At 45.8% G+C, this 144179-nt stretch overlaps 2 protein-coding genes across 4 annotated transcripts; both read left to right on the top strand.

Moving 5' to 3' along the window:
* The first annotated feature begins 24394 nt into the window (after window positions 1-24394).
* Window positions 24395-89298, top strand: GUCY2F (guanylate cyclase 2F, retinal). Its single transcript, XM_019479387.2, has 18 exons — window positions 24395-25268; window positions 28827-29128; window positions 30675-31029; window positions 36328-36412; window positions 42605-42701; window positions 43257-43391; window positions 45806-45886; window positions 46980-47156; window positions 47423-47579; window positions 49117-49266; window positions 51721-51869; window positions 52947-53110; window positions 54175-54367; window positions 54574-54748; window positions 60915-61013; window positions 63272-63366; window positions 69698-69783; window positions 88773-89298. Exons 1-18 carry the CDS (start codon window positions 24425-24427, stop codon window positions 88855-88857), a joined length of 3429 nt encoding a protein of 1142 aa, XP_019334932.2. The 5' UTR covers window positions 24395-24424; the 3' UTR covers window positions 88858-89298.
* A 25976-nt stretch (window positions 89299-115274) lies between these two features.
* LRRC32 (leucine rich repeat containing 32) lies at window positions 115275-135256 on the top strand. Of its 3 annotated transcripts, none has more exons than XM_006273988.4 (3): window positions 115275-115591; window positions 126184-126274; window positions 130496-135256. In XM_006273988.4, the coding sequence occupies exons 2-3, from the start codon at window positions 126188-126190 to the stop codon at window positions 132434-132436; spliced, it is 2028 nt and encodes a 675-aa protein (XP_006274050.1). In that variant the 5' UTR covers window positions 115275-115591; window positions 126184-126187; the 3' UTR covers window positions 132437-135256. The 3 variants fall into 3 exon arrangements, with proteins under 3 accessions (XP_006274050.1, XP_014457004.1, XP_059578607.1); XM_014601518.3 differs by lacking the exon at window positions 115275-115591 and adding an exon at window positions 115600-115865; XM_059722624.1 differs by lacking the exon at window positions 115275-115591 and adding an exon at window positions 116622-116865.
* The last annotated feature ends 8923 nt before the right edge of the window (window positions 135257-144179 follow it).

Below are 144179 nucleotides of genomic sequence, written 5' to 3'. Positions count from 1 at the left end.
TCTCAAGGGTTCACCCTCTGTACAAAGGCAAGATGGGCTCTTCTGAAATGATCCCTATCCCAGATATGTGAGCGAACTGAGGTGCACAGGATTAAAATGTCTGCTCAGTGCCACAAAGGATGGGTACGTCAGACCAAGAGCTCAACGGAGGTTTCCCCAAGCCTTGTCAGATGTCTGACTCATGACCCCATCCTTCCTCATCCTTTGGCCGCTTGGTAATTTCAAATTGCAGTTACATTCCTGCATGTTAAGTATTTTGGAAGAGCTTTCAAAGGTGGGGACGTCAGTCCAGGATTACATATACATTTTGGCTGGGGTAAGGAACACTTGAGGCAAGGCATTAATCATGTTGTTTTTAATCCCAGCTAGGCATGTTTAGCTTTTGAATGTTATGATACTTACTGTTTATTAGGACTCAAATTATTACCCAATTAGGGAAGCTTTAGGGATTTCCTTATAAACTCTGCATGAGTTACCAAAGACATCCGCATATCACTCAAGAGGCATTATTGTAACCCCATCTTCCTATCTAAATGGTCATCATTTACATCTTGACTTCAGCTCCAACAAACCTCACCCAAAACATCTCCAGTGTTTTGTTTCCAAGGAAATGCTTGCACTGAACACAGCCACTAGTGGTTATTGCTATTCATTAGAAAATGGCCCAAAACAACAATATAGATCCAAACAACCTTCAGCCTCAGTGTGTGGTTTGGATCCAAAATTTTGCAAATAGCGCATTTCTTCATAATGAGTCGTATGAAAAAGCCAAATGTAGTCGTTCTCAAACTATGGGTAGCTCAATATCTTGATCCAGACCCAAGTGTTGCAGTTTGAGTCCATCTGTTATTAATTATCCCTGTTCATTTGTATCTCCTTCACCCTGCATTCAAGCAGACTGCAACAGAGCACAACTTATATCCCATAGCTTCAAGGCAGCTATTCCTATCAGAATAGAGAACGGCATTTCATCCATTAGTACCATCGGGCTTAAACATGCCTCAAGGATCCTCTACAGGCTTTGTGGCATCTAATATTTAGCACTTGCCAGCTGCACTTAAAGGGCTAGCATCTGAGCATTCAAGCAGTAAAACATGTGCTACAGTGCCATCATAGCATAGCAAAATTAGGATACTCCAATGAGGAACATCTCCAGATAGTATTACCTAACATGTGCTGAGCAATCCTCCGACTGCTCCACGGACATAATATGACCAGGAAACTGGTGCAATGGGGGGCTGGGACCAACAATGACTGTCAGGTATTCGTCGTTCCCTGCCCTAACACCACACTGGAGCCTTGAACCAAGGGCTCTAGCGCTTAGGACACGTTTTATTTAGATCATAGTAAGCATTACCGTGTGGCTGCTCAGAAAACTTTCTAACTCCTAGTACTACTTCGTCTGATCTAAATCAAACATGTCTTAAGTGTAACATATGACAGGCCTCTAAGTCCAACTCCCTTATGTGGCCTCAGGTCTAGGAACTACACAATATTTGTGCATGCACAGACCAGCAGAAATCTGTTCTTTCTCCACTCAGATGCCTCAAACAACCTACTTTTTCTTTCTGGGGGCCCAGACCCGGGAATCCTGTGCTCTATTTCAAGTAAAAGTTTTGCGTGTCCTGGAATACGTAACACAAATGGATGCAAATGTAGTCCCTTCATGTTCAAAGTTTGCTCACAGACTTGATTGTTCTGCCAAATTACACAATAAAACTTTAACGATCCAGCGCATATATTACAGACATACTAGGAGATGTGCGCTGTTCAAAATGTAGTGTAACAGTGCACTACGTAGCTAATTGCTGCAGAGGTCAGTGACATCCATAAAACTTGACTCGCCATGGGCCCGCATCTACCAGCTCTGCCCTTGATATGATGCCACGATTGTGGGTCAGACTAAGAAGGGGAAGCGCTCTCCAAGCCCAGATGCCAATTCTTGCACCCTCCAGGCTTTTCCTTGGAGGCAGTCAGTACTGAGCAGGCCTGATCCTGCTTCAGATATTCAGATTGGTGATCATAATCTGAGCCACTATAGCTAGGTATGCCATGCTGGTTGGAAGTCCTCCCTACTGGGGAGTCATTGAAACCCAAATGATATGACTGCAGAGGAATTCAGTGATGGAGGTGTTTGGTATTCCCCCTGCAGCAAGTTAAGGTGTTCTTGGACTTTGTGCCTTGTCGTTGTGTGATGGGGTTGTTTGTGGCACACTTGTATGGGATGGGTGCTGATCCTGCCTTGAGCAGGGGGTTGGACTAGATGACCTCTGGAGGTTCCTCCCAGCCCAACTTCTCCACGATTCGATGGAAGTCCATATAAAAGGGATCTGATTCTTATTTATCCCTGGGTCTTTTTGCACCATTCTTGAAGTATAAATGGGCTTCAAAGTGCATATCAAAGTGGTGGAAGAGCTTAGCATAAATGAGAAGCAGGACCTTTATGAACATCTGCCTCGCTAACAGCTGGCACCCTACTCACTGGATTACAACAACCTGCCTTAGAGCTTGAAAAACAATTTTTGGATTAACTCAGAGACACTGTGAAGGGTGTGCAAGTACTAACTGACTGCGCAGTCAGCGTCTTGTGTAGATGCAGCCTGCGATGCTTAAACCGATGCGACCGCAATGGTTTAAGTTTCTTGCTGGGAACTCCTCCAACTCCAGCCCAGATGTTGCCTCGGGGGAATCATTTGCTTTTTTCTCTGTTTATCTGTTTATGTCAGCAATGAAGTAGGAGGGCTTGGCTTTCCCTTCCTTGCCTGGATGTTTATAACAAGCCAGTTCCAGCTAAACAAAACCCAGAAGATATGCATGCATTTTGTAAGACCCCGGGGCTAGGAATGATAATAATGACACATACGGCTCTTCCAAGAGAATGTTCCCCTGGAGCCACAAAGGACTAGTTATATTTTTATTTTTGGTTCCTAGATGAGGAAATGACTGAGGCAATAGTATATATACAGTGCTCAGCATGCAAAGCCAGAAAAAGGCTATGCAAATCATTTTTCACTGTCATTTCCATTTAACTCCATCCATTCTGGGGATTCACATGGCCCTTACCCCCATAGTATCTGAGCACCTCAAAACCTTGCATGTCTTTCTGTCCCAACACCCAGTTGAGACAAGGAAGGACTGGCTCCATCTTACCAAAGGAGAACTGAAGCACAGATGAACTAAATGGCTCAGGTAAGGCTAAGCAGGAAGTCTCTGGGGCGGATTAGGGAGTTGAATGCAGGCCTCCTGGGCCCTTGGCTCCCCTCTCACCACTACATCAACTTATTGCATGTCTCACTGTGCCTTTCTACTCGCACACCATCGCTGTGTCCCACAGTGAGCCCTCTCTGATAACCTGAGCACAGGCACCAGCTGCATTCCCATGTAGGCGCAAGGGTCAGCCCATTCACTAATTCTCACATCAAGCCCTTAAAGAACCCATCAAGGGTGAGAGTTTTTTTTTATTCCTTCCCTTTCAGGCAACCATCCCTTAGCACAGAAATCATATCATAGAAATTAGTGCCCCAGTGCATTGAAAAAAAGAGATTCTATCACCAATTATTTCACAAACCTTGTGGCCTTAGCCCCGCTAATTAAATCTGATCAACAGAGTTAATTCTTCCTACTAGGGATAAATAAACCTCAATGCATTCTGAGCTTTGATTATAGAGAGACCAGTCACCCAGAAATGCATATTCTCATCCAAATTTCACCTGTTTTTTTTTTGTTCCTGGGTCAAAACCCCAGAGAGCAACATTGCAGTGGTTTAGCAGCAGTATCTGGATCTGCAATCCGCTGAGAGCTCCTCTCGTTGAGCATCTAGGGAGTTTTAAGTGGAAGTCAGACTCTGATCTTATGGGTATTGTGACCCTAGCTGCAAACCCTTCCCTGGTGTCGGCAACTCTGTGCAGACTCTCTGCTGGTCCCAGCCAAGCTGGTGGTGGTGGTGGGATGTGGTCAGGGTTTGTTAGACAAGGATAATAAGGCTGGCACAATTCTTTGGGTAGATGTGATATCTTTTACGAGACCAACTGAGGAGTTGGAAAAAAGTTTTTCTCAAGTTTTTGGGCAAAATCACCCTTCTTCAGGCAGAGGAAATCTCTGCTGTTCTGAGACTCCAAGGAATGCAAGAAGCTAAAAGAGTGACAGGATGAAGAAGGGTGATTGCACCCAAAAGCTTGCAAAAAACTTTTCCCCAACTACTCAGTTGGTCTAATAAAAGGTATCACATCTACCCGAAGAACCTTGCCTGCCTGTGTCCTTAGACCAACATGGCTACACCCAACAACCCAGCAACAAGGATAATAATTCACTCCTATGTCAATTGGGCTCTGTATGTGACCACAGAGTCACACTATGCCTGCACTTACTTTCCCATCCTTCTTCAGGGCCTCGCACTAGCTTCAGTAGTGCAAAACAATGGGACAAACATAGTTTCAAGGGGATAACTCTTCTTCCAATCTATCCTAGCACGCTCTTACACTCGTAAACCCATGTGTTTACACAAACACACTGTAGCTTCTCTGCTCCAGGCCATGCCTGTCACTGGCCCTTTCTCCTTGAAAGTCCTTTCCTAGCCCCAATCCTCACAGCACCCTCTCTTGGCAACCTCCCACACGGCACAGCCACTGTTAGCAAGAGAGTTCACTGCCCAAGTGCAGAGGGGCTGGACCCAATGATCTATAAGGTCCCTTCCAGCCCCTAACAACTATGAAACTATGAAACATAACTGCGCTCTGTCCCTTTAGAGGCTGACGGGCCCTGATTTACCACGTTCAGACATGCGAACAAGCCTTTTCCGCACTGAGTGTACAGGGCTATGTCATAGATTCATCTATTGCAAAGCTGGAAGGGACCTTGGAAGAGCATCAGGTCCAGCCCTCTGCACCAGGCAGGAAAACCCACCCCTCTGAGAAGAACTGGAGAGGACTTTCTCCGAAGCCTGCCAACATCTCATCTGAATCAGACACTGAGATCATGTTTTGGGTCCATTGAGGGCGCTCCCTTCCTTCTGACTCCAGCTGCTCCTCTGACACTCCCTCCTTCTTCTGGCCCGGGAAGCCAGCTCTTCCCAAAAACACACTTCAATTTAATATGGTGATGTCAGGTTTAATGTTATTTAAGCAGCTCTGTAATCCTCGCTCTTCTCTGCCGCACTTAGTGCTGCCGGACTGTTAGAGAAGTGTGATGGCGGCTGCTTTCCATTTTCCAATGCAACCAAAGACTCATGAAACCAGGAAGCCAACAGCCCTGGAGACTGAGGACTTCTTACCTGCAGAGCAGGTCTCACCCGGGTAGCGATGGTACCGTACCAGCTTCTCCTGGAACAGATGAGCAGGGAGTCTACCTCCAGAGCTTGCTCTCGGTCTTCCTGCTGGGAGGTCCAATTACAGTGTCAGAGATACGGACATCTGTCCACTAGCAATCGGCCTGAGATCGCCAATTCATTTCACATAAACCATTACAGTGTTTAATCCCAGCTGACCTGAGATGGAGTTGAACCATCAATCTAGTGGTGAAAGGGCTTAATAGAAAGGGTTGATGCTAGTCACCCTGAAGCAATCAGTCCTCTCAATCTCATCTTCCTCTCTCACAGAGAAATAAGACTTGGTTTTGTCTCTTACTTTTTTCATCAACCCAGGGGCCAAATCTTCAGCTGGTGTAAACCAGATTAATCCAATCTGAAGATAAGATTTGCAGTTAATCTAGGTATCCAGCCCTGGTAGGTTTTAGGGCTGCATAGAAGAGAAAGGATCAAGTTAAATCTTTTTTTTGGAGTGAGCTCTGACACGGCAGGGAGAGTGAGACTGGCTGTATGGACCGACCAGGATAAAGCTTGTGTCAAAGGAGGCTACCCCAGAATATTGTCCTGTTAAAGGTATGGGACCAGACTATGAGGCTCTCTGCATGCCTGATGCTGAAGTACAAGAGAGGAAGGCCAGCATTATGGATGGAGAACTTTTATTCCTTTTGTCTGTAGCTCTTTGGGTTCAGGGGCACCCTTCTGTACAGCGCCTAGCACAATGTGGTCACGTGCCCGTGATTTAAGCTCCTAGGTGCAACTGCCATACAACTAACTAACAAAAAATAACAACCACCATCACAAGGTGCAACATCACATCTCCAGAAATAATTAAACGTTATCAAATAACACAGATGGCGCTTTTTAAATTTGCCTTCCAGTTTCTGTTCCTTTATAGGGCACTCAACCAGGGGCAGATCCAGCGAGGGTGTGCTGGTGTACTTGCACCCCCCTTTGACTCCTGCTGTACCCAAAATTTAAAACCACATGCCTGGCAGTAGCAATATGTCTAGCCAGGCAGTGATGAGGGAGTCAATTGAGGTCATGGCTCATTATAATCTACTTGATCCCTTCTACAGTCCTCATTCAATAAGTGTTAACAACCCTCTCTTCTTTTTAATGGTCTTGATGTTCCACCATTCAAGTGATCCTTTGTTCTGCAGTTCAGCTGTCTGTGAGCCGCTTCTGGTAATGAAGCTCCTAGAAATAACTTGACTCCAGAAGATGGGAGTCATGTGAGTATTGGCAACACTGGGTTAAAAAACTTTCTTAAGGCTCAGGTGTGGTTCCAGATCCCATCTCTGCCGCAGACTGGGGCCAGGTACAGGCAGTACACATAAACGGATCCAAGCGATTGGAAATCAATCTAAACCCATAAATGTACCGAAGTTCAATGCCCACAGACTGGTCTAAAAATGGCGAAGCCCAGTCTAAGATAGACTTGGTTCGCTGCATGCACAAATCTAATTGATTTAGGTTAGACCAATGAAGCAAACTTCTGCACCAGAACCCCTAATGGTTCAAGTTAGAGTGCTGTCCTCCAGCATCCCAGGCTCCTTTGTGGCCTCCTGAAACTCCTCCCTTGCAGGGAGGTGCACTTGCATTCAGCTCATGCTCAGCTGCTTCAGTGAGCACCCAGCGGGCCCCACCACTGAGTTCTCCCAGAGCCGAGCTGGTACAGACCCTCTGCCCAGCCCCGTCTCCTGCCCCAGCCATTTGTCAGTCGTGGACAGGCAGCAAGGGAGGTGTCTGTCTCCCCTGTACGAGCCCTACAGAGTGTGTGGCCACACATCCAGCCAGGGACCCTCATGCCCCATGCTCTGGCACTGCCCCGCGGAGCCCGACCCTGGCTCCTGCACACCACATCTCAGTGGCCAGGGCCAGGCACCCAATTACCTGGATCCCAGCATGGACCCCCCTGCCAAGGAAGAGCCAGCCCGTGTGGGCAGCTCACCTTTGCAGGGGGCAGAACATGGAGGCAAGCCTGTGACCTCCGCAGCTCAGCCACTGTCCACAGGCACCTGGGCCATGGGCACCTGGGATGTTGCAAGGCTTTTTTGGCCCATAGCTCCAGGGTCCCAGAGTAGTTAAGCCCTCCTCAGGCTTTTTGGACATCTGTACTTGTCCTGGGTGTGTATCCTTGAGCAAATCCCTTATGGTTGAGTCCTAGTCAATCTATTAGGTATCCAAGCACAGTCTTATGCCACTGCTCAACACCCTGATGAGGCATTCAGTGCAAAAAGGGGGTGGTTTGTCCTTCTTATCACTGCTCCTTGTGACTTAGTCTTAAGGTTAAAATGATGGTGCATTGCAGAAGTAGACGTTAATGTTTTTTCATGGACTTGAGCACTGTGGAATAGGGCTGCCTTTAGGTGCATCATGGACGGAGCATGAGCTGGCTCCTAATTTCGGTGAGCCTCAGCTCCTCACCTGTCGAAGGACAATAATAACTCTACCTCCATCCAGGCTGGTCTGTCTTGTCCGCTTAAATAAGAGCTCTTCAGAGTCTGGACGATCCCTCCTGATGTGCTTGAACAGTCCCCAGCAAAATGGGGTTAGGTCTTGGCTGTGTATTCTACTTTAATACCAAAATGAACAAATTTGGAATAAAATGTACAAATTTGGAATAAAACACATTTTCTACAGGCTTGATACAGCCAACAGGCCATGAGGTGCTAAGCCAGGGGCCTTTCTTACTATAAAGGGTATTCTTTAACACGAAAGATGGGTAACAACTTAAACATATGGGAATAAGACTCCACTCTTCAAACACCGAGAGGGTAATGATATTTTAACTACAGCTGAGTGCCCTTCATTTCATACATGGAAATTTTTTTTAAAGGCACCACACTTCATTAACTGTTTTTATAGTGCTTGTTTCCGGCGGCAGGGGGCTGTATCTTTGATTTGCTCATTAGCAGAAGTGCCCTTACAAATGATAAGAAGGATCCCATTATTTTATGAGATGCAAAACTAAAGCCACATAAAAACCATGAGCAGCAATGATAGCTTTGCCATTTGATAAATGCTCTGAACTGCCTGTCAGACAGATACAGTAGTCATAAGAGACCCCTAATTAAAACGATGTGCTACAAGAGAGTCAACAATGTTCTATTTTCTTTCCAGGCCAGCTCTCTTTTTCATCTGAGAAATTAATTTTGCCGGATGATTAAATGGAGCTACTGAGAATTTTTTTAAGCAGGAAGTTGGGGCGGTTTTCTCAGCATTCAACATCGGAGGTTGGCGAAATCCGCTCATTGTGGCACATTGCCTCAAGGGGGAAAACCCCATTCAAAATCAATGCCACAGTGACAACTTACCACAGGTGACAACGGACCCACTACACCTTCATGGGGTAGCGTGTGGGGGTCCGGAGGAAGAGGGAACTCTGCTTTTTGTCTGCCTCTAGCTTGCCCATTCAACACCAAGCGTTCTCCCATAATCTTTCCTGAAAGAACCCCATGGGTCACCGTCTGATACATCTCCTCCAATTTTACTCATACTTTACTCCACGAATATCTGCCTGTGATGGGCCTTGGGGAAGGATGAGTTCAGTGCAAGGAAGGGGGGAGAATCTGGCCTTCCTGGAAAGTGCGCCCCTGCTCTGAAGGAGCGGTGTTGGAAGCGGCAGGGCTCCAGCTTTCCCGATATCGAGACAAAGCAGGCAGTCTATCAGAGAAAGGGTACCCTCTAGTGACCAAGACAGGGAACAAAGGGTGTGCAACTCAGCAGCGATTAGCAAGAAAAATACAGATTAATGAATAAAGACACGGGTGAAGTCAGCTGGGTGAGACTGAGGGAGGCGGTGCCAGCTGCCTGTCCATATGGATCTTTTGCTTAAGAAAACTAAAAGAAAGGAGGGCAAGACCCAACATTGCCTGGTGTCTGAGATTCACCTACAGGGATATCTCATCCCAAGCTAGATGAAAAGGAGTGCGGAGACGTTAACGGATCTGTCTTTGGGGCTGAGAATGGAGGAAGTGGAGGGGGGCAGCTGTGTCATCCTTGCACCACCACATCTGCTGCTCATTTGCTTTAGCTACCCACAGGCCAGCACTTTGATGCATTGTAAATAATCTGAGGTGGAGCGACTGAGACGGGAGGGGAAGTGTTATCTTGCCTCCAGATGTGCTAATGGATGGCTCAGTCTTTGCCAGTGGTTGCCAAGAGGAAGCTGTTCTGCAAAAGAAAAGGAGAGGAAACAAAGGAAATATCAGCAAGATTGTGTGGAGTCAGGCAGGGCAGGAAGGGAGGCCTCTATCTATGTGCCCCCCCCCCCCCCATTTCCATAATGTTTGGGTACCTCCTACATTGCAATGAATTTAAAGTCATGAGACTAAATAACCCTTCTCTTCTCCAGACTAAACAGCTCTCATTTAGGTGGGGCCGTTAGCCCTGTTTCCCAGAGGAGGAATTGAGGCACGATGTGATAAAGTGACTTGCCCAAGGTCACAGAAGAAGTCTATAGCAGAGTAGAGAACTGAAGCCAGGTCTCCTTGGTTAAAGCAGATGGTGGAGGGACAAGGCTGAGATGGGCTGGGATGCCTAGGCTGATGTCAACTCAGAGCATATCTTACAACAGGAGCAAAGTTTGCAGGACTTTCAAGGAGCTACGGAGCTTTCTTCTGGGCTGGAAGGGACCTCACAAGGTCACCTAGTCCAGCCCTCTGCTCAGGGCAGGATTGTCGCTAACTAAACCATCCCAGCCATGCATCTGTCTAACTTGCTCTTGGAAACTTCCAGGGCATAGAGACCCCACAACTTCTCCAGGCAATCTGTGCCAATGCTTGACCACTCTCAAGGAAAAGCCCATCTTCTTCTCTATAATCATCCTTCAGGTGTTTGAAGACTGTTATCCAATTCCTCCCCCTCCCATCCCGTCTTCTCTCTTCCAGACTAAATAACCCCAGTTCTTTCAGCCTTTCCTCATAAGTCTTGCCTCACAGGTCCCTAATCATTTTTGTTGCTCTGCGTTGGACTCTTTCCAGACTGTTCACATCCTTCTTGAAGTGCGGGGCCCAAAACTGGACACTGTGCTCCAGGTGAGGCCTCATCCATGCTGAATAGAGCAGAAGAATCACCTCCCTTGATTTGCAAGTGACACCCCTGCTGATACCGCCTAGGATGTGGTTGGCTTATTTTTGCAACAAGACATGCTGTTGGCTGATATTCAACTGATTGGATGTTCTCATCCTGCCTGTATATTGGCTACAGAGGTTGAGTATTTCCACTTTGCAGCACAGGACTCGAGCTTCTTTATTGCTCTAAAGTGGTGCTGGCTGATAAGCAACGCCTGCATGGGGAAGGGAGCTGCCCCCTATACACTATACTCAACCTACATATAGTGTTTGCTAAAGCATCTGGGTTAACATACGTGGTATAAATGCAGGATACTAGTATGGCCCGAGCAATCTGATACCAGCATATGACTGATCACACTAAGCCCTTCCTACTGCATTTTGCATTAAATACTTTATTACCCACATAACACCTGAAGCCCCAATCAGGGTCTATGCCCTGCTGTGGTTGCATGGTGGAATAAGATATGACTCCTCATGCACACACACACAATCTTACTTCCTAATCACAGAATCCAGCACCATCAGTACTAATAGTGAAGGTCAGTTATCTATCCAGTTGCAAACACTAACTTGTCCTTATGGGACACGTACCAGGCAAACACAGTGCACCTTCAGCCATAGTACAGAGCCAGGTAAGAGGTCACCATAGAAAATATCATCCCACATGGCCGTGCGAGTTGTCAGGATGAGTGAGTGGGGAACATGCTCCTTTGGATCTTGGAACATAAATGTCAGTGGCCGCGTCTACACATGCTCTTAACTGCAGAGTAGACTAATTCATGGTGGAGTAAAGCATCACTGTCTAGACATGTGATGGCATTAGGCTACGATAAACTAATTAACGCTTCAGCCAGCTCGAACTGCTACGGAGTTTATTGCTTTGAATGAATTGCATGTGTAGATGCACACAGTTATATCAGTTAAAAAGCAATGTGGGCCCCTTCTGTTTTACCTGGTGCAAAGGCTGACAGGCTATGGCCCATCCAGTCATTTTGCCTTGTAGACTGGAGATTACACTGGCAGCAAACTTGCCCTACAGTATTACACAGCCTCAACTTTTCAGAGAGTGCATCTGCACATTTGTCCACCCCGTGACCGCAGCTGAACTCACACGTGGGGAATTTGCACACACAAGCAGCTGCTTGACTCTCTGCTAGCATGTGGAAATACTGGACATGGATGAGGAGTTCAAGCAGTTATATAAGAAAATGAGGTGCCCAGCTATGACCTCCCTTTTGATCAGAACAACTTTTTGAAAATTGGGATCAGGGCTGCATAGATTTTAGGCCTGCGGTGTGAGGAGTCCTACTGAATCTCTCATCTATTAGCCCATTGCCTTTGCAGGCAATAGAGGCCCTAACAAGCAAAATGGAAAGACCCCTCATTATTTAGTTTTGTTTTTGTGAGGCCCACTCCAGAAACAGCCAACAATGACTAAGTGGCCTGAAATGAATGGCAGGGGTCTTAATTGTAAGGGGCATGTGCATGCATCACAGAAACCAGAACAGCTATTGGCACTAACTGGGCCCTGGACTGGCAGAAAGGCTAAGACTTGAATGAGTTGTGAGCATGCACTGTCTTCCCTGTCCCTTCAGGTGATCCCCCTAAAATGCAGGCCAGGGAGTCTGAGAAGACTTGTGCTACTACTGCTTGGGCTGTGAATAAACCAGAGGAGAGGGAGCCATTCCCTAAAGCAAGAGGCAACACTTTTCACCACTGACAAACTATCATCCCTGCCTTCATAACCTTGGAGCTAGACCACTGCAATGTGCTCTGCACAGGTTTGCTCATGAAAACCACCCAGAAGCTGCAGCTGGTGAAGACCATGGCAGCTCCTTTCCTGATGGTGTTGGGTCATGGGGAACATATAACTCCAGTGCCCCAAAGTCTGCACTGGCTCCCAATAGCTTTCCAGGCACAATTCAAGGTGCTAGTTTTGACCTATGAAGCCCTAAATGGTCAGGGCCTTATGTATCTAAGGGATGTCTTACAGTTTCATAGTCATTAGGGGCTGGAAAGGACCTTACAGCTCATCAGGTCCATCCCCCCTGCATGTGGGCAGGAAAGACTGCTGGGATCAAATGATCCCAGCAAGATGGGCATCAAGGGGAGTCTTACTCCCTTACACCCTACTGTGATCCCTGAGGCTAGCCGAGGGCAACCTCCTGCCAGCTCCATCCATACAGTAAGTGCAACTGGAGAAAATCCTTTAAGGTCATTCCCGGCGGTCACTTCCCAGCCCTAGCCCTTCCTCGCTCTTGAGGCCCACCCAAGCCCAAGCCTTTCAGAAGCATTGCAAGACCTTCCTATTTGGGCAGGTGTTTAGCAAGCAAAGCTAGGCCTGTTGGGAAGGGGAGGAGCAGGGAAGGTCTCTCTCTCTCACATGGATATTTTAGCTCCCTTTAAAATTGTGTTGTTCTCTTGTCGCTCTCCCGTTTCATAAATTATTCTGTTCTCTGACTGTATGGCTCCGTGAGCCGCCGCTGGGGAGAGAAACAGAAGTCAAATGAAATACATAAATAAACCCGCCCCACATTAAACACCACACCGTCAGTCTGATCTCCTCTACCCTCCTCCTCTTCTTCGGTAACAAGAACCCTAATCTTCTTTCCCTCTCCTAATCCAGCCTCTCATTTAAATGCAGTTATAATCAATATCCATTCTCATGCAAGGCCACAGGCAGCTGCTAGGTCCCCTGCCCTGCTGTGTGCCTCTCTATATCCTCAGATCTGCGGGGCCGTTTCTCTCTCAGCCCCCTAGGTAACAATGTCTGGTTCAGGAGCAGTTCACGTGCTCTGCAAAGTGACTTCTTTCCTGCAATGCCTTCGCGGCCCCTCAGATCCGCAGGTCTGCGAGCAGACCCGTGTCGACGTGGTGGAAAGGCCTCTCATGTGTGCCGCAGGTACAGAACAAGGCTTCTATATTGGAGGGAACAAAGAAGTACGCAATCAGCCTGAGCGGCTTATCATTATCAGCTTAGTGGATGTAGGTCTGCGGGGAATTTTAATCACCAGAGACACTTTCACACAGGGAGAGACAAAGATACCATCAATTCCCTTAAACAGATACCGGCAGGGTTGAGTGGCAGCTCCTGGGAGGCCTCTTTTCCTCAGGCTGGTCCTTGGTAGGGATGAGTTAGACCCATGCTGATTTACATCAGCTGAGGATCTGGCCCCCTGTCTATGGTGGTGGTCTGCAAATTTCTATGTCCTGCCTCTGAACAGCCTTCCTTTCCCCACTTAGGGGCTGCTTTGATTTAGCAGAAGGGCCTGAGCAAAGCCCTCCCTTGCACCAAAGGCGGTAGCTATTAAAAGCAATTCACGTGCCTCCAGATAGGCCTTTAGCCCCAGAAGATCCACTTTCTTTGGGTACACACCAGCGTCCATCACCAAAGACACCCTAGGGAGTGATGTTACTTGCACTCACATCCAGCTGCCTCCAGCAGAAATGATGAGGTGCCCATTTACAGCTGGGTTGACCAAGATCCAACTTGTGCTTCTGGATCTGCAACAAAACACCTCTACCCACTCTGCCCCAATGTCCCCTGCAGTGCATATACTGGTTTTTTGCTCCTGTTTTGTCTTTCTGAATGTCTTCATGGAATCATTAAAAAAAAAATCAGGTTGACAGCACCTTCTGGAGGTCTTTATGGCAAGGTTATCCCAGTCTAAACCAGCAGAGACGACCATCCCACTTGTCTAACCTGCGCTTCAAGACTTCCAAGGATGAAGAGTCCACAACGTCTCTGGGCAGCTTGTTCCAGGGTTGAACTGCCCTTGTACTTAAAACTGCTTTTCTTAATAAGTCCACCCAAAACTTCCCTTGCTGCAGTTTCAGCCCGCTACTCCTTGCCTTGTCCTCTGTGGACCAGACAACTGTTGGTTATATCCTCGTTATAACAACCCTTCTTGTATTTGAAGACCATGAGCAAATCCTCCCCCCAGCTCTGCAGTTCTACACTGAGCATGGCTCTTTTTCAAAGCAATCACATGACTGATGGGGTCCTGGCTAAGAGGAATTGCCTTTTTTCCCCCTCTACCCATTTGATCTAAAGCATGTGTGACTGGTCATTCTTTTGCCAGATGATGAAGCTAAGAGTGACCGAATCGCTACCTGTTGGCATGTGCCCACAAAACCATACGAAAATACAAAACTGGTTGTGTCGTACATGGTTTTTTAAAGGCCTATCTTCCCTGTTGTGCTAATGTGGGTTGTCTACCCTGAGTTACTCCACTCATGTTCACCTAGCTCAAAAGAGAAAATGGATGCACTCAAAGTAACACGTGAGTCATTGTGTCCACAGCACTGGCACTGCAATCATCACGTGTGGTGCTAAGATTTCCGGGGTGCACAGCCCATGGTTCTTCCCTTCCACGGTGGTGTAAACCGGCTCAGATTAAGATCACATATATTCTGAGTGAAAGTCCTCTTGGATGTTTAATACAGTTTAACTAATCCACTTTAAACAGTCATTCAGATTAATTCTCCTAAGTGTCCTAACATTAAGGTTTCCCCCAAGATTGCTTGTTTGTCCCATTCCCCGCTTTTAATAAACCCTATTATAGTTTACTTTTGCATGTAAGGCGTGCAGTTTCTTCCAATTGGAGCACTCATGTAGCGTTCATTTTCCCAGGCTTCTAGGTGGCAGCTTGAGCCAAAATACAAAATTTGTGTTGAGCCCCTAAGTTTGACCTTGATCTTTTGTTACTGCCATCCAGTACATGGCAGAAAAGTTACATGTTGGGTGTAAGCAACACTGGTCTAGCAATCCTTTCCCAGCTGAGTGTGGAGAACCTGTTTGTCCTATCTGAGGATTGTGGGAAGACAAGGGAGGACTATCGGCACTCAGGTAGGGCTGAGCTGCATCCGCACTCCAGAGTGAAGGAGTTAGGAGCTGAGGGTTTGATCTGATTTGAACTGTAACCAGACCTAGAAGAGGGCATAGGAAGCTCTATTTAACCCTGGTAGACTACAAGAGCCAGCCAACCAGTCACAGATCAGGAAACAGGTAGTTAGTCATATTTGTCTGAAGTTAGGCAAAGGCAGAACTGGGTGGTCAGCTTACTGCACAGCTAAAAAAGTTCTTCAACTCATGTGGTAAAGACTTGAGTTGCCTATACACATGCTTAGAAGCGTGTTTGTGCGTGTGTGTGTGGGGAGGCATTTTAATTAGAGCAGTTCCTGGGCAGCCGCTCTAATTAAAATGCCACACCATCACATGTATTAAGCCCCCACATGTTTAAAAATGCCTGTGAGATGTTTTATCTAAACCTCATCCAACAAGATTTAGTTAAAATCCATGGGGGCTTAATACACATGACACTTGGATGACGCTACAGTGTTTTAATTAGAGCACGGAGCAGACTTGATGAATCAGTCTAATTCGAATGCCAACAAGCGCTTGTATAGGTAGCCTTTGCGTCTTGATATTTTGGGTTAGCATTCAGGATGTCTATGCAAGGGCTCACGGTCTGTTAGATGTATGCGGCTGCTCACAAACTTCCCGCAGCCCTCTCCTTGAAACTGCCCCCATTACAAACTACTTATCCTGCAACCCTCCATACAGCACGTTGTACCTGAGACACTAACACCAGTTTTGCTTCCAGGATCCATTTAATACTGACAAAGTTAGCTGAACTCATCTCATTAACAGTGCTGGGTATAAAGTGGGCCCCTCATCAGCTACGGTTATGGCCAACTGACATTTATTCCACAGCCAGCATAGTTGCTCAGCAGAGAGAGTGAGCCCATAACGATTCCCAGATGTTGCAAGCTGAGCCAGAGGTCTCATACAGACTAACGGACAAAGCAAAAGACTAAACGGACGGTTTGTTTAGATCAGCTAGGACAGCATCTAATTAGCGAGGGAGGGCAGGCGCTCCTGCCAGGGCCCTCCCAGGGCTAGGGACAGGGCTGATAGCCTGGTCACATGGAAGCACGCAAGCCAAGTGAGGCAGAAAGCATTTCACAACGCCACGCTGGAGCTCTCGGCCAAATGGAAAGCTATGCTCTGACTCCCTTCTGCTGCCACCGCAGTGCGAAGCAGCTGCAAACTAGCACCAGAGCAGTGCAAAGCATCTAGAGGATAACAGTGGTTCAGTCCTTTCATCTCCAAGTCTGTCCCTCCTCTTTGGCAGGCTGGGTAATGAAGGAAGTGACACAGGACAGGCAGAAGCTGGTTGGGTTAACCAGATTTATTCCTGAAGAAGGGAGCCTGATCTGGCCGGAGGCTGGGTGCCAGGTCTCCTAGATGATATCTCTTGCTCTGCTACTGGCTGATTTTCTATGTGATTTGGGGGCAAGCCCCCAAGGGCAATTATTCTGAATTAAGGCTGAGGTTCCTGCATCCATATATAGGCAGGTAAAAGAAAGGGGCCTTTTTGGAGTTGGTATTGCTCAGCCCTTTGAAGAAAGGGGCCCTAACAAAGTCTCTTCCTAACTCAGTTTGCCTTTCAAGATAAGGAAAGACAATTTTTGGGTCCAGCGCACAGATTTTTTGGGTAGGTACATACAGGGCTTCTAGACCATAGTGGTGGTGTGGCTGCAGCACTGCTGGCCATGCCCTGGCCACCTATTCCCACTTACATGCTCCAAGGCTGGAAAATATGGTGGTGAAGCTGCTTGAGGGTCATCCCAGAAAAAATGTTACTGTCATAGTGGGTTGTGGACGGCCAGGTCTGAGGGTCACTCAGGGTCAGAAGAAGCAACTAAAATCTGAGGGGAGAGTTCAGAGTGCAAGTGTAGAGAAGCCAGAAAGCTAGAAGCCATGAAATCTGTCTAGGGAACCAATTTGGAGATCCAGAGGGTCTGGCAGAGCATGAGGTCAGGGGCTGGGTCAGGTTTCCAGGAGATCAAACCAGAGTTGGTTCAGAGAGCCGAAGGGTCAGGCCAGACTCAGGGTCTATGGACAAGCTGGGTTGAGTTGCCAGGGAATCCATCAGAGACCCAATAGAGGCATAAGCCAAGGTTGTATACAAGACAGAGCATTGTTGGCCAGACATTTCCCCTTCAGGGGCAAGCATTTTTATAGGAAGGGGTTAAGGGTCAGCTGACCCTGCCTGGCCTCTCTGGTTGCAGGAATTGGGTGGGTGGCTAGGCCCAGATATTGGGATCTGACCACCTATTCCACCCTAATGCTCAGCTGAGGAGGTAGCAGGCTGAGACAAGTGGCCACATCAGGTAGACTGAGGTTCAAGGCCATGGCCTGATAGCTGCCAAGCCCATTGGAAACCAAGGTCTCAAGAACAACCACAGAGGAATACTTCTGAGTAGGAGTGAGTGGATGGGCCATGTTTAGGGCTTTACAATGTAGAGGTGCCTGTCATATTTCACTGCCTTATTTCCAGATCTGTACAATGAAGATAGCAACACTTTCTTGCCCCACAGTATGTGTTACTATGGTGGTAGGAGCCAAACAAGTATGCATATGCATAGGCAATGGAAAGGAAGGGACCATGGGTTGGGAGTTGTAGGAGGAGATGACACTGGTCTTTTGTGACTGTGCTTGTAGCTTAGTGTCCAAGTCCCAGCCCCTGTGGGTGTATCTACATATTCATTGTAGGCATTGTAATTACAGCTCATTAAGTTAGTAGGTGTGATAATAGGTACTAACTTAATGTGCCGTAATCAACGCTACTGCGCATTACTGCAAATGAAAACTTTTTGTGACTCATTGGACTAATATACTGTGTGTTAGCACAGTTTTTACCAGCCATGCTAATGTGTAATAGAATTAGTCCAATAGGCATTATGTATCGTATCTCATGTAGATGCACCCTGTGTGAACATCTCTGCCCCAGTAACAAGCATTTGGACAGTTCAGATGCTCCACTGCATTTGTAAACTGTGCTATTTTTTTCACCCAACCAGACAAAACCATTTGGAAACCAGAAGTGACCTGTATCGAGCAAGCGAAGTGCTCAGATATTGCTTTCCAGCTGTTTTGCCCCCCCCCCCCCCTTCACAATAATGAATTTTTCAGCTCTGTCAAGCTTATCTTTGCAGAGCAGAAATGCCACTGATCAAATTTCTACAGGCCAGCTCCAAGTTCCAGCAGAGCCATGTGGTCAATGTAAGGCTCACAGCCCAACATATGGTGTGTCATCACTCAAAGGAGGATCCAGAAATTCATGAACTCATGACAATGTTTAAGGTTATATTGCCGTTCATCCTGAACACAGTTGGCTGGAAACCAGGGTTTTCAGCTCTGCAGAAATCTTATTAAATTTGGTTTCAGCCTCAATCTCACTGATACCAACATTATTGGTAACAGATCTGAGATGGTTGATGGGCAAAACATTCCAGGGGCAATAAACTTTGACAAGATTTTGTTTCATCCATTCCCACCCAGCTCTTAATATCTGAATTCACATGTAACATCCCAAACATTGCATACAACCTACTGCAGGTAGACTTGCATCCTTACAAGCTATAAGCCTGGAAAAGCAAGTAAATCAGTAATCTTGAGGAAGAGATAGTCTCATCTGAGTTTGAATCTATGGCACTCTTCAGTGGTACTTTGCATAGAGATCTTGACATATGACACTGAAATTTAGGTTTCTCACTAGAGAAGAAAACATGGTCCCACAAAATGGATTGTGACCTGCAAAAGGTGCTGGCCTCTCCCAACTCACGCTAGCATGTTCTCAAGTATTTGTGAGAAAAACTAAAGGGATGTATATATCTATCTATTGATTGATCAATTGATCAATTGATAGATATATAAAGGGTAAATGGGATGACTAGAGTTCAGTTTGCTTGAAATTAAGCCAAGGCACAATCACAGAAGACCTGATAAATGGCACACTCAGTAAAGAAATAAAGGATGGAAGAATAATTAATTCCAGCCAATATGGTTTTACACTTAATAGATCTTGTCAACCAACTGTATGTATGAAACTACAATACTAGTCTGGTTGAGAAAGGTAATAATTGACACAATCTACTTTGCATTCTGTAAGGTGGGCACCATAGTTGGAGGAACACAGGACTGGACAGGACTTTGGGGATCATTTAGGCCCATCTTACACCTTCACAGGTGCCTCTTCATATAATCCTTTTCAAAATGATATCAAGCTCCATCCCAAAAGCTAGTATGTTTTTGATCCTACCACACCTATAGGAGGCTCCTCCAGAATCTCATTGCTAGGAGGGGTAGAAACCTTCTTATTTCTTGTTGAAAACGTATGCCTGGTCTCTATTTATACCCATTTAGTCTTGTAGCAATGCTGTCTTTTACCTTAAACTTTGCTTTCTCCATCTTGGTACTTACTCCCCAATGTATAGACAGCCCTTTAGCCTTTGCTTTGCTAAGCTACACAAGCCAAGTTTTTTCAGTTTCCTTTTCTTGGATAGTATCTCCATTCCCCCAATCATCCTAGTAATCCTTTTCTGTACAATTTTCAGTTTCACTTAATCTTTCTTAAACACAGATGACTGGAGTTGTACACAGTATTCTAGATAGGTCCCCACCCAAGTTCTTGTACAATGGCACCAATATTTCTGCCTGTACTGGAAATATCTTGATTGCTATGTTATGGATCACCCTTTCCAAGACTGCATCACACTGGCGGCTTATAGCCATGCTGTGAATGACAAATACATCCAAGTCCACCTCAGTCATTTCTACTTGATGAATTCCCAGGTTACAGCAAAAATCTTTATTAGTCCTCAAGTGCATCCTCTTGCACTTGAGGGCTGTACTATTGAGTTTCATACCTTTTACATTATCTCTGGTCCATAGAGTCATCTGTCTGGTCCATAGAGTCATCCAAGCTAGCAGAAAGCAGATTTAGACTGGACATTAGGAAGAACTTCTTCACAGTTAGAGTGGCCAAAATCTGGAACGGGCTCCCAAGGGAGGTGGTGCTCTCCCCTACCCTGGGGGTCTTCAAGAGGAGGTTGGATGGGCATCTGGCTGGGGTCATCTAGACCCAGCACTCTTTCCTGCCATGCAGGGGGTTGGACTCGATGATCTTTTGAGGTCACTTCCAACCCTAACATCTATGAATCTATGAATTGTTTCATCTGGTATTTGCAATACAGCCTCCCAACTTTGTCCAATTAGCAAATATCAGCAGTACACTCCTAATGCATGCCAAAGTTATTAGTGAAGATATTTAAACAGGATCCATCTCAAAACTGATCCTTGAGGAATTCCACTAGTGACGTTCCTTTGGTCTACTATCTCCCCTTTCAAACCAATACATTGCTGTCTCCTTTTGAGTTAACTCCTTTCCCCTATTAGAACCCCTTTACTAATCCTTATCTCTTCATCTTACCTAATCATTTCCTATGTGGTAGCATATCAGTGCTTCATTGAAGGCCTGAGAGATGAGAAGATCCACATTTCTTGCATCTAGAAAGTTATCTTATCAAAGAAACCTATTACCTACTAGTCTAGCATGATCAGCCTTTGGTAAACCCATGCTGCATTTTATTTTATATTCCACTAATTGCCTCATTTAAATGTAAAATTATCCTTTTTCATCAAAATCTGTTGTAAAACTCTGAGTACTACTGAAGCCAGACTTACAGATGTACAAAGGCAAGACTTGCAGATGTATAGCTGTGCAGTGGCATTCACAGATTCACAGAAGTTTAGGGGTGGAAAGGACCTCATGCGATCATTGGGTCCAGCCCCCCTGCTCTGTGCAGGGAAGACTGCTGGGGTCAAATAACCCCAGCAAGGTGTGAGTCCAGTCTCTTTTTGAAGATGACCAAAGTAGGTGCCTGCACCACCCCCATTGGGAGTCTATTCCAGAGTCTGGTCACATAAACTGTGAAGAAGTCTTTCCTTATATCCCATCCCCAGTCTCAAAGACAGCCTAACATCCTGATAAAAATAATGAATGCTATGTACAAGCATCAATGCAGCCGATGTGAATATGGATTCAAAACTGGTTAACAAGTCTATTCAAAGATAGAAGTAAATGAGATTTCTTCAGCCAACAGGAATATTTCTAGTGGGGTCCTGCAAGAATCCATTCTTGCCCCAGTGCTATTCTATATCTTACTTTATTTCATTTCATAGACATTTCATAGACTTGTAAGGATCATTACTTGTAATTTCATAGATTTCGTAGACATTAGGGCTGGAAGGGACCTCGGAAAATCATCGAGTCCAGCTCCCTGCCCAAAGGTAATATGTGCAACTGATACTGAACCAACCTGGAATTCTTGGTGAGATTGACATCTTTGAACAACATGGTTTAATACAGCCAAAAACCAAAATTGGGCGCTTTGTTTAGGATCAAAGGTTTTAGATAACCTTCACAAGATGGGGTACCGCATCACAGAACTCAGGAAAAAAGAACTTGCACGCAATAGCAGATAACCAACTGAACATGAGCCCCTAATTGATGCTGTAACTAAGTGGCCAATGCAGTCTTTATAATTAGGATCATATTTAGTAGCTGAAGAGGGGTGGATTTACCTCTGTATGGTCTCACTCACTAGTGCTATATTACCGAAAACTGTGTCCAGCTCTGAAATCCATACTTCACAGGAGTCATTAAAACATTAGAAAAGGTTCAGAGGAGAGATACCAGAATGATTTAAAGTTTCAAAAACATGATATATAACAAGAGACTTAGAAGCTCAATCTATTTCATTTATTCCCCCCCCCCCCCAAAAAAAAGGTTATAAACAGAGTTAATCGTGGCTCTTAAACATTTTACACAGGGAGGATAGTTCTGGTAATAGATAGCTTTTTAATCTTGCTGAAAAAGGCATAATGAGATCCAAAAATTGTAAGCTGACGCTAGGTAAACTCAGACCTCAGCTTTCTTTTCAAAATCAAAAAGCTTTTATCCCTTGTGGAAAAAGCTGGGTTTTAAAAATAATATTTTAAAGCTACAAACAGCAAGGACTTCAGTTCTGTTGTTTGAACACAACGCTGTGTCCATCTAAATATTTACCTATTCGAAAAAAAACCCCTAGCAGTATATCCCGTTGCACAAAACATAAGACCTTGTCTCTTTAATGTGCTTATTTCTCAAAATAGCAGCTTAGAAAGCAACGTGCTAAATATAGGCCTCAGGTCTGCCTGGCTCCTAAGCACTTATCCAACTTTAAGCATATGAGCACTGAGCAGTCCCACTGAATTCAGTAGGACTACTTGGCTTTTTAAAATTAGGCACTTTCTCACAAACACTGCTGAATCAGGGCCGCGAGAGGAAACTAAATGAGCAGATGAGAAGAAAAGACACAGCCTCTCACTATAATAAAAAAAGGCTCTGCAGAAGCACTGGTTGTGATTATAGATTATACTACACATTAAGCAGTTGCTTTGGCTGATGGGAAAATAACTCCCTTTCAATTCTGAGCAACTAAAAAACTGAACAGGACATTCCTGCCTATCCCACGGGTGATCAGTCCAACAGCTGCTGCTAAATTATTGTCAGAGACTTCCTAGTTCGGGCAGATGTAGAAATGCACAGTCTCCCCCTGGCCTCCCCCAAGCCAAGCCCTTACTGGAAAGAACAGTTGTTGTCCCCGCTGCGGATGCAGGGAGATTTAAGGAGCTGCTGCAGGGGTCAGTGCAACAAAAGGAGCTCCCAAGAACTAAATCCCACTAATCCAAGGGCAGAGCCTTAATATGGCATGCCTGCAATTACCGGTTGAAGTTAAATGTGAGCGAGCCTGTGCACAGACAGTTCAGAGGGGGGCACCAGTAGAGCCCCACAGGGGCTGAATTTGGGGTCAGGGGTAGGCTTTGAGGGGAAATCGCAACACAAAACACCTGGAACCAGAGGATCACTTATGCCACATATGATCAAGAAGCCTTTTGACTCTGCATGGGGTGTGGAGAATTCAACCCCCTTCATCAGCCATCAGGAGTCCCAAGGCAAGAACTGTCCCTGGTGCTGAACATGCATTGCCTTTACCTATACCAGGACCAGGTTTCAAGAAGTAGCCCTGCCGCTAACCTGGAGCTGATTGTCTGTAGGGTGATTTATTCAGGAGGATTATTTCCCTTGGGCTACAGAATCTGTGGAGCGTATTTCTAGAACATGCTGGACCGTGGGTTCCCCGCAATTCGGTATTTTGCATCTCGGGGACAGATGATCTAGGTTAGCAACACGGCTGCAAGAATGCACTGGTGACCCGGTGAGTAGAGGGTGTCTGCTCATTTTAGAGAGCAAATCTACTCTGATCAGCCAACTTTTCAAACAAAATGACATTTTATTGTAAAGAAAAACGTGGGGAAATTGCTGTGGGTTTCTGATGTTGGAGCCTGGATGTGACTAGAAAGATTCATATTCCCAGGGTATTTTTGGGATTTGATCTTTATATTTTAAAGGAATAATGATGGCACATCCCTTTACAGTCTCTGTGTTTGAGTGTTACTTAACAGACCTTAATCCTTCTTTTTCTCCACACTGTGATTATCTTTCTATCCATCCTTCATTTTACCGGGTTTAAAATGCAACACACTGCACAAAAAGTTCTCATTTGATCTATATGCTCTATAGTTATGCACACACGGGACTTGAACCTTCATTCTTTATACACTCAAAATCGGTAAGAGGTTCTGCAAAGACTGTGGGATCAATCCCATTTCACCTTTAAAGTCTCTTTCACGGATTTTATTTTTGTTTGCAATCCACCCTTCAGTAGAATTAAATGTTTCATTTCAGTGGATAAGTTGGGTTCATATTGTTTGCTTCAATAAACAAAGCCAATATGGATTTAAAAATATACCTCCCAGTATAAAAATAATTACTGATTTAGTATTACAGTGATTGTGCTTTTCAGAATGAATGCAAGTACATTTCGCTCTCTAATCATAAGTATTATATAATCTAAGACAATTTATCATTGTGATACTTATTGTTAGGATTAATAATAATGAATGTTATTAATAATACATATCAATCAATAATATAACATACAATAAAATAGTATCATGGGAAAAAGAAGAGTATACACTGTAGTAGCAAATGTTTGTATCCCCTAGAAAGCCTGCTTAAACTTGTATCATGATGAATGTGAGTGCTGCATTTGCAAACAGAACAGCTGCAAATACACACACAATGTAACCATGAGAAAGGTAAAAGGAGTCTGCTTTTCTTCCAACAGCTGGCAGAACGCCGTATGGGCTCCTGAAGAATTCAGCTTGGCTCTAACCTGCTGTAAGACAATGTCCTTTCTCCCGCTGTGTTTTAACAGCTTGTTCCGGGTGCTGTGGAAGCACATTAGATTGCATCAGTCCAGTGTTTTGAGGTCCTATCGGACATCTTCATTTTTGGAGGCTCTGGGGTGGCTGGTTTTGGGCATAATCATGCTTAGCTGTCCAGCACATTGTGAAGTCTTTAAAATGGGACTAGTAGGACCCTGGGATTGTGACCCCTTCTTTTCCAAAGCCTTTCCTGAAGTGGCTGCTAAGTTAGCAGTGGACCGAATAAATGAGGACCCTTCTTTAGATCTTGACCAGGAGTTGGATTACATACTCCTACAAGAAGGATGTGAAACGTCCAAAGCCCTGGCTAGATTCCTTGACTTTGAAACAGTTTCATCAGTTTTTGTAGGGCCTCTGAACCCTGGCTACTGTGATGTTGCTACATTGTTAGGGAGTAATTGGAATAAAGCCATCTTCTCATGGACGTGCATCAACTCTGAGCTGGATCCTGCCATAAATGAGCATACACTTGCAAGGACCTTGCCTTCCCCAATCAGAGTTTTATTCATCGTAATGAAATACTTTCACTGGGCTCACATTGGCATCATCTCTTCGAAGGAGGATATCTGGGTGGACACGGCATACCAGCTGGCTAGGGCTTTCAGGAATGAAGGACTTCCTGTAGGAATTGTAACATCTATGGGTAATGGGGACAAAGACACTGACAAGGCTTTGAAGGAGATTGCAGGCGTTAAAAGCATTAGAAGTAAGTGTTTTATATATATATATATATATATATATATATATATATATATATATATATTGTGTTTGCTTGTTTGGTATTTATTTTACCTAGAAGATTAAAAATATACAGAGTGCAATCCCAACCCCATCAAAGTCAATGGGAGTTTTGGTATTGACTCCAGCAGAGCCAGGATTGCACCTGTTTGTAACTGAGACTTCCTTCAACCATTGAAACATCTTGTAGTACTCCTTGTGGAAAGAGTGATGATGTGATTTACAGCAGCTGAAAGTCGATCCTAGATCATTTGAGAAGATAGCACTTAGCAGAGGCCTATCTAAAAATGACCTTGCAACTTGTACAAAGAGGCTACTGGCTGGTTAGATCCCAGATACAGTTCACCTTTTCTTTTGACCATTTCTATTCTTTAGTTTGAGCACATCCTTTCAAAGCTCCCATGGTGATAAAAAAAGTTAGATTGAAGATGGACTCCAGAGATAGCACAGTGTTACAGAAAGGCAGGAGCAATGAAGAAAATCCTGTACCAAGGCATATGAAATAGCAGCATCCCTGCTATTTCATATCTTACTTTCTCAAAGTCCTTGGGTGCATGAATTCTACGACCTGTCTTATTTTGTTCAGCATGGATGGACATAATGCAGTATATTTTAAGATTGTGGCCCTAAACTATACAATGGAGTGATAGTGCTATAGAGAATGAGCCACAGAGGTATGTTTTGCTAACTGAAGGGGCATTTAGGCATTTAAGTTATACATATACCAGCATTAGAAATAAGTGTTTTATGTCAGGAGCTAATACAATCTAAGATATACCAGGAGCTAATACAATCTCAGAAATAGGAGTGTGTGAAGAAAGCAGTGCAAAAATTCAGCCTAGGATTGATTTAGATTTGGTCTTGGATGAAAGGACCAATTCAGACTGAAGTTTCAGATTCAGCGACTTGGGAGTTGTCCTCACAGGTGCGTCACCTATCCAAGACAGAAACGGTGCAAGGGGAGGGGAAGGAATTGAGACCCTTATGGTTTTAAACTTGGAGTAGATCCAAATGCTTAGTGTTCTTCAAATGGAAAGGGCCAAATCTTGGCTGGCCATTGTATAGTGGTGCATACACAGTATGGAGGCACGCAAGAGGTCCCCTCACCCCTGATGACCCAGTGGTCAGCCACAGCTCCTTGCTTCTCACTTTTGCCCGATGGGTGGCAAAATTTCTTGGGGTATAGTGCATCTTGGAGGGTCCAGGCTCAGAGTAGGCCTGTGATTAAAAGACCATTTGGCTCACCACAGTTAGAATTTCAGCTTCCTATTGAGGTGAGAGCTTGTAGGATGCATCTCTGGGTGACATGCAGCCATGTCCTCAGAAAGATGGCAGCTGCGTCATATAGTTTCTTCCAGCCAGTTCTATGAGTGTTGGTGGCAGATTGAAAAGAAGACAGTCCCATAGACCTTCCTTCCTTCACGAGAAGCCTGAGGGCTTTTTTTGCACTAGAAGAGCTCAAAGCATCCTGGGCAATCTCCAGCAGGGCTTCAGCTATAATAAAAGAGTTGGTTGGTTTGCTGGATCCCTAATTTGAAGGGTCTTCCATAGTGATAGTAGGTGGGAAAAGTATAATAGAAAAGGATGGAGATGACTCTAGAGTGAGTTGACAATTGAGGAGTCAGATTGGGATGGAGAAAGAGACCCTTATTTGGGACTGGTAGCTGAAGTGAGACAGGGAGGAAGAGGGATGGTCAATGGCCCCCAAAGGGAGGACAAATGGAAGAAATAAATGTGTGGTGAGCTCTAGGGGAAGGTTAGCCAACCTGGCCTGAGCCTTGTCTGATCCACCCATTAGCCATAATCGCCTACTCGGTGCTCTTCAAACATCAAGGATTCAACTGAGCTTGTGTGAAAAAAAAAAGTAAACTCTTTCCAATTCAAACCCTTTTGCTCTGGTCTAACCACTAATCTTCACCACAGCCCAGTGAGGGACAGAAGCATCACCTGCTTTTAGCTGATGAGGACACGGATGCACAAGTAAAGGCTTGTACGAGGTCACACAGGAAATCAATGTTAGCACAACATTTGGGACTCAAGACCTTCTTGGTCCCCTGGCCAGTGATCAGATCACACAGTCTACCCTGGAGCTGGATTTAGATACTGACTTCCAGAAGTGCTCATAGGGAAGGCTCATGCTGTCAGGCACAATTAATTATAGAGACAGTTGCTAGATTCCAGCCCTGTAATTGCAGTCGCTACCCTGGTTTCTTGTGTCTGCCTTGTAGACACATTCATTACCGCTCTGAGGTGAACATGTCATATTACTCTATCTACAATTAAAAATAAAATGGTACCAAGTTCCTTCTGAATAATGTATGCCTCCTAATCTATCTCTGGGTGAACAACTTTCATTTGCAATATTTCCCTAGTTAACTGTGATAAAGAAATGCATGCTTTGCGATCGTCTCCTGCAGCAACTTGATGATAATCAGCCATGAGTGACTGGTGCCTCCTGAGTCTGGGAGGGGAGGGGGCACCTGCAGAAGCCACCAACCCTGTCGGGGGGACACCAGCCCTACTGTGTTGGCCATTGGGGGGGCATGTGCACCCCTGTGCACCCCCTACCAGTCACCTATGTAATTAACACAGTTTAGAGAGGTGTTGAATCTTAGGATTATAGAAAAGTAGGGCTGGGAAGGACCTCAGGATGTCATTTAGTCCAACTTCCTGCTCATGGCAGGAACATCCTTATCCAAAACATCCCAGACATGGGCTTGTCTAACATTTTCCTAAAACAGTAGAAATAACCTTATCACATGGTAGTTAGCTGTGTTAGCCTGCAGTCAAGAAGAAGGTAGGGCAGGATGGCACGTTTGCAACTAAGTGCTTCAGAGAGGCATAAACTTTCATAGGTGACAGTCTGCTTCATCCGATGCTCTGAATATTATTCACGGTTCCTAAGATGCCACCCTGCCCTGCCTTCTTCCCATCCAAGTCCAGCAGTCTACCACAAAACCCACAGAGCTTATTTAAGGAGAGTTGGGTGGAGATATCTTTATGGCTCCATCCAAAGCCCAGTGGAGTCACTGGGAAGCCTCCTCAGCTCCTTTAGCAAGGTCCCAGGACCTTCCACAAAGACCACAGCAGTTCTGCTTTCTTTCACTATGCAGGAAGGGACTCACAAAAAGGTTTTTTTTTCCTCTTTTAGATTTGTCCCTGCACTGCCCAAGAAGTTGCTTTTTTACACAGACTCTCTTCCCAGTGTTCCCTGCTTACAGCTTGTAAGATCCATCTGAGCTGACAGTCTCAGCATGCCCCATCGTTGGGCTGAGCAGACAACGTGCTTGGCTTGTGGCCTCCCTAAAAAAAAAATCATCATGCTCTATAGCACATACATTGTACAGATAGACCCAAGCTTCAGATTTTCCAGCCTCCAGCTAACCAGCCCACCAGATCTCAGCCCCCTGCACAAATGCATTATGTGTGGGATGGAGCTGTGTTGGATTTGATGTTTCTATGCTTCTATTTTTTTGTGCAGAAATAAGAAAACTCAATAATGCTCTCTCTGATTTTCTTGTTTTAGTTATCATTATGTGCATGCATTCGGTGCTCATTGGAGGGGAAGAACAGGAGGCCTTGCTCACAAGAGCTCATGAAATGGGAATAACAGATGGAAGATACGTCTTTGTTCCATACGACACTTTACTTTATAGTCTCCCTTACCAAAACAATTCGTTCTACGCTTTTGACAACAACCGTAAGCTCCAGGAGGCATACGATGCTGTACTGACCATCACGATGGAGGCTGAAGAAAGGACATTTTATGATGCATTCAGGGAAGCTAAAGAAAGTGGTGAAATCCCAATGGAACTAGAAACCGAACAGGTAAGCACTTTTTCTACCTTGGGAGTCACTTGTACCCCCTAGTTGGCTAAAGGGGTCATTGATTAACTAGGTGTCAAGCAAGGGATGAGGAAGCTAGATGCGATTGAAAAAAGATGTTGTGCACTTTGAAATAAACACTGTCCACATTACTTTGGCAAGATGTTACCAAGAATCCTCTACCCCTAATCGAATCTGCATTTGAGATACTCCAGCTGTTTTACTTCTGTGGAGCACAGCTGGGTTGGAAGGTCATGGAGGATAAAAAGGCAACTTTGAGGGAGCCCATTAAGGGCTATATGCAGTAGGACCAGAACTCAGTTTTGTCCAGAAGGGAAGAGACCCAATGGATTTGTTGAAACAGTAAGGCAAGGCCATTGCTTGGTCAGTGTTTTGAGGTTTTACACTGTGATTGTAACTGGATGGCTGGATCTTAAAATGGGAGTTTGGCCTACCCTAACCTAAAACTAATCAACTACTCCCATTTGAGATCAATCAACCAATTAATTACAAAAACCACCAGTGGGACAGCAGGGAATGTGATTGGATGGGGGGAGGCTTCTGCAGCAGACTCTGAAGCAGAAAGGAAGGATAAAAAGGAACAGCCTCTAGGCCTCAAAGCCTCCTTTGCCTAAGGAAATAGCTCCATTTTGGTATTATTTTGTGGGTTTTAAGAATAAACTGTGCCTTGAAAGAAGGGCCTAATGGTATGGTGGAGATAAGCTACATGGTCCCTGGGATCCCACAGGTGCAAACCCTGGGGTGCCCCTTTAGAAGACCAAGTGCTTTGTGACGTGTTGAAAATGGCTGCAGAGATGAACGTTGTGGTCTCAGCCCTTCCTGCAACACAGCAGTTTCACAGCATCTTTGTAAAAAGTTGTTTGAAAGAAATAAAAGCATCCATACATTAATACATTTGGGTTTAGCAAAGAGCCACTTGGAGCCCCATTACTTTAGAGGCCTAGGAAAAGTTCATGTTGGCATTTAGAGGCCAGGATTAGGCAACAGCTAGATCAAGGCTTTAAATTAGGGTCTCACTTACTTTATGTGTCATTGCAGCACTTAAGCAACTCACCCTGGGAGGCACAGAAAGCGTGTAGCAAAATCTAATCATTATATGCTGATGGCAGGCCTAGGCCACCCAGGAGCTGCAAGCCTCACCGCAGTGACTTGAGAGTAGTCACCAAATGTACAATCGCTACTTCTGTGGGACAAATCATGAGGAAACAGGAACAGGAGTGCAGGTTACAGGTCAATAACTGGGCTTCCAAGGGAGGACACCTAGCAAAGAAATCCAGCTACTCGCTGTCCCTTGAATGTATCTTAGCCTTTGGATGGTGCCCAGTGAAACTGCCTGGAGAAGTGCATGGGCAAGGGAAAGGAAGACACCCCTACAATCACCCAGGTGGCAAAGCAGGAAATCGAACCCGTCTCCTTAGTCATAGACCAGTGCCCTGTCGACTGTGAGCTTTAAATTAGATGAATAGCGGGGGAGTGCTTTGATACTGGTGTCAGAGTAGCATTAACTTAATTTCTACTGTGTTTTCAGGTCTCTCCACTGTTTGGAACAATCTATGATGCCATCTACTTCATGGCCAAGGCTCTTGAGAATGCCCAAAAGGAAAGGGACCCAGTTTCAGGACCAATGCTGTCAGAAAATATCAAAAACCTGGACTTCCCTGGATTCAGCCAGAGGATATGCACAGACAGCAGAGGGCAGGGGCTGAACAACTATATGGTATTGGACACAGTGGGCCAAGGGAACCAGCTATTTCCAACCTACTTGGTGGACATGTCTGCTAAATCGGTGCAGTTCCTAGGCCGACCGATACACTTCCCTGGCGGATCCCCACCAAGACCAGACTCTGGCTGCTGGTTTGATCAGACCGGCGTATGCAGTGGAGGTAAGATATGAAATATTGGGTTTATGCAGAGGTGGGTCAAATCTGCAGGCACCCAAGACCAGGATCTGAACCCGCCCCAAACTGGAAACTTGTTCTGACCCAAGAGTTTGGCTTAGTCCACCATGTACCAAGTCAAATGGCCTGAAAGTCCAGGATATCTGGACCTAGGCCATTGAGCAAGACCCATCTCAAGTGCCCCCATCAGACTGTGACTGCTGCACAAGTTCCAGTTTTAAATGTTACCTTCTCTTGCCAGCTTGGCTCTCTTCTGGCTTCCTCCCACCCTCAGCCTCATTCTTCATCAATAACCTTGGTCTCCATTTTCAGCCCTCCACTTGTTCTGTCCTTTCCCCTAATAGCACAATAACTCCCGTCTCCCTCCACTCCACCTAAGCCCCATACAATTTTGAAGAGTCCCATCTACCTCACAGAAAAGCAGGAAAGACTAGAAAGTAGCAGCCATTTCTCTGTTTGTGCATTGCATATTTTCCCCTTACCCCACGTGTTATGGGAGTTTCTATAGGATAACGCCCATGCCCAGTGGCAAACAGGAATACAAAATAGTTTTAGAATCATTGCTGCTATGCATTTATTGTCACTGATTATCAGCTGTGTTGTCTACTGTGGCCAGTGGGTGGCAAGGATGACTTCTCCTGTGTCTTTGTAGAGTACCTAGCAACATGGTTCCTCAACTGCTATGTACTCAGGCAGAAGTGAATATGCAGCTAGGAAGTCAGCAGGTGAATCGGTGACTGCAAAGTAAGCTAAGGTGTGAATTTCCACAGCATCAGCTACTCCGTAGTACCTGCCTCTGCATGTGATAGTACCCCATGGTAAATTAAGGGAAGCTTATCCCTCACTGAAAATGGAATAAGTGCATGCATTAGCGCATGCAGAGTTTACATGTGGCCTAAATGGCAATAACTGTTTTGTGCACCAAAGGGATTAAAGGCCCAAATCAGTTGGCTGTCCCGATTAGCAGCAGCTTCTCCACATAGCTAATTAGCAGGCTGTAAGGATCACTGGAACTTATCTCAGCAAGAAAAAATAATCACTGAAAATTATTTGAGGTGTAGCTGGTTACAGACGTGGCAGTCAAAGGCTCTGCACAACAGCAGTCATTGAAGCTTGGCTGGATATGTGGGAGATTTGGTACCAATCCTGCCTTTTTGCCTTTGCACTGCGGTAATAAGGGTGCAATAAGAGAGTTGCAACAGGAGGCCAAAGCCCTAGGAGAGGATAACTCTTAGGCCACAGTTAAGGTATTTAGTGGCAACACAGAGTTATGCCTATTTTTCCTGGCCAGGCCAATAGCGGGTACATAGCAGTCTAGTCCTACTGGGGTCAGAGCTACATTGATTTACAACTATAGGCCTGGCCTTTATCCATTAGGTAGAAATCATAATCCCACCTTTCAGAGTTATGCTGACAATTTCTGTAATTAAACTTAAGGGCCAGTCCTGCTGCACTTACAACCATTGGTTTCACTGAAGAATCAGAATTAGTGCTTAATACCTACTCAGAAATATAAAGCTTCAAACATTTGTCAATAGTGGTTAGTCTTTATTTCTAAGATTCACTTTTACTGGTGGTATCCAATCCAGGTCACAGCCTGGCCCCTGGTCTGAGAGGGTCTGAGAGGGTTGGATGTGTGGTTTTAGCTCAAGATAGTCTTTGTCAAGTGGTTGGGCTAGTGGAGAAGAGAGATCAAGGCTCTTGGGTCCTATTTCTGGTTTCGGCATTATCTTGCAGTGGTACTTGAGACAGACAGGCTTACTGATGTTGCCATTCAGCAAATCAGGAAAACGGGGGCGTATACTCCAAAGGATGTCATGAGTTTTGGCTTCTGTTGTTTTGAGAGTCCTACACAAAATGAACTTTTCTGCTAAGTGCTAACCATCTGGTGTGAATCAATGCTTTCTGCTCACCCTAGCAGAGAGGTGTAGCAAGCATGCAGTGCTATAGCATAGTGCTTTGCTTCCAGGCAGTGCCTATGCAGAGAGGTAGACATCGGGTCTGGGATTCCCAATTGAGCATGCAACTGGGAATCCACATCCCATTTATTCCCAGTGACAGAGAGCAGTCCAACCCCTAAGCTTTAAGCTTCCCTTCAGGTGATTTTTTAATGTGACCACTGGTAAAGGTTTTTCCATTTTACAACACCAGCACCCTCTCTCTCTGGCACAGCACAGGCAACAGCCTCCAGCTAGTATGACCAAGTCAGGTCTTGGCGGTGATGCTAGACATGCAGAAGCTGACTTTGGTCTGGCTGTTTTTTAGAAGAGTATGACGGCCTCATTGAGGCATGGAAAGCAAACCCTGGGTCTCTTCTATATATATGACCACAAAACTGAGCAACTGCTACACAAAATAAAGACCCTGCTCAGGATGAGCTATGTCATTTTGAGCTAAGGGGATGCTTCCAGGATCTGGCTTAACATCAGCAAGCAATCAATTGAAAATGGATCTTTAAAAAGTGCTGAAATCAGATCTAAGTAGGAGACTCCACACATAAGAGGGAGTACCAATTAATTAAATTAATTTACTATAACTATTAGCTAAAGTGGGACAACTCTATGTCCAAGTCTATCTTCTGCCTGAACCCACCACAGCAAGTGTAGCTTGTTATCTAAAGCAGTCTAGATACACAGAAATAGTATTCCTCATACTGGGCTCCAGGCAGGCTCACGTGCCAGAAGGTATAGACATACAGAAGACAGAGGGAAGAAAGGGAAACTTATTGAAGATCAGCTCAATCCGCTGTAACGATGTTGTTTGTCTGCTCCTCTTCCACGGCAAATGCATTTTAAACCAGGGCATCTTATTCCTGGAACAAACAGAGTTATGTCACCATAGTTCAGGTTTGTTTAAAGCCTCTCAGGAATAGAGGCACCAGATTAGCTGATGCAAGCTTATGCAGTAAGGGGATAGATAGACATAGTAGGTATATGAGTATCAAATGATGCCGGTATAAGTAGTTAAACCTGCTTCCTCCTATAGCAATAGGAGCATGGCAAAGCAGTTGAATTTCAATGTTGTTTCTTTCAGGGTTAAAGCCCTAGCAATTAAGCTCATTTGTATTGCTACAAGAGCGCACAGGCATCATGACATCTCATGGGAGCTCCTCAGTGATAGCACCATCTCAAAGGGAGCTGGTTATAATCTAGTGGCAGAGGTAGCGATAAGACATGGAGGGAGAAGTCTCTTCTCCTCCCAGGCCAAAGCTAAACCAGTTCCTTCACCCACCCCCAGCCTTACCCTCGTGACTTCAAGCCAGTCTGGTACTCTCACTGCAATAGTCCTTTACCCTCACAAGGTCTGCCTTACTCCCCTCCAGCTCTCGTGGAGTGGCCCAGACTGGAAACCTCTAGACAAGGCTCAGTCCCAACCAGCACCATCCTGCCCAAGGCCTTGGTTTTCTCCCATTTCAACTCTCTACCTCCTGCCTCCCACAGCTCCATGCAACTGCCCCAATGCCTCCCTTTATGTAGTCCAAACCACATGATCCCGCTGTTGCATGCCCTAGACCAACACCTCCCACCAGTCTGTCTTGGGGGCTACATCTCCCAAAATCCTTTGCCTTGAAGGGCTAAGCCCCAGGCTGTCACCATCTTCTCTTGAAGGGCCAAAACACTCTTGTTGTAGAGGTTGCCCCGTACCAATGAAGGACTGCTAGCAGCGTGCAATTCTCAGTGGCCTAAATGTAGAGAAGATGCATATGAAAGAGAACAACCCCCTAAGTCTGTTTAGTAGCAAGAGGTGAAATAGCACCGTCCGCAATATGCTGCCCAACATTTCCCATTATATCCGCGACCTACTACTGGGCCATAAATATGCCTCCGGATGACCTATTTAGAAATTTAAGTTCAATGTAAATGTTTCAGTGTCAAGGTCAGGGTGAATGGACTGTCTACCCTGTGTTAAAAAAAAAAATCTTGCAGCTCTTCACAACGACATGTTTTGGAGCAGGGACTCTGAATCTGGCAGTGGGGTTGGCCTAGTGTCAGCTGGTGGGACTGGCCTTTTGGTATCCCAGGTTTACTTAAGTACACTAAGTTGTAAAACCTCCAAAAAAATCTTGTGCTGTATATGGTTGGTGAATGGTGAAGGACTAGAGGGGAAATTTGGGGGAGAGAGAAGACAAGTACCTGGGATAAAGCAGGACCAGAGCAGGAGAAAAGGGAGAGGAGTTCATTGGGAAGTGTAGGAGTGTAGGAGAAGATGAGGATAGCAACACAGTGGGAGAGATGGAGAAAGGACAGAAGAAGAAGGAGGTGGGCAGCGACAGGGGCTGATGGGCAGAGGCTAGGAAGGGGTAATGGCAGAGGGGAGCCAGAGGCTGATTAGGGAAGGTAAGGCAGAAGGAGGACACAACAGACACCAGAGCTAAACCCGCTAGTCCCTAGTCTCACCCTTCATTTGCCATCTGGCACATAGCTGTGAAACATCCAGGCAATGTATGGAGCTCCATCTTTTCTACTGAGAGGTATGCATGGAAGATAACAGCCTTCTACTGCTGCCAGTTACTCCATTGTCTTGCTCACCAAGTAGCACTATGGATCTAGAGGTCCCAGCCCTTCTGATGACCAATGTGGCAGTCAGTGGGAGTCCATGAGCTAAAATTTTGCATTGCAGTTTCTAGGATTTTTTTTTCTTCATAAAAGCTTAGGAAAGGGATTAAAAGCTGCATCAGGAAATGGTTGTAAAGCCAAGCGCTCCAAGTGAGAGAATAAAAGCTGACGGTGCAGCCTTCATTCTGTCCCCTCGTCCATCTACATTATGATCTTGCCTTTATGCATGTGGTCGCACACTTTTTTGTGCACATCCAGTGCATTGAATGAAGTAGGGGTCCAGTGACAAAAGCAGGACGTGGTGATGTATTTCCAGGGCGTGTCCTTATTCAGGGCTGTCCCTCTTGTGCGTGGCCAGAGGCTGCACATCCAAGGGCTCCCCCAGGTCCCAGGGATGCTGCGCCTCACCTCTAAGGGCAGGGGTAGGAAGCAGTAGCTGAAGGAGGTAATGGGAGCCCAGAGAAACTAGTGCCAGCAGCAGCAGGAGTGATCTTGGGAGTGGTCCCATGGGCTGTGAGTTAGGTCCTCAGAGGCTGCATGCGGCCTGAAGGCTGCCAGTTGGACAAGCCTGTCCTAATGCATGCAAGAAGGCCAAATTAGCACCAAAAGGCAGCCCCTCATTTTTGGGTGCTCGGCTTTGTAACACTAGCATGGGGGCAGGGGTCACGTCATTGCCTATCTCCTAAAATCGACACACTTTCTGATCTGTTTTCTCCCTTCCACGTAGGTATTGAACCTATGATGGTGATGCTGGGACTGGTACTGATATTTATCCTGGTGCTGTGTGGTGCAGGTCTTGCTCATCTCATCAGGTGATCACTGCCGTAATATTTTTGATTGCATGCTTGCTTGTTTGCCCTTCTCTCCTGTTTCGGGGTAGAGTTTCATCAGTAGCCCTCTGTGGCCACTCAGAAGCTTCCTGCAATGGTCCAGATCGCTATTACGTTCCCCACCGCTCTGCTTCTGCTCTCCAGCTGCCCCAGACCTCTCCATGTATACAGTGCAGATCAAATACTGTCAGCTGCACGCAGCTCCGTGAGCAACATGGCGCTACACGGATTGTGTAACATCCTGCGTAGGACCCAGAGTTGCACTAATCCACTCCGGGTTTTGTACACTAGCTAGGCTGTGACCGATCCACCCACAGGGATTTTGTGCGGATTAATTGGCTGATGACTCTAAAGCGCCCAGAAGGTGACTAGTTCTGCGGAAGTGCTAAGTATGCAGTTGTTGCTCCTGTTCAGGTAGAGGAGACTGGAAACGGCGTGGTGCTGACTGTAGGATCTTGCTATTCTGCTTATTCCAAATTGTTCTGTACTGGGTTTCTTCCCTGAAGCATCAGCTACTGGTATTCTCAGGGTTTCTAAAGGAGCACTGGTTTGCTCCCGTACAGTAATTTTCACGTCCCCTATTCTGGTAACTAGGGCTGAACCCTGCCCCTTGAGCTCCATCTGTGTTTCTTTCAAAGAACAAGAAATTCAACCATTTTCATGGCAGCCACTGTATGTGCCTTTCAGGGCTTATCCTGGATTGCTGACTTCAATAGGAGCCTTGCCATTGATTTCAATGGGGGAAGAACTAGGGGTAGTAGCATGCCACGTTGTGGGTAACCAGGGCACCCACTGAGAGGAGGGGGTGGAAAAGGCAGCTGCTCCCCCTGCCAGCCTGGCCTTGCTGCTGCTCCAGTCCAGGGTGCAGACCCTGGATGATAACGTCTCTGAATAGGGGCCTTCAGTGGCTATGGGTGTACTTCAATCCAGTCCATTTTCCCAGCTCTCTGTGCTTCCAGCTAGCTCTGTTATTTTTATCAATGACTATAACTAAAAAGGTAACAAGAAGAGCATGAAAGATGGATGGAGGCGTCAACAGCAGGACTTCCACCCCCAAATCATTTAAGTGAAGAAGGGGTAGGAGGGGCTCCTGCTGTGATAGCTGTTGGTACTTGATGCCCCAGGCCCCGTGGGAGGAACGCGTGGTCAGCCTCAGCAAACCAGCACCAGGGTATACATAGGGTCAGATGCTAGAGTGCTGATCACCACAGACACAACCATGATGCCGTAAAGGGCTTATTCTCCTTTCCAACCATAGCTAATAAATGGCGATGGATAAATACCAATCACCGAGGCCTGGAGCCAAATATTCAAGGTATGCTGGATGGATTCTTCCTCCCAATCCAGGCCAGCCCTTGACCCCCAATTAGAAGCATCTCTTGAATTTTTGATCTTTCTCCCAAGTGCAATAGCCCATGCTGCCCACACCAACCTAGGGTGCCTGGCATTGAGGAGCATCCTAACCTGCTCCTCTGCCTGAGCACACTGCTGCCTCTGGACCCCTTCCAGCTGCAGGATCCAAGGACTTTGTTTTAATCCTTCCTGACTAAAAAAAACCCTGCTCTCTCTCTCTCTGTCTCCAAGCCACTAAGCTGTATAAATAAGAGCAAGGCTCTCTGACTGCTTCTAGCGGAGGCTGCTCTCAGAGGTACCAGACCTTGCTTTTGTAAGTCCACTTATGAGTCACGATGAACTTTCAACCCCGAAGTCAACGGTCTGCAGGAGATGATGATCTGACATGAAGGAAGGGAGTATATGAACACAAAGACTCAACCTGGGGTGTGAGAGAGCGTATGGACTGATTCATAGATGCTAGGGGTTGGTAGGGACCTCACGAGATTATCAGGTCCAGCCCCCCTGCACTTGGGCAGGAAAAACTGCTAGGGTCAGATGACCCCAGCAAGATGTGTGTCAAGATCTCCAGGGTATCTTTTTTTTGTCTTTGATGCTGCCCTAGAGGGAAGGGAGCTGGATCCTGACCCCGGCCGCTGACCCCGCTGCTGTTGATCCAGTCCAATGAATATTACTCATTCAATCTAATGAATATTGAATACAAGCTGCAGAAAAGCCCCCTGCTCAAGGCAGGAAAGTGTGTGGACTACTATCCTCTGGGAAAAGGTGGGAGGGCTCTTCTCATCCCCTCCTTCCAGCAGGGGCCTGGATGATCCTCTTCTACCAGGGCTAGAAATAGACTCCAACTACCAGCAAATGCCAAAAACAGCACTGACATGGCTACAGAAGTGCCACTAAGGTGCACAAAGGTGAAAGAGGATTTAGCCTTATGTGTCCACTTAGTCTTTACACAGGTGTAAAGGCAGGTTATACCAGAGTAAACATGTCACATGTCTAAGTCCTCGAAGGGCTGGCTCCCCAGGTCGTGGGAACCAGCTGAGCCCCACGGAGGTCAGTGGCGACAGCTCAGTCGGTGTAGCCCATGCATCCTTAGCTTAACTGATACCCCAGTGGAACATGTATGTGAAGAACAAAGACTTTCTTGCATACATGGGTGTCAGACGAAAATACGTGGCGGTCTAAGCATTCATACGTAACTCTTAAAAATGCCTTTTCATTTCTGTTCTTGCTGTGCCCTGCTCTTCTAGCTCTACAGAAGATGCTTTACAATCCAATCACTTCATAGAGCTCAGGGGGCAAAGCCAGAAGCGATATATAAAAAGTGGATGCAAACTGCATGTTGGTAAAATGGCACAACTCGGAGCAAGTCTTAAAGGAGCATGAAGTAGTAGCAAGTGGAAGTTGCAGTCTTAGATTTCCTTAGCCTGATTTCCATCTCCCTCTGAATCCAGAGCAGCTGATGGGACAGGGAAACTCCACAGAAAGTCAGTGCCAAGTTCAACCATGGTGTCAAGTGGAGTCAGCTCCATTCATTTGAGTGATTCGATTTGCTGGCTCTTGGATTGAACTGGAACCAGCTGGGAAATGTTATCGAAGCTTGACTTTCCCCAGATACTCAGCAGTTCCCAGAAGCACAGACAGGGCGCTGGCAGGCTGTCTTTTTACATCAGTCCAGAAAATACCTGCCAAGCTGTTTGTATGTTCTTCTCCGAAAGGGCCTGTCAGTAAGTACTTTCGCTAGCAAGTCGAATGCCGGTTGCCAAATCACATGCTTTTTTTACCAAGTGTCTGAGCTTGACTCAGATGAAATCAATAGGAACTTGAATCACTAACCTGGGCCTCAGTTCCCCCAGGACCTGGACATGCGAGATCCATATCAATGTCTTTGCATTGGTTTTATACTTCAATATAAATTACACTAGAATCTATCAAGAAGCAAGGCTGTCTTAGGATGATATCTTTTACTGGATCAACTATGTCACTGGGACTAAAGAGAGGCTTTCGAATGCAAGATATTTTTTATCTAACTTTATCTCAACGACATAGTTGGTCCAATAAAAGATAGCACCGTAAGAAATCCTTGTCTCTCACACCATTTCTGGGCCATCACGACTACAACATCACTCTGACACTACTAGGAGCTAAAACAGACAGCTATCTCAGGGCAGCTGTCCCATGAGATGCTGTAACAGTACCCTGACACTAGGGTTGCCTATACACATGCCCAGAGGTGGGAGGGAAGCATTTTAATTAGAGTGGTTCCCAGGCAGCCCTCTAATTAAAACATTGCAGCATCATGTGCATTAAGCTCTCAAATGTTTAACAATGGCTGCAGGATACTTTATCTAAACCTTATTCGATGAGGTTTAATTAAAGCACCCCACGGCCATTTTTATATACACAAGGGCTTAATACACATGATGCTGTGGTCATGAGTGACTGGGCCAGCCTCCCGAATCTGGGGGGTCACCTGTAGAAGCTGCCACCGGCGGCCCTGTCAGGGCCAGCCCTACTGACAGCATCAGTGTCAGCTGTCGGGGGGGGCCACTGGCCCCGTCGGGGGGGCACGTGCACCCCCATGCACCCCCTACCAGTCACCTATGGCTGTGGTGATGCTGCAGTGTTCGAATTTGTATGCAGAGCAAACTCGATTAATCAAGTCTGCTCCGTCAAGTCAAGTCACGTTCTAGTTAGGACACCAACGAGCATGTGTATAGGCCACCTAGGTGATAAAGGAATATGTGAGTGAACAAAGGCTTGATCTGGAATAACTACACACACACAGCACTTACACTGGTGTAACATATGCTGGTGCATTTTTACTGTTGAGTTTTCCTGGGTACCCCAGTATTGTATAAGTTACGTAGACGTAGGAGTGTCTGCTGCTATTTTTTTTTGACAGCTCAGTTGCCCAAACGAGGATGCCAACCAATGTCCTTTACTGTGATTATATGAATGTGCTAGGGGTGGGAGCAGATGTAACATCTGAAACACTTCAAAGTGCAATGGAGTTTGAATTGTTTTACAACAAAGCATTTCAGCTGCAGACAGACATACGGCCTCTGTCATGTCCCCCCCACACACACCATAGCACTTCAAAATCACAGCACTAGCATGCAGTGGTAGTGCTTTCTAGCCAGGCAGCACGATGGAGGTTGTGTGGGCCTGTGCCTCTCCCCCTCGTTCCCCACAACAGGCAAGGAAGTGGGGCACAGAGCAGTCAGTGAGTACTTCCAGCACCCGGCCTGCTATGGACACCCCATGAGCTCTTGACCCTGAAGTTGCTGCTGGGGTCCCCAAACCCTTACTGCTATTAGCCCCCCATAGGCTCCCAGCACTTCAGGTCTCCCACTTCTGGCAATAGGGGGTGAGATCTCCCAGTCCCAACAGAAAGGCACTCTGGGAAAGCAATGGTGGAGCACACTGGAGAGTGCTCACCGACACACTGCCCTGTTCTTCCCCCTGCAGGCGGGGAACACTGCATTGTGGGATGCCTGGAAGACTGCCGGGCCTCATTTAAGTAGCAAGTTAGCCATGTATCCTTGGGCATATTTTGGGTGCTTGCTGAGTTCAACCTGCCTCGCTATGGCTTGTGCTGTGCCTCTAGTGCAAAAGAGGCTGCTTTGGCCATCAAATCCAGGCACCAGGCTGATCCACCATCAGTGGGCTGATCTGTGCCCTAAATTTTCCAGGTCCCACAAAGCAATCCTGCAAAATTGTGTGGGGTGTTGGCCACACCAGGGCTGGGGATTTTGATGGGGGTGGGATGATGCTTTTTCTGGTACTTAAAAAGCCCAGTGGTTTTGCTCTTCTGCTCAGGGTCAAGCCACAACTGGGGTCAAGAAGCAATTTTACGATCTGGTCAGACTGGTTCAGACTGTGAGGTTTACTACCTTCCTTTGTAGCAGGGGACATGGCCCTCTACCTTGGCTCTCTTGAGCATATTTTAATGAACTCTTTCCTGTCCTTGCAGTGACAGGGCATTGATAGTGCCCTCATCCCCTTGCTTCACCTGTGGCAAGTTAAAGGGTATTTTGATGTTTCAGTAGTTGTGAATGAGGGTTGTTCCTGGAGTTTTTAGTAATAGCTTATACAGACACTTGTCTAGGATGGTTTACTCAGGGATGATCCTGCCTTGAGCATGGGGTTAGCTTATAGATGACCTCCTGAGGTCCCTTCCAGTCCTACTTTTCAATGACTCTATAAACCTTGCAGGCTATCAAAGTGTCCAAAGCCATCTTGCAGGAGGCACCTGTTGGCAGCTCACTAAGACAGTATATAAGAATATCATAGCATTTCAATGTGATGACCTGCTATAATGGATGCTCTTTGGCAAGATGCAGATTCCCAGTACCTTGACCAATAAGTCTTTCCCACTTGCACGGTTGGTTAAAGGCGACCTCCCTATGGGCCACTTCAATTCATACTTCAGTGGAATTTGTAGGACGCTGAGTAAATGTGGAACTGAAAAAAAACAAATAAGCCAAACATGATCCAAGCTGTACACTTCACCTTTATGCCTGGATTAACTTCTGTATGAATTTGTAGCTCCATTTCAATGACTCTCTCTGAGGTTCAATCCATCACTGTTTGTAGAGCAATGTATATCCTGGGACAGAAAACACTGTGTTGCTGCAAAGGATGTTAATATAAGCCAAGGCACAGAAGTCATGTCTTTTGCTCTCACTGTGTCATGTCCTCCCCATCCTCATGTGTCGCACCACGTTAGCACAAAAGGGAGGCAGCGTAAGTGAGATTTCTCTTGGTCATAATCCAGTCCCATGCCTACAAATGATAACGCTGACCTTCTGACTCTTTCAGGAACACCCTCATAAAGATCCAGTTAGTCAAGGGACCTAATAAAATCTTACTGACATTGGACGACCTCACATTTATAAACCCTAACCTGAGCAAGAAGGTATGTTTTTACATTCACTTTGTATATGCAATCTGCTGGGGAGAGCCGCATGCCAAGAACAGGGCTGCTACACGCTGTCTTCACACTCACTGCGCATCCCCGGCAGAGCCAAAAACCTCTCTGAGCCTCCCTTTTCTCACTATATACAGGTGTTCCCTGTAGTAGCTGAGTATTTTTTAGCTGCTCTTCCAGGGTCAACTCTTTATCAGGTGCAAACTGACCCTCCTCAAACCTACAGGAGCTGAATTCCTGCTCTGTGTCCAGACAGAAGGATAACTCTCTTTTTAGTGGGGGAATCCTGATCTGTGACATTTCCATGAGACAAAGGGCAGGGGCTGGCATATTATTTCAAATAACTGGGTCTTTCCTAAGCTTGCAAGCCGTGGAGAGATTGACTGCATTACCCGATGTGTGATAACGAGATTGTGCGGTATAGAAAGCATTTCTGAAATGTGTGAAGCGTGTCACATTTCTGCTAGCCTAGAGCTGAATCTGAGTGGCAGGTTAGGTACACAGGAGCTCCTTTTTTAATATCCAGTTTAATTACTTCGACAGAGGCTGACCTTGAGTAGCTTGAGTGACGCAAAGACACTTTCTGATGGCCGAAGCCTGAAATCTGTACCGGCTCGCTCCTCGTCTCTGGAAAGCATAGAGGCAACACATGAAAACTCCAGTGTGGCTTTGTTTGAGGTAATCATGGGCCTACGTAGCCCTTTTGTAAAGCGTGTTTCACCGTCATTTAGTGGTTAGTTTATAGAGAGGAAAAGAGCCTACTACTGCTGTAAGGAACACATTAGAGGCATGAACGCTGCATGCCCTTGGAGGCTGGGGGGGCACAGCGACCGCCTGCAGGTAGCAGTGGCGAGCGGGGAGCTCCCACGGGTGGCCACGGCAATGTTGGTGGTGGAGGCGTGGGGGTGGCAAGTGCCAACTAGTGGTCGGTGACCACTTGCAGACACCGCCGGCAACATCGGCAGTGGCCAGCAGCCATCAGGGACCGCCTGCAGACACCACCAGCGATGTGGGCAGTGTTTTTTGCAGGGGGTGCACCGCTAAGCTCAGGGGGTACACGTGCACCCCCTACGCATTGCCAGTGATTAGCGACCTTGCCAGAAGTGCCTCCATCTTATATACATCCTTCATTATATGAAAATAAGAGGTGGCTGTAAATGTTCAAACTGACAAAAGGTGCGTCCTTTAAGTGTGGACCTCATTGCCACAAGACATTGTGGAAGCTGACAATTTAGCCGGATTAAAAAAAAAGAGGTTGAACACATTCTTGGAGGAAAGGGGCATCAATAGCTATTGAGCAGGGAGTTAGGGGCACAGCTTCTGAATCAGAAGTTCCTAGACATTAAATGCTGGATGCTTCGAGGGTATTTTTACACATGCTCTGGGTTGCAGGGGTGGGGACTCTTTAATTAGAGCAGCTCCGAATGCCACTCTAATTAAAGCACCCACAATGTCTCGTGTATCAGCATCACTTCACTTCAAAACAGTGGCAGGGGCACTTTAACTAAAGCTCGTTTGATGAGCTCATCAAACGAGCTTTAGTTAAAGCACCTCTGCTGTCATTTTGAAGTTCAGGGATGCTGATAGACAAGATGCAGAAGCTGCTGGAGTGCACTAATTAGCACGCTCCAGCAGACTCAGTTAATTGAGTCTGCTCCAATGCACTGTACTTACGTTGGAGCAGCCTCTGCACGTGTATGGGCACCCAAAGTGAGAGAGCAACAGTGGAAAAAACCCTGGTCAGACCCAGGTCACTGTGACACAGGGTACTGGACAAGATGGATGTATGAGCTGACCCAATGAATGGCAGTTCTTATGTTCTTGTGTGTATCTTAAAATTATAAAAACTCTGGGTAACCTTGTATGAAGATTTGCAAGGCCAGATTCCATGTTATTTGCTAATTCAAACAGGAAAGCAGTGAGTAAGTGTCTAGCCATAGTAACACAAAGTAGTTGAAACCCATTCCCATCAAGAACAGCACTTGTTTTCAAGAGTCCTAACTAATAATCTCTGAAAGAGCATCCTCGTTAAATTGATCATAAATTCTCCACTTAGCCGGAGGTGGGGAGCCTTCATGATTACCCCTTTTATTACCATATACCAAATAAAGTTTTAACATGCCATTAATGATTGATGCATGTCATTAATGCTTGTACATCTATGATTGTAAGCCTGGGGAGGGGGGATGAGGGGAACAATGGGCTTGAGCTGTGGGGGGGTAATCAATCCAAGTTGTTGGGGGAACTGAACAACTAACAAGGGCTCAGAGATCCTGAGGTCTAGCTTACACCATCTTCCCAGGTGTGAGTATGTTTTTGCATTTCTATTGCTTAATCTAAATACTAGTTAACTTACGTTTAGCTTTCCAATGAAGTGCTTCTCTTGGGAAGAGACAACCTCTTTATGCCAGGATCCCATTCAACCAAGCAAGCTCCCTTTGTCCCAGTTTGGGGATAGAGAGTTTCCCTTCAGCTTCTACCAGCTAGTGGAGCAACTTGCTTCTTATAAGTGGTAGAAGCCCTGTGTTGCCATGAGAAAGGCCTTGGGTCCCAGCTCTGCTAATTACCTATGGTGACAGCTGTTACATCCAGGTTCACTGTCTCAGATGGCTACCTGTCACCAGCTACTGGTCACCACAGAGAAGCACTCTTTAATATGGTGTACATGATTGCAAAGGTTAAAGAGTAATTGAGGTTGCATGGAGTATGAGTGAAGACAACACCTAGAAGAAGTAGATGCTTCGACAAAAAAAATGGTGCAAAGAATCCAAGAAAAGGGAGAGCTCATAAAAAAAAAAGTAGGCCACGAAAGCCACAGCGGGACTCTGGTGGGAACCCACAGGATGTAATACTCATGCTTGGGCTCCTCATTAAGTGCTAATGAAGTTCCAATCCAAGTCCAGACCCTACCTCACCCAGTCCCAAGAGGCCTTGCATCTCGTGTTCTGGGTCAGATTCTGGATAGGGACAGTCCAGAGTCATGGAGTTTGCAGCCAACCTGAACTTCAAAGTTTGGGTACAGGCCTCCCTTTCTAGTTTTAACTTTTGCCAAAGGGTTTGATTTCTCATTGACCCACTTGTATTGTGGACAGGGAGACTGGGTGTGGCTGAAGAAATTTGAGTCGGGAGCATTTCAAGACCTGCGACAAAGCTCCACCAGCATACTGCGAAAGGTAGGAGCAGTGGCTGAATGGGGACATAGTGGCCAGTTGCAGCCATACCTTGGAAACTGTAAGGAATTTGGATGCTCTATAACTTGCATTTATGCCTTGAGTTGTGCATCATAGCTGTTAATGATGCCCGTTGGTCGAGACCCCTGTGAAGTGGCATGCACGGAATTGAAGCCGACAAGCCTGCCAACAACCCATGTTTCAGTCATTGGCTTGCTAAATCCCACCATGGGCCTGATGCTTTCAGGCTGATGGGGCATTGAATGCAAAATGAGTCTCCTGTGTGACTGTGTCTTCGAAGACACATTAGTTTGGAACAAGTCCTCCCTGATGGCTCAGGGATCAGCCAAAGATAATGCACCTAGTGGCTATTTTCATGCCTTATTTGTTGTCTGGCAACCACTGTGACAATAACAAGGCCATAGATTTCTCCAGGGCTTGCTTTGTGTTTCCAACTCATTTGCCTGTCAAAAGTCTCCTTGTGACATTCAATATGTGACAACCACACACATTAATTATTCAGATTCAAGGTCACTGGCCTGCCGTCTGCTATTGCTAACACGGGGAAGTTTTGCTGCATAAGAAGGGTTTGCCAGAGCATTCCTCCATAGCCATCATTCTGGGGACAGTCTAAATAATCAAGACAACGGCATGGCAGCACGATATGACAGCATGATCCTGCAAAACTAGCAGACCTTCAGCTAGTGTCAACCAACATCTGCTGAAGTCAATTTATCCCAGCAACACCACTCCATCCCAGCTGAGAATCTGGCCCAACCCATCCAAAGAAATACAATTTTCTGTTGACCTTCTTCCAGCAGTTTTATCTTCTAGCTGGCTGACTAGTATACAACCACGATAATATATAGAGGAGCTAATATAATGCAGAGTGGTGGAAAAGTTCATTTAAAGAGTTGGTCCTTGCCAACTCAAGGAGGGAAATTGGTCCTTCCCAATTCAAATTGAGGGACAACTGCAGTTCTTAGGTTTGCGGCCTATGGGGGAGTCCATTGCAATAGATTAGACTATCACCACACCAACAGCTGCTGAGATGTCTGGCTAACTTTTTCTCCTGTGATTCATGTTCTCATTTTAGATGAAAGACCTACGTCATGAAAACGTGAATCCATTCATGGGCTTTTTCTCCGACTGCGGCCTCTTTGCCATAGTGACGGAGCACTGTTCCCGAGGCAGCCTGGAAGACCTCCTGAGAAATGAGGATGTGAAACTGGATTGGATGTTCAAATCATCTCTTCTGATGGATTTAATTAAAGTAAATCCCCTGCTCACACTCAAGCCTGCCTATGCTAGGAAAGCCCTATGGTGGATGTAATTATATATAGTAGAAACAAGCCAGAAGTTTGCAGAGGAGGACTGTGACTTCTCAGGAAAGCATCAGTCCTGTTGAATGGCCTTTTGCTGTTGACAAATAGAGAGGGGCCCAAGACACAAAGTTTGGCACTAGTTAGAGCAAAACATGATCTGGTGTCTCAAAATAATCAATTTTTTTTTAAAGCGTTATTATTATATATTTAACAGGGAATTAAGTATTTACATCACCGGGATTTTCCTCATGGGCGTCTCAAGTCTCGTAACTGCGTGGTGGATGGGCGGTTTGTGCTGAAGATCACTGATTACGGATATAATGAGCTCTTAGAAGCGCAAAAATGTCCGCGTGCTGAGCGATCGCCGGAAGGTAGGCATTGCAGGGACAGACTGGCTAGAAATAAATGCCCATTGATTTCACAGAACCAGTTGTGGGTCTTCCTAAAATTGCAGGTTGATGACGGCATGAGGAACTGCTCACTTATGAAACATCTGTTACCCATGTATTATATACTATTAAAATAGCGTATATGCTCACTAATTCTAGTGGCTTCTTGGGGACTAAAAGCCGATTGCAAAACTACTTAATAGTGGAAAGGGATTTCATTATAAGCAATGACAGATGTTAAACACATCGTAATTAAAGAGTCCCCCAACTGGAACCTCACATCCGAAATAACCCCGAATTTCTGTGGTGTAGCGGATTTGGATTCAAATCCATAGACCCAATCTCAGCTTTGTAGTTTTGGATCTAGCTTCAATGCCAAACTGAACAGAGCTTGATTTTCAACTGGATGGGGATCATGACGGTGGAAACCTTCTGTTACTAGCACCTCTCTTGAAAGTCGTATTTCAAGCGCATCACCGTTTTGTACCAAAATCGCTAGTCTGGCTCTATTTATCCAAGCTTGGCTCCCACCTTGAGTTTCCAGTCATAAGCCCAGCTTATTCTTAAATTCTGCTCTCCTGATGTCTGTGGCTGTTTGTCGTTGTCCTCAGTCGGAGTCAACTTTGGCCCTCATATATTTCAATGGGATTCTAGCTCCGGCAATTCCTTGCAGAAGTCAGATTGACCGCCATGTTTGAAGCATTCCTCATCCCAAGTAAACAGAATAGGCTGTCCTTGTGGGAAACGTTTTCCTTTGAATAGGAATAACCTTTCACGAGGTCCATGCCACTGTCTCAATAAAATGGTATAATAATTCAAGATTTCTTGGTTGGGAAGGCGTTAAGCAAAGAAGTTGGGGGGGGGGGGAACAGTTTACAGTGACAAAAATCTTAGATTTAGATTTCTGGTCTTGGCGGACAGTTAAAAAAAATAATTCAAGATTTCCCAACTTTTAATATACTGCAAAATCAAGGAGGCCAATCCTGCAAAGATTTCATGCTTAACTTTACTTCTATTCAAAAACATAAGATGCATGCTTATTGATTTGAAGTCTCGGGGCCTAACCTGGTTCAATCGTGAGCATACAGGTCCTCAAGCTGTACCTGGTGCCTTTGCCTGATACCTGGCTCTGTTATTTGATGTGACATACAAAAAACTAGAACTCTTGGTTCCAAAATGATACCTTTTATTAGATCAACTGGAAAATGGCAAGAAAATTGTCCTTTTCTGCAAGCTTTCGGGATCAAAATCCCTTCATCAGGCTCTGGCAAAAGTGTAGATGGTACAAGATGGTAAAAAGTCCCCATAGGTAGGAAATAATTATTTGAACTGAGCACTTGACTCATCTTAAGGACTCTTCACTAGAGAAACATTGTGGAGAAGGGGCGCAATGCAAAGGGTTGATGACCTTGAATAGCACAAGATCTGTGCAATTTGGTTTCCCATGAATGTGCTTAGGTGGCAACAACCTGAACCCCAGTGCAGAAATGTCATCCCTCTGAACGACTCTGTTTTTCAGAACTGCTTTGGACAGCTCCTGAATTATTGAGAGAGCCAGACATGATCCGAACAGGTACATTTAAAGGAGACATTTATAGTTTCTCCATCATCTTACAAGAAGTAATTGTTCGAGGGCCGCCGTATTGTACCACGGATCTCCCTGCTGCCGGTAGGACATGGCGCGGTTTTCATTTCGGAGCAGTAGAAAATCTGTAGCATATTGCAAGGCTGCCTGTTGTATTTTCATGTGAGAAAATGAGATTACAATACGGTTGATATTTTCTGGGACAAAAACTTGATTTTTACCTCAAGAAAATCAAAATGTTTCTTTTCTTTACCAACCCCTCCACCCACAATGCTTCATGGGAGGTTCAGGGACAGGTTTCACAGGCTTCACTGCTTCCTATGAGCCCTAGTCCCTAGTTGAACTACATTTCTGATAATGCACCAGGCGTTCCCCCGGTGTTGAGATGCCACAGTGAATCAGGACCATCTAAGTTCAAATATTTTGACTTTTCATCCAACTGCCAAAATATTGGCTTTTTTCCATGGGACAGAACTTGCATTATTGTAGTACATGGGGTATGTATTTATGTGCTGGAGAGTAGCATTTTGGGCCTTAGAAAGTACGTAGGATTCACACACAAACAAGGATGAGTGGCCATTGTAAATCCTTCCCTGATGCACTCATGCAGGACTGGGGCTTTGGGCTGCAATGAAATGCAGTCTGTATTCAGCATTTGTTAATGGCTATGTGCCACAAATTATTTTCCCGTTTAGCTCATTTCATTCCTTGAATCAGGGAGAAGAACTCACACAATAGAAGTTAGGTGCCTCATATATATTTGGCAGACAAGGTTATTTGGGTAAATGCGGTAACTTTTTATTAGACCAACTGAATAATTAGAAAAAGTGTTCTTTATAAGCTTTTGGGCACCAGCACCCTTCTTTGGGAATAAGGGATGATAGATACTTTTGTAGATAGATAATTGCAAGCTCCTGATAATCAATAGCAAAGAGTTAGAGGGAACAGCTTAGGAAGAACCCAAAGATATTTTGTCCCAGCCACTTAATGAATGTTTGAGAATCACCAAAATACCCACTAAAATCAGTCAGGTCACAGGTGCTTCAGGAGCAATGGTCTTAAATTGCAGCAAAGGGAATTTAGGTTGGCTATTTGGAGGCACTTTCTTGCTCTGAGGGTGATTCAGCACTGGAAAAAGTTACCTAGAGAGATTGTGGCATGTCCATCCCTGGAAGTTTTCAAGAGCAGGCTAGACAGGCACCTGGCTGGGATGGTTTAGTCAGGGATGATCCTGCCTTGAGCAGGGGGCTGCACTAGATGACCTCCTGAGGGCCCTTCCAGATGTACTTTTGTATGATATGATTTTATAAGTGATGAGCGAAAGGGTAAGTCCTCTGGAGAGTGATTCATCAGTGTTAGCGTAGAGCGTTGTGGGGAAGGAATTGTTGGGTTTTATATGGGTGTATAACACAAGCAGTCCAGGACTTTGTTGGCAGCCCAGCTGCTATCCCAATTCAATAATGATAACAATAATGACGGTGATGATAATGGTGATGATGATGCCACAAGCTCTTTAATTAAGGATGCTCTTTTGCCTCTCATGCCAGAATCAACACTGGCTCTTCTGCTTTCCCAGCTGTTCTCCCCACCTTGCCCATTAGTAGCATTTCCAGCAGTTTTCTCTAGCAGATGTTAAGCAGAGCGCTCCGTACTTTCATGCTCTGATGGATAAAATGATGAATTTCCACTCATTGCTCCATAATGCTCAAGTAGCTCTCCCCAGTGGAGTGAACTTTTTAAACTGTGTGGTGAAATCATCTTTCCTGGCTCACCAAGGAAACATGCTGTTTGGGCCATGTGTTTTGTTTCTACGTTGATAGGAAGCTGCAGAATTGCCTAAGATAGGAGGGAGATCTTAAATGTCATTGGTGGGAAACACTAAGATTGCCTTAAGTAACAGGAGGACACCTTAAATATGAGGTAGCCAAAGAATTGACAGCCTCTGAGTACTCACAATGCCAATTTTGGAAATAAAGGCTCTAGTCCTGGAAGGTAATGGGAGCTGTGGGTAGTAATCATCTCACAGGAGGTGTTCTCCGTTTTGCAAGACTGAAGCCCTTGATGACAGACCTTGCCATACAACCTTCCTTTTTTTAAAATAAATGCCTTTTCCAATATCCTTTAAAAAAGAAATAATTAAACTCCAGGAAGTTTTGTAATCAAATGACCATATTGGCTGCTTAGGACCTGGAAGACCTGTCTGTCAATAGCCTTGCAACTGATAGCACAAGCTTCCTTCACGCTCCCTGCTACCCTACTTCATTCATGATGATGTGGGCCCCGCATCTAAGAGAGCAGTTCAGCCTCTAGCTATTAAATCTCCCAGCCAAGTACTAGTAGCTGTTTATGATTACCTGGCAGTTAGAAACAGGGCAGAAACTATAAAGCCCATTTTACCTAGCAGCCAGATGCAGAAGTTTTGGCCAGACAGACTCAGGCCACATTGGTGGTAGAAATGGGGAGGCAAAAAGTGCAATGCTTCTCCCGCCCACCAAATGACAGCCTCCACGACATATTTGCCATCTTCTTTTGTTCTAGAAATCATCCAGAAGGTAAAGAAGCCTCCACCCATCTGTCGGCCAAACATCGCCATAGAGCTGGCCCCCATGGAGTGTATTCAGTTGATGAAACAGTGCTGGAGTGAATCGCCAGAACGAAGACCCACATTTGAGGAGGTATTTAATAAGGTCAGTAAGTAGGTTGTAGTCCTCTGCTATTCCTACTTGGAAGAGGAGTAGCTTTTTTAAAGGCAAGAGGTCTTCGAAACCCACTTTGGCAGGGAACTTCTGAGTCCTGCTAATGGCTCTGCTATTGGCTCCCCAGGAAGTCTTCAAACACTATTTACATCAGCTGGCCTGCTTTACTCCCCACGTGTCACCTTCCAGTTCAGTGTACTACAGCATGCGGCCCGAGCTGGGGTAGAATTTGAGTTGATGTCTCAGATTTGCAACGCTTACCCACATCCTCACAGGGTTAGGACTCATGTCTGCATTGTGCTTTGGGTCTGCAAAGAGCGAGTGTGAATGCCAGCTACCATTTCACCTTGAAAGAGTCACTAAAAAGCTTTTCATTTGTTTTCAGGGCAATCGCTCAAGCACCTTGTAAGGTCCAAATTCAGCAGCAGACGCTGGCTTCAATCTAATAGCTTGTGACATGCAGGAGATTGAGCTACATAATCCAGCGGTTCCCTTCTGCCCTTAAGCTCTGTGAACATATAAGGAATTGTGCTTTCAGATGCATCTGTGCAATTCCCCTTGATTTCAATAGATGGGAATGAGGCAGCATGCAACATAAAATCTGGGTTGATGCCCTGGATCTTCTGCTGGAACGGAGAAGTGTCCAGTACGACTCAGGAAGGGGAATAAAAGGAGACTGTGTACATGCTTGCTTAAGCAGGGACACACATACTCAAGGGTGATAGCTCCAGGCCACCACTTGATTGGGCACCCCCACAGGGGCCAGGATTTTCCCTACCTCTACAGAAACCCTGTGCAAAATAGGAATGGTGGCTTTATGCCCAACTAGACTTATGTGGGATTTAAGTGTTGCTTAGGCTTTGAGCAGGGCTGGCCACCTGCTAATAAGACTGCTAAATTGATCTGGGATCTTAAAGAGTTTATGCATTTGACAAAACCTTTCATCACAATTTCACCTTCAGCTTTGACAGGTGTAGGTTTTTTGTCCCCTTCCATCCTGCTGATACTAGCATCCCCGTGCTGATTTAAAATATTACGGGGAAATGACCCTGCTGTTTAATTTTCCAGTTCAAAACCATCAACAAAGGCAAAAAAACCAATATCATTGACTCCATGCTCAGAATGCTTGAGCAGTACTCGAGCAACCTGGAAGATTTAATCCGGGAACGGACAGAAGAGCTGGAAATTGAAAAACAGAAGACGGAGAAACTTCTGTCGCAAATGCTCCCCCCGTAAGTAAAATAATGCAAGGGCAGTCTAGTTATGAAGCCACTTTGCCCTAAAGCAGGGGCAACAAAATGGTTGGACCACCTAGGCTGGATGTGGACTGCAGGGCTCCTCAGGGGCTGGATCTAGACTCATGTCTGGTGCTGGGGCCAGTGGTAGAGGCTGGGCAGCCAGTTAATGCAGCCATTGCTTACCCACCGCTGCTGAAATACATCCCTGGTGGGTCTCTGTACCCCCCACTTGCCTTGCTCCCAAATTCCCTGATCTTTGCAGAGGCCCATAAACCAGATGACAGCATTTCACAGGCCGGATCTGGCCCATGGGACAAATGTTTGACACTCCTCCCCTACAGGACCCACAGGTGCTCTGAACATTTCCCAAGCTGCGGTTGTGGTTGTGTGATTGGACACCGTTGCCCACATGGAGACCTACTGAGGTTGGGGACCTCTGGACATGTGCTCTCACAGATTCAGCTGAATCTTTGATAGCAGGATCTTGGCCTATGGCAGATGCATATTTTCTCATGTACAGAACATACCTTTATTTTTTTTTAAACAGCTGCTAGAAATGGCAATTTGTGTTATATGCAAGGAAAATGGTAAGAGCAGTCTCTGCTGGTTACCAGGCAAAAGTAAAAATAAAATCTGCATGGACTCGTAGAAAGCAGAACAACGAGCAGGCCCTGTTCTCTCGCTGCTGCTGCTCAGTTTTTTCCTGCAAGGATCTCTTTGTCTTCATTTTGCCTTTCAAAAATCAAGGTGTCTATTTTATGCTGGGGTGTGTGGTATGTGAGAAAATATGGTACTCTCCGCCCAGGTGAGAACCAAGGGTTTATCTGAAGCCAAAGTCAATTGCCTTACACCTGCTACTAAAGAAATACATGTAAATGGGTAGCAGTGGATGATCCAGTTGTTATCTGGAGCCGCTAAGCAAGTAAAAGACCCGGCCGTCAGATCAAAAGCTATACCAACACGTCACAATTGATAGCATCTTCCAACCTAAGATCATTTGAACTTACAAGGATAAAGACGCTTGTCAAGTTGCCTTTCATCACCTCCTGTCATTTCAGGTCAGTGGCAGAAGCACTTAAAACGGGTGGCACGGTCGAACCAGAATATTTTGACCGGGTCACCATCTACTTCAGTGACATCGTTGGATTCACGACCATCTCCGCCCTTAGCGAGCCCATTGAGGTGGTCGATCTCCTCAATGATCTTTATACACTCTTTGATGCTGTCCTTGGTAATCATGATGTTTACAAGGTGAGGAAAGGCTTATAACTCGGCCACCCTGGTTGCAACCCCTTGGCTGGGGTGTTTCATTGACTGGTGTCTGTTTGGGTGCACTGGAAAACCAGTGCAATGCTTGAACTCCACTTCATGTCCGCTTCTTATCTGGGGCTCCAGAAGTGATAATAAAATCAGACTCTTGAAGTTTAAGTCCATGGTTTTTTTCCTTTCTTTTTCAGGTGGAAACAATTGGTGATGCCTACATGGTGGCATCGGGGCTTCCAAAACGAAATGGAAACAAGCACGCTGCTGAAATAGCCAATATGTCTCTGGACATTCTCAGTTCGGTGGGCTCTTTTAAAATGAGGCACATGCCAGAAGTACCCGTCAGGATACGAATAGGACTGCATACAGGTAGGTAACAGAGGTCTGCTCTACTTGGTCAAGCTATACAACCTGCAGATTCGAAACATTCATTTTTCATTTGCGCTTGGAAGATATCACAGACCCTTCAAGCAGCAAGAGGGGAAAGTATTTCAAGTAGGAATGTCGCTATTATTAAAGGCCAACCTGTAGCTTTTATTACACATAGATAACCCACTAAAAGGATTAGTCATGTGGATTAAATTTTAAGCGCGATTCATGGGTTTAGCCACGTAAGTCTCACCGTTAAATGGAGCTGTGAAGTCAAATTCCTGCAACAATAAACTGAAATGTAGAGACATAGAAAATACTTTCCTTGTAAAGAGAGATCAAAAAACGTGTAGGGCAGAGAGAAATCAAGGAAGAAGGTGCCCGATACAGTCATAAAGCATACTCAGTGCTAGAAAGGCAGTAACTTGGATGATCCTCCCTCAAATGATATTCAGTGAGCAAACTACCAAGTTGCACATTTTACACTGAAAAAAAGGGAATCCGCTTTTCTATACTTAGCCTGCAGAACTCACAGAAATTCAATATAATGAAAGTCAGAGTTCATCGGATTCCTGCTATGATTGGGATCCTACGTGGATAATGAGACATCAGCTGTTATGCTAGACAGGGTATAAACATTTTTTTCATGCATTAGGGCAGAAGTCAATTGCTAACAAACTGCGGTTAGGAATATGTTGATTATTCCACAAATGTCAGTCACTGTGTTTCTTGCACCTCTCTGAAGCCTTCAGTATGGGCCACTGTCAAAGGCAGGCCTCTTTGATAGACATTGACAGTGGGACCAGACCTGTGGTTCTTAACCTTTTTTAGACAAAAGCCACCCTTTCTGAGACCCAAGGTCTCTCTTGTTAGACTCAAGGCTTCCCCTCATTAGACTCAGGGCCCCCTTCAAAACTTTTGTAAGTTGAGTGGCACCCTATTTCTAAAATGGATTTATTACTGTGCTTACCTCCTCCCAGATGGGCTGTACAGTGGTGGTAGGGACCAAGTATGAGTCTTTGCTTATGTCCTTGCACCTCCCAACACCCTTCAAAGGATCCTGTGTCACCCCAAGGTGCAGGACAACCCTGGTTGAGAATTGCTGGCCCAGACTCACTGGGATCTGCAACCCTTACCCCAGGCTTGAGGGAGGGCGCTAAATGTAAAACACCTAATACCCTGATACAAATCATGAGAAAAAAGGAAGAGGAGTGCAGGTTATAGGTAGGGGTCTACTCAAATTGAGGAGGCAGCCAGCCAATTTTGTGGGGAGATCGAAGGGCCAGCCACCGTTTTCATGGGTGAATTGTGGTACCCCACCCGCAATACCTCTAATTGGCTGAAAGACCCCTTGCCGCTGATTGGCTGAGAGGGCCATCAGCCAATTGGTGGAGAAAGGAGGGGCTGCATGACAAGAAGACCTCTGAGCCAATCAGTGGCAAGGGATATAGACAGCAGCCATCTTGGGCTCCCTTTTGTATCAGCAGTCCCATATCCTGCTTCCCGCCCCAGCTGGCTGCTTGACCAGGTCACGGTAGCCATGAGGACTGCTGGCTCCCTTGTGGGACCCAGCATTATATTTTCAATAAGATTTTTCCCCTACTGGTTTCACAGACATTGCCCAATTTCACGAGCAGTGCTGGATTTTGTGATTTCTGCAAAATCTGTGAAATTGCCATTTGAGTAGGTCCTTAGTTATGGGTTAGCAACTAGGGTGCCAGGAGAAACACTGAGCAGAGGCCTTCAGCTAGCACTCACTGGTCCTCAAATGCATCTAAGGAACCAGTGCATGCCGCTAAATAAAATTCTGGAGATGAGCATGGACAAAGGAAAAGAAGCTGTTAGAGCCCAGGTACGGCAGCAGATGGACTGCTATTCTGGTCCACATCCCCATCCCTATTCACAAGTGGAGTGTCATTGACACATAAAAGGAAGTAGAAATCCAAGCACTTTACCAAAGGGTCAGTGTCATTGTCTCCATTTCACATAGGAAGAAAGTGAAGCACAGGAAAGAAAAATGTCTTTCCCATAATCAACTAAGTTGACAGCTACAAAACTAGAAAATGAATCCAGGTCTTCCATGCTTTAGACTCACTAGGCCCTCCCCCAGGCCCTGTGCTCATCTTTCATTTCTCTACTGGGAGATTTAGCTTCATTCATGTTTGCAAAGTGTTTGAAGAAGAGCATACCTCCAAACTCACTTCCTCATAGAGGAGCTTTCTGAAATGCTGATATCACATGTTCAGCTCAGAAAGATTGGATTTAAATGTGCAACATCTGTTGGCGTGTGCTGACAGGAGTTACGCAACTTGACTTCTCTGCACACTAGCAAAAATATACTCCTGGGTAGTGTATGAATTGTATTATTTTGCTTTGTTTTTACAAAGTATGCAAGTCTGGGAAGCAACTTGAGCCATTAATTGTTGTGTGCGGAGGTTGGTTGCTTGGGGTTTTTTTTAAGCTAGTGTAATATTTCGGTTTCAGAAGCCAGCTTTGGCTGTGCGGCGAACTCAGGAAGGATGGGATGCACTAAAATAGTCCAGATTAGCACCTCATGGGTAATGCAAGAACCTGTGGTACAGGCAAAAGGAGCTCTTCAAGTCACTGAGCTAAAGGAGTGCTTGAATGACCCTATTCATCTCATTTTTCTTGGGAAGGAAAAAGCCATAAAGCACTCAGAAAGGAAATGGCTTTTGTTGGTAGACAGATGAGGAAGCACTAGATGGGGGCCCTGGTTCATAGATTCATAGATGTTAGGGTCAGAAGGGACCTCAATAGATCATCGAGTCCGACCCCCTGCATAGGCAGGAAAGAGTGCTGGGTCTAGATGACCCCAGCTAGATGCTCATCTAACCTCCTCTTGAAGACCCCCAGGGTAGGGGAGAGCACCACCTCCCTTGGGAGCCCGTTCCAGACCTTGGCCACTCTAACTGTGAAGAAGTTCTTCCTAATGTCCAGTCTAAATCTGCTCTCTGCTAGCTTATGGCTATTATTTCTTGTAACCCCCAAGGGCACCTTAGTGAGTAAAGCCTCACCAATTCCCTTCTGTGCCCCCATGGTTGATGTGCTCTGCATTTTGGAGAGGGTGGGTAAGAGCCTTTGCAACACCTCTTGAGTGCCTATGGGTAGCTGGAAGGTGATGAGAGAAGCTCATGTTCCCCTTTGGAAATAGTAGGAACTGCCATGGTCATGTGTGCTGCAAAGGTTACCAGTGGCTATTCTGCTTGCTTTCACCCAACATTAGAGTTGCCAACTCTGACTAAAGTTATTCCAGGAAATTTTTTCCCCCAACATGACATAAGTTCATTAATTGTACTGTTCAACCTGTTCACAATATCAAACCGGGAAATCGATGCCGATTTCGGTAGACTCCTGGCCAATCCGGGAGGGTTGGCAACCCTACCCAACATAGGGAGAGTGACATAGGGAAGTTCTACTAGCCATTAAATACCTGGTTGAACTCGTTTGAACCCAATTAGCTCCTGCCTACGGCAGGGGACTGGACTTGATGATCTTATAGGTCCTGTCCGGTCCTTCTTTCTAGGATTTGATGATTCTATTACATTTACCTCCTGCATACATAGGCGACTGGTTGGGGGAGCACATGCCCCCCTGAGATTGGCACCTGACTTGGCACCACTTAGGATGGGGCATTTTTTTTGACGCGTGGGCCGGCGGCATGTTGGGGTGGGGGCACTAAGCCATGGCACAGAAGTATAGGAGTGGATATGGGGCTTTTGGCCCATCCCCAGGCCTGCCCACAAGTTGTGCCCCCCCAGACTCAAGAGGCACCAGTCACCCCTGCCTGCACATCTGGCTTGGTGGAGGAGGGAAGGCCAGTGTTTGGTCTACAGTGAAGTCTTGAAGAGACTTTATGAGCCAAGAATCTTGTGACGGGACTCTCTCGCCAACAAAAGCAGCTGAGGCATTCAAACACTGGCAATGTCCAGGCTGGAGCTGAACAGCAGGAGAGGGCAGTGGGGAGAGGATGAGCTTTTCCAAGCAAGCTTAGAGGGCCCTGTTTCTCAGGGCCTGAATCTCTGGCAGACAGCCTTGTACTTTGCTCAGTTTATGAACCTCTGCGGTATTACTGATGGCTGTTGCAGAGGCTTAGCCAACATGGCTCATTAATGAACCCAGTACCACCGGCAACGAGCCATTTTAAAACAAATCCAAAAGGGAGGAACCCGTCATAATGAGGCCACGGGGCCCAAAGCTCTCATCACAGCCGTTCTGGTTTCTCCTTAAACTTGTTATTGCGGGAACACGATCTCCGAATGAATCAGGTCTTGTTCAGCCCATCTTGACAAGGCAGAACATACGCACGCAAGTGGTGTTAACTAGCAAATTCAATTAAGTGAAGGGCTGAATATTTTTTCTGGCCTGAGACTTAGATTCACGGTACAGACTGTCTTTTTATGCCGCGTTCACACAGTGCAGAACACAGTGGGGTCCCGGTTCAAACAGAAGCCCCTGTATCTTACTTTAGTACAGCTAGGAATCGACCGATAATATATTGCTGCCAGTTCATTATGACACGTGTCTTGAACAGCTTGTACTTTCCCTTGATATCTTCCCTGGCTGGCTATTGTGTTAACGTTTAGCTTCCCTAGACATGAGCTTTCCCCACCACAAAAAGAAGGACTTTAATCTCGAACAGACTTGTTTCTGTGCTTTTCGAATTGCCGTAACTTCCCACGTGTACCACGACGTCTTAGCTTACCTATAGGATACATGACCATGATGTATTCTCACTACTCATGCCTATATGTTTTAAGCTGGTATGGACAGGGACTCAGATAGGATAAACTAAATCTATATCCAGAATAACCACAAAGCTGAAGGGCTACATACACTTATAATGTTATTTAGTAACACTCAGCCACAAACACACGTGTACCCCTTAACACACAGCTGATATAAGTGTACCTGAATAAAAATACAGAGAAGTCTATTCCATCCAGAAAGAGCACACACCAGCGGCAGATGCTTTCTCAGCCTGATGAAGGGTATTTGTACCCGAAAGCTTGCAAGGAAGAATTTCAGTCTAATAAAAGAGATCAGATTAATACAAAGAATCTTTTCTGAGAGAAGTCTATCCTTCTCTCAGATAAATGGTGCATCTCCTCACCTACCTGGGATTGTTGTCAGGTATCCAGGTTGTAGCCATATTGGCTTAGAGACACAAGGAATCAGAACTCGTGGCAGAGGCGATCTCTTTTATTAGAGCAACTAGATGTTTGCAAAAAAAAAAGGTCTTTATTTGCAAGCTTTCAGGCACAGGCGCCCTTCTTCAGGCACAGGATTGTTGCAGGCATTCATTTTGTAAACCCAATTTTTAAATGCAGGTGCCTGCATGTACATACTTATCTTACCTCTTTGGAGCATAATCCAGGCTGAGACCCTGACATGAGATGTGTGCATCCTGTCTGGACAACCGCGTTTTAAAACTGGGTGTGCGTGTGTGTGTGTGTGTGTGTGTGTGTGTGTGTGTGTGTGCGCGCACACGCACGAGACAGAGAAAATCTTGCAGGCGTATTGTCTTGCTGAGAATCTGGCACGCAGCATGACTTCTTGGAGAGCTACTTTAGAAAGGAGTGGATCTTGAATAAGGCATGAGATACAGGAAAAGTAAACACTGGGTTGCCAGACAGACAAGAATCATGTCTCCTTTTCTAGGGAGGGATGCAGGGTGGTCTGATGCATTGCCAAGATCACTTCAGTTCTGCTCCTGACTTTCATGCTACCTTGTGGTGACCTTGGGCAAATTCTAGCTCTAAGTCTCAGTTCCTCTATATATTAATGGGGGTTATAACTAATATATTATAGTGGGATATAAGTAAGTCAAGGAGATTTTGTAGGCTGCCTAAACAGAGGTGGAATACACCCTAAATGAGCTGTATCAGACCAGTGGCATGTCCCGGTCCCAAAAAGCTTTGTCTACTGGGCCCAATAAAACTCGATTACTATCCAGGATAATTAGTTAGTTAGCATGGACAACTAATGCAAAGGGTGATCAACTCTTAAAACTATCTGTTTCCTGTATGAGACTGTGGCTTTCACAGCAGAGGTAAGACTCAAACCCATCATCATTCATGCCAGTCTCACTGATCTCCTATAGACTCCCTCTTTCTTACTGATGCATTGCTGGGATGTGTGCTTGCAGGGCCTTGCGTAGCAGGTGTGGTGGGCCTGACAATGCCTCGCTACTGTCTGTTTGGGGACACGGTGAACACCGCTTCGCGAATGGAATCCACCGGGCTGCGTAAGTGTTCGCGGCAACGTGCGTAGATGAACGATTAGCATGGCAAGAGCGCCAAATCGCTCCTTTTTCGCTTTAAACATTTAAGCAAAGTCAGGGCTGGTGAAAGCTGCAGGTGTGAAGTCTCCAAGGGTGGCATCACACAGGGACAGCTGAGACCGGGAATGTGCGCGCCTCCCGGCAAATGGCCTTTAGCCTGGACGGCAGCTCAGTCGCAGCACTTGTTCTGAAGATGCCAACAGCGATACCACTCAGTGCCAGCTGCCAGGAGTTTATGTGAGGTAGAAACCCATCCAGTGAGTTTTGGAGAGAGAGTAGCACCGAACCATACTCTGCATCCCCTGACCTGCATCGCATTAACTAAAGTGAATGATTTGCTGGACATATTGCCCCATTTTCCTTCCTCTGGAGGGTACCAATCATAACCTTCTGTTGGACAGAAAAATGCTGGGCTTTCAGTATGACAAGCAGGTCTCTTAATCTACTGCTCTTTTATAAGACACACTACCGCAAAGATATAGGTGACAAAAATGGCAAATTATAAGATGCTGCAAGTGTTATACCTAAAAGGCATCCATGGCCATGAAAACATCAAAGAGAGAGAAAGATAAAGAGAAAGGGAGAGACGACACGAGAATGTGATGCAGGGTGAAGATTTTATTGATTCTTTTCCTTCTGAGTATAGCCATCCTAATAAAATCCTTATCCCTACCAACCCATCATGAATTGTTAAGGAAGCAAATATGTAAAGAATATTTGAGAGCGCTTTTTTCCTCCTCCTCATAGTTATTGTTTCTGTTTTTCATACTCCTTCGCTTGCAAACTAGGCGTTCTTAGGGTTCAATCCTGTACCACTGACATCAATGGGTTCATCGTTTTGGTGGAAGCCGGTTCAGACCTTCCATCCAAAGAGCAAGATTTTCAGATGCAAACTGGCAGGCACATTTTAGCTCTCTTTATGCCTTTGCACATCTCTCCTCGTGTATATTTGCTTCTGAGAAAGAGAATAATAACTAGTACATTGAACACCTCTACAATATTAACTGGAATGCCTTTTTGATGGATGTAAACATCATGTTGTGGCCTTTAGATCTGAATCCTTGAGAGTTTACAGTAAGTGTATGTCCCTTAGGGAATTTCCTTTGTCTAGTGGTATAAGGCTTCCCCTGGTAGCCCTGACACCTTGCAAGCCACTGAAGATTAAATTTATCATTTAACATGGAGTGAACACTGTCTGGGCTATGATTGCAACCAGTGTAATTGTGGGGGCACATTACATATTTAGGGGTGTTTGGAAGAGAGGCGATTCTGTTGACCGGATTTTTTTAAACAGAAGAATGGCAATTTGAATTTTTTCTGAGATTGAGAATATTGGCTAGCCCCGTTCCCAGCAAGATGCAGCTCAGGGTTGCTCCAAATACTCGCGTATCCCTTCTCATGATGATGAGAAGGGGTGGGAAGGATCGCTCATAATATATCTACTGCTATAGGATTGCTCATAATATATCTACTGCTATAGGATTGCTCCTAGTATATCTACTGCTATAGCTTGAACTCACAGGCTTCTCTGTACACAGAAGTCTCACTTTCCAAACATGAGATCTTTGGCCTTTCCATTCGCATTAACTGGCATAACTACTAGACCCCTGGAAGCGGAGAAGTATGTGAGAACCTGACCCTTGAAAAAAGAGCTGATCACAAAATAAGAAAGAAAGTTGGTGAAAATGTTTTAGAAATATTCTGCTTGCATTTTCCAATGGCAAGTGAATAGATTTCAATCAGCTCCTCTTGAGATGGTCAAAATACAGGCTGGGGAAGGAGAAACGTCACGAGATAAACTTATTCCCCTTCTTTTTTTTTTTTTTCTCCTTTAAATGCAAGCAACTTTGTGCGGCTTTGGTTGAAATCCATTACTGTAACTAGCTAGGCCAGAAAGCTTGGTCCCCAAGACCATGTGCAGCCTCCATTCGCCTCCTATTTATCCAAACCCCCATTTTTCAGAAGGCATAGTAACACAGCAAGAGGTACCATATTCTCCACAGTTAAACATCACAAAGCCAAGCACCTGCAATTGTGGGGTAATTCCCAGTATATTTTTGCCAACTGAAATAGTGTATAAGTCACATTTTGTGGCATAAAACAACACAACTGCTTTGCTTTCCATTAATTGGACTCATTCTAAAAAAAAACCCCTTGCTTCTTACATATTCCCTACACCACCATGGTTACAATAACGCTCAAACCTTGCTTTCCACTCACAGCTTACAGAATCCATGTCAACCGAACCACAGTGGAAACGCTTCAGACTCTAAATGAAGGCTATGAGATAGTACTCAGGGGAAAAACAGAACTGAAGGTAAGAAACCTGAGGGTGCGTGGAACCATCTGTGGGAAGGCTTTCTCTTCAAGGATAGTAGCCTCTCTCATGGCCTCCACCCATCAAGTCCCTTTCCCCTCAAAGCCCTCGTGAACTGTTCCCATCATCCATTTCTTGTGCAGTTAATATCTGAGTAAATTCTTGACATCATAGGAAACTCCAAGGTTCAAGCAATCAGGTGGCTATTGATTCTCACATGTTGTTCTTGGGAATGAGACCCACCAAGGCTGCTTGGGAAGATCATGATGAAGGAGTAGAGTTCATGGATCCAACTTAGCATGGGAAGTCCTTAGCTTGGGACCCACTGGTGTCATAATAAAGAGCCTCTGCCAAATGAGATTCTCTCTCCCAGTTTTTAAGCCCTGGAGTTCATTTTAAAAGAGAGGTCAGGCCTATGGAAACTATTCATTTAAGTAATTGTGGAGCTCTGGCTTCTTAGAAGTCTTCTTGCTCTCTGCCAGCAAGAGAGCTGTTTTGCTGAACTCCCTAGCTTTCATCCAATTGCCTGCTTTACCTCAGTATCCTGCCAATGTGTGGGAGACATGGGATGGAAAGAAGTGCTCCAGGCCAGGTTCTCATCTGGTATAAACCACTAGAGTCCAATGTCTTTGAGGGGATGGTGCCAACTTCTAGCACTCTACTCACTGCAAATCTAGCGCTCTGCTCACTCCTTTGTCAGGTAACAACATAGCTAGGGCTCTGCTCACTACTTTGTCAGGTAACAAGATAGCTAGGGCTCTGCTGCTATTCCTCATGGTCTGGGATGCCACAATCCATGAGTACTTCATAGCCAAAGAATTAAGAACGGGTGGGAATTGAAGCTTTTCTGGATGTGAATAAGGGTGGCTGAACCAAGTCCTTACCTAGTAGAACATAGCAGATGTCCATTGATTACTAGGCAGGATAGAGAGGCATGAGCTTTTGTAAGCTACAGTCTACTTTGTCAGATGTTATGAGTGGACTTGCAGAGAGCTTGGGTACTAAATTGAAAGGATTAAGGTCATTTAAATACAAAAGATGGGGGAAGGAATATTCTTTGTATTTAAATGACCATATGCCTTTCTATTTGGTAACCCTGCACTCTGCAAGTCCATTCATGATTCACACTTCATCATCTGATGAAATAGGCTGTAGCCTACAAAAACATATGTCTCTCTGATTGAGTTAGTGACCAGGGGTGGGCAATTATTTCGGGAGGAGGGCCGCTTACTGAGTTTTGGCAAGCCATTGAGGGCCTCATGACAGGCAGCCAGGGGCAGATATATATTAATTTTCTAAATTTTTTAGGGGCCCTGCAGGCCAGATAGAATGGCCTGGTGGGCTGCATCTGGCCCACGGGCTGCTTTTTGCCCACCCCTGAGTTAGTCTATAAGGTAACACCCTGCCCTGCCTTCTGCCTAGCTTCAGGCTTACAAGGCTAACTTTCTAGTAGCGCAGCGTAAACTACCTGCACAGAAAAGTCAGCGCTCAGCTTCTGAGGTTTCACTGATTTTCACAACATGGATTTGAGAAGGGCCTGTTGTGCATTTTAAGTTTGATCCAGAACATGAGAGGGATGGCTGTGTATCTTCTGTGCTCAGCATCTTTCAAAGTACATTATGTAAACGCAGTGCAACCCAGGGGTTATAAAGAATTTGGGTGAAATCCTAGACCCACTGAAGTCTATGGGAATTTTGCCATTGTCTTCAGCTGGAATGAGATTTCACAATGCATCTTTTTCCGCCGAATGCAATGCATCTGCAGAGGGCAAGCCTCAAACACAACCAAGCAAACTCAGCCTTGACCTCCCCCTGCGCCATGCTAATGGTTGTGTTTTCCATACCTGGGGAGCAAGAGACGTACTTTCCCAGTTCCAGTTCATAGCCCATATTATTCAGGATATATGGAAGCATTTCATTTATAATTAAGAATAGCAATGATAGAACAAACATAACATCTCTGTAACCAAGAAAGCCAAGAGTATCTCTTACTAGTTAAGATCCACATAGGGAAGTATTTTACTCTTAAGATTACTGTACATAGAGAACAAATTCATAGATATATACACCCTCAAAATAGCCCTTTAAAACCACTTTCCCAGTAAAGAATACCCTAGATATTTTCTCTCTCTGCCATCTCTCAATAAAGCACTGAGCTATTGGCACAGGGAGATCCTAATTGCAATGAACTTATTTTCACATTAGATCCAGCTATCATTGTAAAGCCTCTTGATTAACCCTGGGAGCACCACGTTCAGCCTTGGAGCAAGTTGGTAAATGTACCTGCAGTTCCTTAGCTCCATCAAACTATATAGTTTTTAGGGCTGTGCGACGCTTTGGGTGGTGATTCGATTTGGAGGAGATTTGGCCTGATTCAGTGGCTGAATATCTGAATCCAAATCGAATCAGGGGACCCATTTAAAGGTCCAAATCAATTCATAGCTCTCCAAATCTTCAGAAAAGATTCAGAGAGCTTTGATGATTTGGGCAGTCCCCGGTGGTGCAGCAGGGAGCTGCAGCTGACTCCAAGCTGGTAAGTACTAGGGATGAGGGAGAGGAGGGGCTGGGGGAGGGGACCATGGGGGGACCCCTGCCAGCCCCCCTGACCCCCCTACTCAGTGTGGGACAGTGGGGGGTAGGAGGGATCACCCCCCACCTGGCAATACCCAGTGAGCTGGGGCTTTTTGTTAACAAGTGCCGGAGCTGGGGCAGATGGGGCAGCCATTGCCAGGCTGGGAGAGGGGTGGGGGATGGGCCTGGCCTGCCTGATTTGGAGATTTGGAGATTCGGCAGCAGCCTGCTTACAACTGGCTCATTGGTCTAGGGGTATGCTTCTTGGTCTGGGTTCAAATCCTGGCTGAGCCCTTTCTTAGTGGCAGACAGGGAGAACAAGGCTGAGCTATTCAATGAGTTTCTTTTTGCCTCAGTGTTGCTGAACAGGGCTCAAGATAAGTCTCCTAATGGGCTCTTAGATGGGCATCAGAGGGACACCAGCCCACCAACTATTGATGCTGACTTGGTGCAGAGTCACTTGGATGGACTGCATGTGCTCACGTCAGCAGGCCTGAATAAGCTTCAGCCAAGAGTACTGAAGAAATTGGCCGGTGTCATAGCAGAACCACTGGCACGGCTGTTTGAGCACTCGTGGCACTCGGGTCAGGTCCCGGAGGACTGGAAAAGGGCCAATGTGGTCCCCATTTTCAACAAGGGGAGGAAGGAGGATCCGAGTAATTATAGGCCAGTCAGTCTCTCCTCCATCCTTGGAAAGGTCTTTGAAAAGATTATGAAGGATCATATTTGTGGGAGTGCAGTGGGAAAAATAATGCAGCAGGGCAACTGGCATGGATTCATAGCAGGTAGATCATGCCTGACTGGTCTGGTTTTGTATCATGACAGGGTCACAAAATGCTTAGATGCAGGAGTAGAAGTCATTTTCTTGGACTTTAGCAAGGCCTTTGATATGGTATCTCATCCTATTCTCATAAATAAATTAAGAGGCTGTGACACAGATGTTTACACGATCCAATGGGTGGCAAGTTGGCTTAGTGGTCGCACCCAGAGAGTGGTAGTAGATGGGTCGATATCGACCTGGAAGGACATGGGTAGGCGGGGGTCCCGCTGGGTTCGGTCCTTGGACCCGTACTCTTCAATATCTTCATCAGTGCCTTGGATGTGGGAGTGAGGTGTACTCTGTCCAAGTTTGCGGACGATACTAAATTGTGGGGTTAAATGCACACTCCGGAGGGTAGGGAACGGTGCAACACCAAGGCAAAAAAAACTCATCGAATAGCTCAGTCTTGTGCTCTCTGTCTGTCACTAAGAAAGGGCTCATCTGGGGTTTGACCTGGACAGGTTAGAAAAGTGGGCACTACACAATAGGATACAGTACAACAAGGACAAGTGCAGAGTGCTGCACCTAGGGTGCAAAAATATCCAGCACACCGAATGCCTGGGAAGTGACCCTCTCGGCAGCACAGAAGCAGAAAGGGATCTTGGAGTCATAGGGGACTCCAAGATGAACATGAGTTGTCAGTGTGACGAAATCATCAGCAAAGCTAACTACACTTTATCATGCATCAGGAGATGCATGACAAATAGATCCAAGGAGGTGATACTTCCTCTCTATGTGGCATTGGTCAGACTGCAGCTAGGGTGCTGTGTCCAGTTTTGGGCGCCGTACTTCAAGAAGGATGTTGATAGACTCGAGAGGGTTGAGAGGAGGCCACTTGTATGGTTAGGGGCTTACAGGACAAGCCCTGTGAGGAGAGACTGAGGGACCTGGACCTCTTCAACCTCCACAAGAGAAGGCTGAAAAGTGATCTTGTGGCCACCTACAAATTCATTAGGGGGACGCAGCAAGGGATTGGAGATGCTCTGTTCATCGGGTGCCTCTTGGGATAACAAGGAACAATGGTCACAGACTGACAAGGAATAGATTTAGGCTAGATATCAGGAAAATCTTCTTCATGGTAAGGGTGGCCAGAATTTGGAATAGGCTTCGAAGGGCGGTGGTGCTCGACCCTGCCTTGGGGGTCTTTAAGAGGACGCTGGATAGGCATCTGGCTGGGATCATCTGACCCCAGCACTCTTTCCTGCCTAGGCAGGGGGTCAGACCTGATGATCTGTTGAGGTCCCTTTGGACCCTAGCATCTATGAATCTATGAATCTCCAAATCAGATTTGGCCGAATTGAATCGGGACAGTGATTTGAATCACCGAATCGAATCACTGTCCCCTGAATCAGCCGAATCTGAAGCCAATGCTAGCTGCTTTGCACAGGCCTAATAGTTTTGAGTGAATTGCTTTCATGGTTTCATAGTTTCAAACGACCCTGGCAAGGTGTTCATCCAGCCTCCTCTTAAAGACCCCCCAGGGTAGGAGCCAGCGCATTGTCCCTTGGAAATTGGTTCCAGATCCTAGCCGCCCTGACAGTGAAGTAGCGCCTACTGATGTCTAGCCTGAATCTACCCTCTGCCAGCTTGTAACCGTTATTTCTAGTCACTCCTGGTAGTGCTCGGGGGAACAGGGACTCTCCCAATGCCTGCTGGTCCCCCTGACTAGTTTGTAACAGGCCACTAGATTCCCCTCTTAGCCTTTTCTTGTGGAGGCTGAACAGGTTCAGGTCCCTCAGCCTCTCCTCATAGGGCCTGCCCTGCTGCCCCCTGATCATGCGAGTGGCCCTCCTCTGGACCCTCTCCATGCTGTCCACATCCCTCCTGAAGTGCGGCGCCCAGAACTGGACACAGTACTCCAGCTGCGGCCTGACCAGTGTCGCATAGAGGGGGAGGATCACCTCCTTGGCCCTGCTTGTGATGCATCTGTGGATGCACGACAAGGTACGGTTGGCCTTCCTGACCGCGTCCCCACACTGTCGGCCCATGTTCATTTTGACATCAATAATGACTCCAAGATCCTTTTCTGCCTCTGCACTGAGGAGAAGGGAGTTCCCCAGTCTGTAGGGCTGCTGCTGGTTCTTCCTCCCCAGGTGCAGTACCTTGCACTTGTCAGTGTTGAAACCCATCCTGTTCTCATCCGCCCACCCCTGTAACCTGTCTAGGTCTGATTGCAGCCTATTCCTCCCTTCTAGCGTCTCCATTTCCCCCCACATCTTAGTGTAATCTGTGAATTTGAACAAGGTGCTTTTTACCCCCTCATCCAAGTCGCTGATGAAGATGTTGAGCAGTGTGGGCCCGAGGACCGAGCCCTGGGGGACCCCACTGCCCACAGCCCTCCAGGTCAAGAATGACCCATCCACCACCACCCTCTGGGTGCGGCCCTCCAGCCAGTTAGCGACCCATCTGACTGTGTAGGTGTCGACGCCACAGTCCTCTAATTTTTTAACGAGAATGGGGTGAGAGACAGTGTCGAAGGCCTTCCTAAAGTCCAGACAGACTACGTCCACTGCTACCCCTGTGTCTAAGGATTTTGTGACCTGGTCATAGAAGGCACCAGGTTGGTCTGACAGGACCTGCCTCGAATGAACCCGTGTTGGTTGCCCCTAAGCATAACCTCCCCTGCTGGCCCCTCATGGACATACGCTATGATAATTCTCTCAAAAAGCTTCCCCAGGATCGAGGTAAGACTAACTGGCCTTAATTAGGGCTTTAATTAGGTCCATTCTTCTACAGCAGTGCTGAGCAACATATGATCTTTTAGTGCAAGGAACTCAAACTCAATGCAAAAGCCCTCTTCTCAATTCAGCTATAGGTTGCTCAAAAACAAAAAACTCTGCCTCCAAATGCACATGCAGATCTTGGAGAATGATGTATGAGGTACCAGTGTGTAAGAGATGGCTCTCAAATTCTGAATGTTACAGATGTCTTTTCTTCTTAGGGCAAAGGGATAGAAGACACATATTGGCTAGTTGGGAAACAAGGCTTCCTGAAACCATTACCAGAACCTCCTGACATAAAACCAGGGTAAGTATGATTTAGCTGCTGATACAATCAATAATCTTGTAAGAGGGATGCTGTGAGTTAACAGGCCCCCAAGCGAATTTGTCTTTCCATGATGTTGGTTTGCAAAGTCAATGTTGATCTTCGCAGGTAACTTTTTTCTCAGTACAAAGATGGTGCTATCATCCATAGCTGATTGTCCCTCGCTAGAGGTGGATGCTGGTGTATCCATCCTGACTTCATTAGGGCATTTGAAAATGTTAACCAAGAGATCTGATTGAATGACCTTGCAGGAGGACATATGTAGGCTCTTTGGTGGCCCCTTCCATGAGCACACTTACACGTGAGCTCCCCAGGGTTTGCTTTTGTTACCCTTTCCTAGACTACTAGAGGAGCCAGTGAGAAGCTGAGGTCTTCAGTGTCAGCAGCACATGGGTGACATCCAGGTCTGTATCTCTTTCCCATCAAGTCTCTACAAGACAACAGCTTTATTCCCCCTAAGCACCATCCCTCCTGGGGACTGAATGAGTCTGGGATCTTATGAAATAAGTAGCATGAGATAAAGTAATAAAAGACTGAATCATAATTCATCTGCAGAAGGGATCAGGATTAAGGTTGCACAAGTAATCTTAATGCTAGCATCTCCTACTTTTTGAGTGCTTGATTTTGCAACCTGAGCATGCTTTCCTCATAGCTTTCGGTGTGTCATATATACATGTCAAGACATGGTGTGTCTAGTGAGTAGCACACATGACTTGGAGTCAGGAAACAGGCCCTGCCTCTAACTTCCTGAATGATGTTGGGCAACCTGGAGTCTCAGTTTCCTCTGTGTAAAGCAAGGAAAGTACCTACCCACTTTGGGAGAGAATATAAAGTACATCCAGCTTTTGCACCTCTGCAGCCACATCTGAACTTCAGAGGGACTGTGTGGGTTTTGTGGAGAATTACACTTGGGCCATGGCTTGCCAAGTGTCTACAGATCTGTCTGTCTGAAAAACCTGTATGGAGCCTTTGGTTTGGAGGCATTTTCTTACTCCATAGGCCACAGCTGTGAAACACAGAGTAATTCAGGACTGTGCAACTTCAGAGGAGCTGGGTGCTACATGCTGTGGCCCCCTCAGGCCCCACTGCCTTACCCCCGAGGGATAGGGGCAGAAAGCAGATACTGGAAGTGGGAATGGGAGCCCGGAGATCCTAGCCACCACAGCAGCAGAAGTGATGGGAGGAGTAGCTCCTGGGCAGGACGTGACCAGCTAGACAGCCCTGGAGCCATGCATTTACTAATGCCACCTTGTTTCTTTTCCATGGAGAAGGGAGGACTTTGTGGAAGTCAGGCCAAAGAACTGTAAGAGAGACTAGGTTTGAAGCCTGAAGGCTATTATTTATCTGGCCAGGTAAAAGAAGACCTGCCCTGAATGACTTCAGGTTGTCCAACAAGGCCCACAAGCAGAAAATGCTACCACATTTCCTGTAGGAACAGCCTCAGAACACCTCATTGTGCCTACATTTCAGGTACCTGAAAGCTTTATAGAGACAGCTCTGCCCTGCTGAAGAATTCAGAATAGGTTTGCAATATTCCAAAGTCAGTGGAGAAAGAGGCAATTCATTTAGCATTCAAGCAAAGCAAATATTTGAAGCAGGAGCTGTGCACGGGCGCCTGCTATTATCAGATTGGACTTGGACAATATACGGACCCTCAGAGCGTAGACGTGTGAGTTGGCCATTCACATCCACAGGACTGACCAAGAAGCCATTTCCTGGCCTATCTGAAAGTGGTGGTGTTCTCCACCTGGCGTCTTTTGGAAAGATTTTCACCAATAGCACTTTGAGCAGAGGGACGAGACAAGAATTGTCTCATTTGCTACCATCTTCTCATCCCTGCTGTCCCCTGAAGTGACCCACTCTGTTGCACGTTCCACGTCTTTCCTTGCTAGGCTCTGTCTTGAATCTCATGCACTTAAAGTGGGAAGGATCCCTGCTCCTTCCCATGAGGACGAGGGGACTCTTTTCCTATCTCCTCTCTTATGCAAGCTTCCAGCCTTACCTCTAAACACGTGGCCAATTGGAGATTCATAGCCCAGGCTCTTGGCCCTTCATTCATGCGCTGAGTTGCAGCCTGAGTGCATCACCGGGACCACAAGTGGGGAATAAGGTTCACAACAAGAGCCTACAGGAGACATGGAGGGCCACCTAGTAGGTGCCTTAGGGGATTCAAGCATATAAGTGAGACCCTATGCTCCCTATGCTCAGATCTCTGAAAAAATGGTTAATGCATAAAGTGGACGAGTCCTCATGCTCACTGCTTTTTTGCCTTGGATGTAAAGCTAAGATGCTAGCAAAAAGGTTAAGATTTCTTCAGGGATCCAAGCAGGCTGGAAAGGCATCTGATAGGTGGAGCAGGACCAGGCCCTCAGCAAAATAAGAGGAAGAGGAGTTGCTTTAATGAAGAACCCCAATCTGGCCCCAACCCCAGGACAGGAGACTCCTAGCAGAGTGCCCATTAACCCATGCCCATCACAGTCCTCCATGCACTTCTTTTAGCGGATGTCTTTATCAGTCCTGCTGTTGAGGCAACCCCAAGTTGCTGCTCTTATGCACACTGGAAAACTGGGTCTTGAACATAGTGCCAGGGGTCTTCCTCACTGCCTCATTCCCTGATGGGTATGTATGGAGTGGGGGTGGGATGTGGAGGTTACTGCCTTAGCAATGAGACTGAGCTCTCTAGTACCACTGGGGTAGACCTGCCCTACGTGGTATCGGTCCTGCACAGATATTTAATCATCATTGACTCGCTCTGAGGAATTGTGTGGGCATCCTATGCAAAGCAAGCCCTGCATACACTCGGCTACACCAGGGTATTTTACACTCTGCATCCCAGGAACCTAACTAAAAAGAGAGGTGAACTACCCTCTCAGCTTGCCATCAGGGACCAAGGGGATGAACAAATGGTCAACTGGCTGCAAGCTGATGCACAGGCTGTCCGTTTGTCTGCCGGTGAAAGCTAAACTAGCGCATAAAACAGGGTAAGGTTGCCTTGACTTGGCTTAACATGGTAACTGTCCACCTGTTTGCACTTGCACTGAATCATGGCACAATGACAGATTAACTGTTGTCAAGAGGGTTTTAAGGAGAGTCAGGAGGTAGTGTTGAGGAAGGTCATGGTGAACTTCTCCCTCTTGTGAGGCAAGCACTGCAAGCAGGTACACATGGACAGGTACTGACCATCAGATGCCATGCAGTAAATCCTTGCCCCTTTGTAACTCGTTGCAAGTTGATGGTTTGCCCGTACTCTCAGTAAAAGCACCCGAGTATCAGTGATTCAGGGTGAGAGATGCTTTGTGAAATAAGGGCTCAAACAAAGCCTTGGTCAAAGGGGCTTCACTTCATTTTGTGGAATTGTACAATCACAGACTCAAAGAAGTCAGGCTGGAAAGGGATCTCCAGAGCTCATCTAGCCCAAACCTCCTCCTTAGGTAGGATCACGCCTATCCAAACCAGCCCATACAACCTAAACTGTTCGAAAAACTGCCGTCAACCCACAACACAAGACACAAGACCCCAACAGTGGTGACCTTAGGGTTGTTGGGGTCCTGGGCAAGAGAGTCATTTGGACCCCCTTAGAGGTATGTACTCAGGTAATTATTAACCCACCTCAATTATATAATGGGTCTTTTTAATATTCTTTGGGGGAATTAGATAAATAGTCAAGTGTTAAAATGGAAATAGAGCCACTTCCTTGCAAAAACTTCACCCCCACAAAAATTTGGGTCCCTTAAGTGTGGCGGGCACCTGGTTTGCCCTCCCCTAAGGCCGCCACTGACCCTAACCTGTCACAGGTAAAGCAGGGGGACCACAGCAGCCAATGTCCTGCTCCTATGAAAGGCTGCTAATAGGTGGCATAGCGCCTGGGCTAGTAGAGAGTCCTTACGGTAGCAAACATAGATGTCCTGCTGGCGAAAACGGAGACAAGGTGATGAGTGGATGACCAGACTGACTTCAAATGATTCACCAAACCATAAGCTATGCTGTAAAAATACCTGGGTGTCTATTTAACATGAATATTAAGTGCCATCATGGGGGCACAATTCTATAGGGGAGGTCCTGGGTCACAGAGTCCAGCCCCCAGCTATTGCAGACAGCCGTGGTGTATAATCCCCTTCATATAAACTGCTCAAGCTCCATTTTAAGATCGCTGCAGAGGGCATTTGCACAGTCAGGATGCCTTGTACTCTGAAGGGACACAGAGGGATCTTCCAAGCTTCGCTTAGGTACTTAACTGTGCACGCTTAAAAATGCCGGCCAATATTTCAGGAAGGGATGCAACTTTATAGACATCATTTAATTACACCGTAACAGTTGTAAAAACAATCACATAATACCATTTAAAAGACTGAGGGAATAAATGTGATTGTCTAGTAATTAACCCCAAGCCAGACGCACATAACTAATCCAAGAACAATAAATGCTCCTACCTAATTGGAAGTTAATTGATATTCAAAACCCTCCTCATTTAATCTCAATTACTGGCTTATGTGAGGCATATAATTGAAAGCATTCTCCTCCGCTCCCATTCCCTTCATTACACTTTCCCACATTTATAAATGCGTGAGGAGAATTGGAGAAGCATGCATTTCTCTTAAAGTTAATTGCCGTGGATGACTTTGCTCATGCAGGGCACAAAGACATTTAATTAAAGGAGAAATATATTCAAATTAAGATATGGAATACACATTTGCCCCACCAGATCTCCAAAAAGTCACAGGAGCTGGAAGGCTGCCTTTAAAATTAACTTTACATCGAGCTATTTGAGGTCCATATAGCTGCACTGAATCTATAAAGCTTACTGGAAATTAGGAAAGTCTTTGTCATGCTGGTTTTTAATAGTTTTGCTTCAATAGTGGTCCCACAGCACTTGGAAAATGCAACATTAGTGCTTAGACTAGCATCTTGGCTTATACAATAGGAAGACTTCATTTCCACAGTTTAACCCCCAGGGTACCAGAGCAGATCAGAGACCCCAGATTTCATCTGAGATCAGAGCTCCAAATATTCCTGTTCAGTTTATATAAGAGCCGATAGGCTACAAATGGAGACTTTGTCTAGACTCTGATTATGATGATGGTGACGATAATGCTGTTGTGTTGGATTATTGTATGATTATTGTATTATTATTGCATTGTTATGATCATTCTCATATCATAGTAACACTCAAGGGCCCTGTAGCCCCGGATCCCACTGTGCCAGTTTCTGTCCAAGCCCAGATAGCCCGTGTCCCAAGAAGTTTGCAATCTACTGAGAAGGCAAGAGACAACAGCTAGCTATGGGCAGAGGGATGAGGGCATAAGGTAACAGGGAGATAATACCAGCCTCCATGATAAGCAGGGATCGCAGCACGCTAGCACATTTACTGCTGCCAAGAGGGTTTTTAAGTAAGGAGGTAGCTCCATGGATGTTAATGAAGAACTTCTCCCTGTTGTGGTTTGGATGGTTTGGAAACCTAATGAGCAGGTGATAGAGGCTGATGTAGGATGGCCAGAGGCAGGAGGCAACCTGTCAGCACTGAATGAGAATCCTTCTGATCCAAACAAGAAAAGACACCAAACTGGAAACCTCTAGCAAACGTAAGCCTGGACCTTGTGCTGGCAGAGGGCTGCATTTTGCAGCACATAGGAAGGATGGGCGCTTTAAGTCACTTCTATGCTCCCTTTGTCCTAGGGCCAGCTTTCTGCTGACAGAAGCAAAACCCTGACCCATAAGCATTTGCTCCAGAAGGGAGATGGGTGCGATGACATGGTAGATCTGCTGACTTCCATGTTCCCAGGTCTATCAACTCTTTATACCATGGGTAGGTGTAGGTCTTAGTCCCCTGACGAGGTCCCTTGCAAAATAGAACTGCTTGCAATAGTAAGCACTACCCCAAGTAGTCAGCGTGTGAGGCTCAGGACCCCTGACTCTGTGAAATGTCACTGTCTACTCAAGTAAAATGATATGTAAAATGAGACTGATATAGGTACAGAACTGAGGCTGTGAGCTATGCCACTGGAAAGCATTGGACTCTTGGAGGAGACGAATGTATATCACCGACAGCAATTTGCTAAATGTCAACAACCTTCCCTTGGCTGCCTGTGGTGGGGAAGTTCAGGCTGTGGTCTGCAGTTCAGTTTTGTTATTGAGTTCCTCCTTCTTTGTGTGAACTTCCTAGAATAGTTCAAATAAGCAATGGAAAAGAGCCATGAGGTCTCCCTTTCGATCCACCTAATAATGCAAACTTGTTCTGTACCCGATGATCTTGCAGCCCCTACCAATTATGAAACGAAGTTTTCAAATGTGCCCTGCCTCTCAAAACTTGCAAGACGTTTGACTGAATTTCTTAGGGTGTAGATAGCAGGCTCCTTCATCTTCTAACTGGATTTTGATGTGAAATGAGGCAGGGGTCTTAGCTGTGTCCCCAGGCCTTCTATTACTAGAGATAAGATTCCACCTAGATAAGCTGGAGAAGATGCTGGTTATGACTACTTCACACCATGGTGGAGTATTTCTTCCCTTCACCGAATTGGTTTATGGACTTAGGGCATTTGGGGGTTCCTATAAGCTCTTTGGATTGTAGTAATGACACCAACAACTTATTTTCCCTGTGTTGCAACAGTGGTGGGACTCTTCCTTGATACTGTGAGCCTTCATCATCAGTCACCCACCAACTATCACTTTGTGGTTGAATACATGAAAAACACTATACTTTGGGTAACCATTCAAGACTAGTCTGTTAAGAATGTAGTCCAGCCAGCTAAAAGCAGGAGTGAAATGGGTACATGGCCTCTGTGCTTATCGCATGGTCTTCCTTGGAGTCACCAGCTATAACTGCAGGTGTTAGTTTAACTAGTGACACTGTATGATTCAGGACTGCCTGCCCTAGAGATTGCTTCTTTCCCTATGGGAAATCATAACAATGGAGACCAGCAAAGGTGCTTTTTTGACATTACCTCGGTTTGCATGTCTGAGGGACACCACTCCAGGTGGACAGTTATTTGAACGCACTCCCTTTTGCCACCTCTGAGCATCAGAGTTTGCCAACCAGAAGAGTTGCTGGGCACCAAACATTTTTGACCATGCCTGGGTGAAATGGGTGTGACCCAAGTCCTCATCTGTGCCTTTCCTGTCTTTCTCATCCCCACCCCATTGAGCTGATGGCTAGTATGAAGTCAATACAGTTTTCTTCTGTGGGCCATTCAATGTTAACATTTTATTTAATGTGTGAGACAGCCTGATGCTATAATGATGGGACTAAAATAAATAATGGGCAAATCCCAAGGCTCAGTCTTAGTCCAGATCCCATTTGGTCAAGAAAAATAAGCCAGACTTAGCTGAGAGACCAAGAACAGGCCAGATATGGAGAACAAAATGCCAACAACTTGCTACTGTAAAGAGTAGGGGGCTGGACTAGATGACCCTGCGAGGTCCCTTGAAGCCCTGTTCTCTTATGATTCAAAGGGCAAGTTGTGGACTGAAACCCAGGTCTCCAGCCCCCAGTGCTAGTACCCTCTCCACTGGACTACACTGGCACTTCTACTATCTGCTGAAGAAGCAGTTTCTTCATGTCTGTATGGATGCACATTGGCAACATAAAAAAGGAGGAGGCAGAGGCCTATCTGGAATGGTTTGTACCCTGGACAGATGCTACAAGGAGAGGTATCTATGTGGCCAGCAGCCAGAGGGTTAACACAGCAGCCATTGGGTGCATAGACTCTCTATTAACCTCCGACTGTAGCCCCCGCAGAGGATCAGCCCTTACAGCCCACTGACCACGGCAGCAGCAACTACTGTCTGTGCCAATCCCTTCTCCCAGGACACAGCATCTCCCAAGCAGTGTGAGGTTGACAAGGGACACAAGCCACCAACTGCCCCATTGTCAAGGGCAGGCCTGACCCTAAATATTACCAATTCTAGTCACCAGTGGCAAGGGACAGCCATGAATTCAGTGGCACAGTAGGTCAGCATCCCCTTTATATTAACACCTGGTGCTTGTGCCCAGTCGCCCACCCCTAGTGATGCTACTGGGCAAGGTGCGTTTCTGCTGCACCGTACCTGTCCAGTGGCAAGGCAAGGACTGTCATTCTGGCTCTTTCCTAAAGCATGACATTCAGTTGCTATGCTTGTGAGTGGGAAAGAAAGTGTTTGTATTATATGTAGCACTGAAAGCCTTTTGTCATCCTAAGAAGGCTGAAATAAGGCAATGGCATCCTGACATTTCGCAAATTGCCTTTATGTAACGTGGAAGGAAAGCTTTGTGAGGGCATCGGTACATTGTTCATCTCCAAGCACCCCTAGAAGCCCTGTGCCAGACAGGTTTTTAAATGACGGTGGGGGTTTGATATGAAAAGTGTCTTTCTGAATCCCTAACGCGACGGCACAGTGAAGAAAATGCAGGCGACAAATCATGACGTCACGGCGGGGTTTGGAGAGAGCAATTTTGCTCCCAAAAAAGCAACTGCTTCAGGAAAAGAAAAATCAACCATGACCATACAATGAGTCATTTCCTACTGTGTAGGGCTCTGCGACTGGCACCTCCAAGGGTCCATGCCACTATTGATGTGCTTTTGGTAACTGTTCTTTCTAAAAGAAGAGCCACTGGAATGAGTAGAGTTAGCAAATCACTGCCAGGGTCTCAAAAACTAAGCAGGATCTGAGAGAAACAACATACTGGATGGAAAACCTTCAAGGGGTGTATCAGTGCTTCAGGGGCTGCTGCTCTCCTCCGTATGCCAACACCTAATCAATGCTCAAAGCAGGTGTTATGCTCAGTGCGAAGCATGGCCTTTTGCATGAGATGAGGTTCTGGATGCTTGTGTTTGCTTGAGAAGCACAAAAATTGGTTTATTTGTATGCTCCTTCTGAATACTCAGCCGCCCCATACTCGACTACCTGACACTCTGCTGCTAACACACTGCCTCCACCCCTGCTGATAAGGTCTACCGTGCTGCGTACATCGACAATACGAAATGCTGGAGCACATTGAAATCTGAGGCCGTATAAAACAAACACCAAGACAGGCAGCAAAGGAGACAGTCCTGACTGCTCTGGACTAAAAGGCTTGGGGTGGCCAAGTGAGCTTGATGCAATGGTGCCGTGTAATTGAGGCCTAATGCGCTATCCGGGACTCTGTGTTTTGACTCCCATATGCAGTGCTGGAGACTAAGGGATCCTATAATGGAAAACGAGATTGAAAGAGGGATAGAAGAGGTTGGTAATGGACCCAATGGATTGTGGGTCCAGACTGAAAACGTTCTGGCTGCAGGGTGCAGACAGGCAGGGTCCTGGGTGCATTTACACATGCTATTAGTGCGATGCAATAAACTCCAGTGCAGTTCTCACAGGAGTTTCTTACTCCTGGGTGCTGTGTTTGCATGTGCGCCCGGGACCACAATACATTGAGCCCGGTTGGAACAGCCCCGGCTGGCAGGGGGCCCAGGGCTCAGCCTGCCAGACTGGGGGTGCTCCAACCCAGGGGCTGGCCGGGGCACAAAGGTGCATCAGCATGGGGCTAGCTGGCAGGCAGCCCCCTCACTGCAGCACCCTCATGCCCCGGGCCAGCCCCAGCAGCATCTACACATGCATTGTGGTGCACTAAACACCACCACCATAAGATAGTACTTGTGTTGACAAACACTATCCTACAACAGTGTTTATTAGTTTATTAGTTATTAGTTTATTAGTTTATTATTTATTATTTACTGCAGCCTAATAGGGCCACACGTGTAGACTCCAAGATGTTAGTGCAAAGCTAATTAGTCAGCTCCGCAGTAAGCTTCTTGTGTCAATGCCCCCAGAGATGCTGTGTTGGGGGGGTCTGCCTCTCTTCCCCTCCGAGCTGGACCATTACCTTGGTGGTTACAGATCTCCGTTAACCAACCAACGTCCAGGTGATTTTCTAGCTTTCAGAAAGCAATACTGTAATTTCATTCTGGCTTCCAAGCATGTCCAGGAAAAGGGAGGAGGAGAAATCCTTGACAGCTTCTGTGCAATTCCCATGAGCTACCCAGTAGGGTGGAAGTGGGTCTGTTAGGAGTGACTGGGAGACTGGGCCCCAGAGTCTGTGATGCTGGCTTGGGGAAATAAAAAAGAGGCCAAGAAAAGATTTTGAAAAATAAGAGCAGCTACTGGCTCTATCAAGCAGGGAGTGTACAAGAAGGGTGGCCTGGAGTTCATAATTCCTTCTCTGGGTGGGAAAGCGGCATATCCCACTGTCTCAGATGCAAGGAAGTTCAAGCAGGGGATTCTCAGTAACAGTGACTGAATGGGCTTTTCATTAGGGATGGAAACTAAACCTTCCCCCCGCTGCATCCCATATGAATAGCCAAAGGAGGTCATAGTGCAGTCATGTTGTATCCGATCTCTGAGTGCACCAATCAGCTCTTTGCTAGCTCTTCTTTCAGCCGTCTTCCCCTAATGGGGAGCTGATCGGCGTGCTCCCTGCTCTGCCAAACAAAATAGGCAGCTGAAGTGCTTCTTCTTATGATTACATTGGGGAAAGGTCAGCATTGCCTTGGATTCCCCTCTCTAGCTCGAGAAAAGAGAGGGGAGGCCACACCGGTGGGTAGGTCAGAGCCCATCCCACCATCGCAGATGAAACAAGGTGGGGGCGAATCAGCTGCACGTGAGGTCTCTGCACTGATCTGGAGTAGGAGTAAAGTGGGACAGGTCTACATCTGCCACTGTATACCCTCACCAGTGCAGAGCACAGCTGTGCCACTGGGCCCTGTCTGCCTCTCCCCACCCAGCTGTGCAGTGCAGGTACATAATGTCTCTGAGGACCATCCTTTCCACTGCTCATAGAAAGCCATGGATCCCCATATTAGCCCAAGAGACCAAGGTATATTTTATGCCCTTTTGCTCCCGGTTCTGTGCATGCAACCTTGCTCTACAGCTTAGAAAGTGTTTGTAAAAGAATGAGTTGTTGTGGCCTGTGGGTGATGCAGACCAGGGGTGCACAACCTCTGGTCCATGAAGCTGTGTCATCTAGCTCACAGGGCTCTCCAAGAGTCTGGAAATTTGGCTGTGGGGAGCGGCGATGGTGTTAATTGCCGCTCTCTTGCTGCCAAAGTCTGGACCCATGGGGAGTCCTGTGCGCTGGATAACATGGCCTTGCATACCAGATCATGCCAGCACATGGCCAGATCCAAGCACACGGGATCAGGCTGGTGTAGGACTGGGCCCCACAGACTGACCTCCGATGGGATCCAGCCCATGGATCCACCCTGCATCACTCATCTGGCCCATGGAGCCAAAAGGTTGGGTACCACTGATGTGAAAGACTGTTCTTGAACTGGGACTGGGACTGGGATTGCAGAACAGAAAGAGGGCCTAGTTTGTAAGGGCTCAGCCTTTACCCAGAGGGCTGAAATGGGCTGTTTCTGGTAGCCTGAAACAGGAACAGCGCTCCTTTGAAAATGCAACCGCAGTTGTGAGCACCGAGGACTTCTGAAAACTTTGGCTGTAGGCAGAAATGTGGAAGAAGCCCTAGAGGGGAGTGAAATCCCTGGGGGGCCGCATCTGCAAAGGACAGAGCTTTGGAGCAATTTATCTTTGTTCTTTACTTTGACGACATAGGGGAAAAAATAATTGGCTAGGTTTTAATCTCATTATTTGTGGGTAAGTCACAAGTAGCAGCATTACAGTAAGTGGTGCTCAAGTGGGATAAATTGAGGGTAAGTGAGATCCAAATCGCAGCCAGCATTTTCTTTCTTTGCTCCTAGATTTTACATTTCACTCTGTATCCATGGAGATTACAGTCTGTTCTTTATTGCAGATGATGACAATGAAATGGTTCTTTTTCTAATGGCCTATATGTTTACTACAGGTGTAGTGCTCATGGGGTACCCCCTGAAGAAATTGCAGTGTTTAAAAAGAAGGCGGCTGCAAAACTCTTTGGTAACAGGGCATAAACCTGAGGTAGTATCTATGTGCCGTTGCTGTATAGTTGTGCTCTTTAGTGTCTGCCTCTGTGTTATACTCATTAGCTTTGGTCCTACACTTCTTTGGTTGAAATGTGTCTAGTTCTGTTAGAAGGCCCTGAAATCTGATCAAATGCAGCTGAGAAAAGCAACCCCATTTGTACAGAAACAAATGGGGTTGGTGAGAAACTTCCATAGCAAGAGAGAGGGTAAAGAGCAGTGGACACGTTTACAACAGTGGAATATAATACTATATCTGCCTTTGATACGTTATCCAGCCACCGACCTCTGTGTGCTGTGACTGGAAGGATCCCTGGTAAATATTAAGACAAAGCTGGAGCTCAAGCTGTGTGGGAATCTGTGTTCCCGTAGCTGTTATTTTATTTAATAGCTGTCTCCTCTCAAGAACCATGCAACTACACGCATTTCGATTGAATAGAAACTATTTTAGAAAATCACTTCAATAAGCTGATCGAGATTTGTCTTGCAACCAATTTAGCTTCTGTTCCCATGGGAAGCAGCCTCAGAGCCTCATTGCTCTGCTGGTTAGAAACCATCATCTACTTTCCAGCCTGGAGTTACTCATAGCTGGTGTGTACCCATTTGTGCATGTGCCAGTATTATTCTTTACCTTAAACAACTTTTCCTCCTCTCTGGCATATACCTCCCTAACATCTAAGGATACCAGTCAGATCATCTCTCTGTTTTCCCTTTGAAAGCACTTTGTATGTTTAGTTGAACCGTGTCCTCTTACAAGCCCGGCTCTCCATTTTACTGAGCCTCCTAATGGTCCCGGTCCATTTTGAGTTCATTCCTTGTGAACAGGAGTGATGAGACACATACACAATACACTGGATGAGGCCTTACCCATCCCTTGTACAATGGCATTAACACTTTCTTGTCTCTGTGGAAATATCTTGACTGATGCATTCTGGGATTGCATTTGCCTTCCTCCTAGCTGCATCACTTTGGTGGCTCGTAGCCATTCTGCGATCATCTAGTACATGCAAGTCCTGCTCCTCCTCAGTCATTTCCAATACTCCCTGTCCCCACAAGAAAGTTTATATTCTGGTGAAAGAGCATGTAGGTGGTACAAATAATGATGTGGGAGGACATGGCAAGAGGAATATGAATGAGCTATATGGAAGGAAGGTCCAATGGCTAGAGAAATAGCCCAGTCCCAACTCTGACTTCCTGTTTGACCAAACTCACTTAGACTCTTTGTGCCTCTGTACTCAATTTTTAAATGACAGGGCACCATGAAGATAAATCAGAGGTATTCAGATACTGTGGCAATAGAGGGATCAGGTTAGGACGTACGGTAGATAGCACACAGTAGCAGCAGCACAGTGCGGCTCAGTGTGCTGTAGGCATCATGGCAAGGGATGGACTTTTTTTGTTCAGGGAATTTGTTCCTGAGGAAGAGGTGGAACAACAGTAAAGGCCAGTGCTGGTGGCAAGGAGAGATGACAACATTATCAGGGCTAGTTGGCAGCTGCCTCTTGCATTGCTTCATCTCCACACTTTTCAGACATGCAAGCCAACCATTGTGGCTCACTTCTATCCAGCCTGTTCACTGAGGTACCTTCCACCTCACTACCCAATGTCCACCAAACTCTTCCTGGTGAGCCTTCCTCTTAGCCATCCCTACCCTCACCTCCTCACAATCTCCCATGCACCCTCCGTGACTTTGGTTTCCCCAGCGGTGTCTATCCAATGCCTGAACTATAAGTTCATCACTGCATCTGTTCACTCCACCTAGAATCCTGGTTCAACTCTTCTACTCACTAAAAGTGATCCCCCCCCCCCCTTTTTTCCCTTCAGATTTGATCAATCCAATCTTGTCCAAATCGTCAGGTGAGAATCATTCGTAGCTCTCACCTTGACTATCTGACCTCTTTCTATGAAGCTTTGCACTTGCTGAGTTGCATCAAACTTAAGCTGCTTGTGCTGCGCTTGCAAGATCCCTCCTGGCCCAGCCTCATTCATTTTCTCCAGCTCAGTACCAAAGATTTCCCAAGGAGTCATTTTATATGTGGTGCCTCCATGGGTCTCTCTCCATATCTGCCTGCAGCTGCCTGGGGAGGACAACCAGGGCCTCAGAAATTGTGGTTAACCAAGGGCTACGACTGAGATTGCTTTTCAGAAGTGCTGGGTAGATGTAAGGGTGCCACACAAGTCTGGAAACATCAACAAAGGATGCTCCTGGTCTCAAAGAGCTAGACGTTATGTGTCTAGATCCGTCTTCCCACTTACCCAGATGAGAAGAAGTGGGGTTGAGTTGATTTTTTGGCAACAGGAATTCCCCAGGCCCACTCAGGAGGTAGTGCCACCTCCCCTGGAGAACACAGATGTTATAACTAAGTGGTCCTGTCCCATCAGGGAATGGCAGAGGGAGAATGAAACACTAAAGCAGGCATGAGACCAACTGGATGTGATGAACGCCAACACAGTTGTCCATGGCGGGCCAGTGAATTCCCTTGATGTGAATGACTGTATTGTCAGGGAAAAGAGCATACAGAAGTAGTCTGGACAAATTTTCTTGTTGCACAGCCTTGCCAGAAATGGCGTGTGCAGTCACAACTCTGGGTCACCTCAGCCATGAGAAACCCCTGGACCAACTTTCCAGCTGACTCTACTGGCTCACAGTCCACCAAGAAGTCATGGTTTTCTCTACAGAAAGTCCCATCTTCTCTGCCTTAATGCCTGAATTGCTGACTCCTTGAGTCAAAAAGGATGGATTTGTCCCCTCAACCTGGGTGGACAGCTCTTGTGAAAGAACAGAAAAAGATACAGCTGGCCCTTTAGAAGAGCGGCTAGGAGAGTACCAGTACATATTTGTATTACTTGATCATGTTGTCAGAGGCCTGGAGATGAACCTTTGTGTTCCCAATGCAAAGATCATCATTAAGGAATTGCTAAAACTCTTTGCCAGGGAACAATATCCTGGGAGATGCTGGTCTACCAAGGGAGTAATCTGATGCTCTGATTCAGGTGGGTGACAAGAGACGTTCTCAAAAGACTCACGGATTTAGACATCAGTGTCTCATCCTCAGATGGACAGGCTTGTTAAGTCATTCACTCAGACTCTATAAATAAAATTTTGAAGTTCACTGGACCAAGGCGGTACCATGTGAGACCCTTTACAGGCTTTAGAAAGGCCAGTGCTTTTTCTAAATTCAAGGGAAACCCTATGACCTAGGTTGATGAGCTGCTGGCCCATCTAGCTGAAGCTCAGTATATTGCCACACTGTCTTTTTGCCTGCTGGACAACCTACAACCTTCCAGTGGCTCTTGGACCCCACCACATACAATCCACTGTTCGTCTAGGTGTGGTCACATCTAGAGCAGATTGAGGCCAACGTCCAATCTCTGCAGGAATTTGGGCTAACCATAAAGCCAACTAAGTGCAAAAATCAGAAAGTTGGGAAATATATGGCAGAAAGACATGCCAGACTGGATCAAGGATGGCAGCCTTTCCTAAAAGGCTTAGAGGCATGTGAGAAGGTCTTGCAGATGCTAAAGGACCACCTGTGCAACAAGTGTTTTCCTATATGGCCTGGCCTTTTCTAAGGAATTGTTTCTACAGACTGACACTCTGGAAGCGGATGGGAACAGTATTTTTACAGAAAGAAATGGACTGAAGCCCATTCAAAGTGGTCATGGACTGTGCTCCTTCAAGATGGCTTGAATGAAATGGAAAACCCACAGATCCATAGCACATCTGGTGACATTTGTCCTGTTAACCCAACTCCCCTGCAGTACAGCAGAGGACTGCGAAAAGAAACTAGAAGGCTGATCTCTTTTCCTCGGTTGAGGGAAGCTGGACATTGACTCTGGCTGCCCAGGTTCAATCTTAAAGGGACTGGCATTTGAAGGGGTGCACACGCCGATCCACACAGGATTAACAAATTGTTATAAACCCAATCAGACCTAGCCTACTGCATCGGTGAAAGTTTTCAGGCAATGGAGGAAGGATTAAAGAGGGGAAACACCTCCTTGATTGCACAGCAGGCAAGGGCAAAGGCTTCTGTCCCAAGCTTTGGTGAAGGACTTTATGATTCCTCATGCCTGATGACATCTCCCTTGAAGAGACTTTCTTTGCTGCACAACCATGGCCATCGCCTACTAGGGACTGTTCTGTGAGCCCTATCCCTCCGCCATCCATAACCCAGACGGGTGGATGCATTTGGATCCAGCCACAGAGCTAAGTCATAAACCCCTAGACCTTGCAGGCCTGAGTCTAGGCCGAGGGTCAGCAACCTCTGATAACTGGTGAGTTGCTGCTTGCAAGTCAGCCACTGCCGCAGGCCACTGATCCCCTCCAAAGTGCCTCAGCCCTCCCTGCTCTTTCCCGAGGTTTGTTCTTTTGCTTGCATAGCCCTCATTCACTGCCCACTCCCTGATCACTGAGTGCTGCCAACTCCAGTGGTCAACAGTGATGGGGAGTGGCAAATTTTGTGGTGAAGGTAAGTAGAGGCTGAAGTAGCAGGGCAAGAGAGCAGTCCTTGGCACACAGCAAGGAGGGCTGGAGTGGCAGCAGGCAGCTTCTGGGCTGCAGAAGGGGATCAGCAGGAACACGCAGCGCAGGGTGGAGAAAATGCCCCCACCTCCATGTGCCACATCAAACCTACGTGGGCTCTATATAACTTCTTTTGCAAGCTGTAGGTTGCTGACCCCCAAACTAGTCCATTACATTTCAGGCACAAAATCCAGACCCCGTTTGGATCAATGGGAGCATGCTGCTGGCTTCAGCGTGGTTGGGATTTCCTCCCAAATAAAGTTTGAGAAATCAAAGGTGTGTATGACTCAAAGACGCTGCGTCTGTATTACAGCCTCCTCCTGAGGGACCCAGGGGAAACCAGAACATCGGTCTTAGCATCGTGCATACCATCCTCCTGCTTTTGCTGTTCTAAAAACCTCTGGATGTAAATGTGCTTTACACAGTGCAGATCAACTGGCTTCCTTGCATGTATAAATGGTCAGGCTAGGACTCATCCTAGAGTTCTGAGAAAGGAGGGCTTTGTCGCATGTTAGGTTTTCATTGAGGGGCTGAGGATAGGAGCCCCTAATTCTAGAGCGGTCCCTCCTAAGCGTTACCCCACTGGTCTGTATATAGTGGTCCACTCTAATTAATTTAATCTTTTGAGTTAAGGGTAATGTGCTCTATGAGCTCTTGATACAGCCACCTGGTTGTCTTCCAAGAGTCAAATGCAGCTATGCATGCTCTGCAACAGCGCTGTGCAATCCTGCAACATTGCAGTGCAATGCACGGCATAATGCAGCCAGACAGAGAATGAGGATTTTCTAGCACCACTGATCGCAGTGCAATTTCAGGCAGTGACTGGGGATTACAAAGTCTCCCCTTTGCCAGGAATGCCCCAGCTCTGAGCAGAGGTGGCTTCATGTCGGGATGAACTGAAGCTAGAAAAGCAAGGGTCTCAGGCCAAATGCTGCCAGTGTTCAGCTCTGGGATTCTGGTCCAGGCTCTTATCAGGGCTCACTTTAGTGTTGGGAGGCAAATTCAATCGAGGGTTTTCTCTCCATTTCCGGAGGTGAAAGTCACCCGCAGGCAGATGGCCAGTACAGGGACTGGGCACTGCATAATGGGGAATAACACCCCTTTGGCATTGGTGGGGAGACCATCAAAAGATTCTGGCTGTGGGAATTAATCCAGAAACTTCAGAACCCAAATACTTTTATTCACTTTCCGTTTCACCACCATCTTTTCCTCCTCCCTCCCCATCTGCCTTTCCCCTCTCGTATCCTACTTGATTTTCTCACCCTCTAAGTATGCCAATTCTCCCAGCCACACATCAAGAAGGGGATGCTATCTTTTTATACCTTTTTTTTTTATCCACCACCCAGCCACAGTCATCACACCACCAAAAAAACCCCGGAAATCATAATTCCCTTTGGCCTAGTTTCTTTTGCGGTCGCTGAGGTTTCTAAGTCAGTCAGCAGCTGATTTGTGAGGGCCGGTGACGAGTGGCTTCAGCTGCCTGTGATGACGCTCGGTGAATGAGTTTTTAGAGAAATCCCCATGCTGGCTCCTAAATCGTAAATTATGGGGGTTTATGCGTTTGAAATTGTTCTGGCTTCAGTAAGCTGCTCCCTGAGGATTTGCCTTCAGCCCCCTGTTCAGTCACTTGTCCTGGGCTCACACGGTGCTCCCACCTCTCCCCCTTTTTGGAGAGGGAAGGGACACTACGGATGTGCTGGGCTTCATGTTAGTGCAAAGCACTTAGCAACCTTCTCTAAGTGTGCCATGCTCAGTCTGCTTGAACCACCGTTTCCTGTGCTATGCAATTGTGCCTCATGCTAGACAGCACGTGCAGTGGTTCGAGTATAAGGCAGGAAGTCTAAAATTCCCCATTCTCTTCCAGGCTCTGACACAGACTCACACCCTGGCCTTCAACCAGTCACTTATTTTTTTACCCTCAACCCCCCACTATTATTATAGTGTTATTATGGAAATAACACTATAATAATATTATGGCATTATTATTTCCACTATTATGGAAATAACACTATCATAATAAATCTGTGACCACCAACGGACAGTGAGGCTGGCACCAGGCTCGGCTCTGTGGCCCCTTACTGGTGGCAAGCATATATGAAATTGGATCCTCCTGCCCCAAAAGGATGGGCCTCTAGTAACTAAGTCAAGGGCGAATCTCAGCTAGCTGGTAGCAGTATTGGCCTAGTGACACATTTAGCTAGTAGCAGTATAGGCTTAGGACACACGGGGGAATCATTTCAATATAAGCAATAGGAGCCTGCTGTGACAACATCTGGGTTACAACAAGTAATTCATGTCTGTGAAGTTCAGTGAATCCTTAGGGATCAAACGCTGTGTACGATACTGTTCAGTACAATAGTTTCTGTAGCCTCTCTGTTCCTGTGAATGATGTGCCAGCCTCCCCACTTTTCTGGTGTTTGCTCATGGCTTTGTTTCTGATGGCACCCGTTGCTGCTGAAGTTGGTTAGATCAACTGTCACGAAACAGGGCACGGTTTCCTGATGCGGACCGCTTGGATTCACCCCACTTTCTCTATTTTACAGGCAAAACTGGCAAGAGACCCTGACCAAAGAAATCAAGATGGCGGTGAGGGACGCAAAGAAAAACACCATCAAACGCAAACTTTAACGAGACTGGAAGCAAAAAAAAAAAAAGGAAAAGGAAGTGAGGGCTACGGAGGAGGAAACCGAACTTGGATGCAGAAAAGAACTATCCAGGCATGGGGTCACGGCACTGCAGTCAGCCGTGCCCGAGGATTGTGCTTCCCTCCACTTGCTACTTTCTTCCAGTCTAGTGGAAGTAGCCCATGAAATAACACAAGGAAATGAACCCGAGGAGGTAGGCAAACCTTGCCAGTCATTTCCAGTTGAATATCAGGCACCTACTAGAGGCTATATTTATATGGGTCCAACTCTGCCTTTCAGGAACAGTCCATATAATACATTCTATATATATCTTGTTACAACCGGCCTTTCTCCTTATAACTTGACCAAGTCCTAGTGCCAGTAGGAAGTTTTCCAATAAACAGAGACTTTTTTGTTTTGGTGTTGGAAAATGTGGGTTGGATCAAAATCAGCACTTCCAGCAAGGAAAAAAAAAAAAATCTGGCAAGAAAACTTCTGATTTTTTTTTTTTTCCAAAGAGATGCTCTGAGCTGCGTTGTTTGGTTTCTAAATGTCAGCTCAGACTGAAACGCTCGGTTCCAAATTGACACTTCAACTGAGAATGTCATTTTAGAGCGGAAAGGCCAATTCAAAATGAAACATCTTGATTTGAATCAATATTTTGTTGCAAAATGTCAAACCGTTTCAGTTTGCTCAAAATATTTCACGTTGACATTTCCAAATCAAAATTTGCAGAACCATTTTGCTCTGCAGAAAGAAAAAGACATTTTAACTTCCCATCCCAAAACCTGGACAAAAAAATGGATGGTGAAATATAAGAATTCCCTTTGGGGCAGAAATTGCATTTCCTAGCTAGCCCTGAGTAATAAGGATATAATTTAATTTTCCCGTGTTGCAAAAATGAGACTGACAGCATGACCTATACTGCACACATTTAATTTATGCTTTAAATATCTCATTCTTCCCCTCGATGTCTGTTCCCCTTGATGTATGGCCCCTGTTTCCATTGGGCAAAATTCACCTTATGCTTTAGGCCTATACACCACCCAGTCCCCACCTCATCACTCCCCAGTACATTTTTAATACAGGTCTTTGCCTTTTACCGTGCTAGGATTTTGTAGCTCCTATTCATCAAAATTCTGCAGGTTACTGTTCTCTCTCCCCCTGGTGATGCCAATGAGGACAAAAGGAGGTGCAATAAATGACTGGGGCTACAACAAGCTCATGAAGAAACCCAGGGCTGATCCTCCTCAATCCTAGCTTCAAATCTAGACCATCTAGGCCAGCTTTTACCATCTGAATTATGAGCAAGAGTCCACCACAGTCACTCACTAAAACCTCCCTATGTATAGCCAGCTTCTCAAAAGCTAATGAGAATGAATGAGCAGAGCTAAACAATACAGGTAACAGATGCACTCAAAATGTAGACCTTATCAGGTGCAATATTTGGGGGAGATGCAATGGCTGGCATGTGCAAGGAGAAAGCAGGGACTCCTTTCTGGTCTTTGGGCAGGGGCTGTGTAATAGGTGTCAGCCAGGCCCTCTGTTTGGAGCCACTAGATATTACTGCAGTAATTAAAACATGGTCTTCCATTCATGGGAAAGTCAGCTCTTTTAACAAAAGGCAAAACAAGACGTAACTTCTGCAGACAGGATTTCATGGCCCTTGCATTGGCCGTCTGTGCCATGGAGAATCCCACCGCCTGGCCACAAAGGGGAACTGGAGGCAAAGCTCTGTGGAAAACACCTGACTTGCGCTGGCCTTTTCCCCTGCAATAGCCATCCCTCTGCTTTGGAATATTTCCAGCAAGAGAGGTAATCTGGATTAGTCTAGGGAGTGACGAGTTTACCATCAAGTGGCTTCCTCATGAATTCACCGCTTTCATTTCTTGTTCATTAAAAAAACGAGATTGCCGAGACGCTATTTGGTTATGTAACGCTGCCAGCCGTCGCAGTCTGAACACCGCTCGTGTGGTTAAAACCCCCACGCTGATCTCACTAAAACTCATGGCAAAACCACTGGGGATTTCAGAGGGAACAGGTGATCTTAAGCAGCTAACATGTTTATCCTGTAGGCTTATGCTGGCCTCACAGAGGCACAGAGGAGGAGGAGGAGGAAAGGTCGGTAAATGATAGCAGTCTTCCTCCCAATGAAACCCCTCCCTCCAGAACAGAGATCCTATGTCGTGAAAGGGTGTTCTGGGCTATATCCTTCTCATTGACCCCCACGGTCATGTACGGCATGAGAGAATAGCAGCTCTATCAGGGTGACCTTGCAAAGAGTCCCCATCTGCACATGGGAAGGGGTGTTAGATAGGGCACAAGTGAAGTTGTTTTGCCATCAGCACTCCTAGAAGAGCTCATGGGGGCTTGCATTCCTGCACACAGCCCCCTCTGTCTCCTTCCCCTTATGACTCAACCAGAAAGTCTCTGCAATGCTTTAAATGGTCCCCGGGCAGGTCACTCTCAAACCTACTCCACAGCAGGATCACCCTTATTCCACAGTAGGAAACTCCATGAATTTTAATGCTTTGCCCTGGCCAAGATGATAGGATTTCCCTCAGATCACAGGCACACATTGCACTGACGTCAATGTACATGTGGCACGAGGAAGAACTAAATAACTCCAAACCTGGATCCCAAGTTACATGAATTTTCCTCCCTCCTCCCACAGTACTACTGGTTGTAGAATATGCCACCATTTGAAGCGGTTTGGAAACCATCAATGTTTAATTTCATTGTCTAAAAATGGAATCTGACCTCCGCTGATCACTTGTAATCTCCAAATGGTCAGCAGAGGGGTTGTGTGTGGTATGTATAAGGGATTTACCCAGAATTCCCTGGGAAACACAATTGCACCTGTATCTTTTCAGACACAGTGGGTGCGTCTACACATGCCTCCGATGGTGCAGTTGTTACTTGCGTTAGCAAGCACTAAATGACGACACAGTAACCACCATTACTGCACAGTCCCGGCAGTGCATGGGTCATTTCCAACCCTACTGTACGGTAGTGTTGGCGTCACAGTTCGTACCCGCTGGCACTACGTTGCCACACTGATGAGCTACGGCACTAGCATCTCCTGTAGACATGCCCTATATAGCCTCCTACAGATTTCACAGCAGTTGAAGAAACACGTGTCAATGGAGACAAGGTCAGATTCTAGCTAAACTAAATGTAAAACGAAACCTTTATGTAGCGATAAAAAGGAAACCTCAAATATTATATTATGTATATATACGCTATGCAAGGACGTGTGCTCGCACATACACTTCTATTTTCAGTCATTCCATTTTTTTGACCAAAAAAGTCGTTTTTAAAAATCTTTGGAAAACAGGCATACTGGCAAAAAAGAATGTATTTAGCCAACACCCCCTCCAACAAGTTTTCCCTGCAAAAAACAGTTTCAATGGGACATTTTTGACCGGCGTCGATGTAGAACCTGCCAGCACTTTCTCTACTCTGTAGTTTGCAGAAGAGATGCCGAATTTCATGCATTTGTTTTAAGAAAGTACAATTTTAAGCCTATGGTGGGGAGAAGATGTCCAGTCACTGAGGACTTTAGTCGCTCCAGGACCACCATTAGTCTCTTTAAAGCCAGTGGAAGTTTTGCTCTTAATTTCAGTGGGAGCTACAGGTCCCATCAACCTCAGTGTGGGATCCTTGGTTATTAAGAGACAGAAATATGTATATTTTCCTGGCATTGTTTGGTCTAGGCAGATGTAGCATTTCTCATAAAGTCCTCTTTTATATGTGTCCTAAGTATCAGATTTTTTCTGTATTACTCTGCTTCCTACAAGCACACTCTGGATGGTCTTGTGAGTAAGATGCGGGCCAGGAACCCAGAAGCTGTAGCCCCAGTTCCCAGCTCTGCTACAGACTTCTTGCATGACCCTGGGCAAGCCATTCAGTTGACTCCTTATGTAGTGAAGCTCACTAGAGAGAAAACTATCAATAAGTAATATGCAACATGCCTGCAGATGGTGTAATGCAAATATCATAGGGCAACTTTTTAATGCAATCAGACCAAGATCAGTAGACAATGTAATTATGCACAATGTACAGGAAACATGTATAGTGTGAATATAGTTTATATTTTATACAGGATCTGCAATATTTTTAACACTGAATTTAAAAAAAAAAAGATGCCAATAAAGATTCTTGGTTACCTACCTATGTTCTCATTGTTATTTAAGCCCTTCCTTTTAGCTCTGATTCCAAAAGGAGTGAAAGTTCATCCAATTCATGTTGAACGAGACAGCCACAGAACGGGGCTTAAGTTCTGCATTGGCAAGATCCTTTTAAGCCTCAGGAGAATCCCACTTATTAATATGTCAAGATGATACACTACCTGCAAATCACACAGGAAGTCAGAACATTGGTCGAGTGGGCCCATCTTTTTGTCCACCCTGTCTCCTAAGAATGGTCATCTGCATTTTGGGTCCTACGCAACCAACACTGCAGACCCAAATCATAGGCCATGTCCTTACTTAGGCCAAAACTGTTCCCTTGTAACATTCAAGCTGAGAGCAAGAGGGCTAGATAGCTATAGCTTTGATGAGAAGAGAGGGGGGACAAGTATAAGCAGTCTTGTTTCGCAACTCAAGAAAGCCAAAGATGTTCCTTTAGGTGTCTGGGACTGGAGCTAGGTGAATAAGGGGTAGAGCTAAGGTTAAGCTTGATTAGACATAAATGCTCCTCTATGTTTCTGCTCTCTGAGGCTCTGGCTCTTTAACTTGGCCACTGGTCATATGGCAAGGCATCCTCCAATGGCAAAATAACTCCATTACTTCCATTACTACTCTGGCATGAATATGCCACCACCCTGTTTCCACACCAGTGATGGGGTTTCCTTTCAACTGAATTCACAGCAGACCTTTAAGGACACTCTACATGACTTGCTTTACTGTGCAGTAGCATAGTGTACAGTAAGCATGTGCATCTGCACATGCACATGCTTACTGCACAGTAAACCTCACTAATCACAAATACATTTGCTACCCAGAAATACAAATAGCATTTGTCTCTCAGCACCAGCTCTGTGGTCATGGGGCTGGCACTGGGAGATCTTCGCACAGCTCAGGCTGGGAGGTAAGGATCTCCCTGCACCAGCGCTGTGACCACAGAACTGGTGTTGGGAGATAAGGATCTCCCAACCCAAACCCTGCAAGCATGAAGCTGGTGCTGCGAGCTCCCTGCTTGTGGGGGCTGTGGATCCTGTTCCTCACTAAGCTCCATAAGTGCAGAGGTAGCGAAGGAACAGACTCCCCAGGCTGTCCCCCACCCAGCTCTGCGCTCACGGGGTTGAGCAGGAAACAGGCTCCCTAACCTGTGACCCACCCAGCTCTGTGCTCATGGAGCTGAATGGGGAACAAGCTCCCCAGCCTCTGTCCTGCAGTCACAGAGAAGAGGCTGGGAACTCTCCTGGTCAGAGGCATGGTGCTTGGAGAAAGTTGCAGGGGTGGGGTAGGTCCTAGCCCCTTGCCCTGATCCACCAGTGGGACAGCTAACAGTCAGCCAGCTGCTAGCTGTCCCACTGGTGGATCGGGGCAGGGGGATGCACCTGGTCCCATGCTCCCGGCCAGCTCCTGGGCTAACACCCAGGGGGAGCCTAGAGCTCTCCTTGGTACCAGTAGGGCCCCATTGCAGGGCCCCAGGAAGTGGGAGCAGTTTGCTGCCATTAGCAGCAAATCTGCTTTTGCTTCCCTGCATGTGTAGATGCTTGCCCAGGAGCATTTACTCACGAGTAGTTTACTCATGAGTAAACTGATCCCAAATCAAATGCATATGTAGACACGCCCTGTCACTGTCAAATATTGAGGAATCTACATAAGAGGACAAGAGCACTACAGAGGTCTGGACCAGAACTACAGGATGGTGTATATTAAGGGTATGTGAAGTGAGCCCTATTCAATTTGGATTTGGCCCAAATCAGGGACAGTGAACTGATTCTTTGATTTGGATCACTGTCCCTGATTCAATTCAGCCCGAACCCAAATCTGAAGATTCGATGCGGATTCAGAGAATCAGCGATTTGGACATAGACACAGCTTTGAATGTTTTTTCTACATACCTTGAGGTATCAGCATGGCTTGTGAACGCTGTGATGCTAGGGTGCATGGAGCGTCCCATAGGAGTGCAGGAGGGCCCGCCACATGCTCGGCAACAAACCCAGAAGTGGACCGGAAGTATTTGGAGGGTTCCGATTTGATCGGAATCGATTCGGAGGTTCCAACTTGATTCGGAGAGATTAAAGGGTCCTCTGATTCGATTCAGATTTGGAAATTCAGCCACCAAATCGGGCCGAATCTCTGCCAAACCGAATCAGGGACCAAAGCTTCGCACAGCCCTAGTGTATATGGTACTCCACGCTGAATTTCAACCGTGTTGACTCACTATGTGTAATCCATATGCTAACGTAGTGCAGGTAAAGAGCCCTGGATTACAAAGCTATTTACACAAGTAAATACTTGGCTGTTGCCAAGCAAGTATCTCCTGATTTAGGGAGGAGTTACACATTACACTTAGAACATACTAAGGACACTTAAAACTCAAGCATCCACATGTTAAAGCTCATTAACTTGTGCTAAATGCCCTCTGAGTGTCTCACAGTTGCATCACTTCAAGAGAGGGTTAACTCTCAGCCATGCTACCAAGCTCATCTCAGGCTAACTTCAGTCTGCTTCACTGAGCAGACTGAGCAGTTGGTGGTCCTCTAGCATCCCAAGAGGCATCGCTTCCAGCCCTGCTCCCTCCCCCAATTCATGTTAATTTTTGTAAGCATCATTGAGGGTTTTAAAGGACAATAATAAGGTGTTAGTTTTGCAAATGTTTATGGAGATCTGCAATCAAGCATGAGGGACAGTTCAGAGGTAAACTTGACAGTGCCTGTCTGAAAATGCAACCAGAGGAAGGTGCAAGGTGACATCTTGAGCCAGGTGGAGGTGGAAGTTGACATCTTAATGGCAATAGATAGAGTGGGATGATGCCAGGAAAGACTTTCATAATGAAGACCAGCATTTTAGATTTGATGTGATAAAGGAAACGAAGTGAAGTGTAGGGAGGCAAAGCCAAGAGACACATGGTCTAAGTGATGTGTTAGGAAAATAATCACAACTGCATTAAGGACAACGAGAAGGATGTTGCAGTAGCTGAGATGCAAGAGGACAAAAGTCGGGATGAGAGAGTTAGGGAATAACCTTAGTCCCTTTGTTCTTGTATTATGAGGACAATCCAACTGATTTAGACCCATCATTATTTTTATTTACTTTTATCATGTCACTTCTTCATCTCTGTATAAACTAAACACTTCCAATCTGTCCAGGCTCTCTTCAGGTAGACCACATCCATGCTTTTGGACTTCTTTTCCTTCATCTCTAAAACATCTCCAGTTTGGCCATATCTTTTTGGAGATGAAGCGACTGAGGACAATATTTCAGGTACCGTTGATTTGCAAAAACCTGCTAATCTTGGTGGTATTATCCTTCAACCTGTTCTTCGTGCATCTTGCATGCCCACTGGTTTTGTTGCAGCTATGTGTTCAGCAAAGGTTTCTGCTGGGCTGTCTAAGATGATACCAGATCCCTGTGCCAAGTTTCTATGCAAATTTCAAATGATCAAAATTTGCATGAAACAGGATGACGTTTCCTTGCACAGGTCTAGCATTTATCAAAATAAGCAATTAAATCTACAAATGAAAGATTTTCCACACGGCTTGAGGAGCTTGAGATCCAGCTTGAGATCCAGGTCTGGGCCTCTGTAGGTCACAGAGAGACATCTAGTGACCGAATATACATTTAATTCTCAGCAATCCCTCACAGTTGAGGGTGACTGTCTTCCAAAATTGTCTTATCTGTGGATCTGAAGATGGCTGAGGAGGCCAATCTGGGATTAAGAGACTCTGTTGCAACTCAGACACGTGTTTCTGTGTGGGGTGAGTGGCTTCAGATTCTTGATTTGGTCCATGACATACTTTCTGCCACTCCTGCTTTTTCATCTCCTGTTGTCATTGTAAGGTTTCAGAGTAGACTCTTCCACCATTTGGGGAAGTCCTGGGTGATAGTCTCCCACAAATTGATGTTGATATTGCAGTTTTTCAAGTTGGCCTTGAGGACATCCTTGAAGCACTTTCTCTGCCCTCCTCTACAGCATATGCCTTGACTGAGCTGGGAGAATAAAACTTATTTTGGGAGTCTAGAGTCCAACATCTGGATGACATGGCTGGCCTAGCAAAGTTAATGCTGGACGATCATTGCCTCAATTCTCATGTTGTTTGCTTGTGAGGGGACACTAAAGTTGGTGTGTCTATCTTCCCACTGAATTCAAAGGATCGACTGCAGGCAGTGTTGATGATACTTCTCCGATAACTTGAGGTGTCTCCTGTACATTGTCCACATCTCAGGTCCATACAGTAAGGCCGGGACAACTACTGCACAATAAGCTATGAGCTTGGTTTCAGATCTGATGTTGTGATCTTCGAACACTCATTTCCTCAGGCATCCAAAAGCTGCATTTGCACGTTTGAAGTGATGTTGGATTTCTTCATCCATGTTAGTCTTCTGCGAGAGATGGCTTCCAAGGTAGGGGAAATGTTCTCCAAAGTCTCACCATAAATCTGAATTACTGGAACTGCGGACTGCTCATTAAGAGCTTGTTGATGAAGCGCCTTAGTCTTCTGAATGTAAAATGTTAGTAAATATTATAACCTCCATGGAAAGATGTTATGGATTATTAATTATTTATCTCGTGGTAGCCTCAGAGCCCAGAGCGTGGAAGAAATCCTTTGTGCTAAGTGCTGTACAAACACAGAACAAAAAGATGGTCCAAATCCCAAAGAACGTACAACCTAACAACATACAATCATCTGGATCCCATCTTTGCTGTTGGGCTTTATCGCTATAATGTACTGGATGAAAAACCTATGGATCTGAGCCTCTGAACTGTAAAGGGAATTCAAATTTGGCTGTAAACACGAGTTTTATGATTTAGACTCAACTGTTGTAGGAAAGGATCACAGAACAAATCCTTTCTTGCCAATCTTTTAGAGTCACTTCTGAAATCTTGGCACAGTCTCAACAATCTGTGTAAGAAATAAGGTTTTTGTTTAACATACATGTGTGGGCTCACTTCAAAGCTAAAACTATCACTTCATATCTCCAAATACCATCATCAGAAAGAAAACACTGGCAGGGAAAAATCACTAGTGAGTATCTAAATAGGGTACTAGAGCCTAATGATGGTGAGGGGACCTCAAGGATGACTTATGCCACTGCACCTGACATAACTTCAAAATAGCCTAGAAGAGTAGCCAGTAGACCCAGCTTCCATGGGGTTGAAATCACTTCAATGCCCACCGCAAGTGTCAGTGCTGGCAATGCGTCCCCAGGATTAAGGGCCTATCAGGGAAGAAGGTTGCTGGATAAGACTACAAACCAGAGTTGAAGAGGGCAAGCAGAGTCCAGGGACCAAGCCAGAAATCAGGAGATGGGGCAGTGAGCAAAGTCTGAGTGATATGAGTCCGGATACCAGGAAATCAGAAATCAGGCAGAATTGCAAGAGGCAAAAGTGTCAGGATAGGACTATTGCCCAGATACTTTCTGTTCCTCTCTGTGGGATAGTATAGGGGAAGTGTAAGGTCATATGACAGAAGCAAGCCATTCAGGTGCTAGGCAGTAGAAGGAAACTCATTCAGGTGTTAGGCAATAGATGGAAACCTTTGGGAAAAGCAGCAGGGTGGTGGGTTGGGCTTGATGGCCATGTTGTTAAGGGCAAGGCCCTAGGTTCAAGGCTGTAGACCTGACAGCAAAGAGGTCTGTGGAGGGACCTCCACTTTGGCTATGGTGTTTCCATGATCCCTTCTGCAACCCTTCACTTCTCCAACTGCCTCCCAGTCCTTTCCCCTAGCTTCTGTCTGTAGGGCAAGGCCATAAGTAATGACTGGAGTGTTTGTGGATAGTTAGGGACGTGGAGTGGCATTTGAAAGGGCATCTGCCATTTCAAACTGGGGCATGAGTACAGTGGCATTTGTGATACACCCAAACCAGAGCTATGGCAAAGGAGAAACTTCCTGAAAGAGCTGAAGTTACTATCACCAAGGAATTCTCACTCAGTACAAGGTGGTTTCTACACCACAAAACATGGCACGTACACGTGAGCAGTATATATGCTAATGTCCTGGTCTCTCCCCAAGGCTTTCATCTTGACCTTCAAGTCTGGTAGCATTGCCTAAACCTGCCTTGCTAGAAGGACATTGGAAATGAAGATACATAGAGAGAAACCAAGTGATGAACAAACCCAGATAATAACTGCACTAATTCACTGTTTTATCCAACAACAATTTAATGTCAACTGTAAAAACAGATATAGGAAAAGAGACTGAAACCCTTGTCTACCATCCAGGACTCAAACAACCTAAGCAAGTTCTCTAAACCATGGGATATTACAACCAATGGAAGCACTGCCAAGTTCAGCACCAATGAATCGATGTACATGGTCTTTTCCTGTTGGGCATTTGGGACTTCTGCAGAATTTATCAGCTTTCCAAGACTCTATATTGCATGTATAGAGCACGTATATGTGTGAATGTGTATGTGTAATCCAAACTGTATATATGTAGCATATATATAGTTTATATAGAGTTCTTAGATTACATACAATTATATATAGCTTAAATGTTTATATAGATATACATTTCTACACACACACACACACACACACACACTTAAATAATACATAGTTTAAAACTACACACACACACACACACATATATATGTATATATACACATATATATGTATATATATACATATATATATGTGTGTGTACATATATATGTATATATATACATATATGTGTGTGTGTGTGTGTGTGTGTGTGTGTAGTTTTAAACTATATATATGTGTGTGTGTATGTATATATGTAGATTGAATTATACACCTGAGAAGACGTGTCACATTTCCTAACTAGATGCAAACCATTGTAATTCCCCAAGCTGTCTGGATGGGAGAAGACTAAAAAAAAATCATAGACTCATAGAAAATGAGGGTTGGAAGGGACCACAAGAGGTCATCTAATCCAACCCTCTGCTCAAAGCAGGACTATCTCCAACTAGATCATCCCAGCGAAGGCTTTCTCTAGCTGGGTTTTGAAACCGTCCAAGGATGGAGCTTCCACGACCCCTCTGGGTAACCTGTTCTAGTGTTTTACTACCCTCCTCGTGAGAAAATTCTTCCTAATATCTAACCTGAACTTCCCTTGCTGCAACTACAGCAGCTCTGTTATAATTAAAGGCCAGGCTTTTGCAGGTACAAATGCCATTTACAGTCAAATCATTATTTTCACAAGCACTTCAGTTGGTGAAGGTTACACCAGCCCAGAGCATTTGAGTCAATCAATGGAATCTTTTTTTTTTCCTATTATGCAGAGGCTAGAGAGCAGGGCAAAGTCATTGGTTGCACTGAGAAATGCAGCTGTGCCTATCACTGCTGCTGATCTCTCTACCCTTTTCAAATGAGAGCAAAAAAAGCTGCGAGAAGTGGAAATTTGTTGTTGATTATTTGCCTAGCTTGAAATAAATACCGCATCTGACCTACGGGACAGGCATCTTCTGAGCAAGCACGTACATTTAGTTTCTAGACAGGGGAAAGATTTGTCTCTGCACTATCTTTGCCACCCAGACTGTAGAAGAGCAGGGGAAACCACAATGTTGCAGCTTAGTTTAGTTTTAAATGGTTTCTTTGACGTTCGTTGTTATTTGCCATAAGATCCAGGCTCCAAAAACAGATTTACTACTTATTGGTCTATTGACTTTATGGAGCATATACCACGAGTGGGTCTTCCCAAGATTTTCGTGCATGGATAATAAAGATTAACAGACACTTGAAGAATTCCGGCTTGCTCCAAAATGCACGTCCATTATTTTAAGTCGTAACTATTGTGAATGGAGCCGCAACACCGTCCCTTTGAAATAGCGCAAGCATGAAAAGCTGATAAAATTATAACCAGGAAAACAGACATTTGGTACATCAACATGACAGCTCTTTCTATGATGTGTAATGATATTACGGTATCTCTAAGCAATCTGTATCCATCTACCACTAGAGGGCAGGAATGATATGTGTAAATCGACCCTATCCAATGTATTTATTCCCAAGTTTCCTTTGGCTTCCTAAGAGGTTGGGAATCACATGCAGCTGCCAAACTGGTATTGTTTAGGTTTCACTTGAGTATCCACAATGACTTTCTCATCCCAATTCTTAAGCCTTTCTCTAACCTCCCATGCTGCAATAGAGAACTGGCCGTTTTATTTTATTTAGGAATTCTTCACATTTTTTGTGGATGAAATAAACTCAGTTTAAAGCTCCAGGTCAGACTGTATCTGAAGAGGGAATAATCCATGTGAACTGAGAGAGATGTGCTTAAAAAGCCTTCAGTTCCTAGCCTGTTTTGATAGCGTGGATGGGAAAAGTCACTGCCCAAGGGCCAATTTTCAGCTGCAGTAACTCAGTGTAATTGGACCAAGGTCAGTAGATATGAAGATGATGTGGCCACATGTGTATGGACAGGAATTTATCCAACATGAAATGCCTTCTCAGATTTAAGCTAGACCATACTTAGGCCTCACATTCAAAGTTATTAAGGAAAAGTGATGACAAAAAGGTTCTTGCAACACTTACACATGGGACACTACCAATGCAGTCAGGTAGATCTGAGCGGAGATGCCCCATTTAATTAGGCTTTGCAAGTTAAGCCCTAGGTCATCTTGCACTACACCTTTTAAGGAAGACAAATTCAGGAATACTGACACCAAAATATAGATTCCAAAAGTTAAATGCTCCCACTTAGAAAAGGGACGTACCCTATGTGTCATCCTGGCGAGAAGGGGGCAGCGGTGTCCCACAGGAGTCCAGTACTTTTCAACATCTTTATTAACGATTTGGATGTGGGGGTGAAGAGCTCGCTGCCCAAGTTTGTGGACAACACCAAGTTATGGGGAAGCGCAGTCATGCTTGAAGATAGGCTGCAGTTACAGGCAGACCTAGACAGGCTAGCAAGTTGGACGGATCGGGACCTGATGAAGTTTAACATTGAGAAATGTAAAGTGCTCCACCTCGGGACGAGCAACCCCCAACACACCTGCAGGCTTGGTGGTACCAAACTGACCAGCACCACAAATGAAAGGGACCTGGGGGTCATAACAGACCACAGTATGACCATGAGCCAGCAGAGTGATGCTGTAGCCAGTAGGGCAAATAATACTGTGGCATGCATCGATCCAAAACCAAGGAGGTGATTCTTCTGCTCTACTCAGCACTGGAGGACTGCGTCCAGTTCTGGGCACCGCACTTTAACAAAGACGTGGACAAGCTTGAGAGAGTCCAGAGAAGAGCCACATGTATGATCAGTCTTACACAGCAAGACATGCAAGGAAAGGCAGAGGGATCTGGGATCTTCAGCCTGAGGACAAGAAGGCTGAGAGGGGACTTGGTAGCAGTTGACCACTACACTAGGGGAGTACATCAAGGGCTCAGTGAGCAACTGTTCACTGGGCACACAAGGGGAAAGCCAGGAGTAATGGCCACAAACTCCTGGAAGATCGATTCAGGATCAACATTAGGAAAAACTTCTTCACAGTCAGGGTGTCCAGACTGTGGAATAAACTCCCTCCAGTGGTGGTGCAGTTACCTGTCCTGAACATCTTCAAGTGGAGCCTGGACAGACACCTTGCTGGGGTCAATTGAGCCCAGTTGTCTTTCCTGCTTGGTGCAGGGGACTGGACCCAGTGATTTTCCGAGGTCCCTTCCAGCCCCTGACAATCTATGAATCTCTGTGACTCACAAAACCAATCAAAACTCACCCACCACCTCTGGGTGTATTTTCCAGGCATTGGTGATGAGCTCAAAAGACTCAACTTTGCTGGCCCCTCACCACTTTGTGGCCATGCGCCTCACAAGATCAGGCCTCAAGAGCCAGAGCCATTGCCATTTGCTAGCAAAGACCATTATGCTCATGCAGAGCCTATGTGGACTGGGACTGCCCCAGTTCTGTGTCTATATGGGGCGTAGCAAAATGGGTTACAATCCTTGACTGACATCACAGCCTCAAAGGCAGTAGTTGTATAACAGAGTGACTGTGCAGATGATTGTGGCACATCCACAGATAGACCCCCAAGGGAGTGGTTTGTCCCAGACGTGAAGAAACCGTTATAAGAGGAAGCAACTCGGAGAGGAAGTTCAGGGCATATGTGCATTTCCCAGCTGGGATAGATACTGAAACTATTTTGCATCAACAAGCAAGGAGTGGCTTCTGTCCCCCCACCCAGTAATAAAGACGTGATGTCCCACTGTCTGCTGAACTTGTATCTGCCTCGTCATCATTATAGGATCTGCTGCATCATGCTAACTCATAGGTGAAGGAAGCCATGGCAATCACAAAACAGTTGTCATCAACCCGTCGATGGTAAAAACAACAGTATCATCTGTTTGACACAACTTCTGCTTCTTGCTGGTCAAGGGGCTGGGTCCTTACCCTATAGATACACTGATCTCTCCTTTCATGACTCCATGAACTTGAGATTAAACTGAGGAATGCAAATCGAGACTTCCAGGGGGTTGTACCCGTGCCAGCCAAGTCCCGTCTACAGGATGACCCTCCAAGTCCTGGACCAGATCATCAAAGTTTATCCCTGGGTCTGGCCCACTGCCTCTCAGAGACCATTTCTCTCCCTACATCGAGATTTATCTAAGCAAACCGGGACAGCCAGTAGGAACAAAGAGCTTAGGAATCATCAAATATTTGCTTTTTCTTTCCTCAACCCCAAACTGGATTTTCAGTTGAGTGAACAAGATTCACCAAAACCAGGAAATGTCTGACTTTTGTTGAACAAGCTACGTCCCCAAAGTGAACAGTTTCACCTTTTGGGCTGGAAACCAAACCATTTCAGATGGTCTTCCATGGGCAGAGCTAGGATTTTGAAAAGGGGAGGGGGTGGCACAGGTGGTGCGGCACATCATCATGTATAACACAACAAATATTGTCTCCAGTTAAAGAGAAACTAGAAGCTTTACTAATACACTGCAGGACCTAGCATGACATTATTGAGTTTAAGATGAAAACCAAAACAAATAAAAGTTTTTTTGCAATGTGCACTCATTTCTTAGATTACATACTCAGTTTAAAAAATATAGGCTAGGTAAAAAAATAATGAAAAGATATGGTTTCATTAGTCTTGTAGTCATTATAGGGTACAATTATTATTGTACCTCTCGTTCATTTTCATAAACAAAATCTAGTCTTCTTGCGCATCTTAACAGTGCCATCATACTTCAAGCATTTCCATACCTGAGTTAATATTACCACACTTGAGTTAAAGTTTGAACTAGAGCTAAAAACAGTTTGCAGCACTGTGAAATAGAAGAGTGACTTTACTAGAAATAGTTTGCAGAGGAAAGGATAGCTTGAAGAGTGGAACAACGAGACCATTAAAAAGGATAGAAGGTCATTAATACTTGTGAAGTAATACCGGGAATCAGATAGATGATAATGGGTCATGAAGTCAATTGAGTGCCTCTGCGCTGCCTGAATAGAAATGCCACTGCTTCTCCCAGATGGTTGGTTTTAAAGTTTGGGTGAAGCAGGAATCAAAGAGGGATGCAACTGCACCCCCTTGGATCCACCACCCCTGTGGTCTTCCTCATGCTGAGACCCTACCTTGCATCACAGGTATTCCCATGGGCATCATGGGAAATGCAGTCCACCTGAACAGGTTGACCCATAGAGGATAACAGAGGGAAAAGGGACCGAAACTACAGCTCCAATGAGGTATTGCAATGGTATTTCCAAGTCAGTCTTTTCCCAGGGTTTGGGCCAAAAAACACTTGGCACTCTGTCTCTCAGAAAAGTCAGAACTGCAGGATGGAGGGAGAGAGCACACCCAACAGGTGGTCCACAGCTGCGAAACTCCTTTCACAAGAGATCAGACTGACCATCAGCCCTTAGGCCTTTGGGATAAAATGTGAGTCATGCTTTCACTGCAGTCTTCCCACACTAATGTTTTCTACCCAGTGCAGTAATGAACAGCAGGAGAAAGGAGGCTAAGGTGGAGCAAGGAATGACACATGCACCCAAAGAAAGGGGAGATCTCAGTGTCGGAGGAATTTAGACTTTCAGATACGTTAGGTAATAAGCACAGGCACAAAAAAATGGAGTCAAGTGTCAATGCACAGGTTCAGGGCGCAGGTAAATGAACAAACTACTGTCATTCAGAAGAGGATAGGGACCTATCCACATCAGCCGCTCAGTGCTAAGTGTCCATGTGCCTCCTCTTACTCCACAATCAGTGGAAGGACAGGTCACAGCGCTGTAACCCAGTTTTGTGTATTTTAATTCACTTGCATGTTATTTTGCTCATTTATGCACACATAAACCTATAGGGAGATAGACAGTAGGCTAAGCAATAGCTCATTGTAGATGTGCTTAGGGCTGTCCAACTGGCAGCCCATGAGGGACCAGTATATAGGCCACAGGTTGTACCTGGACTGTAAGTGGTTAACAAGGGGCCTGCAGACCCCAACAGCCACCTCTCCTGCAGCTGCATACGGGGGAAGGAACCAGGGCTCCCCGTGTTGCCTGGGCTACGTACCACTGCTGGGGGGCTACGTACCACTGGTGCAGCCCACGTGGCAGGGGGGATCCCAGAGGGACTGTCCTCATGGCATACAGCTTGTAAGTTGTATGGCCCCCAGACCCGCTGGAGTTGGACAGCCCAGGATTAATTTGGAGACCTAAGTTTTAATAAGCAACAGCTCACTTCATCAAAAGTGTGCTTATGCCTCTCTGAATTAGTTTATTCTGCCCTGCCTTCTGCTGGACTTCAGACTAACGCAGCTAACTTCTCTCTGCAGGTAGCTAGATGGTTAGCAGCACTCCACTTCTCTCTCTCTCCCAGCCTCTAAAAGAAGGTAAATAGGAGAATCGATAGGCGAAAGAAAGAATCAGTCCTTGACATTTTCAAACCAATGGCTGATGTAAAGGGAGAAATATGAATCGAAGCCCTAGAAAGGAGCTCACAGAGCAAAGTGCTCACCAGCTTGTTTGCTGTGACAAAGTAATTTGCTATTTCAGTAGAAGGCACAGATACGAGAAATCATTGCAATAAAAAACTACACCAGTCTTGCCTGGTTTGTAGTTTAATGACAAACCTGAAACTCTGGACATGTTCATCACAAGGATCACACTTTTCTAAGCCTTTTGAGCAAGTTTGGGCTGTTTCGAGTCAACTTTTATCATAGTCCTTGCCTCTAGATCACAACCAGACTAACATAGCTATCCCTAAACCATCTATGGTGCACCCCCACAAGCCAGTCAACCCTAGTGGGACTGCCTCTCCTAGCTCCTGACATTTATTCCTTACAAACCTAAAGCTCTGGCTGAAGTCTGCTGTCATTTAAGACCTAAAAGGAATTAAGAATTGGATCCTTAAGTTGCACATAAACTAGTGCTAGGGACAAAAGTTGCACAGAAACCAGTTTAAATGATCAGAAACTGGTTTAAACCTGTAACAGAACAGAAGTCCAGTGGATATAAATCACTTTCAAAATGGCTGAAACTGGTTTAAAATAAACCTGGTCAAATGTAGTATCAGACTGAACTGATTTGGGTCAAACCACTTTATAAAACTTCTGTCCCAGACCCCTGCCTGGTTCAAGTTAAACCACAGTCCCCCAGTATCCCAGCATGCTTTGCAGCCCTGGGCTGGGCTGTGCTGTGCTGTCTGCTCCAGCAGGGAAGGGTTGTAGGGGAGGGGAGGCAGGGACCGCCCCCCCAGGTAAACTCCAGCTGGGGTCCGGGGCCAGGGAGGGGGGTTAAACTTCCCTTCCCCTGAGGACAGAGCTGCCCTGCCCTGCTAAAAACTCACTGCTGGCTGCAGCTGTGGACTACAAATCCCAGAGGCACCTGGAAGCAGGAAGAGGACATGATGAGCAACCTGGCAGAGTCCTGCTGCTGTGATTCTGGACTGCAAATCCCAGAGACCTCAGGGGCAGCAGGAAGAGGAAGAAAACACACAGCTCATGCTGGCTATATGCCAGAGAGCCATGCTGTGGCACCCCCTGGCCTCTGGCCTGAGCCACTGCAGGTGTGTGGCTGAATTTCCTGAGTCAAAGGTTTGTCCAATTATTTCTCAGTTTAATCTCTGCATCTTAGACTAACCTGTAAAGACAGAATCGATTCAGCCTCAGGCTTTTTGATTGTCTGTACTTAGTCACTGTGTTACCTCATGTCCCAACTGCTTCCTCAGTGACACCAGCCTACATGCTATTTGTCAGATTCCCCACAAGCAGCTACCTCAGGGGGAACCAACCTTTTTTGTCAGGGGTGCCATAAGCTAGGCGCTGCATTCCCCCTGAGGGCCACTATGATCTCTTTCCCCTGCCTGATCTGCTGCTCTGCTTTCTTCTCCCTGCCCTGTGCTCCCTGCCCCATCTGCCACTGCAGCTCTACTTTCTGCTCCCTGCCCTATCTGCCACTGTTCTCCCTGCTCCCTCCCTGATCCGCTGCATATCACACAGAGCTGCCCGTGCCATTTACGACATGCATGCCATACGTTGGCTGCTGCTGATCTACTTGTTTACTTCCCTGCCACCCTGTGCCACTTCCAGGCACTGAAACTCCTACCAACATGGACCACCGTCTTTCTCTAGCTGACATTGCTAATGACCTCCAGCCTTTTGAAAGGATCCAAATGCACCTACACAAAGAGCACCCAGCATGCAATAATCCTAATGTCCTGTCATGTGACTGATAAGCAGTAGAAGATAGGAACAGATTGGCTGCCCTAGGAACCCTCCATGATGACACTGAGCATGCACGAGCTGCCCAAGTCATGTCATTGGAATAGCCACAGAAGAAGGCATCAGGTTTAAACATTTCATTAAATGCCTGTGTTGAGCCAATGACGCACACCTGATATTCTTACCTGTTCTGTTATTTGCTGAGTTGAATGTATGTAAATATTTATCTTTATCACCTATCCAGTTTATTCTGCCCTTTTATTCTGCACCTGAATAAACCATGTATATAGTTAAGACAGTGTGTCCTGGTCTTCCTCTATAGAGACACCTGGGAAGGGGAAGCTGCGAGCAAGCTGCAGTTTCCATCTCCAGCACGTATATGCTGCTGGCCATCTCCTTCTATTGGAGAAGGGGGTACACACTCCAGTACGCCTGGGTTACATAAGAATAGCTGGTGAGCCTGAAGAAGGGTGGCTCATGATACCTGTGTCTGGTTTACAAAACCACTAGCAGCACTTCCATCATAATACTTAGGGCTCGTGATCAAGAAGTAAGGCCGAGATGAATTAAATGCTACACCTCTGTGCTCAGTCACCCAGCAAGTCTGTGCCAAGCCCCTTGCTTTGTTTGCCACAGATGACGTATACACCTAGAGTTTGGAGCAGAAGACATAATCAAGCGTTTGCAAACCTTTATAAAAGACCTGTTGTCCTAAGTAAGATAAGAGCGCAGAGAATGAAACGGGCAGGGCATACTGGCAAAACCAATGGCATCTAAGGGAGATTTTGGATGCTGAGGTGGAAGGTATCAGACCTCAAGGCAGACCAAGGCAATGATGGGAAGATAACACACCAACTGGTCTGGAAGAAATAGGTGAACATGTCATAAGCTGGAAGGAGACTGCACAAGGCAGGAGGAGATGAAAGGCTTTAAGTTAGGGTGGGTACAGGCCCTCAAGGTCTGTGAGACAAGAAAGAGAGAGACCTAGAGACCATACACCCATGTGCTCTCACTCAATGAAGTGTAGGCAGCCATAAAAGCTCGAGTTTAATCCATCAAATGTGTCGTTCAGCTGGCCACCAAAATGGGCTTTTTCAGAAAAGCTGGGGGGAGGCATTGGTAAAGTCCAAGCTGAGTAGAAAGAGGGCAGCATCACAGCACTGAACTTAAGAAAAGGGTAGTGTTTAGACCGCAGCAGTTTTTGTCCAACCACATTACAGTCAGCTTCCAATAAAGTTTTCACCCCATGTTCTCCTTTCTCAAATTTAGCTATTGCCAACTCATAAACACTGCCCAGAGCTGGTTACTGGTACTGCGAAGAGACTAACCTCCATGTCTGTGCTTGACCTACAGCTTTTGGGAAAGAAACGCTGGAAATTCAATCTCCCATCACATGGTGCCTTCACTGACTTGAAATCTGCCATTGATTTCATAGACAGAGATGTCTCCGGAAGGCTTTGCATGGCATCGGTATTGCAAATATCCTGATGCACTTAATACATAACCTTCATGTGGGTACAGGAGCGAGGGCCAGAGTGAGGAAGAGCCTGTCGCACTGGCTCAATAGCACAAGTGCACCCAGAGAGGTGGGCTATTGCACAAGCATAATTCTGTAGCTTGGAAAAAGTGGCATGGAAGAAGTTGTCATTGGTGACACAACCTTCATAGGCCTTATGGCCTGACAGCTCCAACTTCTTTCCCAGCTATACAGATGGTCCTATAAAAGTATCACCAAAAAATGCATCATCTCTTATTGGAATCAGAACTCATGGCAGAGGTGATATCTTTTATTAGACCAAGTAGATATTTGCAAAAAAAAAATAAAAAAATTGCAAGCTTTCAGGCACACTCTAGCTTCCTCAGACATAGGAGAATGCAAAGATTGTAAAATTTCTCCTAGGTGAAAATGCAAATTCATATTTCACATGAGAACTGAAGGTGTTGTAAGATCTCCTGGTCGGAATAGTTCATTTTGTGCAAATTAGACTCAGATAAAAGTTGGAACAGCCTTTTCCCCTCCAAGTTGTCTGGTAGCAAGCAGGATGCAGAATCATGTTTCCTTCTGGCGATGATGTTTCATATTTCACAGAAGAGTGGGAAGATGGTATGCTCTCCTGGCCAGGAATTTGCCTCTCATTGGTTTCTCTGTGCAGTTTTGGGGCTGAAATCCATTCAGTGGCCAAGGCGTCTCAAGGTTTCCTTGAAAGCACAGCCTCCTGCCACTCCTTTACAACCATCTCACACATCACACCGTCTTTAGTCCACTGTCAGACCTCCTGAGACGTGGCCTTCCTCTAGGACCACTTCGTCTCTCCTGGGTTCCTCCCACCGCTGGACTTCTCACAGTCACTGTACTCCAGAGGCCCTTGTACACCATGTGTGTTGTTTAGATCCACGCTACGAAACAGCACCAAAAATCGCCGTTTCACTAGGTTAATCGCGTGTGAAAATACACATTGACTTTTTTTATTGTGGGAGGTTTCCATTTATCGTGGCGAGTTAGACCACCTCCAAAATGTTCTAATTTCACCGCGGCCAATTGTTCCACCGGGTTGAATTTTATCGTGAAACTCATTACGTGTAGTCTCGCACACAGCTAAAATTGCTATTTTCCCAGTGTTTTTTTGCTAGTAATAGCACGTTAACCAATGATAACTGTTAAATGCATTATGTGCAAAATAGTAACGGGACTCGTCGCAGTGCATTGCGAGAGTGAAATGAACCCAGAGAATAGTGTTAGCTAGCAAAAGCCAGCATCGTGTACAAGCACCCTAGGTCCAGACTTCTCCAGCAGGAACTCCGCTCCCCTGCCCGAACTCCTTTGCCTTTCCCTGCTGTCTCCCCTTCTTATACCTCTGCCAAGGCAGAACCTCCCAGCCTGCATCACCTCCCTTATAGGCCATTCCCCTTTTCCCCTTCTTTGTAGACAAAGGGGGATCCACGACGGTTATGTGTGCTATAACCCAAGCCCTGTCCAAGAGGGGGCAAAGACTCCACCCCAGTAGAAGTAGAGACCGGACACCTATGAGGTGCATTTGGGAAGATGCAGCAATAGTGCAGAGAGGCTGGTACCTTTGACAGTGTCCTCACTGGTCTGACTGATGACACTAAACACCTGCAAAGCAGGACCCTGTGGCTTAAACCTGCCACCCAGTTGCAAGGAGGCAATCTTCACTGAACTCCAGCAGGAAAGAGATCCACGTACCCTATTGCAGAAGGGAGCCCGTGACATGCTAACGCTGATGAGGAGCAAACTATAATAGGGACCGGAGGAAGCAAAATAGCAACAAAAAATTAGAGCTTTGTTTAGTCTGGGGAAATATCATTTATAATTAGCAACGGGCATCCTGTGGACGTGACGTAACCTATTTTAAGACCAAGGCAATCACGTGACTGGTTATGAGTCTCCTGCGTGTGATTCCCAAACTGCCAATTCATCTCTGGATGTTTGGGTTCTTTTTTTTCTTTTTTCTTTTTTTGCTGTAATTTCAGGAAAAATCCAAAACACAGATTAACTCATATCATCTCTGAGATAATGATGCTCATGCTGGGAATTGTGTCTCTGCAAGTTTTGGTTTCTGTTTGTAATGTGATGCTGATTTCAGGCCAGTCCCTTGATAGACCTGTCTTCTGCTAGCACCGAAGTCCACAAATGCCAGGCACGTGGCAGAATTGGGCATGCAGTTGTCACCACGTGATCTTCCAAATCTCAAGCTACAGACCCACCTGGGATGGGATCTGCTAACATGGGGTCCTTATGACATGACAGGTGCTGAGGTACTGTCAGCAGATCTGATGACCAGGTGGGAGCTTGTAGATCATTTGCCGGGACCTGATTCTGCAAACCTACCAGTGAGGGAATTTCTGTTGGTGCTGACATTTGGGTTCAATCATAGAGGGCTTGCAAGAGATTTGGGCATTGGATCTCAAAAGCCTGAGGTTGGGTTGCCTCTAGAACAGTTGTTCTCAAACTCTAGGCCCTGCTTGGACGATGCCAGCTTTTAGCTCTCACTCCTTGACTATGGAAAAATAATAGAGTAATTCTGTTATAGAGAACTCAGGAAGCTTTTGATACTCCAATTTGAAATCTCTGGGGTTATCTTGTGAAGCAAGTGTAGGTGTTTGCACACCTAACAGTGTGGCACACTTGGAAGTAACTCACAGCACTCCAGGTGCTGTGAGAATCACCGATCTGGGGGTTCACTTGTGCAGCTGGGTGCACAGCAAATGATCTGGACCCACTGAAGCCTACCTAGTCTCCAGAATCGGCTTGAAGGAAAACGGCACCCCGGGGAAACTTGTATTTTGGCCTCTCCCTCTTCTAAGTCAGCAGCGCTGCTGCAGGCAGAGGCGAGGCAGGGATGTGGGGTGCAGTCTGGCGGGGAGGTGGAGCGGCATGGTGCACCAGGTGGGCGGGTGGGCATGCACTGCTGCTGCTGTAGGGGGGCAAGGTGGGCAGACTGCAGCAGGCACCACCCGACCTGCACGTACCCAGCCAGGTCCTCCTGGGGTGGGGAGCAAGCAGGACTGGGCACTGCTTCTCCTGCCTGGAGTGGGGATGGGCCATGGCAAGGTGGGGTGGGGAGAGAGTGCTGCTGTGAGTGCGGGCTGCTCACACACGTGTGTGTGCATGTGTGGTACCCCCTGCCCATAGCACCCCAGGCAGTCACCCATGTTGCCCACCCCTAAGGCCAGCTCCGGATGTCCCCAATAGCAGGCTCCCCTTTGCAAGGTTCCTTTCTCCTCCGACCATCTGCTTTTCTATTAACCCGACGACACCTGAGCAGGACTCTCTATTTGGAGCCAGTACCAGACCAGTGAGCTGGCATGGACGCAACCTGGTGCTGCCTGGCTGAAACTGCTAACCAAACCCCACACAGGTCCACGCGCTATTGCTGGCTTCAATGAGACGTTCTGTTCTCTTGCCCCTTTACTTCGTCTGCTAATAGCTGCTCTGCTGCCCCCCAGAAGTGGCTGCATTTCAGTGATCCCTTCTATTTGCTGGAATTGTTGTTCGTAAAGTGCTTTGAAGCCCTGGATGGGAGCTACCCTCAGAATAAGGATGCTCTGATGGAAACGTAAGGGAGGATTTCCCCCGTTCAGAGCTCTAACTGCACAGGCTCTCATCAGTTTTACGTATTGCCTACAGACTGTAATGAGTTTTGTCATAGACAGACACACATCAAAAATTCAAATGCAGGACTGCTCTGTCTGCCACCTGCCCATCTGGCAAGTGAGATCAGCTGAGTTGAAATGCTTCTTCCATCTAAACACTCTCAAAAAGACGGGAGCCAGAGCCTTCTCTGTCAAAGTCCCCCTGATATGGGATCCCTTGCCTTTCACTTATTAGTGTGCACTATGGGAACAGCCCCATCGTTATCTGTCGGTACATCACCACCTAAACACTTCAAGTAAGGAGCAAGGCTGTGTGCATCCGTGCCACACAAACCGGTGGCACTCGCCTCTCTGCTGAGAGCTAGCCGGAGAATTTTGCACTGCCAAAGTCCTCCGTAAGGTCTGTTTTGAGGATTTCAGTGGAACTGGAGACATGCTTTGGGATGCCAACGGCAAGGTTATCCATAAAGGCCTATTTCTGCTTCTATTGAAATCCATGACCAAACTCTCATTTATAATGGATCATAGGTCGGGTCTGAAATTAATAGTCCTTAAATATTTTAATTAATGATAACATCACCACTTTCCACTTCTGTAACATAGGGCATTGCAGAATCTCCAAACGCACCATAGTTATTGCATGACTGTAAGGCAGACGGTCCTTGTGGTAGTTAGGGGGATATATAAAAACTGCACAACCTGCCATGGAAATAGAGTCACTTCTGAGCTTGAACCCCGCATCTGCTTGACAGTGCGCAGCAAAGCTACTCAAGAGTTTGGTACCAATGCCTGAAGAAGGGTGTTTGTGCCCGAAAGCTTGCAAAGAACTTTTTTCCAACTATTTAGTTGGTCTAATAAAAGACATCACATCTCCCCAAAGAACCTTCCCTGCCTATGTCCTTAGACCAATACGGCTACAACCAACCACACTGCACCTAAAATGAAGATGATGATGGGGGAAAAATAAGAAAAAATGCACTGGAGTTTAGCTGGGGACCTGCAAATGACACCAGTTCTCATATGACAACTGCAATAAAGGAGCCAGATCTTGGGTGCCGGCCAGCAGGCACACAAATGGACTAAGGTGGCTCAGCGTGACACTGTCCCACTCTGGAAAACAAATAATACAAAAGGGTCCTCATCTCATTTGCTGCTTTTTTGTGGCTCAGGTTGAGATGACAGCATATAGTAAGAATAAGCAGGCTCATGGTGTTTAGGGACTTGCACAGGGTGGCATAGGATCACACAGTCTACTTAAATGCCTAATAAGTGGAATAGGATCTGATCCAGAGTCTTTTATGAGGGTCGGCAAGTCAGTTCTATAGCTGAGCTGAAAAAGAGAAGCCCAAAGGTACTTAATACTAGGCTTGTCCATCCTGGGGAAGAATGATCACTATTGTGCGCAGGTCCTGGTATCACCCTCATCCCCAACGCACCTTTGAGGCTAAGCAATATGACTAACATCTGTGCTGGGTCTGTCCAGAAGGAGAAGGGTATGTAGTGCGGTGCTTTGGCTTTAGATCTGGTTATAGGTTGCATATACACACGCCCCACTACACCTTTGTGCTAAAGGCAGGGTCAAGAAGCATGCTCTGCACTGGAAGTGGAAGGCATTGAGCTTTGCATTGGTCCTTAGTCCCTGGGAAAGTTCATCCCACTGCAGGAGGATGGGGGGATGGGCCCTGAGAAAAAGGGCTTTCCAGCAGAAATGAGCTTCACTCTCACTATATTTTTCAGATGGCGTGGGGTCTAACCTTGCTTGCCTCGTGAGAGCTGCCAGGACCCCATTCGAAAGCAATATGGCTGGAAACCAAGAAGCAGATCCAAGCGGCAACACACAAATCAGAGCACACCTTATACATTAAGCAGAAGTCTGATCCGCAAGGAGCCACATCGGCTATTTTGTTCGTACACGGGTTTAAAAGTAGAGCAGCTATGGTGCCGTAAAATGAAGCTCGTCTGGGTTTGCACCCGTGCAAGCCAGACCGGTCTGACGCAGTATTCCTTTCCAAAAGCACACGCGCTACCTCCCATTCAAACATTGCAATAAAAATAATGCAATTAAAAGAAAGTCATTCCATAAATTAAAATAAAAGCTAATGAACGCAAGTCCAATAGATCCCATTCACATGAACGCATCCTAAACATTTTAAGGCTCAGAATTTTTAGATGAGCTGCAACCATTTATACCAATGGAAGATGTGGTCCAAAGGGCCAAATGTGACTCCCATAAACGAGAGCACAAATCCACTGCTGTCCGTGGAATATTTCCGATTTACCCCAATCAACTCACCGGAGGATCTGTACCCAAGCATCTGAAAACGAATGAAACTTGAACGGGATCTGCACATCTGTAGGACAGATACGATGTGTTTCAGCAGGAGCCCGGGCCCTCGAGAGTGCAAAGGGGATTTTTGTGGTATTCGCAGAATGTTTAAATGTGTCAATACAAGAGGAGTGTAATCACCAGCTGAGAAACTCCAGGAAATCAGCCAAACTTAAACGAGCGAAATGGAAAATAAAGAGAAGAGCAAAGGACAGGCATATTTTAAAACTATTACCGAGGTATGCATTCACGTGCTTAGGGGAGCCTGGGAATATATAAAGGCTGAAGACTGCTGAGGAATGAATTCACGGGCCGGTCTTTGGGGAGTACTTTTTTTTTTGCTGTCAGTGACTTAAACTTCTCTCTAAGCTCTCCGAGTTTTAGTCAGCTGGCATGCAGCAGAGGTGCTACTTCCCCAAGGAAGCCCTTCCTCAGTCCTCACTGGAAGGAGCGTCCGAGAGACCGAGCACTGCAAGCAGAAGTGGAAACTCCTCCTTCAGCCGCACAGCAGGTATGAGCAGAACCGCGTTAAACTTTGATTCGACAGGGAAAAGGAGCCAAAGCCTTTCTCTGACTGCAGGAGAAAAAGGGGATTTAGAGCTCCAGCCCCGTAAAGCTATCACAGAGGATGAAGGTCCCAGATAAATAACATATGTTGCATTTCTGAAGAGCCTGAATAACTGCCTAAACATACCGTGCAACAGGCGCTTTGCATACAGCTGTGCTTAATTCACTGGGGAGCTTCATTACAAGGATGCGGATCATGTTAAGTTAAGGAAGCACGGGTAAGTTTGACAACAGATCTACGGTGATATTGCTGCTTTATTCATGACAACAGGATTAAGACTTGTAGGAAGATCTGTGGGGCACAAACTACTCTTTTTTTTTATATACATATATACAGCGCCCAGAGTATTTGGGGTATAGATAAAGAACCTAATCATCATACAGAAAGTCCAGCTTTGGGAGCTAGTATGCTAAGTACTGCTAACCAGGGACTGAGATGCTTTCCAGCTCTGGCACTGATTCACAGCATGGCCCTGGGCATGTCACATAACCTCTCTGTAAAATGGGCATAACAATATCTATTTTAACTGGATGCCATCTTATTAAGAGACACATCCCATACTTGGGACATAGTGCAGGAGATATCAGAGGGGTTTTTTTCTGCTCTAAGTGCAGGAAAAAACATGGTAGCTCAGATTTTACGGTGGGCAAAAAATAACTTATTGGTAGGAACTGCTTTTTTGCACCTGGTATGTCATGATGATTAATAGATGTTTATACAGTGCACTCAAACCAGAAAAGAGCTCTCTCAATGCTGAATATTACTTTTCAAAACCCTCTTTCTGAATCCTGGGTCAAGGCTGACTTGGTGCCATAGATGAGGAAAATTCAACAATATCAAACTTCCCAACATAGAAACCTCAGAGAAAATATTGGAAAGCCAAACCCTGTAGCGTGTGTGTGTGTGTGTGTGTGTGTGTGTGTGTGTGTGTGTGTGTGTTTCCTACATAAAAATCAGGCTTAATCACAACAGAAGACTTCTTTTTAAACTATAAAAGGGAAGTGTTTTCAGCTATTTTTAAATTTGTTGATATTTTGAAATAGTGATTTTTTTTGTTTTTACTCAGATACCAAAAAGCTGTATACTCTCTTCTATTTTTATTTTTCAAGCAAAGAGTTATTGCTGAGTTAGAGGATACCATTTTTGACCTTTTTTTTCTTCTCAAGAATGACACACTAACCACAGGAAGGCTCACTGAACACTGTTTCCAGCCAAAGGTATCTGAAATGAATTTCCTGGTGTCTTTTTCTCTCATTTTCAGTTATATAATCTGTATATCTGACTGAATTCTTCTTTAAAGATTGAATTCAGCTGGAATGAAAGCAGGGGGAAACTTCCTCCAAAAAAACCCCTCTGGTCCACTTTAGAGCTGTTCAAAAAATCCTCATTTTTGCTAAATTGTAATGCTTTGCAGGGTATTTTCTTTTCCATACGGGGAAAAGTTCTGGTATTTCATTTCAGTTTTCAGGAACTTGTCACAGTTGCTTTCCTGCTTGTCTTTCACACTTGTGCCCATCACTGAAGTATCTCAGCAGCTTCCCTGTAAAATTAGGTAGCCAAGCCCCTCGTGCATTTTCTATTGCAATCGGGTTATTATTTTCAGACATCGCCCCTCATTTTGCTGCCCCCAACACACACGCACTTTCAGTCCTTACGTTGGCTTATTTTGTTCCGACTGGAAAAAGGAAGGAAGCTAAAGAAAGTTTGTGAAAGTAGGGGGAAACACTTTCCACCGAGGCTAATTGCTTTTCCCTAAATGGGAAAGGAATGGTTATTTTTCCTCCTAGAAAAATAGGAGGAAAAAAATTGGGATTTTTGAACAGAAAAGAGAGGACTGTGGTGGGTTTGCTATTTTTAAGAGGGAAGGGAAAATACAAGTTAAAAAGGGGCCCGGAGAATTGATGTAATGGCACCGGGGAGCAGAAGGGGGCATTTTTGTGTTCATTTTGTGCTGGGGAGCTCTAGGAAAACCAGTCAAGTTTGTGGCAGTGGCCACAAGACAAGTGCGGCATCCTCACATTGGTGTCATGAGCAAAGGCAGCAGTAGGACAATCCTGTTGGGCTGTTTTTGAAGGCACAGATGCTTGAAGATGTACCCGGAGTGGGTCTTAAGCAAGACCCAGAGGCTGGGTTTTATTCAATACACGTACTCTTTATGCTTCATCCATCCTTTGGGACACCTGGATGCAGTGCCCTGAAACAGCTCCCCCCTGGTGACACCTTCTGCATGGGGGCAGGCTAGAAGATAGCAGGTCTCTACCTAACCCCGCCCTGGAGATGAGGATTGCTTTCTTAGCAAAGAGACTATTTTTACTTGGCTGGGGGAATTTTATTCATAGAGCTCTGAGCAGAAGTTGCCCTGCACATTAGAGGAACAAGGAAATTAGTGGCAGGCAAACTCCAGGAGGTCTGGAGGTTCAGCTCACATCATCGCTTAAAAGGAAAAAATGTTTATCTGAAGCCCTTGGGAATTTGCAATGCATTTCTGGAAGTCTCTTAAGACTCGGCTCTGGGGATTTTTACAACTTCCTGCTTCTGGTTACCCTGGGAAGAGGCTGGGAACAGCTTGTGAATGAGAGGTGTGGTCGAACTCACAGCTAAGTCAAGCTGTTGCTCTGAAAGGGCATGTCTGTAACCATCAGGAGTAAAACGCAGCTCCGTTCAGGGGGAGAACAAGCAGCCAGTGATTATTGCCGTGACCATGGCCCGATTCCACAGGGTCACTCTTACCCTCAGCTCCTTTTGACGTCGATACCTCCATTTCACGGTCTGGGAGCGGCACTTACCGTACGTTTCTGGGGTATTAAGGCTCTAACTAGCCGATGTTTCCACCGCTCTTTGAAGAGATAAATAGCTAAGGAGCATTACAGTCCAACCCTAGAAGAGGGACACAAGGTTCTTTGGGTGAATCTGCTCTCTTTTATTAGACCAACTTAAATAGTTGGGGAAAAAATTTGCTTAGCAAACTTTCGGGTTTAAAAACCCTTCGTCAAGGGTTAACCCTGAAAGCTTGCTAAGACATTTTTTCCCCAGCTATTTGAGTTGGTCTAATAAGACATATCAGATTCATCCAAAGAGCCTTGTCTGCCTATGTCCTTAGACCAACATGGCCACAACCTACACCCCTGTCACCCTAGAAGAGCAAATCTATGTAGATACAATGGCAAAGGAAAATTAGCCAAGTGTTTCAGGGTCTTTGAAAGAGTTTGCATTTAGATCAGTGCTGGGGACCGACAACGGGATGAGGAGTTTATTAAATCTTTCCTAAAGTGGATATTTGTGACCGTGCCCACTTTCGGGGCACTCTCACGTGTCTCCCAGGAGGTAAAGTGGAAATGCAGAGAGAGCACACAGATAGATGTTGAAAAAAGGGTATCCTTACTGATCTAGAGAGCTTAGAGCAGCTGGGCGATGAGGTCCCACTGCTGTGATGGGATTGCACCCAGCCTGTCTTTAGGAGAGGTGCCAGAGCAATGATTTAGTGCCCCTGCCTGCTCAGACCAAGAGAAATCTAGCAACACATGGGCTCAGTGTGAAGAGACCCAAATGCAGCAGGCTGATGAGCATCCATCTGCTGGAGACCAGACAAGCTGATGGGCAAAAAACTTCCCTGGCAGTCATAAATGATTTTCCCCTTCTCTATTCACTATTCCTCATCACATCGCTACAGGCTCCACTAAATAAGCCCCGATGCCTGCGCCTCCCAGGATAACAAGGGTCCTATTTCCAAGAGCTCTTTTTAGACCCCAGCTTAAAAATCTGGGCAGGTGAGATTTGGAGACGGCAGTGGCATGAACATAGGGAGGGATTGTCAGAGGCAGGTCTGTAGGTAGGAAGAGACACGTGGCTGATGAGCAGCCAGCCCAAGAGGGCAGCATGAACTAATAAATGTGTAAATCGACTCTCAGGAAATCTGAAATGACTCTAATAGACAAATTCAGTCAAAAAAAAAAATGTCCTGGTTGAAGAGACAGGCAGATGGAGCACGGCACGCTCCCTGCCAGGAGTCAAACAGCTTGCCACACATAGCAGGGCATCAATCCAGCAGCCTTTGCTTTATTTGAGGGTATCCCACTCATCCATACAGGGACATCATACATGTCTATTCTGGCTGACAATGAATTCCCATTTACTTCCAAGGGAGGGACAGCCGTTTCTTAACACAGAGGGCAAATCGATCAGCACGACGACCCATGGGAATAAGGATCACTCCTTTAACTAAAGGGTCCAGATCGAGGGCTTGCTTGGCATCAGTCACTGGATTTCCTAATGTATCGTCCTCATTCACCGGTTGCAACAGAGAGGGAGGTATCAGGGATTCGGAGGGTCCCTGTCATACGCTCTGCGGCTCTTTGCAAGCCTTCAGGAATGTGTCTTGCAGACACAGAAGCCAAAAGTAAACACGGTGACTGATCCCTACGCCAGCTAAACAATGGAGTCTAGAGACAAGGCAAATATTCCTCTGGGCAAACAGGGGCCCCGATCCTGCAAGCACAGCACAGCCAAAACACCCGGATTTCTCAACCTGCGCTTTTCCTGGGTCGGGGGTCTCCAGCATGCCGCTTTTTGCTTTTCCCACCCCACCAGAGTGGCTATTAGGACCCGGAAAGCAATCAGGGGAGGAGTGAAAAGGGAAACAAGGGACAGCATTTCAAGCAGACGCTGTCCCATATAAGGCTATTTCCTTTAAAAGGCTCACAAGTGTCATCCCAGGCTGCCCAGAGTTCCCAATGAAGTGCTTCACATCCTGAATGGGTGAGAGTGAAAATCAAAAGGATGATCTAATTTCTCCCAGAGTTGAATCAATTCTGCAAAGCTGGATAAGATTGTTGTAGTTACATCCATTCATAGGGTCGGAAGGGGCCTCAGTGGGCCATCTAGTCTGACCCCCTGCAAGAAAAGGGTCACCAAACCTGGGATCATGTGATCCTAGCCAGGTGCCTGTCCAGTCTCCTCTTGAAAACCCCCAAGGATGGGGCGAGCACCACCTCCCTATGCATGATAAGCAGTGAGTGGGAATGCAAGTAATGGAGCTGTGAAATAAGGTAAATGTAATATACTCTTTTCTTGAAAGCCAGTAATGCCTTGCACTGGGGAGTTTGGCGTGCAGGGGAATCAGGCCTGTTGGGAAGGGGGGCATATTTGTGATCTGGGAAGCTTTGATAGGACACATTTTATTACTGTGCTTCCCCTCAGTTTGGGGTCCCTGTTTGGAGGAGAAAATCCTCGCTAATTATTGTCTGCCAATCTAACCGCAGGGAAATCTGGGGTGTGTTTTTGAAACGTGCACCTGAAATAGTTCACACGTGTTAATGCATAAAGTTTAATGCAAGGGAGTGTGGGGGAACGTGGTTAAAACCTTGCACTCAGAATTAAAAGATAAGTCTTTAACTATCAGTGCTGCCATCATGCAAAACCTTGACAGTCGGTGTCTCAGTTTCCCCACCTGTGAAATGGAGATAACACCCATCATCTCTCCCATGCTTTGTCTTTTTAGAGGATGCGCTCCTTGGCCTCCACTAAGATGTCACACAGGGCAGGAGAGAGAAGGATGAATCTTTTTCTCAGAAAGTCATTTGCAATCCAACCACAGATGGGCTCTAGGTAGAAAGACAGAATATTTAAAGTGGTTAAAGACTCAGTCCTGAAGATAGTGGGAATGTTACCTCTGACTTTAATGGGAACAAGCTGGGAATGAAGCTGCCTGTGCTGCAGGCTCAGTAACAGCTCCTGTGATATCAAGTTACCACTTTTGCTGCTCCCAAATTGCTTTTGAGCACAGCTGTCAACACCATCAGTCCAGATGTTGGTGGTTAGACTTCAGTGATGGCTGCAGGACTCTCTGGGTCTCCATCCCTGCTCTAGCAGCCTCCCCACAGGCCCGGCCATGTGCATTTACTAATGAAGGGAAGGGATGCACAGTGGGGAGGTCCACAGGGTACTTGAGGCTGCAAAGAACCAAAAGGAGAAGAGGCTTCATGAACACAAGGACCCGGTACCCCATCGTCCGCAGCAATTAATCCTGAGATATGGAGATGCCATCTGACCCAATGGTTAGGGCAGGAGCTTGGCAACAGATTACACTGGATTCCTATACCAATGCGACTCTCACCTTAGGCCTCTTCTAGGCAGCTTTCTGCTCCACTACTAATTGGCCCAAGGTCACACAGCAAGTCACTGAGCCGCTCTAGGCCAGACTGTCCCGGCTACTAGGTGTGCAAGTGGACTTAGGCGCCTAAGTGCAATTCTCTGCCATTCTGCTCAAGTCCCTGAAAAACTGTCTTTCTTCCTCTCCCGGCTGCTTTGTAGCTCAGTCTTTGGGGCCTTGCCATCCAAAAGGCAATGGCCCCATGCAGCAGATGACACCGTTACAGAAGCAGATGCATTCAATAATTTTCAGGAGTCACACAGGGTGCAATAGATTCAGACATCTAAGTGGACTCGGATGCAATAGGAAGAGAATCTGGCCCTGTATGCCCCTCTTTCCCCACCTCCTTGGGAGGGCAAATACCAGTGTCCCGCTAGATATGTGAACCTTCCTTTACTAAAACTTGTCAAGTCCTTGAAAGCCTGTAGGCTGTGGGCAGAAGTGACACATAAACTGGTTTAAGTCATCAGAAACGGGTTTAAACCTGTAACAGAACAGAAAAGCTCAGTGCACATAAACCAGTTTCAAAATGGCTGGAACTGGTTTAAGATAAACGTGGTTGACGGTAGTATCAGATTTAACTGATCTGGGTCAAACCAGTGTATGAAACTTCTGTCCTAGGCCTCAATGTGCAAAAGAAAATTTCCTTTTAGTCAGAAAAATGCTTCCTACTAAAAGCCTCTGCACACTGAAGGTTCCCAAGGCCTTCACAAGCTTTAACGCGGGAAGGTTCACCTGTCTAGCGGGACATTAGAGACTCCAGTGGAAATAGGACACGCTCATGGTTGCATGGGATGGTGCTGGACCCAGCAGGGATGTACAAGAATGTGTGCCTTTGTCTACCAGTATCCATCAAGGGTCATTCCTTTAGATTTAGACATGGAAGGTGTCCACCCAGTGGCATAGTTTCCTTGCTATTATTTAAAAATTGCAAATAGTGAATAAACATTTTGGCCTTTTTTCTGTATTCCAGTACACCTAGGGCATGCCTTTGATGACGGGTGCAATGACAGAGCGGTGAACGGGTCTTGCTACTTCTCCAGAGTTGGAAGTTTAAGACCTGCTCCAGGCTCAGGTCAAAGACCACCCCCAGTAGACCCCAATGTAAATGGGTCCTTGGTCATTCTGGCTGGAAAATGAAAAGCAGCCAGTTGTTATACTGGCTACATCCCTCCCTTGTATATGGTGGACTAAGAAACCAGTATGTCTTAGTCACAGTAGCTTACTGGGACATTAGTCTTGGATGAACGTTTGATACTGCAAATAATAGTCCCTCTTCAACATCAGCAGCTCAAACCCAACCCCACAAAGTTCTACAGTATGCTCTGAAGATGGATAAAATTGGATTATTTTGAAACAAGTGGGGAGGGAATTCATGGACAGCTCCTGTCCTGTAGATTGTGATCCCATTTAATCAACTCACCTCTGGGAACAGCTCTGCTAGCAGGAGTCAGAAGGTTTCACAATCACCCTGTAAAATGCATACTCTTAGCTGTTTTAGGCAGGGGGAAACTCAGGCATAAAGGAAGCCGAGAAACTTTAATCACAGGGCAATAAGTGCTAGGTCCTCAACTAAAACACACATATCTCACAGCTCCCAAATCTCTGGGATCTCTTCCTTGCCTCCCCCACCTTCCCGCATAGGTTTTTTCTAAACTGGAATAAGGAAAACATGTTCTGTAAACAGAGAGCGTCGCATGTGACTCGTTTCCTGGAGCCATCCCTGCTGTTTGCTGTTGTTGCAAGGAGGAAGGTAGATGGTTTCCCTCACAGGAAGCCTAGGCAATGGTTTATAAAGAAACATGCCAAACAATGGAGTAAGCGGCATGACGAGAAGAAAGCAAACAGCTGGCAGAGGGGAATCGATGTGTGTTGCCTTGGGGCAGAGGGGAAAACACATTGCACCCTTCAGTCAGTCCGATTCGGGACCGGGCAGCAGCGTGATGGATGGGACGTGTTGCAGATGGAGCCCTGACAACAAGGTTAGCCAGAATTTGCCCAGGAAAAGCTCTCGGACGTCACACCCTAGCACACCTGCTAGTGCCACTCTGTGTCTAGCCATCCAAGCCACTTTGCACTGAAGTCCCAAAGACAGCCGGCCTGTCACTAGGTGTGTCCAAACAATGACTCTGCAAGCAGAGTTTCACCACCTGGGAATTACCCCATGTATTTTTTTAGCCTCAAGAAGAGCTCTGGGAGGCAGCTGCTGAAAGAGTTGTCATGTTTACAAGGAAGTGGGGTGGTTTTTTTTAACAAATGAGAGTGGGAACCACTAATTACACTCAAGAAAAAACACTCAACCTCCATATTTGATCTCACCTTCTAGAAAATGGGCATAATGGTACTATTAAAGGCATCGTGGCTGACTAGGAATCCTTCCATGTGCTGTTGGATGATGCTGCAGGAACAAAAAAGCTCTGCCATGGGCACATCGACATGTGCACTTTACTGCACATTAGACTAATTTAATGTGCAGTAAAGCAACACTGTCTACACATGCTCTGCAATTAATGCACAGTAGATTAATTGATTCAGACACAGGTACTATCCTAGACTGCAGTAAAGTACTGCACTTAAACACACATGTAGATGGTGATGTTGGGATTAGATTACTCCAGCTCAGATTAAGCTGGAATATATTCAGTTGCATTAATTGCATGTGTAGGTGCACCCCCTATTTTGGGTTACTTTTTGCATATGCTTAACCTCATAATTTTTCCTTCTCTGTGTAGTGTCTGACAGAGGGAAATTGTTGGCCGGCCCTTTCTCTGGGGGCCTGTAGCTACAATCTGCCAGCTCTGATGCACATTCTAGCTTCATTATGAGGATGTGTCACCTAAAACTTTCTGTCTTTTTCTATGGATAACTTTCAACCGTAAGTGGTGGTTGAACTCACTGGCAAGTCTCAGCACTCACTATCCATCCATTTTGCACCCACTATTTTCCTAGGGCACTTAGGATGTGTCTATACAATGCCACCAGCCTATCCCAGCCGGGACAGTCCCAAGCAGGTCTCGCTCACCTGCTCACTCTCTCTCTCATGCATGAAACTCAGTAACAGGCCAACGAAGCTTTTCTGGTGGCATCCTCAGTGACCGCTTCTAAGCAAGCTGGAGACCGAGATTTCAAGAATAGCCACAAAGGGATGCTCGCAGCAACCTAAACTGGCATATTCCCAGGTTGGAGCAGGAGAATGAAAGCAGGTGGGTGGCAATATGCTCAGGAACCACTCATCCAGGTCACACCACAAAGCGTAGACCAGTGGTTCTCAACCAGAGTGCTGTGGTACCCTGGGGTGCTGCAAGATCCTTTTATGGATGTGCAAGCTGGAGCACAAGATAAACCCAGAGATTTCAAATAGACATTCATCGTGGCAAAAACATCTTTCTGAGTTCTTTGCAACAGAAGATTTGTTCTATTATTTTTCAGTGGTCAAGAAACAAGTAAAAGGCAAGAAGAGCTGACCTTTTCCAAGGACTGCCTTGAGTCTAACAAGGCTGAGAACTATTTGTGTAAATCAGAGGGGTCAAACTCATCGGGCCTTATTGGGCCCAAACTCCCCATGCAGCAAGCATCACAGTAGTGTACAGATCCAACCCAGGATAGCACCTGGGTTGGATGATAGGTGTATCTTTGACATCCCCAGTATATATAAACCTTCACGTGTCTGTCAGTACCTGGGATGGATTCTCAGCGTTCACATCCATACGTGAAAAGGGAAATAACATTTGTAGTGAAGACTTATACTATATGTCCTCTAAACTGTATATATTCAATGACCACACTGGAGTCCTGTGTGACTTCATTAGAAAGTGTTTAATACCCTGGGATAAGAGGGTCCATCAGCACAGAAAACATTACCAGTGTTTTATATTTATTTAGTGGCACCAGTTTGCTCAGCTGAAGATGAAGGCAACATAGAAGACTGCTCAGGCCACAGCAGTTCTCATTGAGAACGAGAGGAGTACTGAAGCGAAGTCAGGTCTCTTGGGAGCTGTCTGGCAATGAGCTTTTGAGAAAATCTGGCTGACAGTCAAACAACAGATAGAATAAAACACAGTGGGAAACCCAGGGAAGTGTTGTGCTTTCCTTGCCATCAGCCATAATCTCCTGTACCTGCTAGAGTGGGTCAGACAGGGGGTGATTGAGGAGTTTGCACTAAACTTAGCAATGGACCAGTGAGTTCTGGTATTGCTCAATCCATCTGATTATACACATGCATTGCTGTGCTGGACACTGCTTTCGAACCTCTTGCACGGACTTACCTCTCTGCTTAGTTGGAAATCCAATTACAATTGCTTTTCCCTACTGACAGAAGGCAGGGTAGATTTATCAACCCTACCTGACTTCAGACTAACACGGCTAACTCTCTCTCTTTTCCCTGCAGAGCCATGAAACTGTACATTTTACTCTTCCTGGCAGTGGTGAATAAAGGGATCTCTACCTATCGGCCCTCGGAAGAGTCACCCTGTGAAATGGTAAGCGTTTATGCAAGAGCCATCATCTTCTTCAAGTCTCTCTTAATGTATCAGTAGTATAGTCAGACAAGGTTCCTTGGGTGAATTTGATATCTTTTATTAGACCAATTCAAATTCTTGGAGAATAGTTATTAAGCAAGCTAGTATAGTAGCATGCAAGCCCTTTCCACAAGGAGAAATCTCACTATAAAGTTGCTCTGTAATGATACCCCCTGGCTCCTAAGAGTTTCAATGTAACTGTGGGGAGAAATATGAAGGGAGGGAGAAAGGAAGGATTTTTATCCCCAAATTGGAGATGGGACTCGAGGCACAGAAATGTCAATAGCTGACTCTCAAGTTTGGGGGAAGCCCGTGGCTGAGTGAGGATAAAAACCCAGGTCTCCTGAATCCCACTGTCCTAGCCATAAAGCCAGCCTCTCTTCCAAAAACATCTTATTTAAATGCAGAAACAGTGATAGTGAACCTGAGGCTGATTTCATACCAGCTTATCACTGATCTTCCCGATTTACACTGGAGTGAGACTGGATTCACACCCATTCACGCAACCTCCGACTCCAGAGTAGAATTTGGCCCAGAGATTTTTTTTTTTACCATATTATCTCACATACAGCACCCATTTTCCCCCAACAGCCAGCTGCTAGAAATTGTAGTGCATGTTATATGCAAGCAATACAGTAAAGCAGTTTCTGCTACTTATCGGGGAAAAGCTGCAGTAAAAACTGCATGCAACTCGCAGGGGGCAGAGCAACGAGGAGGCTCCGTTCTCTCACTGCTCCTACTCACTTACTTCCTACAAGGAAAGCTGGTTTTGAAAGGCAGAACAAAGGGAAAAACAGAAGGTGCATAGTTTGTTCTGGGGCACATTGTGTGTGAGAAAATATGGTCGTCATCACAGAAACAAGAACAGAAATAGTATTCAGAGAAGACCACGCTCCCCACTCAGTCTCTTCCCTATCCCGCTGACAGTAAAGGCCATTTAAAAATACTTATCTATTTTTTTTTAATGTTGAAGCTGTTCAGTACATATCCCAAAGAATGTCCAAAATAGGGAAAAAAAATAATTTGTTGGCTGCACAGATCTCCCCTATGGGACTCATTCCTTTCCTGCCCACCCTGCTGAATTAAGGCACTTCCTGAATTCCAGGGAAATTAAGGGCTAGGGTATAAAAAGAACATGGGAAGGTGACTGGCTATCTCGAGTCACTGGCTAGAGTGGAAGAAATGACGAAACTATTGTAAACAGGACAGTTTCAGCCCCGTACATTATTGAGACATGCAATCAGCTAACAAGGCTCGTCCCCTCCCCGTGTTGTGGTGGGGCGTAGATCTGCTGCTTCCTTGAGAAGTAAACATGTGCTTATTTCTGCAACTCTGCTATAAACTGCAGTCAGCTGTGCAGGCAAAGGAAGAGTTCAAGAAATTTCTCATCCGTTTTGGGAAACTGGGATCAATTCCATGCAGACAAAACACTCTCTCCGTCTGTCGGTGGTTCAGATCCCCAGCTGGGGGAAACTGACACAGCACTGTTAATTTCAGTGGTGTGACACTGACCAACCTCGGCTGATGGTGTGTCCCAGCAAGACAGCATCACCAAATTAACTTAAATAGAGAAAGTGATTGGAAGTCCCTAATGTGTCACTGTTTGATATTTGCATCGTGGTCTTATAAGGTACTTTTCTGGTGGTGACACCTTTAAAAGAAAGAAGGGTCATAACTGGAGTCTTATTATGCAAACGCCCCTGAGGACTGATGCTTTATAAAACCCAGACCCAACTCTGAGTCACTGCTGGTTTTGGTTTTACTAAACCAAAACCAACCCCCCAAATCACCTGCCAGCTAGCGTCACTCAGGGTTAGTAAACACGAGATGAGGACTGGGGCCAAAGTCGAACACTCAAACACTGGTGTTGTGGATAAATAGGGCAGAAGTCCAACCATCCTATCAGTCACATTTGGGGAGAGGGAGGAGATGACCATTTCTACCTAGAGCCAAGAGCAGAATTTGAATCCAAAGATAAATCCAAACCTTCCCCGAGCTGCAGTCATTGAACCAATTTTTATCTAGTGCATGAATGCAGAGCAAATGCCAAAGGGAGCAAAGAGCTTTTGCGGTGTTAGCACTGCCTGGCAATGCATGTTGATACCCACAAGAACGGGGCTGGCAGAGCTCCCAGTGCTTAGGCTATGGGGTTATCAAAGATCAGGGAGACAGAGAGAAGGTGTGTCCGCTCCTGCACACTCTCTCTCAGTCAATTTATGCCGCACACTCACTTCAACTTTCCCTCCTTTTCTGCCTGCTTGGGAATAAATAATAAATGAATAAATAAATAATAAAATGCAGGAGTATAGCATGGGTGAGATATTCATCCATTCTGTGCATTGGGTAGACACAAGTGCCGAAAGCAGGGAATAGGACAGTGGGTACAGGGAGGGATGGCAGGTGAGGCTGCAAAATGTGAGCATCTGTCTGTCTCATGGTAACGTCACCCATTTCTGCCTCCCCCTTGTCCTCAAGCTGAAGGAAACAAAACCTCCTGGTTAGCCCAGCTGCTTGCCTGCTGGCTTCTTAGGGACTGTGGGGTTAGCCCATTTCTGTTCATTGTTCAGCTTAAGATGAGCAATTCTATAGTTTCCTTGCAGGAAGGAGCTAATGGCTCAGGGAAGTCAGTTTGAGCCATCAGCTGTGATTTGTGTGGACCAGAAAGTTCACATTTCAATGTGCAGGTTGCTCAGGAGCTCTCAGACAGCTTTATCACAAGGGAAGCATCACGCAGCAGCCCACGAATATCTGGAGTTCAGTTTTGGATGAGCAACCTTTTTTGTCTGGCATGTTTATGACACGGCACACATCCGGAGATGTGTACTCTCCATTACTCGCATGCTTATGTGATTCATAAAACACTGCCTAGCTTCTCCTAAATGTTCCTGCCGTTCATCCACCCAGGGGTTTTTGTGAAACAGATGTTTAGAGAAGGAATTAAAAAAAAGAAAAACCCTTCTGAAGACCTAATACCAGCCCTTGCTTCACAAGCTCAGACGCTAAGGATCTAACACTCAATATAAGATTCAACAAGCACTTTTCCTACCTCTCTGTAACAAATGGATGACCCAGTCGCCCAGGTACCTAGATAGGTACTGCCGATTCGATGTTTGCTAGGCATTTTGCTCTTTGTTTCTAATCTTTGTGGTAGGCATTACATTTTAACAACACGTACGACCATATGCTTACACAAAGCCTTTTAGCTTGATGCTCCCAAAAATTCCTTATAACCTACAGTTCGGTTCTGGCCCTGGATACATGCTCACGACTCCTTTCAATTACGATCAAACCCATGCAAGGGAAAAGTTTGACTTTGATGTCTGACTGCTCAAATGTACCTGTGGCTGAAAGGCCACGTCCCTCAAACATCACAACATATCCCCCAGCTACAGCGCAGATGAGCTCCTCTCATCCCATTCCCCATTGCATTGTTTTTGCTCCATCCGGTGTTGTATATGCCAGCGGTCATGGTGCCAAAAGGAAGAAACTGTTGCCTTGGAGAATACAAGCAGAGAGGAACAGAGAACTGGACAAACTCGAGAGGGTTCAGAGATGTTATGGTAGCTGGAGAACTTTAGTTCAACAGGTGCTGCATAGCTAAGCAATGATTAAGGGAAAATGCAAATATCTGAGGGGTGAGAGCCCAACTTCTAATTATACGGGGCTGATCTGCTTTCTCCCAAAGAAGAGTCCTTCACTTGGAGAGTACTTTCGCTGAAGTCAGTGAGTACCAAGAGCAAAACCCACAGAACTTGAATGAAAGATTTGGTCGACTATGGACATGGTGGGAGCCTTGTCACGTACGGCCTTTCAAACTAGACCCTATCGAGCTCTGATTTTCATTATAATAGATCTGAAGACTGTAAGGACACAATTCTCCACTCCGATAGGGCTCGTCTCCATTGGGAAATCAATAGGTATATTAATTCCTCCTCTGTGGACATGACTTTATTCTGGTGTCATTCCTTTCACAAGAGATTACAACCCACCCTGTGTTTTGAAGAAATATTAAGACAGTCAAACAGTTTGTTGCCTAGAGAAAGATCAGAAATAAATGTAACCGTGAGCCGAGAAAGGGAATAGAAATCCGAGACGGATTTCTAAGTGCTTTAGAGTCGATGCAAAGCTATTGAACTTCCCATAGCTGATAACTAACACTCCCTTTTTTCCTCATCTCTGCAGGTGAACATGGAGGCAATCTGTCACAGCAAAGATCTTCACCATATCCCTCCTGAGCTCCATCCCGACGTAAATAAAATAGATTTTTCTGGAAATCAGATACAAAATATCCCTTTAAAGCCACTGTCATTTTACACATCGCTGCAGCATTTGGATTTCAACTCCAATCAAATAAGTTTTATTGAACAGGGAGTGTTTGCACACATGACAAGCTTGGTGGAGATCAATTTAGCCCATAATCGATTGGATAGGTTTATTCAGCACAGAACGCGAGGGGTCGGACTTCTACCCAACGTCGCCACATTGGACTTGTCGCACAATAGCCTTTACAATGGGATGACTGAGTATTTCACACACGAAGCACCGTCACTCCAGTACCTTTCCTTGGCAGAAAATAGCATTACATTGATATCACGCAGGACGTTTCAGGGGTCTCCCGCTCTTGTCGAGGTTGACCTCCACAGCAACATCATCATGGAAATAGAAGAAGGCGCTTTTGAAGCTCTGCTGAATCTCTCCAAACTCAATCTCTCCATGAACTCCATCACGTGCATTGCTGACTTCAGCCTCAGGCAGCTGCAAATATTGGACCTTAGTAGGAACAGCATAGAGTCTTTTCACACCACGGAGTCAGAGGAAGAATTTAATCTGACGTGGCTGGATCTTAGTGAGAACAAGCTTATGTACTTCCCAACTTTCCCCCAGGTGAACAAGCTGGTGTTTCTGAATTTATCTAAGAATTTAATTCAGCTTTCTGCAGAATCCCCTCGTGACGGTGTGGACTATATGGAAAGAGATTGGCTGGAAGCTCCTTTTCATATTTTAGATCAGAACCAACATAGAAATAAAAGTGCTCTGTCTCTACCCCAGCTTTCATATTTAGACTTAAGTTATAACGAGATCAAATCCATCCCAGCTGAATTTTTTGACTTGATGTTCTCTCTCCAGTTTCTCAATCTCAGTAAAAACTGCCTCCAGACTTTCTCCATAAATCACGACAGTGCATTAATCTCACTAAGGGTTCTTGATTTAAGCTTTAATGTGCTACAGAGCCTTGTCCTAGATGCCAGCACATTGCTCGATTTACAAGAGCTCTACATTCAAAGCAATCATCTTCAAGCCTTGCCATTCGATATCTTTGCAAGGCTGCCCAGGATCAAATTGCTTAATCTCCAGAATAATAATATTAGCCTTTGCAGCATGTATTCAGGATTAGTTAAGCAAAGGCTTGCCGGTGAGGAAAATGGCTGTATATCGTTTGTCGATTATCCTACTCTTCAGTACTTATACCTAGCTGACAACATGTTGAGAAGCCTACCAAAATATACTTTCTATAAGACTTCACTAATTGTCTTGGATCTCTCTATAAACCCAGGGCTGAAAATAGAGGCTAAGGCATTATCAGGACTGGAAAATTCGCTTGAATATTTGCAATTGCATGGCAACGGCATAACAGATTTAAATATCGACCTGCCTTATTTTAGTGTCCTTAAATATTTAAATCTCTCAGAAAATCAGCTGAGCTGGTTACCAAAGTGGGGTCGGGATGCTTCTTTGGAAGTTCTGGATCTCCGGAACAACAGGTTTAGTACGCTAGAGAAAAGTAATATTTTGGCTTTAGAGCCTTCTCTAAAGAGCTTGTACCTTTCTGGAAACCCGCTGAGCTGCTGTGAAAATGTCTGGCTCTCTGCCATGATCCAGAATAAAAATGTAGAGCTCCCCAATGCAGAACAGATAACATGCCAGTACTCCAAGAGCTTTGGCTTCCAAGAAGAAATATCCATTAGCAACATAAAACCACAAGACTGTGAAAAAGAGGATCTAAAGAAAATTAACTTGCTCATTATACTAACGTTTGCATTGGTGTTGGTAGTAATCATCATTGGCGTGTGCTCGTTTTGTTGGTTCCGCAGAGAAAGGTTTGGCCAGCAATTTAAAGCATAGCTCATGGACTAACTTGGTGACACATCGAATCAGGTGCTGCGCTACAGTGTGCAGAAATGAAGGGAAACATTTCTTATTTTTGATATCAACTATGGACGTTAAGCCTATTGCCATTCTGCTCTCGGCTGCACCAGTATCATTGCTTAGGGTTGCAATGTCCTAACATCTGGGAGGAGAATTTGTTGTATGTTGCACTTGTTCCAAGCTGAAACAGAACTGTGAAACTGCATATGTAAAACTCTGCTTGCATGAGGTTTTTTGATCTTAAAAAAAATGCCTGGGGCCCTATAAAACCATCACTGAAACTCAAAGCACAGTCTTTGGCTATCCCTAGATACTTGATCTTTGCAAACATTTTTATCATGGTTTAAAGTAATTTTTTGTGACAATAGGTGGACCAATGAATCACACCCCGGGTGTGATAAGTCCTTGTGCACTGTCTTAATGAACCCGTGTGTTCAGACAAATCATACCACTTGGATCCAAGTTTTGTTGTGTCACAACTTCAGGACAGTTCATTTCAAAGGAGGTAAAGCCACGGGAGGCAAGACCAGTGAGAACTAGAGCTGGCTCTAGCCATTTCACTGCCTTGGCCAAAATAAATGTTCCCTAATCACTTAAGTAGCCAGGCTAAACAGCTAGAAACCACTGATCACTAGAAATGCCTCCCCTTCAATTATGCCACCCTGAGCAACTGCCCAGTTTGTCCCCAGTTTGGGTCTGCCCAGACAAATACCAATATGTGATTTTTTTGCTCTTCCAAGTCAACCACAAATTTCCCATTCAGTACAAAGCAAGCAGAAGAAAGCTAGGCATCTCAGGAACAAAAAGTCAATGGCGCTCAGGACTGCCACTTTGATACAAAGAAATATTTCCAGGTGTTTTTAGGGATCAAAAGGGCCTCCCATCCCAAAACTATAGGCCTCTATTGCTTGAGTTAAGGAGATCGCAACCAGATAGTACAGGGTTGTCAATCTTACTCCATGCCCTAGGATGGGTCTGGACTGTGGGGCTCCTTTATGGGCTGGATCCAGGGGCAACACAAGCACCCAAAGCAGTGGGACAAGCAGCAATGGGACAAGTGGTCATGTGTCACCGTGGAGGCAGCTCAAGTGGTGGTGGCAGCAGGACAAGTGCTTATATGTTAACTGGCCACAGGGCACGTGGGGCTGCATCAGCACAGCCCTCGCTCACCTGCCCGCTGCCAAGGGTCATGTTTGACACCCCTGAGTAGATATGAGGCAGTTACAGTCCCTGGGGCTACTCAGTACAGGAGGACATGCTTACACACACTAAGCAGCGTCTATAATGCCTCCTAGAAATGGCACAGAAATCTGCACTGAGGATCCCAGTTCCACCCTTCAGCTCAGAGGAGAGACATTTGTCCAGAGAGTGCAATAGGTATTTTACTGGCTTTTACATGAAGAAATTCATTTCTTTGGAGACGCTTGTCAAAAGCTTTCCCAGAGGATGAACTGCAAGCGGCAAATAATCAGACCTAACTATTTGTATTTTTACAAACACACAGCCATTTCAAACTCCCTGTGAACAGTTCCACTTCGGTGCATGAAAATAAGGTCAAAGAAAGGGGATGGGGCTGGAGGACTGGGCCTATACACCAGGACTCAGGCGGTAAAATGAGTTCGGCAAGCCCCAAACCTAAAGAATGTATTAGGGGGGACGCACAAGTCTTGCATCTACTCTACTAAGCTATCCGGGCCACGTGGTGGCAGAGTGGTTGAAGTGTCTCACGATGGCTTCAAAGATGTAGATTTGAGCTTCACTCCGGATTCATACTGAGTTTCATAATGAGATTGATAGATGTTAGGGGCTGGAAGGGACCTTCCAAGATCAGTGGGTCCAGCCCCCCAACACTTGCGCAGGAAAGACAACTGGGGTCAGATGTTGTCCCCAGCTAATCCAGCTACAAATGAATACCTAGTCATTTGGGCTACGGAGTCAAATGTGGCTACATATGAAGGCTAGCCCCATCCACTCACCTTGAATGCCTGTGGCTACAGAAACCATTTTGCTCTTAAATCACACTAGCCTAATGGGTTGTTAGGCTTGGATGACCCTTTGACTATTTTTTGCTTAGACTGTCCAATTCATCACCACCTGATGGAAAGAAAGACATAGCCACCAAGAGCTTGAACAAACTCCAGCTGAAGCTCACCGATCTCTACAGGAGAGGGACCAAGCCCCAAGATTTCAATTATGTGCAAATGCCAAGAGTGTCGGACTTTACAGTGCATAATATCCAAATGCTCAAATAGCATAACAGGGGTGTCAAACTCATCCATGCCTGGGCTGGATCTGCCTGGTGATTTGGATGCAGCGACAGTGGTGGAGCACATGGCAGCGACAGCTTCAGGGGTTAATGCGGCTGTTCTTCACCCCCTGCCGCTGACATGCTCCTCAAACAGGGCTCCTTGCCCCAGATTTTGGTGGCCGGTTCCACTCCCACTTGCCCAGAAATCCCAGCCCCCCCTATGAGCTACACGACACATCTCCGCAGGCTGCAAGTTTGACACCCCTGATCTGATCCAAACCTGCCAGGTAAGAAACTCTGAATTAAGTTGCTGCTCTAGTCCGTTATTGGTGGGTCCCCCCACTGCCCCCACCCAGCTACTGAATGTCAAAACTACCACACTACAAATAATAATTGTATAGTCATGTTTTGAAAGTAATTCTGTAAGAAAATGGCTTGTAGCATTCATTGTTGGGATTTTGTAAAACAAATGCACCTTCCAACTTTGTAAAATGCACGGACGTGAATATATTAAAGCACCGGTTTGGAGTACTCCGGAGACAAACATCCATGCCGTGGCCTTTATTTGGGGAATGTGGATCGCACCTTCCTGCTGTACATTGTATCCTGGGGTAGAGGTAGCTGCTCCGTAATTAAGGCAACAAGTGGCCATTATAAAGCGCAACTACAAACCAACTCAGGTTTAGAAAATTAATTTCTCCTGGAAAGCACCAGGGTTGGGGCCGGAACTGAGGTCTGTTGAAGTATATAGAAAGGCTTCTGTTGGAAGGGGCCTTTATTCCTCAGGGAGACTGTTGGGATGACCATGAAAACCAAATTCCAGCCCGACACCTAATAAGACTTTTGCTCTCAAAGGGAAAGCAAGGTGAGCAGTGTAGCCACCTGGTGAATGCATGCATCCTGTTTTGAGACGGGTTTCTAAAAAACTTATGATTAATGTACCCACCAGCACTCACTGCTTTAGCAAATAAAGTGGTGATGCAGCCAATTCCAGGCAGGTTACACAAATGCTGTGTTGTTGTTTCAGGTGTAAGAAAGACTAAAAAAAGACAGCCTCACATTTTTCTATAAAAGCCAACAGGGATCTCAAGCCCCAGGGGCAGTCTGGATTCTCTTGGTTTCACTACCAGGGAGCTAAAAACAATGCAGAAGTAGCATGCGTTCATTCTGGCCGATTCCCTCATTTTATAAGGGATGGGGAACGTGAGGAAGGAAAAGGAAGGAGGAAAAAGAATAGAGGGGCTTAGGGAACAAAAATGAGGGCCCACACGGTCTTACTCTGCAGTATCCATTAGTGAGGGTGAAGGGACACACTTTCCTGGGAAGCAGCCATCCTTCAGTCCTCACTTCTGCCCAAAGGCGCTTCCTTCTCTCCCTACAACAAGTCCAACCTACGAAGTACCGGACAAGGGGTTTCTTCATACAACAGAGTCCTTACTATTACACAACCTCCTACTTGGCCCCCTTCATCAGCAGAAAGAGAGGACGGGATGAGGGCAATTGTCCCTGTGGCTCTGTTCTTCCTTTTCTTACCCTTGAGTCCAGTCCCAAATATTACGAAAGCCCTTTGTAGTGGCACATTTCTCACCAGTGGATGATCAAGTGCAAGACAACAGCTTTCAAGATGAGGTAGCACACATACCAGAGGGATTTAACTGGGACCACCTAAGACTTATAGTGAGGGTATAAGTAGGACTTACCTGGTACGCAGGCCATATTCTAGCCTAATAGCCCTTTTCCCATAATAAGTTGTTTTTGCAACAAAAAACACGGATTCTCTGTTGAGGCATTTTAGAGAGAGACACAGGAAGAGACATAAAACAATGTTGTGCAGGAAAGTCCATCTGCTACGTGGTTCTTGGCAAGGGCCAGCTAGAACAAGGCTGACAGTAATTAATTATTTGAAAAACAGGACATATCACTCTAAATTTGAGATTTCTTTGTTTTGCATCCATCTATGTTCCAGACAGCCAGTATCCTGCTACAAAGATAAAAGTGCCCTGCATCCCATTTTATACCTATATATGAGAAAGATGTAGTAGTTTGAATGTAAAAGCTTCTTGGATGAAGCTATTACTTTCTATAAACAGGCACCAGTTCTGTTTGCACACAAAGGCCCAGTATAATAAATACTTCAGTTTAGGATTTGCTTTGTTTAGCCTAATTTTGATTATGGCAATAGCTCACGCTAAGTGACTTTCTTACGACAAAAAACACCCTTCGTACCACTGAAAGCCTACGGACTCCCATTTTCTGACTACATGCTTATATGGAACAATTTAATCAGTATATGCCTCAGTTTGCGGCACCTCAATTTGAGACCCCATAAAGAGGTCAGCTTCTTCAGAAAGCGCCAACCGCTTTTTTCTAAAAATGATCCGCTTTAAGGTGCCTTGACTTATGCCTACCTAAAATTGAGACAGGCCCATTTACTAGCTCCTTCTTCATTACAGATTTCCTTATGAAACCGGATACTTCTTCAATGTAGTGAGAGCATGTTGAGTTCATTGGATGCTGAAGAATAGCAAATACCCAATTTTACCATGTAGACCACTCTTGGATGGAGCAAGGTGTGTGTTCTCACTCAAAGCCCAGCCGCTCACTCACAGTCATGACTTCACTTAGTTCAAAGCAAAAGACACAAGATAAGAACAAAGGACATTTGAAGCGTTTGTTCCTGCAGCTGCAATTCTGAGAACAACATGGCTTCTACCTCGGCACGTACTTCAAGTGGTTAGAGAGCTCACGGTGCAGCAAACAAAGAAAAGCAACACAATCACTAGAGCTCGGTGACATTTTTTAATCTGAGAAATCAATGGAAAGTATTTAGGTGACATTTTCATAAATTTCCTCTCCCCTATTTTTAGCCGTGTGGGTGGCATTTTCCCTATCATTTTTGACCAGCTGCATAGAAAGGGGAATTTGTTCAAATTTTGTTTTTTTTTGGTAATAAAAAAAACAAACAAAAATGCATCACAGAGTTTTTACAAAGACTTCTCATTTTTAAACCAGCTGTCTTTCAGCCTCTGCTTTGGTGGCTCCTGCTCTACCCAACCGGAGCAGATGCTTCTCTTGTAGGCCTAAATCTGTGGTCACTGGGCATCAGGAGGAAATATGTACACCTGGGGGGGCAAGAGAAACACATAAAGCTCAGGGCTGGTAGTGAAAGGCAGAGGGGAGGGGGCAGGTAATACGTTAGTGCATTTCTGTCAAAATGTTGTGCTGTTGGAAGACGCCCATGGGTCTCGCATAGCAAGAGGTATCTGTCAAGGTCCCCCTCCTCTGGGTACAAGGAAGGGGAAAAGTCCATCAAATATTAACTGTTTTCCTTGAATGCAGAGGAGGAAAGAAGTAGTTGTCCATGGGGCAAAAAAGAGAAAGAGCGAGGAGACCATGGATGAAAGCAAAGGGCTTCCGATGAGACTACACCAAGTCGACTTACTACCGGAAGGATGTGAACCAACTGGGCAGCATTGAGAGAAGAGGGTTAAGAAAAGAAAACCTACACAGAGGGTGTTGAGACCAATTTATGAGGAAAGTTTAACCGAGATAAACAATGATGTACGTTTTGCTAAATAGCATCATCACTATCCACAAGTATGCGAAGATTATAAACAAGGAAGAAGGAGAACTATTTAGGGTGATACATGGAAGGATGCAATAACTAAGGAAATGGCATGACACTTAAATAGGGACAAAGAAATTGGGACAAATAGGGACAAATTGAGTATCCAAGGAAAACTTTGTGTGTCTTGTACTAGTGAACTTGGCTTTATAAATCTTGTTCTTTCTCTCTCCTTTAGTTAGTGGAGAAAGGTGCACATCACCCCTGCCTTCTGACTGACTTCAGTCTAACACAGCTAGTAACCAGCTCTCTCTATCAGGCTGTGTAACATTATTCTAGGACAGGGGTGAGCAAAATGCGGCCCGTGGGCCAGATGCGGCCCACCAAGCCATTGCATCTGGCCCGCTAAAAAAATTAGAAAATTAATATTGATCTGCCTCTGGCTGCCTGCCATGAGATGGCTTGCCAAAACTCAGTAAGCGTGCCTCTTCATGAAATAATTGCCCACCTCTGTTCTAGGAGAAGACATTTTGGGGGCTATTTTAGCACTAGACTGGTTATAATGCTAGAAAACATACAGAACAAATTTTCAATTATAGGGACAGACAGGGTGACAATCTAGTTTTATTCCAAAGTGTGGTCTATGAACTATTGTTGGTCTCTGGAGCAATTGCTGGGAGCTGCTTGCTGGTGACTACCAAGTTGGTCACATCATGCAAGCACCTTCCCCCCTTCTTTCAACTTTCAAATCACTTTGAAGAGAGCTAAAAAGAGATCCAATAATTTCTTACCATTACTTTTGCAGATAAATGATTTGCGTAGTCGCCACACACATCATGGCTATGACTGGGGGAGTAGGTGATCAGCACAGTTTCAAGTGGGATGAAGGGCATCCTTCAGATTCCCCCTTAAGAAGATGTGGTTCACACTGAAAATATTGCCAGACCCAATAGCCAGCAGTTTTATGCCATCTCCAGTGTCCATGGTGTGCAGAATATATGGTCTTTGAGACAGGAACAGGTAAAAAAGCATTTATCAGATGGGCAAGCTGAAGGGCTGGGGATATTGCCAGGAGGGATACAAAAGGCTACAGGAAATATAAGGAGAGAAAAAACAGGAGGTCAAGGGATAAACATAAAGGAAATGGTTTTGAGATTAAATGATGTGATGAAAGTAGAAAGAGGAAATAAAGCAATGGGAAAAAATAGAAGAAAAAGCAAGGAAAGACATGCAAAGGGTTAGGGTTAAAAAATAACAGGGGGCTCTCAGGCACATTTTAACAATCCCTGCAGCAGCAGGACGCTGACCACCGTTGTCCCTCTGCTTTACCTGTGGCAGGTTAGGGTCCTGTGCCTTGTAGTCGTGCGGTAGGGTTGACTGTGTGATTTTAGGAACAGGTTGGACAAGAATTTGTCTGGGATAGTTTGGATAGGGATGGTCCTGGCTCAGGGAGGGAATTGGAGTAGATGACCTATGGAGGTCCCTTCCAGCCTGACTTCTCCATAATTAATACCATTATGCATCTTGTTTCGTTTCAAAATAGTGCTGATGAAAGCTGACCACCGCTCTCAAAGGGGAGGGAATGGGAGCAGAGGCAAGGGATATGTTGGCTTCACGAGTCCCCCGGAAAGCATGTTTCACAGCCAAAGCTCCTACCCAAGTGTCAGCACCTGGGTAAAGGGTGCTTCAGAAGAGGTCTGAGATCGAGCTGGTGGAAAGGCAGAAGCTCTAGTTCCCAGAAAATGTCAACATTTTTCAATCTATTTTCATTCTGAATGAAAACACATATTTTCCAAATTTCCCAAGAAACCACGTTCTAGAAAGATCTCCGATAATGGGAACCATAGAACTGGAAATGTTTTATTACGTGTGTTGTACTTTTAAAATTAAAAAAATAAAAGGCAGCGGCTGCTTGTAATAGCCAAACCATTTTCCTTTCTTGTCTTGATCAAAGTGTCTCCTGTTTGCCTCGAAGTACTTCATTATAGCACAAATAGGAGACACGTCAATCTAGAAAGGAAGATAAAAAAATGAAAAAACCACGATAGCCATTACACAACAGCCAGGCAAATAATACATACGCAAACACTCACTCCATCAGAAAGTACCTTAAAAAGTAAAAAGAAATTACCGTATGTATTCAAATATTCAACATGGGGGGAAGCCACTCATCTTGGATTTGAGTATAAGGCGGGGGTTGGGGCCAGAGTCACCAACCACCCTCCCACTACTTACCATCAGGCGCAGCTCCAGCTCCAGCTCCGTTCCCTCCTGAGACACAAGCACACGGTCACTTTGGCCCCTGTCTAGCCATGCAACAGCTGCAGTGACACCTCCGGCCCTGGGACACTGCTGTGCAGCCAGGTAGGAGTCAAATCAGGCACATCCCATGTGCCCCAGGAGGGAATGGAGCTGGAGCCATGCCTGACAATAAGTGGTTGGGGCAAAGACAGGGGAAGAAGCTGCAAAGGGCAGAAAGGGGACAGGTGGCAAGGGGCAGAAGGCACCATGGAGGGGGTAAGGGATCCCCCCCACAACACTTCATGACCCCTGCTGCTGCTTTCTCCACTGTAGCAGGGGGAAAAGCAGCAGCAGGGGTCATGAAGTGTGGGGGGGAGGGGCAGGGCGGGGGGGGGAGGGAGGGGGCGACCCTCTGATAATTGGATTCAATACATGAAACATTTACAACAAATTTCTAAAATTCTCCATATCTAGAATCTAATCCAGGCCGGGGGTCGTCATAAATTCTAAGTCATTTTTGATCCAGGTAAGTACGGTCCTTGGAAAGCATTGAGCAGCTGCTGGATTTGAAATATAAAAAGCAGAACAGCACTAGAGCAAATGAAACCATAACACCATTTTAATTCTCTCTCCTCGTTCCAAAACAACATTAAGACATTTTCTGCAATAAAAAGTCAATCTTGTTTGGAAACGTCTTTCCTCTGGGAACTTTTTGACAAATTGAATGGGTTTCTCTAAGCCCATTCAACTGTTATGAAACCAGCCTTTTTTACTTTAAAAAGTTTTGACGAAAAAATCATGATGAGTTCTAGACTGAACGCTTCCTAAAAAATGTAGGCTCATTATTCCATGCTTTCTCCTGGGAAAGCCACTGTTTACTGAAGCCAGCAGCTGTTTATTGCCTTATATATGCTATTCCAGATCATGTTTGTCCTAATTCATCCCTGGTGTTATGCTCAAGACTTCAATGGAACCATACGAGCTCTGAAATATGACCTATAATCACTAAATTATGGTTTCTTTTTTTTTTTTTATAGCCACCAGGGAATCTGATTCACAGATAAGGCCTTTCATAAATTAAGTCCTCATGTAGTGCTTAGATACCTGGACTATCACTGCAGAAGACTACGTCCAACTTTCAAATGCATCAAATGTGGATCCAGCTGCTGACTAACCCCGGAGCTGCTAGACAGCCTACATCTCTGACACCCTGGACACCTAACAATGTGGACATTGGAAAGCTCAGAGCCTTTTCAAAAGGGGAATGTTTCAAAAGGGCAGTGGCAGGTAGCTCTAATTGTTGTGTGTGAACGAACTGAGAATGATTAAGATACAGTAAAACCCATCCAACTTGAAGCCTAAGTGAGTGTTCGAGTGGGTTTGCTGCATTAGAGTAGTTCTCAGCTCATTCACACACAACACTTAGGATGTCCCTACCCCTGGAAAGGACTCCAAGGGTGCAGACAGAAGTGCAGCTCCCCGTTGTAACTCAGAAAGCTTTGCAGGAAGCCTGCTGAGTTGCAATGATCCCCTGGACAAAACAGAAGTTGATTCCAGGGGGGGAAGGGAAACTAAGCTGCTGACTGCTGCTTGCAGATGGTTTTCCATAGCAATGGCCCCCCAGTCTTCCCATTTCAGAATGGGAGGGGGGAAAGGGAGCAGAGGGAGCTTGTTCTAGGGGTTCCCCAGCCAGAGCTGGAGGGTGGGCTGGGTGAATTGGAGCCCTCCAAATTTGGGGGCGGGGAGCGGCTCCAATGCACCTGCCCTCCCTCCCAGCAGGGGTGGAAAATCCCCCCAGACTGAACTCCCTCTGCTCCCTTTCCTCCCTCCCAATCTGAAAACAGCTTGCTGGCAGGCAGCACAGACACAAGTTACAGAAGATGCTCGGTTTTGAAACATCTTCATCTGAACCCTCATGCAATGACAGTTCAGATTTTCACTTGACTGGCCATTTTTGAAGCAGTCTGCAGGTGTGCACTTGTGTTTGGTCCCAGCTATAGACTGCTTTCTATGGCTCGATTGGGGGAAAATTGTTACTTCTGTCTGTACCCCAAGTGTTCCTGTGCCCACCCCCACCCTTCCCAAGCTTCAACCCCTGATATCAAAATATGGGCAGAATTAGGGTTTTGAAAGGGGGAGGTATAGGTGAACTGGTTCTTAATCTTTTGGCCCCATGGACCAGCTGAGTGGTACAGGGCCAGTCTGTGGACTGGACTGGGTCCTGCACAGCCTCAGCTGGTTTCTATGCACTGGCATTGGGCCCTGTGCCACCCCTGCATGCCCAATCAAGTGAGGAGGGCTCTGTGCCCCCATCTGCCTAATCTGGTCTGCAGGTTCCCACTCTTCAGACAACAGGGCTCTCCACAGGCCCCAAAATTTAACAGCAGGGGAGCAGCTGCCAGTTTCAGACCCATGGTCCACATGACATGGCTCCAGGGGCCAGTTCTGACCTGCAGCTTGGGGGCTGAGCACCACTAGTGCATCATCACATATAACCCAACAGTAAAAAAGGAAGTAGATGCTTTACTCATTTGTTAGGGGGTTGAGGCTATATTACTCCATTTAAGATTAAAGCAAAACCAAATAGGACTTTATTGGAATTTACACTAATTTGCTATATCATATATTATATATATAAAAAACCCATAACAAACTAGGCAAAAATAATTAGAAATGCCATTTCATTAGCATTAAAAGTCCATGTCTTTTGCAGGTTCATAAAATAATATCTAACCCTCTTGAGTGTCTTGAGAGTGCATCCAATGCTTCACTGAAAGTTATTTCCACACCTAAATGACTGTTTCTAGCTTGTATTAAAAACAGCTTGCAGGGCTGTGAAAGAACAGCTACATTGCAGGAGCAGCTAACGGGCAGCAAAAATGCAGAAGAAAGGTTAGCTTGATTAGTGGAATATCAACACCACTGAAAAGAAGAGGGAGTTGTTAGCACCTGTGGAGTGAAGAGTTTAGGAGGATCAGGTAGCTTGTAATAAGCCGAAGTCAAGTTACTTCCTCACTGCTGCCTGAATAGAAATGTTGTCTCCACTGCCAGGCAGTTGGTTTTAATGTTTGGGTGGCCCAGGAATCAAAGGGGGTGCAACTTCATCACTGCATCCCACCCCCTCAGCTCCACCCCTGTATCAGAGGCATTCTAGGGCCCTCCCTAATGGATCAAGCTCCATATAAACCCAGCTGGTGGGGGTCACTGCTGCTCCCCTGTCGTTCAGCAACTTGAAGGCTAGCACACCCAGGACTGGAGAGAATGGCGTTCAAATCTCACTTCTGCTCAAGATTACGTGAATCTTTCTCTTCCTTTGCTCTAACCATCGGGATCCAGAGCTACCAGGAGTGGAACTTCTCCCGATGATGGGTCTTACTTGGGATATAGTACATAAGTATTCACTGGAGCATGGTTTGGCACCCAGGTTTCCCTACCCCAGAGAGCTCTAAACGCTGGGATATAAATCCATGTTTCCCCTGTTTTCTCTCTCTAGCCCAATGAATAATGAATTATTCCACACACATTTGAACAGTTACAACAGGAAGGACTGAGAGTAATACATTTCCAAATCACCAACAGCCTGGTAGTTAGGGGCACTTTGCTGAGTTTCAAATCCCGCCAATCCCAGAAAAGAATTGAGCCTGGTTCTTCATATCCTGAGCAAG

Source organism: Alligator mississippiensis, chromosome 1, assembly GCF_030867095.1.
Source record: "Alligator mississippiensis isolate rAllMis1 chromosome 1, rAllMis1, whole genome shotgun sequence".
In the NCBI taxonomy this organism is placed as follows: domain Eukaryota; kingdom Metazoa; phylum Chordata; order Crocodylia; family Alligatoridae; genus Alligator; species Alligator mississippiensis.
The sequence above is the reverse complement of the archived record's forward strand: the minus strand, read 5'-3'. Positions and strand labels throughout refer to the sequence as shown.

What these genes read in the sequence shown, in the direction of transcription:
- GUCY2F (XM_019479387.2), top strand. Translation starts at nt 24,425, where the DNA reads ATGAGAAAGGTAAAAGGAGTCTGCTTTTCTTCCAACAGCTGGCAGAAC. An exon ending in GACCGGCGTATGCAGTGGAG is followed by an intron (nt 31,030 to 36,327) that starts GTAAGATATGAA and finishes CCTTCCACGTAG; the next exon opens with GTATTGAACCTATGATGGTG. An exon ending in AATGGAATCCACCGGGCTGC is followed by an intron (nt 61,014 to 63,271) that starts GTAAGTGTTCGC and finishes TTCCACTCACAG; the next exon opens with CTTACAGAATCCATGTCAAC.
- LRRC32 (XM_006273988.4), top strand. Translation starts at nt 126,188, where the DNA reads ATGAAACTGTACATTTTACTCTTCCTGGCAGTGGTGAATAAAGGGATC. An exon ending in AAGAGTCACCCTGTGAAATG is followed by an intron (nt 126,275 to 130,495) that starts GTAAGCGTTTAT and finishes TCATCTCTGCAG; the next exon opens with GTGAACATGGAGGCAATCTG.